Raw genomic sequence first — 142,696 nt, forward strand, 5'->3', positions numbered from 1 at the left:
CACAAAGATTGCTGAACTCTGGGGTCACCATCCTATGGTTGCACCTCTCCAGGCTGCTGCTCCAATTTCTTGAGTCCAACTGCTGCGTTCCACACAGGTTTTGACAGATTCACTAAGCATTTTCCAGAGGTGGGAATTCAGGGTTAGCAGTCACTTTTCTTGCCTGCAGTTTGATTTTAAATTCTGAGCAGAACCCAAATGGCCATGCACAGTCTGTTTAAGGGGTTGGTAGGAGCCTTCCTACCGGGACAGGTGGGATCAGCATCTCTAAGTGTTTTAGATGATCTTCTGGGCAGGACCCTTGGCCTCACCTGTGAAGAAGAAAGGACCCCTAGGGATGCAGCCTGGGTATTTAGTGGATATGGTCTGTGCCAGGTAGGCTCTATCAGAAGAGACAGAAGAAGCCAGTCTCCTCCCCTGGGTTTTCAAAGAAGAGCAACAAGAAGCTGGCCAGCCATCTCTGGCCCTTGCCTCCACTCAGATGTTCCCTGGTTGCTCCTGTTCCTGTGTCCTGAGCCAGGAGGGAAGCTTCTAGGGTTGGGTGCCACCATGGATAGATCTCTGTCGTGGTGCACCCTGCACTTTTAGCTTCAGGCTGACCGAGCTCTAGATTTGTGTAGAGCCTGAAGCATCCCAACTGATAGCTATCCAGATCTGCCTGCAGCCTCTTCTGCCATTTTCCTCCATCCTCCCACTATCCCCAGGTCCCTTCCACCTCTAATTTCCCATTGGGCCTCAGTCCTCTCGAGGGGACAGATGGATGAGTCTTTTAGGCTCCCAGCACAGCAATCTCCTGAGCAGGAAAGCTGACAAGATAAAACTAAATCCTGACACTTTTTTAAAAACAAAAACAAAGTGTGGATGCTCATACATTTTTATTAATGAATGAACAGGGCAACTTAACTTGTTTGGTTACAAAGATTAACTCTAAGCAATATCCACCCACCCCTCTCCTTTTGAGACAGGGTCTCTCTACTTATCTCTGGCAGTTCTGGATCTCACTATATAGACCAGGCTGGCCTCCAACTCATAGGGATCCATCAGTCCCTGTTTCCCAAGCGTTAGGATTAAAGGTATGGGCCACCAAAGCCAGCTGTGACCAGTCTCTTGATTCACACTGAGTCTTAACTTTGGCCTAGGAACACTTAAAATATGGCTTCCAACCTCTGGAAGCCACATTTCTAAGATGACCTAGTTCGTCTTAATGCCTTCCAGAAAACTCTAGCTGTTCCAAGAGTCTGCCGTTGTTGCAGCCAATACCTTTTGCCTCCCAGTCCTGTGAGCACAGAAATACAACTTTGGCTTTTGCCAGCCAGGTAGCCTGATGCCATTTGAAGTAACTCTGTATTTTCACTTCCCTGATTCTAATAGAGGTTCCCCAAGGTCCTTATGTTCAATCTTCATTCTCTCCTTGAAACTTGAAACCCTTCCTTTTACCGTGGCAGAAATCAAAGTTTACTTCAGCACCCCTATTCCTTAAGTGGAACAGGGGCTTTGTTAGGACCACATACCTAGTAAGTGGCAGAATCAGGATTCCAGCTTACATCTGTCTAACCAACTCCATTCATCTTCTTCATCTAACTGGATCCTGTAAACTAAGCCTTTAAGTCCAACCACAGGCAGTGACCATTTGCTTAACGCAATAGTGACAAGCTAGCAAGCAAACAAAACCACATTTACTGTTACTGCTTTTATATATTTTATATATATATTATAATATTATTTTCCTACCCTGCTTTATCTAGACTTTGTTTGCCCACCCTTCATGTTCTCCATTGGGGTACTTTAAAAAGTAATATACTTTGTTATGATATTATTATTTTGTTATTAGAAGTTTAGATAATGGGAAAACTGAGTCCACTAACCCTCCCTCTCTTAAAGTTCTTTCTTCTCCTCCTCCTCCTTCTTTTCCTCCTCCTCCTCTTCTTCCTCTTCCTCCTCCTGGTCCTTCTTTTTATCACCATAATCATCATCACTAGTGGTGCTGAGAATTGAACCCAGGACTTTGCACAAGCTAAGTTTACCTAGTACTTCCCAGTGAGCTATAACCTGCTCAGATCCTATTGTTAATACCTCAAATTTCCCTGGCATGTACTACAAGTAAGGAGTCAGTATTGATTGATGTATGGTTATCAACCAAAGTTGTTCATTTATATATTAGTGTGTATTAGAGAGTTGTATTGTATATGAGAGTTGGACGGCACGTACCTATGGTTTTAGCATGCTTTAGGCTATTTTATCATTTTCAAAATAATAATTGTCCTATGTCTCTTCATTTCTCTCTCCAGCCCCAGACCCCCACTCCATCCTGGAAACCACTGATCTTCTTACTGGCTTCACAGTTCATGCAAAATGAGGTAGAGTTAGACTCACAGAGCACGCAGCCCTTCCTGATTGGCTTCTTTTCTCCTTCTTTAAACATTATTTTCATTTGTCTGTATGAGTATCGTGCCATGTGGGCAAGTACCCACATGGAGGCCAGCAAAGCATTGGATCTCTTGGAGCTGGAGTTACAGAAAGTTGTGAGCCACCCAGCATGGGTGCTGGGAACCAAACTTGGACCCCCTGGAAGAGCCACATACCAAGCCTGTACGCTTCAAGCAAGCCCATTCAGTTTGGCTGTTGCTGGATCTAAAGCATTACTGGGTAAGCTTAATGCCTGTGTTGGAAACACCTAGGAAGTCTAGCGAAAAAGGCCTTTTTCTATTATTTTCATCCACTCTGTCCGCAAACTCCCTCTTTATCTCCTCTCAAAACATGAGTCGCAGTACTGGAAATTCTAGCCAGAGTAATTAAGTAAAAAAAGGAAGTAGCCTCTCAGTATTAAATGAGCTTGTAAAACTATCTCTTGTCACTTGTGGTGTGCTCTCACAGGCAGAAAACCATAAAGACTGTGCGTGCGCGCACACGTGTGCACGTGCACATACACACACACACACACACACACAGACACCATAACTTAACAAAATAAACTCTCTGCTTCATAGATAATTTTAGCAAAGGTCCAGAATATAAAATCAGCACACAAAGCCAAGTAGTTTTGTTATAACACTGAAAAATTCAAAACTAAAAAAACTCCACTTATATTTATAAAAATATTAAAGAGAAAAAATACTTAGGAATAATATCAAGGAGGTGAAAGAGTTTTACACTGAGCGGTTGAAAATATTTCTCTCTGAAGGGAATTAAATAATAAGACAGAAGAGGAGCATACATACAAAAATTAGTTCAGAGAGAGATAAAAAGCCAGAAAATTATATAATAAGTGAAGAGATTGTCCCAGCAATTGAAGAGTCTCCTAATGAACAACTGTGCAGGCACAGATGTCTGTACCAGAGTGTCCAAATAATACCAATTATTTAAAGAAGAAATAAGTGATACTAAGTAATTTGCCTGACACTAAAGGCAATGCATCATGAAAATTATAGACCAATGTCTCTTATGAACATATGTAAGAATCCTCAATATAATAGCAAAATGGATCTGACAGCACATTAAAAGGATTATAAACCACAGTCAAATGTCATCTATTACAGGAATGCATGTGCTATTCAATATATAAAAAATCAAAGCAATGCAGTAGCAGAGTGACAGAAAAGAGGGGGGAAAACCCATGTGGTCATTCCGGTGGATGGAGGAAATATGTTTAAAAGAATTCAATACAATTTCTTGCCAAAACACTTAGAAAGGTAGGAATTGAAGAAAATTTCCCCAACAGGATGATGGACATCTCACAAACCGCAGAAAGAAAGAAAAAGAAAGAAAGGAAGGAAGGAAGGAAGGAAGGAAGGAGGGAGGGAGGGAAGAAAGGAAGAAAGAAAGAAAGAAAGAAAGAAAGAAAGAAAGAAAGAATGAAAAAGATGTCTACAACCAACATCAGACTCTATTGGTAGAGAACAAACATCTCTGTCTTCTCTCAGGACAGAGAATGGTTGCTGTCACCTCTGAATTGCAACCGCACTGAAAGCTCTAGCCAGTAAGAACATCTAAAGATATACAAAATAAAAAAGGAAGAGAAAGAAGACCCCCATTGCCATGTAGCATGATCCCATAGGATTTGAATAATCCTAAATAATCCTCACAACTGGAGCTAACGAACCCAGGAAAGTTTCAAGACACAAGACCAACACATAAGAAGTTGGTTGTGTGCTTATTTAACAGTGGCGAACAACTTATAAAAGATTAAGAAAACGGTTTCATGTGCAAAAACATTCAAAAGAATAAGATGTTTGGAAATAGATTCAACCAAATAGTGCTGGAAAAGTGGAGATCCGGAGACAATGAGAAGGAAGACTTGTGTACTGCAATGAAGTAGCGCTGCTGAGGCAACCGCTTCGTACGCAGACCAGAAGAGAATTTTTGTTCACATGGAAGGCTTTGTGCTGTAAGATGGCCGTACTGTACACACTGACACCAAGCTTCAAGGTGGCTGTACTGTCCACGTTAATACACGGGTTCAATACATTCCCTGCTTGCATCTCTGCTAAAGTTCTGGCCTCTGTATGAAATTCTTTCTATATCATGATTCAATTTAGTATAAACCATATAAATACTAACATTAAAATTTTGTTTTTTAAAAGACATTTTATTGATTTTTTTTTTTTGCATCACTGCACGCACCCTAGTCCTGCTCATCTCCCTATCCCCTCACGTCTGAGATTTGCCCTTGCAACTCTCTTCCCCTCCCAAAACATCTCATTGTGGAAGCTGTAATATGTCACAGTGTGTCCCACAGTATTTCCCTCTGTCCACACATCTTCACTTACAAATGTTCATTGCAATGAGTCATTGGTCTGGTTCGAGACCTTTGGCTTCTCTGACACCATCAATACTGGATGCTCACCCGGACTCCTCCCAGTTATCCTGTTGTTGCTCTGTGTCATGGAGATCCTGCAGCTTTGGAACAGCAGGACTGGCCCTGGCATGATTCCCAATCATTTACAAATGATATAGATGTTGGGGTGGGACAACTCAGAGCCCTGGATCTGGGCTGGGTGGTAGCTGTGCTGGTCATTGTGCCCAGTCTCCCTTATCTGCACCACCAGGGGAAGTTCCCTAGCATTGCTCTGGCTAAGCCACCCACAATGCTGCCATTAGCAAGAGGCAGGGTCAGCTCTCCTGCTCTTATGACCTGGGGTCAGCTCACCTGTGCTCACAACTCCAGAGTCAGCTCTACTGGGCTGTCCAGATGAGGCACAGGGCCTACTCTCCTGTGTTCATGACCTGGTGGTCAGCTTTCCTGACTTCCAGAGGTGGCAAGGGATGGGGCATTACCTCTGTACCAGTCTCACCCCACAGCAGAAGAGCATCAGGGCCAATTCAGCCATATCCCCCTAGCTCCACTGTGCTGTCTGGGCTAGGGCCTGCTATTCTGATTGCTGCAGTCAGTGAGGGGTGGGGCCAGTTCTACACAGCCCCTGGACATCCATGTGGTCCTCAGCAGCTGCCCTGACCAGGGATTTGCTGGGTTCTCTAGCAGTAATATGAGTCACTGACCCCTGCCACTGCATAGTCACCGATCTAGACATGGCCCCCAGTGGCAGCTCTGGCTGGGACCTCACCATGGCCCCAGGTGGCAGGGCTGGCCACTCTTCTCTACACTCGAGTCTCTAGTTCCATTTCTCTTCATAATATTCAAGCTGCTCTGCTTCTCTTTCTCTCCCCTCTGACCACCCTATACTCACACATTATGGTGGCTCCTGCTTCGGGTTGGCAGTGCACCTGGCAGGGCCTAAGGTGACATCCTCCAGTAAGCAAGTATCTATAGGCCCTGCACAAAACACCAGGTCTGTGTGTGGTATAGTTGGCCACAAGTCTCTGGTCTGTCTTCCTCCTTTCATGCTTCACTGTGTAATGGTAGGCAGGGCTCTGTATCTATGGTCTGCCTACACGTGGGGCAGGGGCAGGGGGCAGGTCTTTTGCAGAACACAGTTCTTTGTCAGTCTTTCTCCTCCCAACTATGCTGCCTGGATTTGATTTGGTTTGATTTGATTTGATTTGTGTGTGTCCTATTCATAAAACTGCTTTGGCCACCAAACAAGCAACAAGCTAGGACGAACCAAGGGCTGCCATCTGCTCTGCTTCTGACACTACCACCAACAACCAAAGAACATACACAGACTGGACCTAGGCCTCCCCGATCATATGTAGCAGATGTGCAGCTTGACCTTGATGTGGGTCCTGAACAACTGGAATAGGGGCTATCCCAACAGCTGTTGTGGGATATGTTCTTCTAGCTGGGCTGCCTTGTCTGGCCTCAGTGGGAGAGGAAGTGCCTAGCCTCTCAGAGTCTTGAAGTACCAGGGTGGAAAGGATACCCAGAGGAGCCCACACCCTCTCAGAGGAGAAGGGAGGAGAGGGGGAAATTGTGGGAGGAGGTGACTAGGAGGGACGCAGTGAGTGGGATGTAAACAGAATAAGTAATAAACAAACAAACAAACAAACAAACAACACCACTATCAACAAGGTGCCTCTTTGCCCATTGCTAGTGGGTGCACTAAGATTTTTAATGAAATCTATTAACCCTCTTGGAAACAACATCTGTGTATCCCACAGTGACACCACCAGGCTTCAGTGGATAATTCTATACCTGGTCACACAGAGTCAGTGGGCCACAAAACAAAACAAAAAAGACATGAATGTTGGCTGACTAGTTAGTTCATTTGGGTTAAAGTGTTTGCTGCCAAGCTTGACAACCTGAATTGGATCCCTGGGGGCACATGGTGGAAGAAGAGAACCCACTCTTGTAAGTTACCTTCTGACCCCTGCATATGTGCTATTCCATACATGCATGTCACCCCCCCCATATAACTGTAAATAATAAAAAGTTCAACACCAACAAACGTTGTTATAACAAAAAAAAAAAAAAGACATGAATACAGAAAATAGACTAGTAAGGTGAAGGAGACCACAGGGCTGGAAGAGACTCCACGTGTGTGTATGTGTGTATGTGTGTGTATGTGTGTGTGTGTGTGTGAGTGTGTGTGTGCATGGTGTGTACCTATACACACACATGTTCATACACCACACCCCTCATAGGTCTAACATACTGCACTGTACGACCACAACCTAAGAATATTTAGGCAACACTAATAGGGTTTAATGAATTTAAAAGATTTTGAGGACACAAGATGGGCGTGGCTTTGGGATGAGATTGAGAATCAAAATACAGTGTGCAAAATTTTCAAGGAACTAATAAAGTATTAAGAAATTTGGTTGAAATTGCAAACCTTCAGAAGGATAGCAATTATGGACAGAGTAGTAGCGACATCACAAAGTAGCTTAGAGGGGAAAGCAGTCAAAACAGGGTGCTTTAAGGTTAATTGGACATGGAATATTAGGGGAAAACCATGCAGAGCTATAGCTTTTATTTTAAAAGTAATTCTTATATTAAAACCTTTCGAGGAGTCTAACTGAGATAAAACTGAATTTTAACACAAGGTTCTTCAGTGTTATAGTGTTGCTTACTGGGGAATGGATGGTAGGCAGGCCAAGGACCTACATTGTATATTTCCTAATTATAATGTGTTGATTCAGCCAGGAATCATTACCATATTATTATTATAGATTATATAAACAGCCAAGCCTGCAAACCCCTCTGCCAGCTAGTCTCCCCTGGAAGCCTACTGTCTGTGGTTTTGGATTCTGCCCTTCCTGGGTTCCCAACAGTGTGGAGAGTCGTAGTCTTTCTTCACTTGAATTAGTAAAATGTTAGAGAACAGTCAGACACCAGGAAGGCGTCACCAAAGTTCAGAGGAAGTTCAGCCACTTCAGATTCTCTGGTCCCCATCTCTTCTCCCCAGACACACCTACTTTGCTACACTAATTGGTCACTTTGGGGCATATCTTTCCCAGGGAACTTCAGAGAAACTTGAAGTAACTTGTTATCTCAACTCTAACAAGCAGGGTTGCTGTGAGCTTCCCACAGTTTCCTGGGACCTAGTATAAAAGTTATCTGCAATGGTGAGCGAAATCCCAGGGACAGGCCCCAGGACTGAGTTCCTTCAGAGTATTTAGGGCAAAGGCAGAGCTTCAAGGACCCAGAACTGACTTAGCAAATAGAAATCAAAGCACAGGATCTGCAGAAAAGTACCTTGTGACCAATAGGCTCAAGCAGGACGGAGTCTGCTCATTCTCAGTTCCTTTAGCCACTCTAGGAGTATCCTCAGCTCAGAACGCAATTTAGGCTTTCATGTCGCTAGCAATAACACTCTATTTCTTCTCCCCCAAGGGGGTACTAGTCCCAACAATTATTGCTTTTTGTTTTTTTTAAGTTTAAGAACTTCAAATTATACCCTTTTTCATGGAGTCTTAAAATCTCCAGGTCTGATGATCTGTGAATAAAGTAAAAATTAATTCATAAAACTTTATATGCAAATCATACATATATCAATATATATTTCTTTCTTTCTTTTTTTTTTTTTTTTTTTTTTTTTGAGACAGGGTTTCTCCGTGTAGCCTTGGCTGTCTTGGAACTTACTTTATAGATGAGGCTGGTCTTGAACTCAGAAATCCGCCTGCCTCTGCCTCCCAAGTACTGGGATTAAAGGCGTGCACCACCACGCCCGGCTAATCAATATATATTTCTACAACAGCCATCTTTTCCATTTTGCAATGGGCCGAGAGAATACTGTGGGTACTGACTTAAGTCACATAATTCTTTTTTTTTTTTTTTTACTTTTTATTAGGTATTTTCCTCATTTACATTTCCAATGCTATCCCAAAAGTCCCCCCATACCCTCCCACCCTCTCCCCTACCCACCCACTCCCACTTTTTGGCCCTGGCATTCCCCTGTACTGGGGCATATAAAGTTTGCAAGTCCAATGGGCCTCTCTTTCCAGTGATGGCCGACTAGGCCATCTTTTGATACATATGCAGTTAGAGTCAAGAGCTCCGGGGTACTGGTTAGTTCATAATGTTGTTCTACTTATAGGGTTGCAGATCCCTTTAGCTCCTTGGGTACTTTCTCTAGCTCCTCCATTGGGGGCCCTGTAATCCATCCAATAGCTGACTGTGAGCATCCACTTCTGTGTTTGCTAGGCCCCGGCATAGTCTCACAAGAGACAGCTATATTTGGGTCCTTTCAGCAAAATCTTGCTAGTGTATGCAATGGTGTCAGCGTTTGGAAGCTGATTATGGGATGGAACCCTGGATATGGCAGGCTCTAGATGGTCCATCCTTTTGACACAGCTCCAAACTTGTCTCTGTAACTCCTTCCATGGGTGTTTTGTTCCCAATTCTAAGAAGGGGCAAAGTGTCCACACTTTGGTCTTTGTTCTTCTTGAGTTTCATGCGTTTAGCAAGTTGTATCTTATATCTTGGGTATCCTAAGTTTCTGGGCTAATATCCACTTATCAGTGAGTACATATTGTGTTTGTGATTGTGTTACCTCACTCAGGATGATATCAGAATTTTTTTTTTTAACTCAGACAAACTTTTTTTCTTTACCTTATCTGGTGAGAGGAGTCAAACTTTTGTCTCTTGAAGGTCACAATGATGCTGTTTTTGTTGGATTGTCTTAATCTTCCAGTAGCTTTAATATCAATCATGGAGTACTCATCACTATAATAGGATACTAATGTTAATTTTCCACCAGTAGTATGCAAAGGTTTCTGTTGTAGTTTCATTTCTTGGACATATTAAAACACCCTGAGAAAGTGCATCTTAGGGGAGAAAGGGTTTGGTTTTGCTCACAGTTCCAGGTTACAGTTGATCAGCAGGGGGTGGGGAGGTCACAGTGGCAGGAGCTTGAGGCGGCTGGTCACACACAGCACAGCTGCAGTTAGGAGCGGACAGAACAGAATACAGCGTGCTGGCTGATCAGCTTGCCTTTTCCACTCTTAGACAGCCCAGAACCCAGACCCAGGGAATGGTCCTGGCCACAGTGTCTGTCTTCTCACTTCAATTAATCAAAACAAGGAAAAACTTCCCTTACAGGCATGCTCGCTGAGCTAGACCAGGCCTGACAGAGACTCTCTTCCTACGTGCGTGGGCCCAGGATGTGTCAAACTGACTTAAAACTGCCAGAGGTTTCTTCTCTCATCCTATAATCATGGGTCTTTTATATAACATGCATTCTTACTAGAGTGATATAGGAACTCGTGGTGGATTTGGTGTTTAAGCCCTTGATGGTTAAATGTTGATGTTGATCATATTTCATTTATCTGTAGGTCCTTTGTATTTCTTTTTTCTCCAAAATTTCTAATCAGGTCTATTTTTAAATTTTAATTTGGTTATTTATTTATTTTTTGTTATCAGGTTTTTGGAGCTTATTGATTTCTCTGTGTATTAACTTTTATTTTTTATTTATTTATTTTATTAGATATTTTCTTTATTTACATTTCAAATGCTATCCCAAAAGTTCCCTATACCCTCCCCCCACCCTGCTCACCTACCCACCCACTTCCACTTCTTGGCCCTGGTGTTCCCCTGTACAGAGGCATATAAAGTTTGCAAGACCTAGGGGCCTCTTCCCAGTGATGGCCGACTAGGCCATCTTCTGCTACATATGCAGCTAGAGACACGAATTCTGGGGGTACTGGTTAGTTCATATTGTTGTTTCACCTATCGGGTTGCAGACCCCTTCAGCTCTTTGGGTACTTTCTCTAGCTCCCGCATTGGGAGCCCTGTGTTCCATCCAATAGCTGACTGTGAGCATCCACTTCCGTATTTGCCAGGCACTGGCATAGCCTCACAGGAGTCAGCTATATCAGGGTCCTTTCAGTGAAATCTTGCTGGCATATGCAATAGTGTCTGGGTTTGGTGGCTGATTATGGTATAGATTTCCGGGTGGGGTAGTCTCTGGATGGTCTGTCTATCCTTTCGTCTTAGCTCCAAACTTTGTCTCTGTAACTCCTTCCATAGGTATTTTGTTCCCTATTCTAAGGAGGAATGAAGTATTCACACGTTGGTCTTCCTTCTTCTTGATTTTCTTGTGTTTTGCAAATTGTATCTTGGGTATTCTAAGTTTCTGGGCTAATATCCACTTATCAGTGAGTGCATATCAAGTGACTTCTTTTGTGATTGGGTTATCTCACTCAGGATGATATCCTCCAGATATATCCATTTGCCCAAGAATTTCATAAATTCATTGTTTTTAATAGCTAAGTAGTACTCCATTGTGTAAATGTACCATATTTTCTGTATCCATTCCTCTATTGAGGGACATCTGGGTTCTTTCCAGCTTCTGGCTATTATAAATAAGGCTGCTATGAACATAGTGGAGCATGTGTCCTTATTACCAGTTGGAATATCTTCTGGGTATATGCCCAGGAGAGGTATTGCTGGATCTTCCAGTAGTACTATGTCCAATTTTCTGAGGAACCGCCAGACTGACTTCCAGAGTGGTTGTACAAGACTCATGACCACTGACCCACCTCTCCAGCTGTTTCTCCTGGCCACTGACCCACCTCTCCAGCCCTGTTTCTCCTGACCACTGACCCACCTCTCCAGCTGTTCCTCCTGACCACTGACCCACCTCTCCAGCTGTTTCTCCTGGCCACTGACCCACCTCTTCAGCCCTGTTTCTCCTGACCACTGACCCACCTCTCCAGCTGTTTCTCCTGATCACTGACCCACCTCTCCAGCTGTTTCTCCTGGCCACTGACCCACCTCTTCAGCCCTGTTTCTCCTGACCACTGACCCACCTCTCCAGCTGTTTCTCCTGACCACTGACCCACCTCTCCAGCCCTGTTTCTCCTGACCACTGACCCACCTTGCCAGCTCTGTTTCTGACAGTTTGAGATAGAATCTTACAAAGGCTTTAAACCGGATGTGTATCAGTGTGGGAACTAATAGGGGCAGGGGAAGGAGGGGCGAAGGAGGCTAGCCCATGTCTGGCCAGAGTTCCTCCTATGCTCTGGCCAGGCGGACATGGAAGGGCTGCCAGACACTTTCCACTCGGCCCCAGGTGGGCATCTAAGCCACTGACCCCACTCCACAGGAGGGGTGGGAGTGGACAAGGGGTAGTCCCCGACTAGGGACCTCAGGGCGACACCCTGTAGCCCCGGGGTTATAGGAGAGAGGGCTGCGGGAGAGAGGTTCCCATGTTCCTTCGCAGGCGAGAGTCCTTAGTCTGGGCCTTGACTGGAGCACAGGAAGGCCTTCCATCGGGAGATTAGAAATGGCCTATCCCATCGGCCAAGCGCAGTGGGTCTTGATGAACAGAGACAGTCTATGGTTTTAGAACTTTATTGTAGAAAGGCAGGGAGAAAGGAGAGAAGGTGAAGAGAGAGAGAGAGAGACCGGCCATGGCCAAGAGGAGAAAAGGGGGGAAAGGAGAGAGAGAAGAAAGGCTAGAGTAAGAGGGAGAGAGTAAGAGGTTAGAGAGAAAAAGAGGAGAGAGGAGAGGAGAGGAGAGGAGAGGAGAGGAGAGGAGAGGAGAGGAGAGGAGAGGAGAGGAGAGGAGAGGAGAGGAGAGGAGAAAGTAAGAAGAGTGTAAGGGGAGTAAGAGAGTGAGGTGGGGTCAAGCAGCCCTTATTATGGTGTGCTGTTATCTTTACTGTTGCTAGGTAACTGGGTAGGAGTCTAGCCTGAAGGTCAGAAGCTTGGGACATTGTCTATGTGACTAAAAGCCATGCTTCTCCTGTGGGGGCTGTGGGGGTCAGTAACTTCGACAGGAGCCTTGAGTCCAGGAGATATGAGGGAACTCCTTCCGTCCCATGTAGGTGAATTATCACCACCGGGTCCCGGGGTTCAGACCTCAGCTCTACTGGAAACCAGACTGTGCATAGCCCAATGCCCCACATATCAGAGAATGACCTTGAACTTCTGATCCTCTTGCCTCTGCCTCCCAGCTGCTGAAACTGCATCCCACTCAGCCTTACTGGTTTTGAGGTTCTGGGGGACCAATTCCAGGGCTTCCTGCATGCTAGGCAAACACTCTCTCAATTCAGCTGTGTTCTCAGTCTATCATTCATATTTTAACAGGAATTGAATAGATTCAATATATTGAATCTATATATTGCTTTCAGTAGTATGGACTTTTGAGGGCTTTGATTATTTTCTGCTTTTCCATTTTGTGTATACCTTCTATTTCTTTCCTTAATATTTTATAGAAGCTTTTAACTATTTCGTTAAATCACTTGGAGGAATATTGCTTTTTCTTGCTATCATAACCTGTATTACTTTCCTTAATTTCTGCATTACAGCCCTGGCTGTCTTCGAACTCACCCTGTTGACCAGACTGGCCTCAAACCCACAGAGATCCATTCACCTCTTCTTCCCAAGTGCTGGGATTAAAGACATGCACCACCACCACCACCACCTGGCCTTCTATGAACATCTGAGTAATCAGTAGCCTAAAATTCCCTGGAAAAGTTTGTCTGAGAGGAGACAGGGGGGCCAGGACAGAAAGATAGCCTGAGATGACCACCAGTCCAGCACCAGGGGTCCTGGACTGGGAGCTTGCCTGAGACAACCACCAGTCTGACACCAGGCAGACCCAGATGGGCTCTCAGAATGAGCAGCAAGCCAGAGACTAGAAGAGCCCTGCCTGGGACTGTGGCCCTGGGTAGGAGTGAGGCCAAGACAGATGACCCTTGCAAGGGGTCACTCAAATTTAGGTGTATGAGGAGTGAGCCCCAGATGATCACCAGACTGGGGCCCAGATAAGGGAGCTAGCCTGAGGCTACCACCAGTCCAATGTCTTGCAGACTTGGGGGATGGGCAGACCATGACCAAGATGACCCCTGCCCAATGCTGTAATCTGTGAGAGGAATATCACATTCCTGAGACCCAAGACACTCAGAGACCCCAGGCACTAAGAGCAATAGCCAGAGCCAAAGTGAGAGCAAGAGATTGGTGGAGAAATTGAAGAGAAAGACAAGCAGAAGGATGTGGGCACAATGAAGAGAGGCAGAAATTGAGACTTGAGGGTAGTGAGGAACAGCCTGGTGTGAGTAGCCAGTGATGCCACCTGAGTCTATGGTGGAGTCCTGGCCAGTGCTGCCAGTGGGGGACACATCTGAGTCTGTAGCCCTGCAACAGCAGGGGTCTGCTACCACCTAAGGCCAGACAGACATCCCGGTCTGTATTGCCACCTGGGAACATGTTGATGTCTGAGGGTTTTCACCTGGGAATTCTGGGAGAGAGCTGGACCTGGAGACACGAAAGCAGGAACGCTGATCCCATCCCAACCCAGCTGCAGAACTTGGGAGAGTGAGCCCTGCACCTCACCGAGCAGCACAGTAGAGCTGGCCCTGGTTGCAGGGTTGTGGTGAGCAGGCCAAGGGCATGAGAGTTGTCTCTGTTCCTCACCTGCTGCAGCACTCAGGAGAGCAGGCCCTGAACATCATCCCGGCAGTAGAGCTGGTCCTGATGGCAGGGGTGCAGCTTAGATACCTCTTAGACACAGATCTGGGGCTTTGAATTGGCTCAACTGAACATCTACCCCATTGATGAACTGTTGGAGGACGTGAAGGGGCTAATTCTACAAATCCAAAACTACAGGATTTCCATGGCACAGGGCAACAACAGGATATCTGAGAGGAGTCTCAGTGAGGTTATAGTATTGATAGAGTAGTAGAAGCCAGAGGCCCTGTACCAGACCGAGGAGTCATTGCAATGGACATTTGCAAGCAAAGAAGTGTGGGCAAAAGGGTGTACTGTGGGACACACTGTGACGCACTACACTTTTACAATAATATTTTTTTTCTTTGTTGGGGGGCATTGCACAGGTGGAGAGCAGGTATGAGGTGAGGGGGGGAGATGACTGGGATTGGGGTGCATAATGTGAAATTCCCAAAGAATCAATAAAATGTTAAAAAAGTGATATAATTTTATTTAAAATGTGCTGGAATTTGTTTCATAGCTTATCATATAATCTCCTCTGGAGAATGGCCCAGGTACTACTGATAAATAAATGTTGTCTGCTGTTGTATGAAATATTCTGTAGATAACTATTAGTCCTACTTGTGCCAGGGTAAATTCAACTTCTCTATTTCCTTATTGATTTTATACTAGATGATTTGTCCATTGTTAAAAGTAAGGTATTAAAGTCCTCTGGTACAGTATTGCATAAGAGTCCATCTTCCCATTTAGATATATCGATGCTTGTTTTTGTATATGTTTGCTATGATGTCAATTTCATATAAGCTGGTGCACACCTTTAATTCCAGCACTCAGGAGGCAGAGGCAGGCAGATCACTGAGTTCGAGGCCAGTCTGTTCTTCAGAGTTCCAGAACAGCCAGGGCTACACAGAGAAACCCTATTTTGAGCCCTCCCCTCCAAATAATGATAATAATAATAAATTATATATTAATATATTATACACAAATACACAAATAGATGTATATTTATAATTGTTATTTCTTTTTGCTGAATTGACCCTTTCGTCACTGACTCTTCTCTCTTTTCCATCCTGAGTTTCTTGCTATACACTGCGGACTGGTCTCAAACTGATGCTTCACTTTCCTGAGTGCTGGGACCACAGGCACTAGCTATGGCAGGCTTCTTGTGTCCTTTCATGGTCTGCTTTAAAAAAGTCTATGTTCACTGTAAGAGATGAGCTCATTCTAAGAAACACATAGCAGCAAGCCATTCGCCCTGTATCTTTTTTGGAAAATTTATTATAATGTTAAAATTATAATAAATTAAAATTTTATTTAAAATTATTATAATATTATTTATAATACATTTTTGGAAAATTTAACTCATTTATAGCCAAGGTGTCTGCAGATGATCTTATTACACCCATTAGTAAATTAGCTATTTGTTGTGTTTCTTTCTTCCTCTCTTACGTCTTTTCTGTAGCTAAGTGATTTACTCTATTAGTGTGTTATAATTACCTTTGTATCATTTTTTAGCTTACCTACTATAGATATTTTCTTTGTGGAAACCAGAGTTTGCAAAAATGTTATCATTATGACATTATTTTGAAGCAATAACATCAGAATGTGCACATAAAGATAAAGACAGAAAAAGTAATGTAAATAATAATAAAACTATTAAAATGCTATATAAACACTAATATAAAAACTCTGTGCATCCCATCCCTTCCACATTTTGAATTTTGATATACTGACTTATCTTGCCCATCTCTTCCCATACAGATTTTTAGTTTCCATACAGTGATGTGCTTGACCTCCACAGCATATGATAATATTCATAATATTAGAATATTCTGAATTTGTATAATTACTCTTACTAATGAACTTTAAACCCCCCAGGATTGTTCTCTTGGTTGTTAATTCCTATTTTCTGGAGAGCAGAGAACTTTCAGCATTTATATAGGAAAGTTGTGTGGAGCTATATTTAGTCAACTTCTGAGAGTCTGGAAGTGTCTTTATCCATCCTCATTTCTAGTGTGCTAGGAGGGCGCCTAGACCCATATCTCAGCTGATGTCACTGCAGGTCAAACTATGAATCTGTCCCATATTGGCACAGGTTTCTACGTATCACTGAGATAAGTCTATAGCTCCATCTGATGGAGTCCAAGTTTTTAGCTGGGCTGCAGTATGCTGGCAGGAGGGTGGTGGAAACAGTTCCTGCCAAGGCTGATGCTAACCTAGGCCCGCCCAAGTCTTATAATAACCAAGTCCTGTGTAGTCCAGGGTAGAGGCACACTCAAGGCTATGAATGCAAGCTAGTGCTTGACTTTTTATTACAGTTGTGTACATATCTGCCTGATTTGGGGGCAGGTCAAAAGCTCTCCTGCAGAGCACTGCTTGCTTAAGAGGGACCTTTGATATCTTCTTGGTGTTGATTCACCATGATAGCCCTGCACTGAGCTCCAAAGCCAAATGCAGCTTCTATGCCCAGCAGGCAGGGTCTTGTCATGCCTCTGTTGTTGAAGATTAGGAGGTGTACGGCAACGTCCCCCACTCATTGTGCTAATGTAGCTCTGGGCTTTTTCTGGAGATGCAAGGGTCACAGGGCTCCAAACAGCACCAAGCTTCACCTTGGTGGCTCTGTCCTGGGTTTCTAGGCTAAGGACTGGATTTAATTCTTTCTCTTCCCTCTAGGTGGAAACCATCTTTGCCTGTGCTGCTTGCAGTTAGGAGCAAAGGTCCATGGACAACACTTTCCATCCTGCTTTCTTGATGCATCCCTTTTTAAAAAATAATATTTTTCACAGTATATTTTGGTCATGTTCCCCTCAGTTTGTCCCAGATGCTTCCCATCTCTCTACCCACTGAACTTCATGTGTGCTGTCTGTGTCTGTGACTGTCTGTCTCTGTCTGTCTGTCTGTCTCTTCTTTTCTTTAATCATCCATTATACTAAACCTAGGCACTGTGTACCTTCATCTGGCTTCTGCAGTTGTTACGAAGTATTAACAACCATTTGTTCTATGAATAATTTTCTAACCATGAGACAATGACGATGGAGAGATCCTTCTTACACTCTTGTTCTGTCTCCAGTATCCACACCTGTGTATTATATCTTTAAATCCATGTGTGAGATGATACTTGGAAACATCACCTTCTTTTAAAAAAGTCCTTTAGCTAAAAATTATTTGGACTTTATATAACTGACACTAGAAATGACTGTCACTAGAGTATTCTGTCTCCCCCATGTGTGTGTGTGTGTGTGTATATATACATATATACATAATCTTATATACATATATGTCACATATACATATATATTTATATATGCACATATACATGTATACATATACACATGTATGTACACATGTATATGCACATGTGTGTATGCATGTATGTCTATATGTACACATATATATCCACATATGCATGTATACACATGTGTACATACACACATACACACACACACACACATATATATATATAATTTCCTGCTTTTTCTCTCTTCCTCTTTTTTTCTCTCTTCCCTCCCATGCTACTATTTTGTTATAATTTTTCTTCTTATATCATCTCTTTAGGTGTATTGTTTTTGTTTGACTTTTTTCTATCCTCTTTCTTTTCACATGGTAAGTAATTTTTGTATATATACGTCACTAGTTTTACTTTTATTTGAAATGTATATATGATGATGTACATCCATGCTACATGAAATCATCAAATCAGAGTAATTTGGATTTCTATGGACTTAAATTTTTTGTTATTTCTGTGTTGAGACTCTTCTATTTCATAATTTTGAAATATACAATGGATTTTGAAACGTAGTCTTATTTCTGGGACATAGAAGATGAGAATGTCTTCTCCCATATAAGTGAATTTTGGTACCTATTAGTGAACTAGTTCCTGTCCCATGTCACTCTTATCCCCAGGCCTCCAGTGACCAGTGCCCAATCCACTACTTCTATGACATCAGTGTTGTGTCACTGTATGAATAAGAAGCCCTGTTGTTTGACTTTCTCTGTCTTGCATATTTCACTTACTATAGCATCCAATTCTAACCACATCGCTGACTATAAAAGGACTTCATTCTCTGAAATGTCAGCATTTTATTGCATATAGGAACCACATTTTCTTTGTCTATTCAACCACCAGTGGACATCTGATTGACACTTATCTCTACTGTGAAGAAAAATGATTAAACATGGAGGATTGAGGAGAAAATGCCTTCTGTATCACTATGTAGCCCGACAGCAGTTCATGGTGTAGCTGAAGAGATGCTATTGCCTCTCTCTTTTCATTCTACACCATCCTGATGCTTCTGCCTTTTTTCTAAGTAATTAAAACGATATCCCATCTGAACCTTGACATACTTCATGGAGTACCACTGCTCATGCTTTCCTTAATTGACACATATATTTTAGAGGAATAGCCACCATAAAAGACAGTAGAAACGGGTCATGAGATATGAGTGGATATGGCCAGGGTCATACTTACTTAGAGAGCATATGAGAATACTTATGACAGTCTGGCACATCACCATGTGCATGGCATGACACCCTGAATGACAATTTGTGAAAATGCTGCTATTCTGAATTTGATCTTCTTTCACTATCAGCTGTGCCTAGAATCCATGTGCATTCTCTCTAGAAGGATCACTGTATCTTACTCTCAAACTCCTTCCTTTGCAAAGTTAAGATAGGAATCAACACGCTGCACAATGCCTTTAAACACGATGCTAGGATAATTGTCATGAGTTCATCACTCTCACCTTCCAGTCAAGACAGGAGATGGAACTATAAGGTTTGAGGAAGGGTGATTAAAAAGCCCTTGGTTTTAAAGGACAGTATGTGTTTCAGAATATGAGTGTTATTATGCAACACTTTATTGCTCCCTTTCCCCCTTCTATGCTGAGTCTGTGCTCCTGCCTAGCACCTTCCACAGCGCTCCTTTCACATCCTTGTTCCTCAGCGTATAGATCAGAGGGTTGAGCATGGGGGTGATGATAGTATAAAAAAGGGCAAGAAATTTCCCCTCCTTCTCAGAATACCTGTGGACAGGTTGGAGGTATGTGGAGATACCTGAGCCATAAAACATGGCAACCACAATGAGATGAGATGCACACGTCCCAAAAGCCTTTCTGCGACCAGCCATTGACCTGATGTTCAGCACTGCCCTGGCAATGTGAGCATAGGAGCCTAGAATTAGCAGTAAAGGACACACTAAGATTATGACCCGGGCCACAAACAAATTGACCTCTGTGCCTCCTGTGTCCTCACAGGCCATCTTCAGGAGAACAGGTAGCTCACAGAAGAAGTGATTCAGTTGGTGTCCACACAGAGGCATGGCCATCACAAGGCTTGTCTGGATCAGAGAGTTCACAAGGCCCCCTACCCAGGAGAATACAACCAATGCTCTGCAGAGAACAGGGTGCATAATGGTTGTGTAGTGGAGTGGGCGACACACAGCAGCATAGCGATCTATAGCCATTGCCACCAAAAGCACACACTCAGTTCCTCCCAGTGAGAGCACTATGCAGAGCTGGGCCACACACCTTCCAAAGCTGATGGTCCTGTCAAGTCCAGAGAGGTTGACCAGAAGCTGGGGCACAGTGCTGGCAGTGTAGCAGAGGTCCAGGAAGGAGAGGTGGCAGAGAAAGTAGTACATGGGTGTGTGCAGGCAGAGGTCCAGTTGAGACAGAATGATGATCACGGTGTTGCCAAAGAGAGTCAGAGAGTAGAAAATAGAAATGAAAGCAAAAAGGATGGGTTCTAGGTGAGGCCAGTCTGAGAAGACCACCAAAATGAAGCCCTCTTCTGAACTGGTGTTCAAATTTTCCATAGTCTTCCACCTGTGCAAACAGAAGACAACTCAATGCTATTTATGGAATAAATAGCAGAGGACCCACATAAATAAATTGCAGAGGACCCACATAAAGTTCCCAGCACCCACATGCTGTAATTATTATTCTTAAATGCACCAAAATCTCACATTTTGAGTTGCTACTCTACTCAATCCTGTTGATTCTTCCATTTCCTCTCTGAACCCTCCAGTCCAAAAAAATCTCTTGTTCTCTTTCAAATTAATGACCTTCATTTTTCTTCAGTTGTTTTTATATTTATCTTTCTATCTATCTATCTATCTATCTATCTATCTATCTATCATCTATCTATTTATCTATCATCTATCTATTTATCTATCATCTATCTATCTATCTATCATCTATCTATTTACCTATCATCTATCATCTATCTATCTATCTATCTATCTATCATCTATCTATCTATCTATCTGTCTATCTATCATCCATCTATCTATCATCTATCTATCTCCTATCTACCTATCTACTCTCTATCTACCATCTCTGTCTGTCTATCTATCTATCTATCTATCTATCTATCTATCTATCTACCTATCTAGTCTTCTTTAGCCTGGATGTAACTAAGTTGACAGTGGTGTGACCTCAGATTCAACTAATTCTTGTTGCTTGTTTGTTCTATGACTTTTTCCAGGCTCGGGTCTCTGGTCAGTTCTCTGGATATGATCCTTCATCATCTGAAAGGAGAGGTGATGTACTGTGATCCTTGTGGCATGGACATCAGGATCCAAAAGCAGTAATGTAGAACCTTTATCAATAATCTAGTGTGTGTGTGTGTGTGTGTGTGTGTGTGTGTGTGAGAGAGAGAGAGAGAGAGAGAGGGTTGTAAGTGTTAGAGTTCTGTGTTGTTTTGACTTCCTTTTCTAGTCTCTGAGACAATCTCTTTCAGGACTTTGGATCAAAGAAGTAATCTGTCTGAGTTTGCAGCCTCTGGGTTTTTACTTTCCATCTCTTGATTGATAAATGTGGTAAATAAACCAATTCTTGGAACCTTGACTTGCTTCCATCTGTCCCAAAAAACTAAGTACCATATGAATTTCTTCTGGGAAGAAACATGTATTGTAGTCTCCCCTCCCCCAGCCTGAAACCTGCTTGCTCAGGGGTGGAGCTTCTTGCTCATTCGTTCTGCCACGCCCACTGCTAGAACCTGCGGAGCCACACACGTGCACCTTTCTACTGGACCAGAGATTATTCGGCGGGAGTCGGGTCCCCTCCCCCTTCCTTTATAACTAGTGTCGCAACAATAAAATTTGAGCTTTGATCAGAATGAATTTGTCTTAGCTCCGTTTCTTCTTTCGCCCCGTCTAGATTCCTCTCTTACAGCTCGAGTGGCCTTCTCAGTCGAACCATTCATGTTGCCAGCTGCTGGCGGCCGCAACAATGTATATTCTTTTTGATGAATCTCAATAGTTTGTTGCTCTTGCAGCTAAACATTTTTTCTTTTTATATTTTGTCACAAGAGTGCCTTTGAATTTTTTTTTCCATTTGGGATCCAACCTCCTTGGAAATAGGAAACAGCGTGAGAATGCATACTAATGCCTTCTTTAATGTCACAAGAAGTGATGAACTCATGTCGCTTTTTCATGACACGTGGATCTTAAATGCATTTTCTTGAGTGAGACATTTAATCTTCTATAAACTGTGACAAATACTTTAGCTTTTTTTTAAAAAAAACAATGTATGCATGTGAGTGTTTGCCTATATGTGTGTCCATGGAACATTCCTGGTGCCCACAGAGGCCAGAAGAAGGTGTCAGATCCTCTAGAACTGGAGCTGCTCATGGCTGTGAGCTGCCATGTGGGTGCTGGGACCTTTATGTGGGTCCTTTGCAAGAGCGATGAAAACTGCTGAACCACCTTTCCTACCCAATAATTTATTTTTTAACAAAGAATCCTGAACTACAAGAGCATTTGGATAAGCTAAGGAAATATGGCAAACATTAAAAATTCCTTTTCTTTAGAGATTGTCATGCTAAAAGCTAAACAAATTACAAGATTTTAGGTGTTCAATGTAGGGCTCTTTGATTTCCTTAGTTAAGTTTCTTCTTACGTGTTGTATTTATTTTATTACTATTGTCAGTGGAATCCTTTCCTTTCCTCATGGTTTTCTTTAGGAACATAATTTATTTTTATGTTGTATTTGTACTTAAATTTTAGCTGAATTCCTTTATTTCTGTCAGTTTTAAAATTGCATTGAGCGTCTGGTATGCTCTTTTACCCCGGTGGCTCTCACACTGTGGGTTGTGACCCCTTTGGGGATTACATATCAGAAGCAAAATTGCAGCTATGAAGTAGCAGCAAAATAATTTTATGGTTGGGGGTCACCATAGCACAAGGAACTGTAATAAAGGGTCACAGCACTAGGAAGGTCATGAATTGGGAAGGTTTAGATGGTTGAATTTTCAAACAGTTGATTTTACTCCATCCTGCTTAAATCCGTCACCTTTTATTTACCTGTCTTGGAAAAACTGGATGTACATGTGCAGAAATATCAAAATAGACCATCGCCCACCTCATGTACAAATAGCAACTGAAAGTGGGTTCTATAGTCTTATTTATAACACCCCAAACTGAGTGGCAAAAATGATGGACTTGATTTTTGACAAAGATTTTTTTTTTTTAATACAGGCCATTGTTTTTTTTTCTTTTTTTTTTAGATTTATTTATTTATTATATGTAAGTACACTGTAGCTGTCTTCAGACACTCCAGAAGAGGGCGTCAGATCATGTTACAGATGGTTGTGAGCCACCATGTGGTTGCTGGGATTTGAACTTTGGACCTTTGAAAGAGCAGTTGGGTGCTCTTACCCACTGAGCCATTTCACCAGCCCCCGACAAAGATTTTCTTAAACCTGTGCTTACAAACACATGTGAAACAGACAGTGAAGCCCAGTGTAACCTACAGGCTCTGGGTGGTCTTGTTGTAGAGGCTGTACACACGTTGGTCAGAGACTGTGTAGGAAGCCTCTGTACACTGTTGCTATGAGTTAAACGGCTCCAAATCATTTATTCTATTAAGCTATTCTAAGAACAGTAAGCATTTGGAGAAAAGAAGAAATAAATACTTGCTATTACAGATAAAATTGTAGGTAATTTGTTTCTAGGAAACTTGCCTTGGAAGAAATGGTACAGATGTTCTTTGAAAGGGGTGATGTGATGTGGTGTAAGGGACCACCTTGGAACTAAATAAGGAAGGAAGAGCAGTATAAAAGGAGCAAGCATAGGTAAGTGTGTTCTTTGCTTCAATTGAGCTAACAAAAAAGAGCCATACAAATAATGAATCCTATGCAGCACAACAAGAAAACCTACAGAATCAACTGTCCTGGCCCATAGAGGCCCACAGAGACCAAACGACCAGCCAGGAGCCTGTATGGGACTCCCTATGCCCTCTGCAGACTGTAATGGTTGTGCATCTTGGTCTTGATGTGGGAATCCTAACAGCAGGAGCAGGAGCTGCCTCTGACTCTGTTGCCCTCATCTGGGACCCTTTCTCCCTACTGGGATGCTTCTTCTAGCATCAAGGGAAGTTGCACCTAGTATTACTGCATCTTGATATGCCAAGGACAGTTGGTATCCATGGAGGGGGGCTCTTCTTTTCTGAAGAGAGTGGGAGGAGGAGTGGGTAGGTGGGGTCAGTGAAGTGGAGTAAGGACTGGGAGAGAGAAAAGGGAGGGGAAACTGTGGTTGAGATGTAAAGTAAGTAATTGGCCACAAAACAGGCCTCAACCGATACAAAAATATTGAAATTATCCCATGTATCCTATCAGATCACCACAGACTAAAGCTGATCTTCAATAACACAACATAAATAATAGAAAGCCAACATTCACGTGGAAGCTGAACAACACTCTACTCAATGATAACTTGGTCAAGGAAGAAATAAAAAAAAAAGAGATCTAAGAGTTTTTAGAGTTTAATGCAAATGAAGCCACAACATACCCAGACATATATGGGGCACAATGAAAGCATTCCTAAGAGGAAAACTCATAGCTCTGAATGACGCCATAAAGAAACTAGAGAGGCGTACACTAGCAGCTTGACAGCACACCTAAAAGCTCTAGAACAAAAGGAAGAAAATTCACCCAAGAGAGTAGACAGCAGGAAATAATCAAACTCAGGACTGAAATCAACCAAGTGGAAACAAAAAGAACTATACAAAGAATCAACCAAACCAGGAGCTGGTTCTTTGAGAAAATCAACAAGATAGATAAACTATTAGCCAGACTAACTAGAGGGCACAGGGACAGTACCCTAATTAACAAAATCAGAAATGAAAAAGGAGACATAACAACAGAACCTGAGGAAATCCAAAACATAATCAGATTCTACTACAAAAGCCTATACTCAACATAACTGGAAAACCTGGATGAAATGAAAATGGACAATTTTCTAGACAGATACCAGGTAGCAAAGTTAAATCAGGATCAGATTAATGATCTAAACAGTCCCATTTCCCCTGAAGAAATAGAAGCGGTCATTAATCGTCTCCCAACCAAAAAAAAAAAAAGCTCAGGACCAGATGGATTTAGTGCAGAGTTCTGTCAGACCTTCAAATAAGACCTAATTTCAATTCTCCTCAAACTATTTCACAAAATAGAAACACTAGGTACTCTACCCAGCTCATTCTATGAAGCCACAATTATTCTGATACCTAAACCACACAAAGATCCAACAAAGAAAGAGAATTTCAGACCAATTTCCCTTATGAGATGTAAAGTAAGTAAATAAATAAATAAATACATTAATTAAAATATATTCTATGAGTATTTTGAATGACAATACAAAATGAAAAAGTTGATAGTGCAAGATACTACTAAAATACTTATATTATTTTATTATTTCTTTATGCTTATTTATGTTTGTGTCTGTGTGTCTTTGTGCACATGGATGTCCACAGAGACCAGAAGAGAGTACTGGATCCCACTCTGGAGTTAAAGCTGACTGTGAGCTGAGAACTGAACTCTGGGCCTTTGGAAGAGCAGCAAGCACTCTTTAACCATTGAGCTGTCTCTCTAGTCCCATATTTAAGATACATATATTGTCCTTTTAGAAGAATATAGTAATGTAAAGGTAGAGGACCAATCATAAACACATTTATTTTAAACAGTAAAAAATTTGAAAAACGTATTTACTAAGAAATGAGAGGAAAAACCAAGACCCATAAAGGGATTGTTCATAAAACATGAAAATAGAATAGTGTAAAAAAAAAAATGTTCTCTAAAGGTTGATGTTTTATTTTCCTTTTCCCCTTCCTTTTTTCTTCTTTCTTTCTTTCTTTCTTTCTTTCTTTCTTTCTTTCTTTCTTTCTTTCTTTCTTTCTTTCTTCCTTCCTTCCTTCCTTCCTTCCTTCCTTCCTTTCTTCCTTCCTTCCTTCCTTCCTTCCTTCCTTTCTTCCTTCCTTCCTTCCTTCCTTCCTTCCTTCCTTCCTTCCTTTCTTCCTGCCTGCCTGCCTGCCTGCCTGCCTTCCTTCCTTCCTTCCTTCCTTCCTTCCTTCCTTTCTTCCTTCCTTCCTTCCTTCCTTCCTTCCTTCCTTCCTTCCTTCCTTCCTTTCTTTCTTTCTTTTTTTGACAGAGTTTTCTCTGTGTAGCCCTGGCTGTCGTGGAACTAGCTCTGTAGACCAGGCTGGCCTCCAGCTCACAGAGATCCACCTGCCTCTGCCTCTGGGCTGGGATTAAAAAGTCTGCACCACCATCGCCTGGCTAACAGCCTGTACTCGTAACCTCTGAGCCGGCGTGCTGCTACCACAGACTCTTCTCTGTGAACCTGTGAAGAGATGGCCAGAGAACCCCACCACGTAGCCTCAGACCAACTTCTACTGTGAGCTTCTGAGCTACGTAACCCAACTGCCCACTTGATGTGCCTCCCTTGACCAGCATCTCAAAATGAGTTCCTGGGGCCAATGAGAGGGCTCAGTCGTTAAAGGAGCTTGCTGCCAAGCCAGATGACAATGACGTGAGTTTGGTGCCCTGAATCCATGGCATGGAAAGCAAGAATCGATCCCTACATTTGCCTAACGACTTCTACCACAAGCTGAGCCTCACCCCAGCTCAAAAAGTAAATAATGAATAAAAAGAAAACCAGATCCTTCTCTCATGCTCAAGTTCCTGGGATTGTGTTTGCCTTTCACGCAGCGATGCTTGATGCCCCTCTCTCCGCCTCCACAGAGGTCGGGCAAGGAGACTTCTAAAGCCATCTTCCTCCTTATCACCTAGCTCAAGCCTCCTAAGAAAGCCCTCCAACCCCTGCTGCCCAACCCAATGTGAACTCATTTCACAGAGGAGCACTGGCCCCGTGCTCGCTGGAGGATTGGACCAAGCTGTACTGGTTCGAGGCCTCTGCTGGTCAGACCGGGTCAGAACAGGCTTCTGAACAGGACCCCATTGAATTCTAGATAGGAGAAGCAAAGGAGATGGAAGGTGGGGGTGGGGGAGGAGGGCTTGGTGTGCTCTGTGACAGACAAGTGGCCCTCTGGCACCATCTGCTGGGCAGACTACTGAGTGGTGATGGTTTGGGGGCATTAGCTAGGATAAAGCTGTTCAATTACAATGCCCTGTCTCTGCCTTCTGTGAGCCCTTGGGGGTACCCATCTGTTCCAGTAGGTTCTCCATTCTGGGGTGGAGTAGAGTAAAGTAAAGGGCATTCTCTTCTGATGAGCTTTGGCTTCCTGTGGTGAGATAGCCATAGCCAGGTTCAAAGTCTGTCTCCTCACTTTTCTGATGTGTAATCTGGCACAGTTAATGTGGCCAGCTACAGCTTTGCCATCTTGCCCAGTGTTACAGAATTGAGCTCCTGCCTGGCACACTAGTTTACACAATACCATTTATCAGCTCCTAACTTGTAGGGAGGCCCACAACCTGGGCCTCTGGTGGTATGGCTATAGATGTGTGTCCACCAACTTTCTCCTCTGTCACTTAGATGTGGACACCACTCTTGCCTTGAGCTTCTGATGAAGCATCCTGAGGTGAGGAATGTCACCCATCAGAAGGCTCTACAGAAGATGGCCCAAGTAGAGGCAAGGATGGACCTTTCTGGAGCTTTGTCCAAGGTCAAGGGCCAAGGCTAGACTCTGGGCACTAAGCCCTCCTTCCAGAAACTTCCCTCTCTATGCTCCTCCAGCTTTGGCACAGGGTGACTGGGCAGCCACAGAAGCTCCAAGGTGACAGACACTATTCAGAGCACTTCTGGAGGATCTGGGTTCTGCTTCCAGCACCTATATCAGGAGTTCACAACCATGGCCACAAACACCCATAGCTCTGGTTCCAGGGGACCCAGCACCCCTTCTGGCCTCGGAGAGCATTTGCATGAATATGGTGCACATGCATACATTTAGGTACATACACATAGATATAAAACAAATCATATATTAACATTTTTAACATTTATTTTTTAAAAATTTTCTCTCTCTGCCGGGCAGTGGTGGTACACACCTCTAATCCCAGCACTTTCCAGGCAGAGACAGCTGGATCTTTGTGAGTTGAGGCCAGTCTGGTCTACAGAGTGAGTTCCAGAACAGCTAGAGCTACAGAGAGAAACTTTTTTTTTTAAGATTTATGTATTACATGTAAGTACACGGTAGACACTCCAGAAGACACTCCAGAAGAGGGCATCAGATCTTGTTATGGATGGTTGTAAGCCATTATGTGGTTGCTGAGATTTGAACTTAGGACCTTTGGTGCTCTTAACCACTGAGCCACCATATGGTTGCTGGGATTTGAACTCAGGACCTTTGGTGCTCTTAACCACTGAGTCATCTCTCCAGTCCCAAGAAACTTTGTCTTAAAAAAAAAAATTTCTCCCTCTCCCTCTCCCTCTCCCTTCCCCTCCCCCTTCCCCCTCCCCCCTCCCTGCAGACCTGTTGCCAAGGCAACAACCACCATATTCCTAGAATCCACTTGGCTCATCTCCCACCTTTTTTTTTTCTCCCCAGACAGGGTTTCTCTGTGTAGCCCTGGCTGTCCTGGAACTCACTCTATAGACCAGGCTGGCCTCGAACTCAGAAATTCGCCTGCCTCTGCCTCCCAAATGCTGGGATTAAAAGGCATGCGCCACCACGCCTGGCTCTCACCTCCCATCTTTCCCTGTGATTACATCATCATCCATATATAAAGAAAGGGCCCCCTGCCGGGTGTGTGGAAAATGCCTTTAATTCCAGCACCCGGGAGGCAGAGGCAGGGGGATTTCTGAGTTAGAGACCAGCCTGGTCTACAGAGTGAGTTCCAGGACAGCCAGGGCTATACAGAGAAACCCTGTCTCAAAAAAACAAAACAAAACAACAACAACAACAACAACAAAAAAAAAAAAACAAAAAGAAAAAAAAAGAAAGAAAGGCCCCCCTGATTTCTCTCTCTCCTCTCTCTCTCTCTCCTCTCTCTCTCTCTCTCTCTCTCTCTCTCTCTCTCTCTCTCTCTCTCTCTCCTCTCTCTCTCTCTCTCTCTCTCTCTCTCTCTCTCTCTCCCCCTTCTCTTTCTGCCGCCCCTCTCTCTCCCAATATACCTCCCATGGAACTGTTTGGCCTGCCGTGGTCCTTCTGAAGCAGCACAGCGTTCAAGATCAAACCAGCACCTGGATAGATAGAAAGATTCTGATGCCCCAGAGACCTCCCTCAACACCCATCAGCTGCTCAGCAGCTGATTGGCTTCCTTTGGCTTCCTTTGTGGTGTTTGTTGAAATGGATTCACAGAGTAAGTCATTTTACACCTAGTGGCTTTCATTCAACATTGAGGTTCATCTATGTTCTGTTGGTTTTCTCTTTCAGTTTGAAAGTCTATGGTGTGAATATTCTGCAGGTTATTTGTACAGCAGATGGTGGTGTTATTTCTAAGAGACAGGGTTTCTCTATATAGTTCTGGCTGTCCTGGAACTCACTTCTGTAGACCAGGCTGGTCTTGAACTCAGAAATCTGCCTGCCTCTGCCTCCCAAGTGCTGGGATTAAAGATGTGCGCCACCACCGTCCGGCTCTAACTTTTTAATAATACCTATCTATCTATTTATTTATTATGTATGCGGTGTTCTGCCTGCATATATGCCTGCACTACAGAAGAGGGCGCCAGATCCCATTACAGACTGTTGTGAGCTACCATGTGGTTGCTTGAGAAATTGAACTCAGGACCTCTGGAAGAATAGTCAGTACTCTCAACCTCTGAGTCATCTCTCCCACCCTGCCCTATTTCTAACATTTGATTGGCAAATAAAGCTGCTGTCATGGCTTAGCCGGGGGTCTGAGCATAACCACCAAGGATTCCCATCCTAGAAGTTTGGTCTCAAATGGTGATGAGGAGGCAGAACCGTTAGGTGATTTCTATCTCTTTAAGTACCTACTTGGAGGTTAACACTGTTCTTGTGGAATAAATTAGTTCTTGAGAGAAATTGTTGTCCAAAAGTGTCCTCATCCTATGTACTTGGCCCCTAATACAGCTGTTATGAATATTGAAACATAACCTGTGGAACACATAAGCACTTATTTGGTTTCTTTTCTTTCTTTTTTTTTTTTTTTTTTTTCATTTTGGTTTTTCGAGACAGGGTTTTTCTGTGTACCCCTGGCTGTCCTGGAACTCACTCTGTAGACCAGGATGGCCTCGAACTCAGAAATTCGCCTGCCTCTGCCTCCCAAGTGCTAGGATTAAAGGCATGTGCTACCATTGCCCGTTAAGCACTTATTTCAGTTGGACATAAATTCAGTACTGGAGTTGCTGAGCCACTGGGTTCATGGAGGTTTTTATCTTTTGTAGATATTTCCAATTAGCGGGGTTCACCAACGTGTACTTCCACCAACAGTGTTGTGGAAGAGAGTGTCAGTTGGTCCACGTCCTTGTCAACACTTGATACTGTCACTGTTTTAAGTTTAGCCATTCCAGTGACAGAAATAATTTTGCCAAAAACAGATGACATCTCTCATAACTGTTATCAGGGTCTGCCTTGTAGATGGGGAGAGTGACAGCACCTTTCCCATCTTACATGAGACATTTAAAGCAGGTGAGTGGCGGCAGGTTTGCAAGATTTCTGTGCATCTGTGTAAGGCAAGTGGGCCAGACAGGCATAAAGACTGCTAAGGTTGAGTGAGCTCAGACCCCAGGAATCAGAAATCTGAGAGCTGTCGCTATACTTCCTGCCTGTCTCTGTACCTGCTCTGGAACACGTAACCACAACACCCCGCTGAGAGGATCCTGCGCTATCAGTCACGGGATGTAGCACCTGGAGTTCTTCCCCATGCAAATATAGAGCATCAGCAACATCTCAAACTCAACCAATAGGAAACACCTACCCCCTAAATCCCACCCCACTGCTTAAAGTTCATACAGTCCCTGTCTACATTGGAATAACGCTCACAACTTATCTCCCCAAGGATCGAGGGTCATCTGAGAGTGGCTAGTGTTCTCTCTTCCGAAGCATTTCATTGTTGGACCTTGGACCTGCCTGGCTGGGCAGGCTCTTGCCGCTGCCACGCCTACTGCGGTTGGTGTCGCTGCCGAGGTAGTTAAAGAGAGACCTGGGACCTTGGCTACCTGCCCAAACCTGTTTGCTTCTCTTCTAAGAACTGTAACACTTCCGCATTCTCGACCGTACTGGAATCCCATTGAAAGTCCTGACTCCCCCCTCCCCCTCCGCATAGTCAGCACACCTGTAACTATATGAACTTGAAACTCCTCGGACTTGTATAGATCAAAATGGAAGCGCTGCTCTCTTATTTTACTACTGCTCCGGCAACAGTTGAAACCAGAGTGTGATGGGTAACGTCGACTTGACAAGATCTAGAGTCACCTAGGAGGCAAACCTCTAGACCAGTGAGTGGTTCTTAACCTGTGGGTCTCGACCTCTTGAGGGTCTGGAACGACCCTTTCACAGGGGTCACCTAAGACCATGGGGAAACAGATATGTACATTATGATTCATAACAGTAGCAAAATTACAGTTACGAAGCAGCAACGAAAATAATTTTATGGCTGGGGATCAACCCAATGTGAGGGAACTGTATTAAAGGGTCACAGCTTTAGGAAGGTGGAGAAGTCCTGCTCTAGACACCTGCTAGGGATTATTCAGATTGGGTTAATGGAGATGAGAAGACCACTCTAATGGAAGGCTACACCATTTATTCTGGCCTTAAGACTTAGACTATTAAAGAGAAGAAGGCTGGGGATGGAGAGATGGCTCAGTGGTTAAGGGTGCTTACTGCTCTTGCAGATGACTTGAATTTGGGTCGAAGCACCTACATCTGGTAGCTTACAACTGCCTATAACTCCAGTTTGAAGGAATCTGACACCTCTCTGGCTCTCCTCTCTCTCTCTCTCTCTCTCTCTCTCTCTCTCTCTCTCTCTCTCTCAAATAAATGTTTGTTTTTTTCTAGGTTCTCTGTGTATCACTGGCTAACCTGGACTGTCTTGGAACTCATTCTGTAGACCAGATTGGCCTCAAACTCTTAAAGATCCACCTGTCTCTACTTCCTGAGTGCTGGTATTAAAGGTGTGCACTATCATGGCATGGCTTATAAATTTTTAAAAAAAAGAAAACTGAGCCGGGCGTGGGAGCGCACGCCTTTAATCCCAGCATGCAGGAGGCAGAGGCAGGTGGATTTCTGAGTTCGAGGCCTGGTCTACAAAAAAAAGTGAGTTCCAGGACAGCCAGAGCTACACAGAGAAACCCTGTCTCGAAAAACAAAAAAAAAAAAAAAAAAAAAACCAAAAAAGAAAGAAAACTGTAGAATGCTAACTGAATATAAGTGTGCATTGTTCTTCTTCACCTCATAACTGTGGATGCACTGTGGATTGGACCTACTGTGAGTCAATATGGCCAGCTGCCTCTCTCTTCTATCACTGGACCTACTGTGAGCCAAGATAAATCTTTTCTCCTTTAAGTTGTTTTTTACAGAGTGTTGGGCTCTGAAAGTTGCTCCACACTTATATGAACATCAATCTAGTCAGACAGGGATGGGTTATTGAACACACCCTAATACTGATCAGATCAGGGATGGAGCTCAGAATTATTTGAGCTTATGACAGCAAACATCTCTCAGACAGGCTTATAAATGAAAAAACAAACAAACAAACAAACAAACAAAAAATAACTGGGCTGAAAGAGATGGATCAGAGGTTGAGAACACTGACTGCTCGTCCAGAGGTCCTGAGTTCAATTCTCAGCAGCCACAAGGTGGCTCACAACCATCTGTAATGGGGTCCCATGTCCTCTTCTATAGGGCGGGCATATATGCAGGCTGTGCCTGAATGTTGTATACATAGTAAATAAATACATCTTTTAGAAAAGAAAAGAAGGGGTTGGGGATTTAGCTCAGTGGTAGAGTGCTTGCTTAGCAGGCACAAGGCCCAGGGTTTGGTCCTCAGCTCCGGGGATGGGGGAGGGGGGAGAGAGAGAGAAAAAAAAAAAAACCAATGAGCTCATATAGAGGTTCAGAAGTGTTGCCCCCAGTGGTCAGCTCTGACACAAGATATTTTAGACATTCATATTAGTCCTTTATTTAGAGGTAATAGATATTTAAAAGTTTATATTGACCTTTAACTTGATGGGTCCTATGTATAAACCTTTGTGGAATCTCTTAAAATTAACAAATCTCACACAGAGCATACAAAACATAACAGGGATATGGTCAGCATGGCCCTGCTCTGACTCAAGTGATTTTTCTATGTCAATGACTGGCAGGTGTCTTACAGCAACAAAATGAAATAGCTGGCAGGCATGGAACAAAATGGCTACAGCTGTGTTGGCGGGGTGGGAAGGGGGAGAGCAGGCCTCAACACAGGGTATTTTAGCATAGCAACAGGAGAGGTAACTAATATACTAGGTAACTATTCCACCAGCTAGCTTTTTAATTTGAAATATGGTTTCCCTATATAGTCAGGCTGGCCTCAAGCCTCTTAAATCCTGGGATTGTAGATGTGTTACCATTCTTAGCAAGAAAAAACTCGGTGATGGGACCCAGGGATAGTTTTCCCCACTTTCAGACTCTCCAAACTAATCTGGAGGTTTTGATCTGTCTCTGTTGTTGGGTTGAAGCGTGGGGGGTGGGGGAGGGAGATGGGGAGAGTCTCCTCTCAGATTCACACTGGCAGTAACTGCTCTCTTTTGAGGCTCAATTCCTCCAATCCTAGCCTTTTGGCAAATGAACACTGTCAGGTGTCCTTTTCGTTCTTTCATTCTTCCAACACAGGAGAGCAGGGCTCAGAGAAAAAGTAGTTCACTTGGGATTATATAACAGAGGCCAGTGGTGAACTGTAGAGTGGCCACTGAGAGCCCAGACAGAGAGGCAACACAGTAGCAGTCTGCAGTCAGGAGACCTCAGAACAAACACACTGAATTACTGCTGCTGTGTGACACTGTTCCTGGAGAGATGTGAACCCTGTCTAATCACCCCATAGGGAACAGAAGACAGAGGGAAGCAAGCAACCGCCCGCCAAGCTCAACCTAGCAGGCCAGTGAGTTTTACTAGGGTAGAGTATAGTTGAGGAGTTACTTATAAGAGCAGAAAGATTTCAAAGACAGCTATGTCACCAAAGCTCAACCCAGCATGGGAGACAGCTAATGGAAGCCAGAAACCAAGAGCACACTGAACAGTCTGCAGGCAGCTCAAGAGGTTTAAGAGTCGTCGTTTCCCTGTCTTTGTCTCTTCCATGCAGCTGATACTTCTCAGAGACAGTCTTTTTGTGTTCTCCACTTCCTATATACCCTCAGGGAAGGGCAGAGCCTAGGAGTTGTTTACTTCCTGAGTGCTGAGGTACTTCTCAGGACAGAATTCTTCACTTTCCTTTGTGGGATTAGCAGGAGCGCTCCTTCTAGAAGGAATGCTTTATCTCTGGTACGAAACAGCAACTTAACTTAGATGCTATTATCCTCTGGCCTAGAAGGCACAGCAAGAGTCTTCCCTATCTATCGGCGGGCGCCTAAGAACGAGAACACGAATTGAATTCTGAGCTGCTATGAGCCATTGGGTTGATTTATTAGTTGGCTGAGACAGGGCCACGTGTAATTCAGGGTGGCCTCCAACTTGCTTTGTGGCTGAGGGTGGCCTTGAACTTCTGGTCCGTCTGTCTTGACCTCTCAAGTGCTGAGATCAAAAATGGGCACACCGTGTCCAGTCTGTACAGTCCGGAGGATGGAGCTCAGGGCCTTGTGCTTCTTGGCAAGCACTCTATCAATTGAGCTACATTCCTAACCCCAAAGTTCTGGTGTGTTTGTTGTTCTGTTTTAAATAGTTATTTTTGTGTATGAGTGTGTCTTAGTTAGGGTTACTATTGCTGAAACACCATGACCAAAAGCAACTTGGGGAGGAAAGGGTTTAGTTTGCCCAATGTTCCATGTAACAGGTTATCATCAAAAGCAGCGAGGGCAGGAACCTAGAGGGAGGGGCTGTTGAAGAGGCCATGGAGAGATGCTGCTTACCGGCTTGCTCTCTGACAAACCCAGGACCACTAGTCCCGGAGTGGCATTGGGTTAGGCCCTCCCCCATCGATCACTAATTGAAAGGATGCCTTACAGGCGGATCTTATGGAGGCATTTTCTCACCTGAGATGAGGTTCTCCTCTGATGACTCTAGTTTGTGTCAAGTTGACATAAAACTAGCCAGTACAGAGGGTTTGACTACATATATGTAAGTACACCATGTAATTACAGTACCACCTGTAGAGGCCAAAAGCATTCAGGAGATCCCCGGAAGCTGGAATTACAGGCAGTTGTGATATACCTTACACGGGTGCTGGGAACAGAGCTCTGGTCCACCTGCAAGAGCAGCAAGTGCTCTTAAATGCTGGCATCTCTGCAGCCCCCAAATCCTGTTTTAAAGCCATTGTGAAGGCTGGTCCTCATGGGAATCTTTGTATGGACATTTGCCCGCAGTAGAGACTGACTCACTAAGGCCAATCATCTCCAGAAATAACAATCAAAACAACTGCTTTTTCCCAAGGGCTCTGCCTGCCGCCCAGGCTTTCGCTTTGCCTAGAGGCTGTATGCTGGGAAACAGGTGTACATCAGAACTTGTCTGGAGCACTGGAGGGACTGGGGAGGGGCAAGGCTAAGGTCCCGGTTTTTTATTTCAGCGAGAATGAAGGATGGCACAGCTTTGGGATGATCTCTCTCTCTCTCTCTCTCACTCACACACACACACACACAAGAGGACTCTGTAAAGCCAGTCCTTTCAGATCTAGACTGACAATTATTAATAAACTGCATGGAGATGCACTCCTCCTAGCTTATTCTCTGCAATCCTGCAGCCATCTTGGCTCTTAGACAGAGGTTTCCGGGTAAAGTGGAGTTGATTAAAAAAGTGTGGCACTACTCCAGTCTTTTCTGATAAATACTGCTCCTTCCTGGCAATGCATTAGCACTGAGGCCCTACCCCAGAAGTTTCTCCAATTACTCTAAGCTTAAGAATCACCTTGGATAGTTTAAAAGGCAGAAAAACCTGCTCACGGGTTAGATTCATTACACTGAAAATGGACTCAGCTGCCTTTTCTTTTTCTTTTTGTTTTGTTTTTCGTTTTTGTTTTTTTGTTTGTTTGTTTGTTTTGTTTTTTTTGAGACAGGATTTCTCTGTGTAGCCCTGGCTATCCTGGAACTTACTCTGTAGACCAGGCTGGCCTCGAACTCAGAAATCTGTCTGCCTCTGCCTCCCAAGTGCTGGGAAAGGCTTGTGCCACCACCGCCTGGCTTAGCTGCCTTTTCTTGAGTGGTACCAATTAATTATTGTATTATCCACTAAAAAATTCTTTTTTTGATTTAGGTTCTTGCTTTATAGCCTTAGCTGACCCAAAATTATGTAGACCAGGCTATTCTTGAACTCACTATGTGTAGAGGATGCCCTTGAACTTCGGATTCTCCTGCTTCTGTCTCCTGAGTGCTGGAGTTACAGACCTGTGCCATCATGCAGTTTGTGGGGGTGTTGGAAATCAAACCCATGGCCTCACATATGCTAGGCATACACACTGCCAACTGAACTACATCCCCAGACCCAGAAAATAAATAGACTTGCAAAAGAGTTGTAGTCCTGCATCCAATCCATTACAGGTAGAAAATTGATATATAATACACGCTTATGAACCCATATCCAAATGGTGGGAATATATATATATATATCAATCACCCTACGTTTGCCCCAGCTGCTAGTTCCATTTCTTTAGGCAAAGGATTTCTTGTGCATCTTTTGTGAACTATCGTGCACCTTAAATAGTCTGAGCATGGCAAGGATTGAACTCAGGGGCCTGGGCACGCTAAGCTTTGTTCCAGCACCCAAATCTCCATTTTCTGCTCTAAGCATTTGTTAATTCCGTTACTGGAGGCTCTCAGACCTCTGGGGAAAACCATATACTTTGTGCCATGCAGTGTGCTGGCTTCTTAGGCTCGCTGTATGACCCAGGACTGTTTAAGGAGCCCACCGAGTTTATGGCACGTGGAGGAAAAGGCTCTCTAGTGGGCCTTCCCTAGGAGGCCCGAAGCCGGAGCTGTGAAGGGCAGGCAGCGCTGCAGATAAAAAGCCTGAGAACTGTGGGTCTTTCATCTTCTGTCATCGACTCTGGCACCTGGCAGACATTGGATACCAGCAGACAAAGACCTGGTAATTCAACCCATTGCTTGGTCTCTCTGCCCAGTCTTGTCCTAGAGAAGCTGTAGTCTCTGGTTTCTTTAGGAGGCCCTGTGTGGAAAAGTCTTTTGTCTTCGTGGTGCCAGGAATACCAATCATGTGCTCACTGGTTAGGTGAGCCTGGCGCCTTGGTGGGGCTAGTGATGCTCCCTAGACACAGCAGGGCAGGGCAGGGCAGGGCAGGCAATTGCCCTCTTCCTGGCTGGGCTGAGGCCAGATGGGTGCTTTCAGGCCTCTCCCTTTACTTCAAAGCTGTTTCATTCTAGCGACCTTATCACAGCCTTCTTTGAGCCGCCTGTACAGCATAGCCTGTTCAGGTTGAGCCTGACTGTCCCCGTTCATTGCTGGATGGATCCCCAGCACTGGCCTCACAGATTGGCCTAGAGCATGGTTACCCAAAGAATGTAACCTCCATGCTACATTCACATTGACTCTCTCCAGGCTTGGCGCTTCACTCCAACAATGGCTATTTGGGGGCCTGGAAGCCTCTTCAAAGTTCAAAGGTAGGAAATAAAGGTGAAGATTAGCCAACAGGGTGGTCCTAGCCTCGAATCTCCAAGCTGGCTATTGGGAGGCAGACAGATCTGAGTTTAAATAGCGAGCTCCAAGCCTTATATAGTAAGACCCTGTCTCAAAACAAAACAACAAGAGTTTCAGGCAAGTATATATGTGGTGAAAATGCCTGTGACCCCAGCGCAGGTGGAAGGAGATCATGAATTTTAGACCAACCTGGTCAACATACTGAATTTACAGCTACTCTGTGCCAAACAGGGTCCCGTCTTAAAATGCAAAGAAAATAAAACTTTAAAAATCAAATAAGCAGGTGTACCATGTCAGGAGTATTTAAGAATTCTAAGCCGCCTAGGTTAAAGAAACACCTTTGTCTCAACATGGCATACATGTATATATATATATATATTTAATTCAGTATCAGTAGAGAAGGTTCAACTCCTGAACCCCTGGTCAGCAAACTCAATTCTATTTCCTTAGGTTATTAGGAGAGTAACGGTGGTCAGGCTGAGGCGACTCCTTTAAGGAAAACACACACCCACAACCGGTTTTGCGGTTTGTTGTTTCCAGGCTTTTCCAGGACTGGGGTCTTTCAAGCCGTTTAAGACAGCCCATGCCTGAAAGACCCTTCGGGTCGAGATGGTTTCCCAGCCGGTGCCGGAGTCCGCTTTGAAGGAGAGCATGGCGCTGTTTAGGCCAGCGGAGTAAGGAGGACGTCCCTCTCTTGCCCAGCCACCCCTCCACCCGCCGCCGCTCAGCACCTCTCCAGGAGACCTCTGCGGCGCTCAGGGTCTGCCGCCTGTGTTTCGACTGCCGTCAGGCGATCTCAACGGCCAGCCCGGCCGGCTGTGTGACGTCACGGGCTCGGGGTCCTCGGCGCCTGCGTCCCGCTGCTATAAAAGGCGACGCCGCGCGGCGCCGCTCGAGTGGCCTTGTTCTCGATACTTCGTTGTGGTTGTGAACTCTGTCCGGCAGCCTCGGGCCTGCGGTCTTGAGACGGAGCACCGTGAGTAGCAACCCGCGAGCCGGACACGTTCCTCGAGGGAGGGGCTGGGTGGGAGCCTCGCGTTGGCTGTGGAGTGCACGAGGCGGCGAGGCGACCTGGCCTCGTATCCTGAGGCGCCGTGCGGCCCGTTGCAGACCCCCGGACCGCGGGAGGCACGAGGAGGCCGAGTCAGGCCTTCAAGGGTCTCCCATCCTTTCGGCGCTCGCTCAGGGAAGAGAGTCGAGCCCTGTGGCAGGCCTGCCGCTTTGCAGGCGACGTCAGTCGGCCCCAAACGCGACTGGAAGGCCCAGGCTTCGTACCGGGCCTGCCTTAGCGACAGGCTTGCTGCTCCGCGCTCCAGGCCGGGTGGGCAGCGAGGCTTTGAGTAGGGGTCCTGGGCCGTTCCAGGTGGTGGCTGTCGTTGCCATTTGATTCTTGGCTCCCTCCCTTTTCTCCTGTATCTGGCGTCAATTAGCTCCTTATTGGTCTCACCTTTTTAACCACCGAATATGCAGGTAACAGACTCCCAATGTTTCTTTGCGTTTTGTCACGTTCTGCAGTCTCTGAACTTGTTACTGTAATAGACACTGTCGTCTGAGGTGTGTGGCATTTGACGCTAAAACCTGAGGTGTTTGGGTTTTTTAAGGGATAGTGCTAAAACCTGCCTTCTGGTTCACTTTTTCACGGAGTCCTCAGGTTTGGAGACTCAGTTTTTCAGCAGAATGTTACAGTAGACTGTATTGTGGCATAGAACAATGCAGTCTCTTCCGTCCTGCAGTGTAGTAACAAGTGTCAGAATTTCGAGTCACTTAAAACAGGTTTGTTTTTAAAGTCTGGTATACTAGAATTCTCATGCTAGACTTGGATGATTAATTTCCAAGTCTAGGAGCTTAGAGAACTGAAGAAGGGTTTTTTGAAAGCATATCAAATCGAAACCTCATACATTATTACTTAAAAATTTTGCACTTAATTCCAACACAACAACAAAAGTGAAGTCTAGGATTACAGAGTGCGTTGAATTACAGATTAACCGATTGCCTCCCTGTCATTTAATAAGATCCTGGCTCCCTTGCAAGTAACCTAATACCTAAATTTGACTATGACTAAGCACATCTTTATTTATTGTGAATTATTTCAAGGAAATACGGGGTGGTCTTTTAAAATAATTTTATCAACTACATAGACTTGTTCTGGAATGCTCATTGTAGTACTAGAGATCATAAAAAGAACACAGTGTCTTGCTATTAAAAACTGGCCTATTTTAACTTTTATTGTTGCCTTATCATAGGGAGGGTCTGCTGCTCTGACTTCTCTGTTCTGCAGACATGTTTGTTAGTTGAAAAGTGAACTCTTGAGTCTCTTCAACCATGGATGAGTGGGAGCTGGGTATTTCAATGGATGATTGTAAAACAAGCTTTACCTCTCCCAACCCCCTTTCTTGAAGCTTGTTTACTTGAGGAATTGGGGACAAGTGTCTCAGAAAGCTGAATGAATATTTTAGGAGATGTGCTGAGTCTTAAGTGTTTGACCCTAAAATAGGTGTAGTAGTTATTTTAAATGCTAAACCCTGTACTTTTGTGAAAAATCGCGTTAGTAATACAACTCAGATCCAGAAATGCTTAAGAAGTACCTTTAGAGTAACATTGAAGGCTTGTATCTTCCTTAGAAGCACAGACCTGCCTAGTTGCATGTGAGGTAGGGATTTTGGTGCCCACCTTTAGTCCCAGCACTGGAGGCAGCGGCAGGTTTATGGCTGAGTTCAAGACTAGTCTTAAGTTCCAGGACAGCCAGGGTAATACAGAGGAACCCTATCTCAAAAAACAAAACAAAAACTATCAGAAAAAAAGTTGCTTGTGAATTTTAAAGAGGTCTTGAATTAATCCTCTTTTGAAGGGATGAGGGGGAAATCTGATGATAAGAAATTGCTGGCTTAGAGCTTTTAGTATTAATACTGATTTGTTTTTATTTGGCTTTTTTTTTTTCCCTGATGACTCATTTTATATCTCAGTTGATAAGGTTTTGGATTTTTGTTTTTGGGGGGATTTGTTGAGTTTAGTTTTTGAGACGGGGCCAAGAAAACCAGGCTAACCTTAAATTTATTTTCCTATGTGTCAAGAAGATGGTCATAAACTCCTGATCCTTCTATTTGGCAAACTGTTGGGATTATGGGATGTACTTGCTTGGCTCACCTTTTGGGGAGAGGGGGAGAGGGCGGTGTTGCAGATTGAAATAGAGCTTTATACGTGTTAGGCATTATACTAAGGAGCTATATCTCCAGCCTCTTTTGTATTTCATTTTAAGCAGACTCTTACTGAGTTCCACCAAAGCTGGCTTGACCTCATTATGTTACTTAGTCCTTGAAATTATGATCCTCACTCGGGCATCTAAAAGCTGGGCATTACAGGACTTTTCTCTGTATAGCCCTGGCTGTCCTGGAACTCACTCTGTAGACTGGCCTTGAACTCAAAGAGATGCACCTGTGTCTTGACTCCCAAGTGCTGGAATTAAAGGCATACACTACTACCATGCCATTTTAAATTAATTTATATTTGGTGGGTGTTTTTGTTTTTGGAGACAGATTCTTACATAACCTAGGCTGGATTTGAACTTGGCTGTGTGCCTGATGTCTGAATTCCTGTGTCTCAAGTACTGGCTTTATAGGTGCCTGCCACTATGACTTAAATGCATTTTTGTAGTTTGCTTTTGTGGAGACAAGGTCTGTCTGTGTAGTCCTGGCTATCCTGTATGTAGCTATTTAGACCATGCTGGCCTCTGTCTGCCTCTGCCTTCTAAGAGCTGGGATTAAAGGCCTGTGCCACCACTCCTGGCTCTAAATGCATTTTAGAAGAGTTTTTTGTTTGTTTTGTTAGAGTTTCTCTGTGCAGCCTTGGCTGTCCTGGAACTTTCTCTGTAGACCAGGCTGGCCTCAATTTATAGAAGTCTTCCTGCCTCTGCCTCCCAGTGCTGGGTTAGGGTAAAGGCATGAACCACCACCACCCAGCTCCTTTTAAAATTTTTATTACCTATTGCTCACTCAGGTGTTCAAGTTTGGGATTGTTTGGCTAAGTCTCTACCCAAAAAAAAAAAAAAAAAAAAAAAAAAGGCCTGTTTCAGCCAGACAGTGGTGGAGCAGGCCTTAATTGGAGCAATATTGAGTTCAAGACCAACCTGGTCTACAGAGTGAGTTCTAGGACAGTCACAGCTACACAAGGAAACCTTGCCTCGAAAAAAACAAAACAATAATAGGTCTCTTCTAAATTTAAGTTCTGTGTGGGTTTTAGGGATGGTATTATGAGCTGTCTATACGTCCTTTATTATCTTGTATGTGTTCTTGTTTAGAAGTGAGCATACCCAAGTCTTCTCCTTGAGGTAGTTTACTTGTTTTTTACCAGTAGATTTCATTGTAGGAAATTTACTTTTATTTGATAGCTTTGTTTATTTTGGATTGACTTTGCTCAGGTTTGTTAGTAATTGTGGCAGTTAATTTTTCAGATTGAGTAGTTGTTACTCCATGACAGCATAAAGGAATATAGAAAGCGTGTATTATATGGAGATTTCTTGGTTCTGCCAGCAGATGAACAATGACACAGAGACTTTGTTTTGTTTTTTCGAGACAGGGTTTCTCTGTGTAGCCCTGGCTGTCCTGGAACTCACTCTGTAGACCAGGCTGGCCTCGAACTCAGAAATTCGCCTGCCTCTGCCTCCCAAGTGCTGGGATCAATGGCATGCGCCACCACACCCGCGACTGTCAGCTCTTTATTAAACCAAACATCCAGCAAGGAAGGTGAGGAACCATAAAAATAACAATACCAAAATCGGAGCCATACTCAGCTCTCTGCCAATACAGAATTAACAACTGAATAGCACAAAAGACAACCATCACACATTGTATAAAAGTCACCCCACAGTGTGTCTTAAAATTTTTGAGGAGCTAGCAAATGGTTGGCCCAAGCCTGATGATCTAAGCCTGATCCTTGGAACCCACCCAATGAAAGAGAGATCCATCTTCCTCCAACTTGTTCTCTGACCTCCACATGTGTGCTGAGGTATATGCACACCCACACACATCTAAAAGTAGATGTCAAAAACACTGCTCTTAAAACCAGTTGTATTAATCCCAGCACTCGGGAGGCAGAGGCAGGCGGATTTCTGAGTTCGAGGCCAGCCTGGTCTACAAAGTGAGTTCCAGGACAGCCAGGGCTATACAGAGAGACCCTATCTCGAAGGAAAAAAACAACAACAAACCCAACAACAAAAAGTTGTAAATTCAGTACCGCCTTTAAATGGACCTTAAAGACTGAGAAAATATTCCTCCCTCCCTCCCCTTTCCTTGTTCCTTTCCCATCTCTCCCTTTCCCTCCCCTGTTCTCTCCACCCTTTCTTTCTTTCTTTCTCTCTCTCTCTCTAGATAAATGCAGAGCCAGGTAGTGGTTTCACACCTCTATCACAGCACTTGTGAGGCAGATGTAGACAGATCTCTGAGTTCAAGGTTAGCCTGGTCTATAGAGTTCCAGGACAGCTAAGGTTGTTACACAAAGAAACCCTGTCTTACCCCACACACCCACACCTTCGTGCACACACACACACACACACACACACACATACATAAAACAATTTCAACAATTACAGGCTTGTTTGTGAAGAACTTAGAACAGTACAAACTGCTTTCTGACAGACTAGTTGATGAAATGTCTTGTAGGATGGAATTATTAGCACTTAAATTTCTGTACCCTTTTTAGATGCCTACGATAAAGTTGCAGAGTTCTGATGGAGAGATATTTGAAGTTGATGTAGAAATTGCCAAACAATCTGTGACTATCAAGACCATGCTGGAAGGTAAGTTTATGAGACCTTGTGTGACAAAAGGGGGTATCTATAACATAGGATGGGGCATGTAACTTGCAAGTATTTACTTGAGCTCGTCTGTTAGAAGCTTGAAGATAATTTTCTTTCTGCTTTGTGTGAATAAAACCATAAACTATTAAAGTGTTTTTATTTATTTATTTATTTTTTAAAGATTTACTAGGCAAGGTGGCTCACACATTTAATCCCAGCTTTTATCAGAGCAGAGACTAGGGATCTCTGAGTTCCAGGCCAGCCAAGACTGCATAGTTGACACATTGCCTCAGAAACAACCAAAAAAAGATCATTGTGTGTGCAGGCATGCCATATCACCCCAGATAGAATGTTTCAGGAGTTAGTTTTCTGCTTTCACCTCTTCTATCCTACTTTATTGGTGTTTGTTGTGTTTTAGCTTTTGGTTTTGAGACAAGTCTCTCTTTGTAGCCCATGATGTTCTGGAACTCCATTTAGACCAGGTTGGCCTTGAATTCAAGGAAATTCACCTGTCTGCCTTCTAAGTGGTGGGATTAAAGGTATGCTCACTATACCTGGCTACTTTGTTGTTTTTTAACTTTTTGTTAATTATGTGTGTGTTTAGGTATATGCACATGCTTTCAATTGCCTGTGAAGACCAGAGGAATTGGGTTCAGCTGGTGCTGGAGTTAACAGGTGGTTGTAAATTGCTCAGTATGGATGCCAGAAACTGAACTGGGTCTGCTACAAGAGCAATACACTCTTTTGACCAATATACCATCCAGTCCCTCCCCATTACCCCTTCCACTCCCTTTTGAGGCAGGGTCTCTCTTGTTTCTGCTACTACAATACACATCCTTACCTCTTTGCCACAAAGAGTGCTAAGATTACAAATACAAGCTGCCACATCTAGCTTCTAATGTTGATTCTGAGGATCAAATTCCCCTCTTCTTACATAGCAGACTTCTCCCCAGTGAGTCCTCTTACTGACCCTAATGTGACTTTACATATCAGACAATGGTTCCTTTTTGCTTGTTTTTTTGTTTTTTAGTTTTTTGAGACAGGGTTTCTCTGTGCAGTCCTGGCTATTTGAAACTACCTCTGTAGACCTCTGCTGCCTGGAATGCAGATCACTTGCCTCTGAGTTCTGAGTGTTGGGATTAAAGGCACATAGTACCATGCCTGACTACAACAGTTCTTTTCTGTTTCAAGTAAATTGGATTTAAAAGTGTCGTTTGTATTTGTTTTGTTTTCCTGACTATAAAAATCAAAACATTTGGATAGGGGATTATCTTGATATATGGCAACCAAGTAGAACTGCTTGCTGTTTTGTTGTAGAAAAGAAGCTGTATGGATCAGATGCTCTTGAAGACTTTCAAAAGTCTACACCTGAAGACTATCTGTATTTAATTTTTTTTTAAGATTTATTTTTATGTATGTGAGTACCCTGTCACTGTCTTCAGATACACCAGAAGAGAGGGTATCAGATCTTATTACAGATGGTTGTGAGCCACCATGTGGTTGCTGGGAATTGAACTCAGGACCTCTGAAAGATCAGTCAATGCTCTTAACCTCTGAGCCATCTCTCCAGCTCTGCATTTAATTTTTAAAAAATTATTTTTATTTTCTGTGTACATCTGTTTGGCTTGCCATGTGTATTATGTACCATGTTCATGCAGAGGTAAGAAGAGGGCATGGGATCCCTTGGAACTAGAGCTGCTGGGAACCAAGCCCCAGGTCCTCTATCTACAAGAGTAGCAAGTGCTCATAGCTACTGAACTGTGTGTGCATTTAGTCTTTATTATGTGTCCTCTGTGTGGTGTGAAACGTGCATACCTCAGGACAACTTTGGGAAGTTGGTTCTTTCCTTCTGTTGTGAGTTCTGAAGATCATTGATCAGTTAGTTAGGCTTCCATGGTAAGCACTTTTTACCCAAAATGTTTGGTTTTGTCGGTTTTTTTTGGTTTTTCAAGACAGGGTTTCTCTGTAAGCCCTTGGCTGTCCTGGAACTCACTCTGTAGACCAGGGCTACACAGAGAAACCCTGTCTCAAAAAAAACAAGCAAACAAAAAAATGGGTCCTGAAACTTTGAGAGCTTACTAATATTAATAGTATATACAGGAAATCTACGTACCAGTGTTTAAAGTTGATCAGAGAAATAACTTAGTAAGAATATTTTCTATTAGTTACAGGGTTTTATATAGGAAAGGTCTGCAGCTTATAAGTTCTTGAAGGATGCAAAGAGTAATACAGGTCTAGTGGACAGAATCTATAATTTTAGACTTGGAAGGTTGAGGCAGGACTCTGGAACAGGTTTGGGAGTTATATATAAAACCATTAGCTATTAAGATGGTGAAAGAATATGAGACATAATTTTTTTTGGTTTTTCGAGACAGGGTTTCTCTGTGTAGCCCTGGCTGTCCTGGAACTCACTCTGTAAACCAGGCTGGCCTTGAACTCAGAAATCCGCCTGCCTCTGCCTCCCAAGTGCTGGGATTAAAGATGTGTGCCACCACGCCCGGCATAATGTTTATTCTTAAAGAATTTACAAACTAGGAACGGTACCAGATACTAAACAAAACTTGCAGTAGCATCTTGAACGGTGTCAGTCCGTGTTTTAGAGAGACTCCAGTGTGTGGTAGTAGTGAGACAGGTTTTAAGTTCCATAATTTTGAGAAATCATGCTGGGCTAAAGTAAACAGTATTATTAAGGAAAATTAAGCTAGTTATAGTGGTGCATGCCAGTAATTACAACACACAGGAAGGAAGATCAAAGCTACCTTCTGCTACATAGACAGTTTTAAGGCCATCCTGAACTGTCCTTTGAAAAAAGGAGAATGGAGGTGGCTAGAATGGTGCTTCGGTGGTTAAGCGTACTGGCTGCCCCTCCAGAGGACCCATGTTTCTCAGCAGCCACACCATTCACACACACAGTAGCAGCTCACTACTCTCTGTAACTGTATTCCCAGGCCATCCAGCACCCTCTTCTGGCCTCCACAAGCACCAGGTATGCAGGTGGTACATGGACATATGCAGACAAGTAATCATACACATAAAATAAATACAGTTTTTTTTAAAGGAGAAATTGATATATTTAGTGGCCATTTGTCTAGATGGGATAGAATTGTAATACTGTAATTGGTAAAAATGTAAATGAATTTGAGAGGAATATTGATTTTAAAAAAAGACTGAACTTGAATTGTGTTGAGGGCTGGAGAGATGGCTTCAGTGGTTAAGAGCACCGACTGCTCTTCTGAAGGTCCTGAGTTCAAATCCCAGCAACCACATGGTGGCTCACAACCATTGGTAATGAGATCTGATGTCCTCTTCTGGTGTGTCTGAAGACAGCTACAGTGTACTTAGATTATAATAATAAATAAATCTTTTTAAAAAAAAGAAAAAAGAGTTGTGTCGAAAATGCCTTCGAGGGAACTAGGTGACTGGAGTGCTTGCCAGATTTCATAACTAATATAGGGCCTTTAACCTTCTTGGAGTGCTGGGGACTGAACCCAAGGCTTGTGCATTATTAGACAAGTGCTCTTCACCTTAGGTAGAGGACTTGTAATGCTGATTGCACAGGATATGTCTTCTATGTGACTTTTTAAAATAAAAACTGGACACGTTCTTTTTGGTAATTGGTATATGTCATATGGCACTTGAAGTCCTATATTCTGGTAAGAACATTGTAGATCTATTAAGTCTGTTGTCAAGTACCTGTTGAATGAAGGAGTATGGAATGATCACAATAAAGAGACAGTGGTTCCCCGGGCAGTGGTGGCACGCGCCTTTAATCCCAGCACTCAGGAGGCAGAGGGAGGTGGATTTCTGAGTTTGAGGCCAGCCTGGTCTACAAAGTGAGTTCCAGGACATCTAGGGCTACACAGCGAGCCCTGTCTTGAAAAACCAAAAAAATAAGAAAAAAAAAAGTGGTTCAAGTATCTCTGTAAAGGTAGGTAAGTTACAGCAACTTTGCTCCCTCAGTACTTGTTTTGGCAATGGAAGTATTTGCTTCATCTTAGTGGTTGCTTGATGTGCTGATCTGACCTGTCCTGCTTCAAAGAAGCATTTGCCATTTTAAAGAGCATTAGTTGCCTAAAAACTTGTGCAGACTGGCTTTGATCTCAGAAGTAGATTGGTAGATAGCAGTAGTTAAAGGGTTCTTTGTCTTTGTATCTTTTGTGGGCTCAGAGCAGAGTGGTTTCATCTGAAGTGAAGTACCTTACAGGATCCTAGCCTATTGAGATGTGGCGTTCTTTGAGTTTGGCGTCTTCTTGCATTCTATGTTTTGTATCTGCAGTGTCCCTGGTTAGAATTTCATGTGACTTTAAAGTCAAAATTAAACTTTTTAAACTCAGGATAATCAGAAGTGGAAATCTTGATAAATGTGCAAGTGAATTGGCTTATTCAAGTCAGGAAGTGGTATCAGATATAGGTGTCTGTCAGAACACCCTGAAACTAAATAGCTTAAAGGGATGCGTTCTGCTTTCTGGTCGTAAAGAAAAAGATGCAGCATATCTGCATACTAGAGAAGCAGTTCTTAATAGTTGCAAGGACCTTAATATTACTCAAGCCCTTTTCCAAATAGCTTTATATTTAAACAAATGTAGTATTTTATGTTGTCTTTAAATATCAATATCTCACCCAAAGAGATATTTTACAGTATAGATTATTTTAACAGTATTTGTTGGGGAGTAGGGGTGGTTTTTATATATGAAACTTGAGGCTTTCTTTGCTATTTGTTTTGTCTTTGTTTACTCTAAACTGGGAAGAAGTCTAGGAAAACTATTGGAATTATGAGGAGAGATGATCTCTACTGGAACTTGTAAAGGGCCTCAGTGAATACTTTGTTTTTCAGTGCAGTGGTTTTTTTTTTTTTTTTTTTGGATCTCATCTAGACTTCAGGGTTGACCTTTTACTTTTCATTTGACTTTCAGAATATATTTACTTTTTTATGTATAATGTTTTGCCTGCATGTATTTATGTGCAACCTGTGTTGTTAGAGACTGTTTTGCAAGTTAATGAAGAGGGGAATCACTATAAAATGATTAATCGTAGTTGTGTAGTGCCTAAGGTCTATGGCAAAGAATCTCAGGCCAAGGATATCCCCAAAGAGTACTTCAAATATAAGAAATGAACCAATAAAATTTTTGGCTCATTTGTGGGTTGGGGAGGAGGAGACTAGGATTCAGTTTTTGCAGGTTGTTGCTGTCCATACTTCATTAAATTACCAACAAGAATGTGCCCCCATGCCCATCCATACTAGCTAGTTTTAGGTCAGCTTGACACAAACTAGGGTCATATGTAAAAAAGGAACCTCAGTTGAGAAAATGTCTCCATTAGATTGGTCTATGGGCATTTTCTTGATGAATGATTGTGGGAAGGCCTAACCCATCGTGGGTCCTCTCATCTGTAGGCAGGTAGTCCAGAGTGGTATAAGAAAGCTGGCTGACCAGGCAGAAGAGCAAGGCAGCTAGCAGTGACTTCTGTTTTAGTTCTTGCCTTCAGATTCCTGCCCTGGTTCAGTTCCTGTCTTGGCAGGCTGTTACCTGAAGTATATATAAGGTGAACATGATTATTTTCTCTCCAGTTGCTTTTGGTATTTTATCACAGCAATAGAAGTCGTATGTTGTTATGGAGTTGAGAAACAATGACTTTTCTCTCCTGGTTTTCTTAGATTTGGGAATGGATGATGAAGGAGATGATGATCCTGTTCCTTTACCAAATGTTAATGCAGCAATTCTAAAGAAGGTAAGCGATGATTTTGTTTTTGTTTTTCTTATTTTGGTACTGGGGAATTGAATTTAGGGTCTGAAACATGCTTAACATATGATCTGTTAGTAAACTAAGCTCCAACCTAGGTAAGATCTTTGGGGGGGGGGGTGGAGTTTGTTTTATTTCTTTGGTTTGTTTTTGTTTATTCATTTTTGTTTTCGAGACAAGGTTTCTCTGTATAGCCCTGGCTGTTCTGGAACTCACTCTGAAGACCAGGCTGGCCTTGAGATCAGAGATTGACTTGCCTCTGAGTAGTGATATTAAAGATGTGAGGCACCACCTCCTGGCTTGGTTTGTTTTTTTAAAATAAGGGTCTTGTTTGATAGCTCAGGCTGGCTTTGAACTTGGAAGAAATTCTACTGTTGCCTTGTGGGTGCCTGAATTGGAAGCATGTGTCACCATACCTGTCTAGACTTCTTAATGAACTTAGATTATAGTCATTCTGTTGTTTGTTTGTATAAATGAGTAATTTGGTATGTGTACATGTGTTTTGGTTGTGTACCTGAAGCCTGAGGAAGACATTAGGTGTCCTGATACATTCCTTCTCTATTTCCTGAATCTAGAGCTAGACTGTTAACCAGCAAGCACCCCAATACCACCAACACTAGGAGTTGCAAGTGCATGCTGTCTCAATATTTTTATATAGATACTAAGGATTCAAAATGGGATCCTTATGCTTGTTCAACAAGTGCTCTTACTGACTGAGCTATCTTACCAGCGAGGGGTGGGACGGGATGAGGAGAGAAGGGAGAGAGGGAGGGAGTGGGGGCAGAGAGAGAGAGAGAACACACGATAATTAAAATATTTTTAAAAATTGACTCTTAACTTTTTGTTAGACTTCCTTAGCGAGTTCTCATCACAGTGTAGTGATGCCCCCAGCATTGAACTGAAAGTCTTGTCATAGAATGCCAGAAGTATTTGTTGTTGTAGGTCATTCAGTGGTGCACCCACCACAAAGATGACCCTCCTCCTCCTGAGGATGATGAAAACAAAGAAAAGCGGACAGATGATATTCCTGTTTGGGACCAAGAATTCCTGAAAGTTGACCAAGGAACACTTTTTGAACTTATTCTGGTATGTTAATGTATAAAGTAGTTCTGTTGCAGAGCCTTTACCTATTAAAGGATTGAATTGGCTAGGTGCATTGATCTTCAACTGTGGATATTCTCTGTACTCACGCGATGTAATATATTTTAGTAGTTAAATTAAATGTAATGATCCAAACACCTTTGAGGGGTAGAAATAGCAGGTCAGATAAAGCAAAACTATTTTTTGCTGCCTGTGTGAAAATGGAAAAGAGTATGCTAATGCAAATCAGAAGAAAGCTGGTTGTATTTTGAAGTTAAGAGGGTTATTTTCATAATGATAAAGGGGATTGATTCGTGAAGAACAATTGTCATAGACATCTACCTAGAAGCAGAACTTCAAAAAGAGAAGAGGAATGAAGCACACAGTTGTGCAGGCATAGAAACTCCAGTGTTGCTTCTCAGTAATTATAACAAGTGGACAGAAAACCAGGTCAGCAACACTGCTGAACAGCTTGTCTTAATTTATATGTAGGATGTTATATTTAATTATGGCCATATAAATTCTTGTCAGGATAGACTAAGTTCTGGGCCATACAAGTCCCAGATGTAAAAGTATTCAAGTTATACAAAGTATGTTCTCTGACTTCAGTGGTAGAAGCATGAAAAATGTTTGAAGCTGGGTGCAGTGGTGCATACCTTTAATATAGAATATAGGGGCAGAGCTCTGAGTTTGAGACCAGCCTGATCTACATAGCATGTTTTAAGATACTCAGGGCTACGCGCAGTGAGGCCTTGTCTCAAAATAAAGTAAAACCTGGGGAAAAATTGTGAATATTTGAAAATTCAGTAATTTATTTTTAAGCCAAAGGAAAATTTTACATTAGTATTTCTAATTGAATTTAAATAAAACAACTTAAAATTTAGGATAAAGCTAAAGCAGTGTATAAGAAGAAAGCTAGTGCCGGGCAGTGGTGCCGCACACCTGCCTTTAATCCCAGCACTGGGGAGGCAGACGCAGGTGGATTTCTGAGTTCGAGGACGGCCAGGGCTACACAGAGAAACCCTGTCTTGAAACAACAACAAAAAACCCAAAAACCAAAGAAGAAAGCTAGTGAAAGGTGAAACTACATTGAAAATAATCAGTATTACAGGGCAGAGAATTTCATAAGAGTTCATTAAACGGGGTATCATTTTAAGCTCAATTTGATGTAAATTGTTAACCTTAAATATTCAGTACATATGACTAAAAAACCTGCTATTAATTACAGGCTGCAAACTACTTAGACATCAAAGGTTTGCTTGATGTCACATGCAAGACTGTGGCCAATATGATTAAGGGGAAAACTCCTGAGGAGATTCGTAAAACCTTCAATATCAAAAATGACTTTACTGAAGAGGAAGAGGCCCAGGTAGGTAGCACACAACCCATCTTCAATTGCTTTTTAAAAAGAAACTGGAACCCAATACCAAGACAAGAAAAAAAGCCCATCAGAAAGTCTTGGTCTTGTGCTGCTTACCCGAGAACACCTTTAAAATTTCCTTGATACCAGTGGGGCGTGGTGGCAAATGCCCTTTATCTCCCAGTACTTGGGAAGCTGAGGTAGATTGTGAGTTCCAGGGCTACATAGAGAAACCTGTCTTAGAGAACAAAAGAACTAATAACAACAAAAGTCTTGATACAAAGGCATAATGTGCATCTGTCTCTGGATCTAAGCAGTTAGGTGAGAGAGTTCTTGAAGACTTTAATTTTAATTCATGAGTATGATCATGGTGCCCAGAAGAGAGCATCAGATTTCTTGAAGTTGGAGCTACAGGTGGTTGTGAGCTGTGGGTGGGGGTGGGATAGGAATTATGTCCTCCAGGATAACAGTTTTAACCTGAGTTATGTTCAGCTTGCTACTGTTCTTTTAGAAACATAAGAAAAATGGATTTTGAACTAAAGAGGTTCTTCATTATCAGATTCTTTTTTTTTTTAAACCTGTGATATTTGTATAGGTTGTAAACTGTTGGCTTTAGAAATCAGGGCCTGATAATAGAAGAGTGGATGAGTTGGGTGTGCTTGCCAGCTTAGAAAGTGGGACTAGAGCTTTCAGTTGACATCTGCTGTTCAATGTTAGAAAGTTAGTCATCAGGTCTGCTTTTACTTAGCCTAATATTTTCCCAGCTTTCCATTTTCCTTTCTCATATGACATAGGCTATTGATGATACAGTATAGGTAGTGCTTAGCCATCTCAGGAAAGACAACTCAAGGTATACCTTCTGTCTCTTCTAGGTACGCAAAGAGAACCAATGGTGTGAAGAGAAGTGAACTGCTGTGCCTGTCACTGTAACACTAGAAGGGTTGTTCCAAATGCTAGTTGCACTGCTCTGTTTATAATTGTTAATATTAGAGATCAGTAGACAAACATCGCCTTGTCTTCACTGCATGTGTAGTTCCAGTCCAGATCAGACCTGTGGCTGAGTTTCTTCTGTGAGCAGAAGTTTCCTTTTCCCCCCATTACTCTGAATAAAACCGAACTATGGGTTCTCTGCGGAAAGTGGCATTTTGGGCTTTCCCTTTCTGTAAAGTGATTTCTGCCTCTAGTTCATTGTCCAGTTAACTTCAGTGAGCCTTTCAAAGTTGACATTGTAAATAAAACAACTTAAGAAAAGTATGCTGAAATAGAATTAACAAAACATGATACTTGTTCATGAATCGGAAACTGGAATAGGGCAGCTTGAAGTTAACCATGTGGGTGTCTTCCAACCTCTATGCTGCTGGTAAGCTTGAGTGCAGCTGGGCTCTCTTAATTGGATCTGAGGCCTTGTTTTTTCTTTTTTTTTTTCTTTTTTTTTTTTTTAATCTTCTCAGCTTTGAATATGTTGCCTAGAGATTTAGTTTACTACCCAGTTTGTGGTTTTGGAGTGGGAACTGTAACTCAACAATTTGTTAGCTTTTCAATTAAAAAAGACACTTACTTCATGTGGTATGTCATCTTTTTATCATCATTGTTCCCAGGTGGAGAAACACTACTTGCATGTAAAAATTAATTTAACCTTTTAACATTAAAGTGTATGGTAAAACTCAGAAAACAGCCATCCTAAGTGCAAGATGCTTTTCAATAAAAAGTAGTACAATAGGTAGTAAACAGTTGCTTTTGTGGATGTAAATGTGTTTCTTAATGAATTAAGGTTTTTTTTTTTTAAAGATTTGTTTATTATACATAAGAACACTGTAGCTATCTTCAGACACACCAGAAGAAGGCATCAGGTCTCATTACAGATGGTTGTGAGCAACTATGTGGTTGCTGGGATTTGCACTCATGATCTCTTACCCTCTGAGCCATCTAGCCAGCCCATTTGGTTATTTTTTAATTGTAGAGAATCTTGCTGAATGGTTGTAGATAGTACCCACATCTTTTTTAATCCCAGCACTTGTAAGGTCAGCCTGGTTTACAAAGGAAATTCTAGAAAGCCCAGGCTACAAAGAGAAACCCTGTCTTCAAAAGCAAAAGAAAAAAAAATTCAAGTGGGTTTTTTTTGTTGTTTTTTGTTTTTTTGAGGGGGTGGAGGGTGGGGGTTTGAGACAGGGTTTCTCTGTGTAGCCCTGGCTGTCCTGGAACTCACTCTGGACCAGGCTGGCCTCGAACTCAGAAATCCGCCTGCCTCTGCCTCCCGAGTGCTGGAAGTAAAGGCGTGCGCCACCATACCCGGTGATTTGGTTTTTTGAGGCAGGGTTACTCTGTAGACCAGGCTGGCCTCAAACTGCCTGGCCAGTGATTAGTTCTTAAGACGTAACTGCTCAGCCACTATTTTTAGCTTCCTTTATGGTAGATTTTCCCCTTTATTTTGTAATGCTGGACATTGAACACTAAGAGCTTTGCACACATTAAGTGCTCTCCCTCTGAGCCCCATTGCTAGACACTGCCTTTTCCTACTGAGGCTCCCATTTATTTTGTGTTTTTGCTAGCTAATGATAATCCCGTTACTTTACATTCTCGTTACAGTTGCTGTGAAGCATGCTGGCCTAGATTATCACTTTACACAGCAACTTGGCTCTTCCCTAGCAAAGCCTTAAATGTTGCCTTTTAATCCCCACTTTCTTTATTCTCAGATTAGGTTTAACTATGTATGTCTAGGCTGGCATTGACTCGGGGTAGGGTCCTCTTGCCTCATCTTTGAGAGCATTGGGAATTTGAGATGCACACCACCATTTTTTGTTCCCATTTATTTTCAATACATAGATAAAATAACATACCTGTCATCTTGTTCTAGTCTGGTTCTGCCATCTTTGTAAGATGGTCTTTACATTTGAATTTGAAACCTTTGTTAAAATATTAAAAATGCAGCAAAGTAGTGGTGGCACATGCCTTCCAGAACTCAGAAGTCAGGGGCAGGCATATCTTTCAAGTTTGAGGCCAACCTGGTCTACAAAGGGAGTTCTAGGATAGCCACAGCTACACAGAGAAACCTTGTTGTGAAAAGCAAAAATAAATAGGGCCTATGAGATGGCTGAGTAGATGAAAGCACTTGCCCCCAAGACTGATGAAACTGAGTTTGATCTTGGGAACCTACAGAATGGAAGGAGAAAACTAACTCCTGTGGGTGCTCTGCTACTTGCATGCATGACACAAAAACACACCCCCACCCACTCACACACACACTAATAAAAATTTTAAAATAGCCAGATGGTGGTGACACATGCCTTTAATCAGGAGGCAGAGACAGTGGGGTTCTCTTGAGTTCATGGACAGCCTAGTCTATAGAACTAGTTCCAGGACAGCAAGGTTACACAAAGAGACTAGTCTAGGAAAACAAAACACCCCCCCCCCCCAAATATATATATGAAAATAGATCAAAAAGTATAAAATATCTGGCTTTCTGAAGAAATTTAAGCCTTCCCCCCACCCCATTTTGTTGGTTTAGGAAAGAAGGAAGATGATAGTCCAATGTTAGCTGGAGTATTTCACTTGCCAGTTACTGTTATAACACATTTACCCAGCTTTGTAACCCTGCTTGTGTCAGGACAAACCCAAGTCTTTACTAAAGCTCTAGGATTATTGTTACATATCGTGTTTATAAAGCAAGTGTCAATTTCTAGGAAAAACCTGTGGGTGAGCCTTTTGAGACCAGGAGTGGAAATGCCAGGTCTTGCTATATGGCCCAGGCTGATCTCAATTCATGGACATAGAAGTCTTACCCTAGCATCTCTAAGGGCTGGAATTGGGGTGTGTGTGGGATGGGGGAGTGTTAGCATTGATGTCATGCTGCCTTGAGATTTAGTAAGCCCAGGATTTTGTGAGAATGGCAGTAGGAGTAGGGACATCACTATCTGTATTTAAAAGGTAAAATGAGCGGAGGTATGCTGAGTTTGTGTTCTCTCCTTGACTTTGGAAACTATAGCCTAGTCCTCTTTCCTGATGGCTCTCAGATATCTTTTACTATATAAAATACTATATTGACTCATATCAAACTTGTATTTGCCAAGAAGCTGAATTCTGCTAACATGACTCCTATTCTTTTAGACAAATGGAAAATAATTATAGGATTCAGATGAATAGATCTGATAGCTTATCTGAGGGAAAATTGGCAATTTGTGTCCACTGTTCACCAAACAGGTTCTAGGTCTGGTGTTGAGACCTTTTCCATGCTGGCAGTTTATGCCACTTCCTGTCAGATACTCATTTCTTTCTTTGTGTGTTCATATGTTCATAAGTATGCATATGTTGAAGTCAAAGGACAACTTTCAGGAATTGTGGGACCTGGGGGTTGAACTCAAGTTGGCATACTTGGCAGCACTTTTACCAGCTGAGCCATCTGGCCAGCTCTCCTTTCTTTACTATGTCTACCAAGTGCTTCCCACCCCTCCCCCAGAGCGGCTGGACCTTACTCTTCGGTGTGCATTTACACATTGCTGCTTTCCCTTTTCTTTCTTTCATTAATTTGAAGACAGCCTTGGCAGTCCTGAAACTTGCTATGTAAGCCACCACTGCACTGCTCCCTCCCCCTTTTAGACTTTGACATGAAGGCTGACTTGAAGCTGGACTGAGCCTCCACTGCATGGCCCTGAGCAGGTTGCTGTTGTTTTAGTCTTTCAGTCTGTTTTTATGATAGTTGATCCAGGACTTGACCACTTGATGGCAGGCCTTACTTAGGGCAGTACTTAGCATCACTGGATCAGAAGTGAGAAACCTCAAGAAGTACACAAGTTAGGTGCTGGATGTGAATGAGAGGACGCTCACAGCCTTGGATTTGAACCCAGGGTTTTGTATATACCAGGCAAGTACTCTACAAATGGAGCTATGTCCCCAGACAGGGAACTTGTTCTTGAGCAACCTTTAGGCTTAATTAGGGGAATGCATTTTATTGTGTTAGACTGGTGATTGCCAGCTAGAACTGAGGAGTGTCAAATTTTGTCTGGACCCAAACAAAGTGCCTAGCTGCCACCTACAATGCAGTGCTTCTCAATGCTTCAAACTCCTGTGACTGGTGGTCAGCTTTAATTTTTGCACACAGCCCCTCCAGTGCCCCCCCACACACACACACACTTAGGATTTACCTGTTTAGCTGTAAACAGGTAAAAAATAGGACATTTTTATTAAGGTGTAGGGTCTCACTATGTACTTGAAGGCCTTGAACATTGAATCCTATGGTGTGTTGTTGCTATTCCTGACTTTAAACTCCCAAAGCCTGAAGAGCTTCCCTCCATCCTGTGCTCCTCCCTCATGTAGCCAAGGCTAGCTTCTAGCTCAATGTATATCCCTTGTGTGTTCACCTCTGAAGTTGTGAGATTATAGGACTGGAAGCACCAAGGAACTTTAAGAAATCTCTGAAGAAACCCAAGGAAACTAGCCTAGCCTTCCTAATCACAGAGAAAAGCCACCTCAGCTTTAGTTAATTTGGGGCTCTTAAATTCTTTGATACGAGTCTGGCAAGTCAGATTTGACATGGTCTTGTATTCCTGCCTTCTGTTTGCTGATGATCAGAGGCAGGAAAGAGCAGAATGTAAAGTGCTACGCTGTTCCTCTCTATGAGGCTAGGCGTCCTATCCCTGCCCTTTGTTTCCCCAACAGAGATAGGCACAGATCTGGCTTGGGCTTCCACATGCAAAAGGAACTTGAGATACACGTGTATCTCGGAAGAGTCCAGTCAACTGGTCTTGGAAAAGAGGGAAACTTCTGCCTTCAACTTGGAAAATATGGCTTCAGTTGAAGCTGTTTGACAGCTGGCAGGGTTCAGCTCTGTCCATTCAGCATAGAGTGAGAAGTAATTGTAGCTGAGAAGAGTATTTAAGATAACGTATTCCAGGGAGTCCTAGTTATTGTCTTGGAATGGGTTACAAAGTCTGGGGGAGAGGGGATCTTGTTCTCTAATGTCTTAAGAAATTGGGTTGGTTCTCGGATGGCTGTGTGATGAGATTGGTGTGGTATGTGAAGTGGAATTAGGTTTCCATTGTCAAGTCCCTAAGACCTCCTCAGGTCTCAGGAATGTAGTGCTGTGAATTGGAAGGATTCAAAGTTTGTTTTTTTGGAGTCAGTTTTTCTAAAGGGTTTAATTCTAACAAAGTTGCCAATGTCTTGTCCCCACCACACACACACCAGCTCTGCACTCCACAAGGAGTGGATTGTTCAGTGTACTCTAGAGGATACACCAGATCAGATACAAAACCCCCAACTTGAACCTGGTAAGAATGCAAGGTCTTTTTGTTGTTTTTAAACATCGAGGCTCACAGCCAGAGCAGAATTCTTTAAAATGGGACAAATGCAAATGTCCAAAGATTGCCTGGTCATCTTTAGCATCCTCTCAGAAAAAGGTTAAAGTCCAAGATTTCAATTTCCAGTGTTCTATAAAAGTACTTTGGGAACTAAAAGCTGCAATGCAGAATAATGGTTTGGTGGCTGTCCTTGAACATTAAGTATGTATCTAGGTTGACCTACTGGGGTGGTGTTGATAACATCATGGTAGAGTTCTGCAACTTAGCAGCACAGTGTACTGTAACATGGTGTACCTATGTCTAAAAAAGTAGTCACCATTCCAACTTCACAGGTCTAATACTTAAGTGCTTTAAAAAGACAGTCCTAAGAATCTAGCAATCTTTGTGTAGGGCTTTTATGACAATAAATTTTAAGACTGGACTGCGTATTTTTCTTTAAATAAGTTTGAAGTGCTTTTCTTCTTTCTGTCCTTAGAGGACAGTAGATCCTGAGTACACTTGAGGTTGGACTGTTCAGTATCAGAATGGCAGCTGCTCGCTAGCTCATTGGTGCCCAAGGGTGTTGGGGAGTAGGCTGGCCTGCGTGATTGTACTGTCCGGATTAAAGGCAGAGCTTGGAATGTGAGCTCAGCTGTGGTGTCAGGACCAAGCCCCTGTCTGTCGAGAGACACTGATTGTGATTTTTGGCTTTTGCAGATTGGCAGTCTTGGAATCTTTGTTCATACTAAGGGATACACTTCAGGTTTTGTGAGAGAGAGAAGAGCATTAGTAGGCACTGCTGAGAGCTGCCATGCAGGTGCTGGGAACAAACTCCGGTTCTCTGCAAGAGCAGCAGTGTTAGGCCACCTCACCGTTAACTCAAACAGCTACTCAGTCAGACTTTGAAAAACCAAGTAAAAAGATTCTTTATTCTCATTGTTAAAAAAGCTTTTCTATGGTAATGCATTACAATACAAAAATATTTTGGATACAACAGTTTTTCTTTTTGAGAAAAGGTCTTCTATACAGCCCTGGTTGTCTTGGAATTCACAGAGGTCCCCCTGCCTCTATCTCGCAAGTGCTGGGGTTATAGGTGCACACTACCACACTTGGCCAGACTTTCTCAAGACTTTCAACACTACGTTAGAAACATGATCTTTGGATTGAGAAATGAGTGACTAAAGTAGGAACACTAAAGGGTTTTTTGTTTTGTTTTTGTGTGGAATACTTGGATAACCCCTTTTGGTTTTCTTTGGATTCAGGCTATCTACAGCGAGAATGAAAAAAAAAAAGTTAAAACAAACAAACAAAAAACTTGTTTTTCAAGGCTCAGGGTTAAGTTTGGCTCAAAAAGAGTTTCTAGAATGTGGCAAGGAACCATGTCCACCACAGAGAGGTTTTATGGGTTCCTTGCTTTAGTAGTAACATTTCTTCCTGCAGCCCCACAGAGAAACTGAAGCTGGCCGGTTCTCAATGCTGATAGGCTCTGGCTGTTGGGGGTTTGGGGTTTGCCCTCTCACAGCTGCCCAGGAGCTGACTCAGATGAGCTGGAAATGGAACTGGGAAGAGCCTGATAGGAAGGGTGCACACTGGGTTTAGGCCAACTATATTGACTAGTTGTTAATGCTGGTGAGCTTCTTGGGAAAGATTGAAATGAAAGCTGACTATTGCCCACCAGTAGGTAGTTGGTGCCAAGGTTGAAAGGCCTAAACGTATCCTAGTCCCTCCTCTTGCAAGCGCCTGAGAACACAGGGAGCCGCTTCCTCCGGCCCAGCTTATGAACAGCAGCTGGTTTTTGTAAACAGAACTTCTCGGTTTAAGAGAGAAGCATTATTGTTTAGACTTGTGGCTGGTTGACCACAGAGTTATTTTGTGTGACAAACCAGGTATTCTTGGTCCAAGAAGTATTGGCATGGGGAGGGTGTGGCAGAGGGCAGGAGAAGCATTTGTAGGGTAGGCAGCTGAAGAGATCAGTCCAACCCATCTGACCTACAGCAAACAAAACCTCCTAGGCCAATAGGGAGGTCCAGCCAGCAATAACAAGAGATATGGCTGTCAGAGGCGGCAGGATCCCCTTAAGATGATACATCTACATAGATCTAATCCCCCACCTCTTGAATTGATGGCCCCTGGTTCAGGGAGTTGTGCAGCCTTTGAAATCTTCATCACCTTAAGAGGACCCCTAGCTGGTTCCATGGGAGCTGGTCATGTTGCCTCCTCCTGAGTTAGGGGTGGGCCCCTGGAGCAAGCCAGGTGTTCTGTGCCTAGCAACCAAGGCTGTTAGGCTGCCTGTCTCTGAGATTCTTGTTGCTGTATCTGTGGATTCTGGAGGGTGCTGTGGGGGGTCTTTGGAGACTTAGGGGCTGGAAGAGTGAGAGCTGCAGAGCGACCTGAGAATGTTGGTGCTGGCTCCACTGGGCTAGCAAGCAGTTCTGTGGGGAAGGAGGGCAACAGAAGATACGAGGGTGAGTCCTGGGGAGCTGGGGACCGGGGACAGCCTAGAGCACTGTCATCGGAAGGAACGGGGCTGGGGCAGCGGCCTTCTCCGGGTAAGTACCGAATGCATTTCTTTTTCCTCCTAGGAATAGTGAAGAGAGTTATCTGTAAACAGAGGGTGAATCCACAGTCACACATCACAACCAGAAAATGGCTGACCTTCAACAGGCCCGGCTAACCACTTTTTTTCTCTCTCCATGGCCAAGGAAACTCTGGCCATCTTCCAGCCCTACCTGGCCCAGACCTAGGACAAATGCAATTACACGGGACAGCCACAAGGTGGCAAGAGGAATCTTGTGTGTAGGCCTGTGGGCTGCTGCTTGTTTTCCAGGGGAACCGTCTCTTAGTTTGGGTCTTTAAGCTACTGTTCAGTGTATATTTGTAGGGATTAGATGGGCATTATTAAGGCAAGGTTGACTAATACTTGTGAGCAAACTTGGTTCTCACAACCAGGCTAGTAGAAGAAATGCAAATTAACTGTTGTTTATTAATAGCTAGCTCTAGCACTTCGGGGACGATTTGTCTTTTGCTCTTTGTCTTAGGGCTCTCAATGGTACTGGCTGGCCTACCTCAGCCTCCTGAGTGCTAGGGTTCCGGGTGTACACCTGTCCCCAGCCACAATCTGTCTTAAACTGCACACATGGATGGAATAGGACCTCTCCTAGGAACGGAGTCTCCATTTCCTATTGTGAGCACAACACACACCCACTTCTTTCCTCCTTGCTCTTGGATGCTTCTCCCGTATCCTCTGTCTCCTTTTTTGGTGTTACCAGAGCTAAGGTGACAAGTGATCACACACTGGTGATCAGACTATTTCCAGGAGTCTCTGATACTATCACCTTGTATCTCTCAAGCAGGAATTCTATTTTTAAAAAATGAGGGTTGTGGGACTTAATCACGTTGGAGCTAGGAGTAGGGGCCTCAGCTACCGAAGTGTGACAGATCTGTCTCCTGAGGTAATGGTTTGGTTATCTTGTTACCAGACCCACGTTTGCTTATGTATGTCTCCCCCTGGCTACTTGTCTCACCTTGACCAGTCATCTCCTTCACAAGCTGTGCTCAAAATTCAGTTGTATTCTTAGGAGCCATGGGTTTCCTTCTCTACAGGGCTTGCTTAGGGGACTGAGGGACAAAGGAAGGGCTGCAGACCCAGCAGAACATGTGCAATAAGGGAAGCAGCTTGAAGCAAAGGGAGGATGACGGTGGGGACAAACCCACCTGCACGGACCACACCAATCCGTCTGCTGGTTGAGGCCAAAGCGAGCACGACATTTCTTAGGCGAGCCAGGGTCTGCTCACACCCATGCCAGAGGGGCAGAACAGGGCAGAGGGCGAGCAGGCAGGCAGCAGGGCAGAACAGGGCCCAGAAAGAAGAGGTAACATCAGTGTTAGCCAGTTATAGACACCCCATAGCCCCCACAGGCAGAGTGGACTTCCCATGGCAGAGCCAGACCCAGGGGAAGCCTTAGGACCCAGAGCAAGGGATGAGAAAAGGCAGTCACCCAGTTGGGCAAAAGAGTCAGTGGGAAGAGTGACAGAGTGTGGGGTGCTCTTCACGCTGCCCTCCCTTTCCCTTGCCTGATCATCCTTCTAGCATGGGGGTTCCGGAACTGTACACAGGGCCTTTAGGGCTTCTACATTTTCTATGTTGGGGCTGTCTTCTACCCCCAACTACCATGTTTTATGCAGTTTCCTTGAGAATGTCCCATCTCCCTCTGGCCCACGTTCCTAATAAGGCTAAAGGTATATATGGCCTAGTTTTACCTAATGTTCCACACTTATAGACAGAAATAAAGACCTGCTCTATCCTCAGAGAAAGGCCTAGGAAATTCTTTCCTGTCCTGTCCCAGTCCTAGGCTCCAGCTTTTCTGTATGGGAGCAACGTAGCTGAGAATGTCCATCACAGTCTGTCATCTAAATCATCTGAGCTGGGACAAGATAAGGCCTCTAGCAGGACGGGCTCTCTGGGCTCCCTGCAGCACTGTGCACTGCCATGAGAAATGGGAACTGGTGATGGAGAAATCACTTGGTACCTGTCAGCAGGCTGTGTGATTACTACTGGGTCCTGGCTAACATTTCCAGTTTAGACACAGAACTTTATGATCAGTTCCTCACTAGCTGTTCTCGTGGAACCGAGCTGGGAGCGGGGCTGGCAAAGGTGGCACGGGGTATGTCGTGTGCTCCTGCTGGTCCATTCCTACAGTTAAGCTGTTACTAGCATGGAATTAGATTTAAGAGATGCAGATTTGTTTCCAGAGGGCTCAGGCACTGAAACGTTGTGGCTGAGAGTTCCACCCCACCCTCTGCGCCAGAGCAGGGCTGCTCTTGAAAGAGGAATGTGGAGAGGAACCTCTATATTACTGAAGCAAGCCCTCACCTGTGGTGGATTCTTGATGTTTTTCCCTTGACCGCCTCTTCTTCTTTCCCTGCAGGGACAAAAGAGACGGTTGGTTCTGGGTTATCTGCAGCCTACTGCTTCTAGGATATAGACCTCTCCTACTTTGGGACTCCTCTTTCTTGACTTTAGTTCTTGTTGGGCTACAGTAGACAGGGTATGATTAGGGGTTCCTCCCTCTCTCTCCCATTCAAGGAGGGATTTCCAGGCCCCTTCCTTCCCCTTCTCACATGGCCACACTAAATACTGAGCAACAGTTCTATAACTGAATGCATTCTGGAGGGGAGAACCATCTTTAAGGGAAGTTGCTTAAGCTTTCTTCTGATATAGTCAAGGGGGGTCTTGGGCTTTCTGTGTTACTTTGCCTATATTGTGGAGGTAAATTCCCCTTCCTGTGTTGAGGTGGTTGCCTTGGGTATGATATTTCAGGGTCCCCGCCCCATGGTATATTGCCAGCCACTTACGTAGTTATCCCGCGCGGACCAGCCCGGGTATAGCTGCATGTGCAGCTGCCTTTCCTTGCGGGCCAGTTCATAGTACTTGGCCTGCTCTTCTCGAGATAGTGCATGCCACTGCAACAGGGAAGCGGGCAGATGGGATGCATCAGGAAATGAGAAAGCTGGGGTGAAAAGGTGTGGGGGCAATCCCTCAGCCCAGATGCCAATGGCCTCACCCTGCGACCCAGGATCTGGTTGATGGCAGCGCTCTCCTTGAGTGTGCACTCAGCAATGACCTTGGCTCTCATCTCCTTCATGTAAAGCATGAACGCATTGAGGGGTTTCTTGATGACTGGCTTCTTAGCCTCCTTCTCTGCCTTGGGTTCTGCCTGTGTTTTCCTGAGGTGCACAACCATATTACAGTACTTGGAAAGTAGCCCCCTCCCCCCATCCTCCCCAACCCCGGCCCCCAGCAGTGAATATAACCTAATGCCACCACCACTTTAGTTCTTTGGAGACAGGGCTTCTCTGTGTATCCTTGGCCATCCTGGAACTCACTATGTAAAACAGGCTAGCGCTGAACCCAGAGATCTGCCTGCCTCTGCCTTCCAAGTGCTGGAACTAAAGGCCGGCTTTGCCACTCTTCATGTAGTAGAGTTTTCTAATTGCCTCACATGAGTGAGCAGAGAGCAACTGTTCCTTTCAAGAGTACCACAGCCAAGTGGGAAAAGCACACAGAGACTTCTGGACTCCTGATCCTTCCCCACCCACTCACTCCTGCTTTTGAAGATTACAAAGCCAGAGCCACAGAACAGCTGGCCAGAGCCCTGCAGGCAGTCCTTTGAGGTGCCAGGAAGGGGACCTTGGACCCCGTGGGAGGCATGTATGTCCTGGATGACCAATCCACTCTGTTCACCTGCCCGGCTCACACACCTTCTAGTCCCTTCCCCTCAGCCTCTGTATTAACTCACAGGTTTCTATCATATGGCTGCAGCTCCTGCTTCCCTGAGGAGGGCACAATGGCCGGGTGAGGGATGGCTGCTGGGTGTCCAGGTACACCAGATCCCAGCATCAAGGATGGGTGGGTGAACCTGAAAGCAGGATGAGAGCAACACTAAACCAGAAATTTGGGCTAGACTTTGAACACACATGGAGATCCCTGCACAGAGGACACAGCTGACAGATACTTTATACTCATTGGTCTGGACACAGGTACACACATATGTATGCACGGACACTGCAGAAGACTCGCATGTGTTACTCAGATGGTTATTAATCCTGCCCCTATGAACAAGCTTGGAGCTTCATAAGCTACCCATGGACCTGTTTGCTCTCCACAGCAGTCCTCCATGCTCCCCTCTCACAACAGACTGACTTTTAAAAGACTGCTTCTGGCTCACCCCAGCTCAAGTTCTCCTGCTATACACAATGGAATAAAACTCAGCCTGCTTCCTGCACCCCTACTACATTCCTCCCCAATTTCCTACTTCCCTGTCACAATCATCTCCCCATCCCCCAGCCAGCTCCAGCTTCTCGGTTTACCTTTTTCAGGAGTCGCTACCCACAATCCTCTCTGACCCATCATGCCTATTGGAGTCTCCTTAAGGCTTGTCTTTAGCCCAGCTGACCCATTCTGCTGCTGTTCCTGTATCTCTAACTCCTAATCATGACATGTCTAGTGCTATGTCTGTCACTAATGAGCTAAAGGAAGGGGCACATATATACATCCTCACCCCCAACCCCTCTTCCCTGCGAGTGTGTGGAGACTACTCTGTCCTTTGCTGCTTGCAGAGATCTAAGAATCCTGAGCAGGCATGCCCTAGGAGACAGCACTATCTAAAAGGTACTGCCTTGGCTTGGGCAGAGCTCAAAGGATGCCCTAGCAAGGGTGAGCAGTAGAGCTGAATTAACCACATACACATTGCTGTCTTGGCTGCTCTGGGATGCTCTGCCCAGTGTCTTAGGCTGAGACTTCTAGTTGAATCCTCAGGCACAGAACAGCATGGGACTCCAAAGTTACAGACAGACAGATGGACAGACAACTAACACAGGGTAAGCACTGTCCTGAACACAGCCCTGTGTGGGCATTGAAGCCTGGGCAACAGGAAGCAGGAGCCTGGCTGCAGGGATGGGGACTCACCTGGGATAGGGGGCGCCAGGGGCTGCAGTGGGGGCAGGGAAGTGCTGTCTATATCCGCAGGAAGGGGACAGGGGGTAGAGAGGAGGACTGGGCCTGTGGTTGGGAGAGACAGCTGTTAGCCGTCTGACTGCTAGCCAGACATGAGGAAGGACGTCTGCACCTTGTGTGGTGGGACTCGGACATAGTGCTGCATGCACCTGGCAGCCTTCTCTCAGAAGTGAGATCTGTATGCTTTCTACTGCACTGCCTGGATTGCTCTTCGGTCCCAATTGCTCCAGCTCTTAAGTTTTACCATTTTCTAATGTGCATGAATGTTTGGCCTGCATGTACGTCTGTGCACCACATGCATGTCTGGTATCCAGGAGCTCCGAAGAAGGGACTGACTCCACCACATGGGTGCTAGGAACCAAACCCTAGGTCCTCTAGAAGAACAGCCAGTTCTCTTTAACTGCTGAGCCATCTCTTCACAGCCCCTACTTCAACTCAAAAGCCCAGGGGACCCAAGTAGATGAGGTGTCTCTCTGGGCTCCTACAGTTCCAAACCAAGACAGTGTTAACAGTGCATCCTAACTCCTGGCTTCTTGCCTGTTTGTCCACTGGGTAGACTTTGCTTTGAAAGAGCAGAGATCTAAAGTCACAATCAGCTCCAGCAGAGTTTCTCTGGCACACACATTCCTTGCCAGCACATACAGGGCTCGCTCAGTGCAGAGTGAGAATGCTCCACGTCTCACCTGGCAGCAGCTAAGAGCATAGAGCTACCTTTCTCTGGGGGCTCAGTTGGCTCGGATTTCCTGGTCTTTGGAGCTGCAGGCCTAAGGCCTAATAGGCTGTCCAAACAGTTGCCTGTTCAGAGCACTGGCCTGGCACCATTAGGCTGAACGCTGAGTCCCACCTTGCTACTGGGATAGGCTGACTTGTACTCAGAACAGAACTCTTGTCCCAAACATTCTGGAAGGTGCTTGCTTCGGCAGCACATGTACAATCTGGAAATGGAGGAGTGTGCTGATCATGGATAAGAAGCAGGTAGAACAGGGCAGGTAGGCCCAGGCTGAAGGTCTGCCCTTCACTGCCTTCTTGGGAAGACCGTCTTTCCTGCTGCTGGTTAGAGACCTGCTCAGGACACACTGTGGCCAGTGAGCAAAAGGCAGGCCAGTGGCCTGTTGAGACCCAATTCCAGCTGAGAACAGACTCTGGCCAATAGGCCTGGTCCAGCCTTAGTAGACCCTTCCAGTAGGTTGGTCACAAGTATGGCTCAAGCAAGCACCAGAGACCAGGAAGGACCATTCTTCATAGAGCTCCACCAAGGCTGGGACGGACTGGCAACACACAGGACACCAGGGAGTTACCTGCCTGCCTAGCAGGCAGCTGTGAGCAGCAGGAGCCTCTCCGTTGGTGGTGGTTTACACTCCCACCCTGCACAGGTCCAGCTGAGCCTCCTCACCTGGAGAATTAACTGCATAGGGCTGAGACCAGCAGCCAGCATTCCTACCTCCCTAAAGGAAGTATGTCAAGCTCCCAGGGGAATGCTCACAGTCGCAAGGATCGCTGGCTAGCTCAGAGCTAGGTAAGGCAAAAGCTGCTGGCCACAGAGCTGGCAGCTCGGGTCTCAACGAGCTGGGTAGAGGAGGAGCACGGAAGGGCAGGTACAGTGCCCCTTTTTCTCTGGGCCCACACTTACCAGCTCACAGTATGGGGGAGCTGTCCCATGCTGCCTGAGGTCAGAGAATAAAATCCAGAGAGATCGGGGGTCTGCAGCGGCCTGTGAACTCCTGTAGTGGAAAGGGGCAAAGTAAGCACGTTACCCTGACCTGGGTGGGAGGTTGGAATAGTGACTATCTGCACCTTCTATAGAGGCCTCTAATGTCCCCCGCTTCCTTTTACTAGAGGCCCAGATATCAGCTGGTTTGTTTAGAACCACCCTAGGGTAGAAACAATGCCCTTCTGACAAACAAAGAAAGCAAGGACAGAGGTGCTGAGTGACTTGCCTTAGGACACTGCCTGGACAGAGGCAAAGCTTCGGAAGGAAGGACTGAGCGGTCAAGCCTCACTGGCTCCTGATGCACTGCTGTTCGGCCTCGGGAGCCTCTGCTTAGGACTCTTGCCTGGCTCTTTGGGTAGAAGGCAGCCCCTAGCCTAGAAGAACCTGACCTGAGGAGGCAGGGTTCCACCCAGCCCCAGGGTTGAGTCAGCAGGTTTCCCACAGCTGATAATGGTGGATTTCAGAATGACTTTGGCTGAGGCTGAGGTGAATCAGCCATCACCACCACCACTTTCCATTTTCTCACTAGGGGGAAAGGCCATGAGGTTTACAGCTGCAGCAGTGCAGAGCCAGCAGCCTCACGTTCTGATTGGTTCTTCCTCCTCTGCCCTCAGGCTTGTGCCTTTCTGACTTTTTAAAAAAACCCTCCAGGGCAGGATCTTGTTTTGTAGCCCAGGCTTGTCTGGAACTCTTGTGTAGCCCAGGCTGGCTTCAAACTTCCAATCCTCTTGGCTCTGCCTTCTCCACCTGGTACCTTTCTGACCTTTTCCTTGGGCACTGGGTTTGCAAAGTCCCAGCTTTGTCTGTTATAAAATGCAGGCCAGCCTATGTGGCTTCAGAAGCCAGGAGCTTGGACCCTAAGTTCCCACCTCAATGGCATTCTCCCATCCTTGGCCCATACCTTGCTTCTGGCTGATGTCCGCTGGTGCAGGGGTGGGGTGTGGACTGCTGAAATGTTCGTAGAGTGGAGAAAGCTGGGGGACGCCATGTGGAGGCTGGCCGGGCTTGTTATGCTGGAAAATGACCAGAAGTCTGGTGAACATGGAGTGTTCTGGGGCAGGGGGATGCAAAGGTAGGGGCATGCAGAACTTCAGGAAGCTCTGTGGTCATCCTAGCAGCCAAACATCACAAGCTTATGGGAAGAGGGCACTCTATACTCCTCGTGTCCTGTGGCACTGTTTTCCTGCCTCCCAATCTTGCAGATTGACTATGCAGTCCCACTGGGTGTCTCTCCTGTCTGGAAGCCCTCCCTCACCTCCTTTCTAGGAAGCCCAATGGCTGTCTGCAGCCTTTTCCTTCCACAGCTCCCAGACTGTCCCACCTGAGCTCCCACAGCATGTGTGGCTCGGAGCAGGAACCTTCTTTGACCCCTGACTTGGGTGAGGTCAGGAGGTACCTGGCTCCCTCCAGGGACAGTCTGTCCAGATATCATTCTTCTGGTTTCCTTAGCACTGCAAGACTCTTACTTTTCACAGTCAAATGGTTCTATGTCAAGAGATGACTCAGCAGGCCGAGAGAGCTCCCAGCTCAGCCACAAGGAGTCGCTGCCAGGCCTGGTGTGCATGCCCTTGCAGGCCAGAGGTCTGTGGATATCTACAACAGGGGCTCAGCTTCCACCCAGACAAACTTGTCTGTTGAAACGCTGTTGGCTGAGAGCACACAGGACTGAGTGACTGCTCACCACGGCAAAAAGGGAAGAAATGAGACATCTTGGAACAAGACAGTAAAGAGGACGCCTAGGAGAAATAAAGCAGACGAGTTGGCTGCAGGCATTTCGCGGAACAACCCTCAGATTGCGGGTGTCTTCTGGAAGGCAATGGCCTAGCACAGATCCAGGCTACTGCGGCTCCGGGGTAAAGCCAGAGGGAGAGCTGGGTGGGCATGAGGCCTCTAGCTGGGCACAGCTCTAGTAGACCACAGACATCCCGGCCTACCATCGTTCCCTGCATTCCTACCTCCAGCAGGCAGCTGCACCTTCCCCTCAAGTCTTGGGCTATCTCAGGCCACCACGTCTTAAATAACAAGAGTTGACGTCTGAAGCTGGACATGTTGGTGCTCCCCTTAAATCCCAGGCTCAGGAGGCAGAGGCAAGTGCATCTCTGAATTCAAGGCCAGCTTGGTCTGCATAGTTCCAAGCCAGCAGCATCCAGAGCTACATAGTATGTCTGTCCACTATGGGAGGAGAGACTAACTGTGAGATGCATGGACACATGTCAGGCACATGCCACTAGTGCACAAACAGGCTGTTGTCTCTCTGTCTGTGATCTGTCTCCCACCTACCACCTCATGACTCTTCCCTCCACAGAACCCTTAGTAGGTCCAGCCTCGTTCAGTGACTCCAGATCTCAGCTCTCAGTCTCCCCTCGGCCTAGCCTGTCTCTTGCCCCAAAAAGACCTGTTAGCATCCTCAATGACTTCCAAAATGCCAAGGTCAGTCACCATGTCCCCAACCCTGTGCTCTCGTAAGAAACGGATTCCTCCTCTCTTCCTTGAAACCAGGTTCCGTCACATGACTTTCAGAATACCCAATTGCTTCACTTCCCTCCAGCCTTAGAGGCCACTCTTCCTTTAGTCCTGGAGTCGATTCTCCCATCCACATGGGTACAGCTGTAACATCTTCAGGCTGGAGGCTGGTTATACGCACATGTCAGCCTGTAACTAGAGCTGCAGGAAATGTGACAGCCTCCACAACACACACACACACACACACACACACACACAATTACAAATACAATCTGAACAAGAAAGAGAACAGTATCTATCTCCTGACCCCACACTCTCTTTTCTTTTTTTCTGAGACTGCTGCTTTCTATGTAACCCTGGCTGTCCTGAAAGTCACTCTGTAGATCAAAATCAGGTGAGCCTCCAACAGAGATCTGCCTGTTTCTGCCCCTTGAGTGCCAGAATTAAAGGTGTGTATTACATATTACAATGCTTACCTGACACCACATTTTGCCAGGAACTCTACTCTCCAAATACCTACTCAACTCCAGGCCTAAAATGTCTCCAAGCTGGACACTCACATAAGTGTTCTACTACTGAGCTGTATCCTTCCTCAAATCACAGCCTTCGACTCTGCGGTGTGCTGTGGACTTCCTCAGTTACCGGCAGCTCCATTCTTCCATTAATTGAACGACAGTTCAGAGCAGACAACATTCAAGTGGTTCCTGACATTGACGCCATGTCCAGTTTCTCAGCGGATTCTAATGGTCCGCCTTCAAAGTCTAAACTCTAACCACTTCCTATCTCCTTCTCAACCAGGCTGAGCCACCACTCTCACCTGGAGCACTGAGCCATTTTAGAGCAGAGAGCTGCATTCTAGCCAGGTTCCAGCAGACACAGAGATCACACCACTGCTTAAAGCCACCCTGGCTGTCTCCTTACCTGGTGAGAGCTGTGTGACCACCCCCAGCTCCCTAGCGACAGCATCACCTACAGTGTCCAGGAGTCCCACTGGTTAAGTTTTGAGGTATACGATGGTGTGAAGGGAGCCTGGAAGCTCCAGGCGTGCTGACCATTTCCTGGTCCTGGCACGCCAAGATCCTGGGCAGCCTCTCTCAACTCCTGGGATCGAGTGACAACCTGCCCACCTATCAGTCTTTTGTTTGTTTGTTTTTCAAGACAGGGTCTCTCTGTATAGTCCTGGCTGTCCTGAAACTCACTCTGTAAGACCAGGCTGGCCTTGAACTCAGAAATCCGCCTGCCTCTGCCTAGTGCTGGGACTAAAGGCGTGAACCACCACCGCCTGGCTCCCACCTATCAGTCTTAAACCAAGCTTTGTCCTAATTTTGAGGAGCACCTGCTAAGGCCCTTTATGACAGGAAGCTTCCTGACAATCTTTAAGGTCTTTTTCATCCTCACAGATTCCAAGACAGTGGCAGGTAGCAAGCAGCCTGGTGGCAACTCGGACCTCACCGCACTGCACCCCTCATACTGCCTAAAGCCCCCAAGCCCAGCTTTGCCTCCTGAGCCCCAGGGTACAGTGCAGCTCCGGCTGGCCTGAAGACGCCTCAGAAAACCAGCTCAGCTTACAACTCCTGCCTACAGTGTTTGTTTGTGTGTGACTCCTGCCTTCTTTCTCTCTCTCTCTCTCTCTCTCTCTCTCTCTCTCTCTCTCTCTCTCTGTGTGTGTGTGTGTGTGTGTGTGTGTGTGTAGCAGTTGGGGGTCCTGGGGATGATGGGCCTGTACTGCCTACCTGTGTTTCCTGGTTTTGGGGGGAAAGCCTTATTAATCAGAAGTCTGCAGACAGACCACAGAAGTACTGGGTGGGGCACAGAACCCAGCAGCAGCTAGAGGTCCTGGCTAGTTCTTCCCAAGCTCACATAGTCTGCCTCCTCGCCCTGCTGCTAGCCAGGGGGAACCGTCTGCCACAAGGCTCCTTGCCCCCTTAGGCCAGCAGAACGTCCCGCTCCAGGGCTTCAGTACAAGACTGTCTCAGCGCCAGACTTCCCAGACAACAGGGTGGGGTTGCCTAGGGCTTGGTGCCTGCACCGAAAGTTCAGGGACTTGAGCCCTCCTCCCTCATCTGCCTTCAGGTGACTGTCCCTAGCCTCCAAGGGAAGGAGGCAGGTCTGGGTTAACTGTTCCCACCAGGCACTGAGCACCTCAACAGCAGAATCCCTCATCTCCTTACTAGGGGAAGGACGCAGTGGGACATAAACCTGCATACAGCAGGTAGAGACCCAACTGCACTTAGTGCTTCTGCCGCATCAGCCACTCCACGTCCCCACTCCTCGCCTTGCTGGAGCCCTGGCAGCTGCTCCCACCTGCCTGGGGCACTCCAGGACAGGTCCAGGACTCAGGGATGCCTGCAGCTACCCTGCTATTCCTGCCAGGACCTATCTAGCCTGCTGGCCACCTGGTGACCAGCTCCCCACCCCCCACCCCCCAACAAGGAGGTCCTTCCTGCTGCTGGCATATCCCAGACTCTCCCACACCCACCCGCGGCTACTGTCCCAAAGGGATCTTCTGAAACCTAGCCTGGCTATCATCTCCGGGCAAGGCTGTGCAGAGTAGAAACGGGGAGCCCTGAGCAGGTCTCTGTTTCAGAGCTGAGCTTGGGCCCAGCTAGGCTGTCCCTAGCCTCCCACTTCCTGCAGGTTCAGGTAAAAAATAAACACAGTCGGCATTTTCCCTGCAGACCGCAGCGGTCTGCTCACAGGCTGAGAGCTCTCTGAGAGCCCCTGTCACCACTAGCAGAGAAACTCCCTTGCCTCTGACGGTTGACTCTGAAAACCCCCAAGCTCTTGAGCCCCACAACACTTTCCCAGCGAAGAAAGTTGCTATTTCCTCTGGCCTCAAGCTTGATGGGGGTAGAAGAACAGATCCTCTCAAGAAAGCCCTGTGGCAGAGGCAGAGCCAAAAGAAGCGTCCCCAAACACCTAGGACCCATAAGCAAACAAGTATCAGGATGTGTCCCCGAGTTCCTAGCTTGTGTCAGGCAAAGAATGTCTGAGGCTACAAGCAGCACCTGCTAATAACTGAATGTTGCCCTCCCTCCCGGCAGGCGCAGTTCTGAGCACCAGACACACCGCTTCAAGCAGACGTACCATGCAGGCACAGTGGCTATCACCACTGGCAGGGAAGGAAACTGAAGCATAAGGTCACAGCCAGAGCTCAGCTGCTAATAGCTACAGTGCAAAGACCTGTGATTACCATGGACAGAGTGAGAGGCTGGGGGACAAAGGAGGCTGTACCAATCTCTCCCTTCAACCTGGCTAGCTTACATACACTGTGCTGAGCCCATGTTCCCCTGGCTCTAAAAGGAGTCGCCAGAAACCAACCTGACAGTGAAAGCTGGTATATGCCCCCTGAGGCCCTAGCATATCTCTGTGCCCACCCTGGGCATGCTCCTGTCTGCCTAAACACCCAGATCTCTGTCTCAATGCCTCTTCCCACCCCCGAGAGACTCCACAGCTCCTACTGCTCCTTATCATGCTGGCTCCCACACAGACCTATGACCACCTCTAACCTAAATAAGGGTCAGCCAGCTTGGCACGCAACTGCCTGAGCATCCTAGAGAGCTGGGCATCGCTGCCTCTCCAGGCTTTGCACTCACAAGGTCTGGGAAACCCTTGGTGCCCCAAATTCCTGCACATCCCACTACACTCTCCACTGTCCCTCAGGAGAGGGGGCTGTCTCCAGCTCCTATTACAGAGCTGGGAGTGGCCCCTAGGGACCATCTGAGGCAGGCACTGAAGCGAGGCTCTGTGAGGAGAGAATGACATCTACAGCACAGAGCCTTGGGGACCCTTCAAGGATCCTTGTCATCAAGGATGCTGGCTAGCCACACCCCTCTAAACTTTCCTTTTCTCACTCTTCGTACCAGCCACCAAAAACTGGAGTGCTCTTTCCTGCCTCATATCGAGGAGACTGCTTCTGGGAGACCTTTTCTTTTCTTTTCTTTTCTTTTCTTTTCTTTTCTTTTCTTTCCCTTTCTTTCCTTCTTCCTTCCTTCCTTTTCAAGGCCAGCCTGGTCTACAAAGTGAGTTCCAGGACAGCCAGGGCTACACAGAGAAACCCTGTCTCGAAAAACCAAAAAAAAAAAAAAAAAAAAAAAAGATTTATTTATTGTATGTGAGTACACTGTAGCCATCTTCAGACACACCAGAAGAGCGTCAGATCTCATTACAGTTGGTCTTGAACCACCAAGTGGCTGGTTGGATTTGAACTCAGGACCTTCAAAAGAGCAGCCAGTGCTCTTAACCGCTGAGCCATCTCTCCAGCCCTCAGAGAACTTTTCGACTCTCTACACATGGCTGGTACCTTCTTGTGTCTTCACCCACCTTCTCTCCTCCCTGTGTTCTGGGACTATGCCTTTCATTTTTGTCACTGAACTAAATCTAGGACCCAGGTTGGTTCTCTGAAAGTGGTGCAGATGAAACCAACCTGCACACGTGGTTTGCACACGTTCAAAGAGACTTGCTGCCCTGGGGAAGTCTGGGGCTTCATCTAGTGTTATGGCAGCATACAGAAACTGGGACCACTTTAGGGTCAGGGGTCCATCTGGCATCCGAGCCCCTTCCTTTTCTCCTTTCTACACCCTAACCACCTGAGGCACTCTGAGAATGACAATGACCATAGTCACAATCAGACCTGCCACTAGTTCAGATGGCGTTTTGCTCTAATTAGAAAAGGTACACACAGACAGAAGCCCAAGCCTCATCTGGGGACACTGCAGGCTGACTTCATCCTCAGCTAAGTGCCCCAAAACAGTCCAGTGGTAGCCCCTGCAACAGTTTCCTCAGTGCTCACATCTTATCTCCACACCCAGTCATCGTCAGCAGCAGCAACTTGTGTGTGCTTGGGAGTCTGACTAGCTCCTGAGTGGAATGCTCGCCAGTGCCTGAGCCCATGAGAGTGAGCGTCCCAGTTTGCAGGGGGGTCCTGCAAATGACGTCGACCAGAGCTGGACCTGCACGTTTCCACAGACCCTCTTCTGCAGGCATACTTCAGACTGGCTGAGAGGAGCAGGCTGTGCTCCTTTAGTTCCCAGCTCTGGCCGCAGGTTCTACTGCCCAAGGCATGACAACCTGTAAGTGTCTCACCAACACCCTGTGCCAGATACCTACTACAGAACCAGGGCCATGGCCTTAGAACCAGCAGAGCTGAGAGGGCTGGGGGACAGCTGGGCCACACCCTAGACCAAGAGGAGACTTTAGAGCCACCTGTTGGCAACAAGGTTGCCATGGTTGCAGAACCTGCTGACAGCATGTGGCTAGTCCACTAGCCTCCTGGCCCCAACATCAGATAATGGACCTGCCTCACTGGAGGTGAGGACCAGAGTCCCTGCATGCAGCCTTGGCAAACCTGTGGTTTCTCTGCCCAACAGAGCGGCACCATTAGACTCAGCTGAACCCTCATAAGCTGAGTGGCCTTGCCCATGGCCTCTTGTGGGTTCTATGCATTTGTCTGCTTGTGTTTTCCTTCCTCCTCTTTGAGGTAAACGCCCCTCAGGACAGGATGTTTTTAGAGGAAAATGTAAGCTTCCGGGAGCTGCTGCAGCTGAGCTGCTAGCTAGCACTACAAACACCCTGTCTGGGGAGTCTGCAAGCAGTGCAGGGCTGGGCAAGCCCCAAGCCCAGGCAGTAGCTTTGCTCCTCCCACCATGGATGCCGCCTCGGCCTCGCCTCAATGCTGTCTGGGCCTAGCAATGGGGAGAGGGAGGCATGTCAGCAGGTTTGGGCCCTGGGGGCACAGCTGGAGGCTTTGTAGAGATGCAGGGCCCAGAATAGGAAGGAAGCAAGGTACAGACTTGAAGCTGGTGGTCTCTGCCAGTCCAGCAATGGCTGGCTGTGTGTTCAGCAGTCTACAGAGTTCCACCTTGTGCCAGACTTCTACCGGTCTTCACAAGACACTGTGTTGTGCACAAAGATTCTACAGATGAGGATGGTGAAGCACAGAACATTCTGGTGAGCCACTCAAGTCTTACGGCCAGCAGTGACCGGTCTGGATCTGAGTCCAGCCCTCGCGCTCTTGGCCAGAGCTCACGGGCAGCACTTATGCTGGGAGCCCTCTGCAAATCAATCTCACTGGCTGCTTCTGAGACAGGGTCTTGACTGTGTAGCCTGTGGAGCTCAGAAGAAGACGACGGGAAGATGGTGGGCAGTAGTAAGAATGTGGGGAAGAGAGACCTGAAGACCTCTTGTCCCAGTTTAGTCCATGAAGGACAGCATGGGGCCCCCAAGTCACCTGGGCTGCCTAGCCTGCCTCAAGAAGACAGTTTTGCCTGGAGGCCACACAAGGCTGCTCCTTCTGGTCTGACCCTTGAAGCTCCTTTGGGTTAAGGCCCAGGAGCTCTGTGTAGACTCAATCCAGCCATTTCATCCACAAGGTCACAAGACAAGGAGCAGAAAGAAGTTGCTAGAAGCAGGCTCCCAGCCCTGGAGTGCTGCCATAGCCCCTACGCCCAGTATAATAAGCAGAGGTAGGGCTGTGCCATTCCAACCGCCACAGGGTCTGAGCTGAAGCCCCTCTGGAAGCTGAGCTAGGGGCTCATGTAAAACTGCACTACAGCTCACCTGTAGGAAGCGCCCCTACCCAACAGCATGGAGGCAGAAGCATGGGGGAGCCAAAAGCACCCGGCTGTCTGTCCCAGGAATGCTGCCTACAGAGAGGCAGGGCACTGTGAAGGAGGTGGGTTCAAGTCACCCCTCCAACACTTGCTCAGGGCAAGTCTCTTGGTGTCCACACTTCGTGTCTATAAAATGCCCATGAGCTAGTGGGACATGTCGAGGCCTAGGTGAGTGTTTGCTAATATTCTTTTTGTACTTAAGATCAAAAAGAGAATGAAACGACAAAAGCAAGCCCTGTCCCTAGACAAAGGCTTTTCAGGAAAGCCAACTCCGTGCCAAGTTGGGAATGCCGGTCCTCAAAGTCCTTTGGACCATTGCCTGCTCACAATCAGGCCAGGCTTCTGAACTCCTCTCTGGCCTGCAGTAACCACAAGGGACAGTTAAAAAACATTGTCCTCAAAATGTCCCCATGAGGCTGGCAGGAGGCTCTGGCTCTCAAGAAGTTTGTTCATAGGTGTCACACCCAGGCCTTGGATTGCTCACCATCTCCTTTGCCCAGCTTTTCCTAAGGACTCGGAGCCTCGGAAACTTCAAGCCAGAGAGGCCAGGCAGCAGACTTTGGGCTAAGTGAGGACCAAGCTGGCAAAGAAAACTCCACAGCAGATAATTTCTAACCATCTTCTGCCACACACCAAACCTGGCTCAACCTTAAAGGTCATTTACAAACTGTTTCTTGTTGACATTTTCTTGGGGGGTTGGGGAGGGAGACATGGACTCATGTCTCTCAATCATGAAGTGCAGCCCTCTTCACCCTGGGAGGACAGACCATGCCAGGTGTGCAGGGAGAAAGCCAGCTCAGGCCCAGAGCCTGGAGTGCAGGCTGAGCCCTAGTCTCTTCTTGGGGTCAGAGGAGAGCCACGCAGCTCCACAGCCAGCACTGGCCCTATCCCTCACGTTTTAGAACCAAGGGAGCCATGCAGCAGGGAGCTCGGACAGCAGGGGAAGAGCCACATCCAAATCCTGACCACCAACTACCTCTCTCAGCCTCAGTTTCCCTAGCAATGATAGAACTCGCTGTGTGTGTGTGTGTGTGTGTGTGTGTGCGCGCGCGCGTGCACACGTGCTTATATATATGTGCCTGTGTGCACAAATGTATGCATGTATATGGCAGCCAGAGGTCAAAGATTTCCTTGTTTTCTATTTTCTGAGACAGGGTCTCTCTCAATAAAGCCAGAGCTGCCCAGAGAGTCTGGCTGGCTAGAGCGCTCCAGGGTCAGTCTGTGTCTGCCTCCCTGGCACTGTGGTTGCAAATATACATGACCAACAAAACAACAAAACAAAACAGGGCCTTGTGTAGCCTTGGCCTTGAACTCACTTCATAGTAGAGGATGACCCTGAATGTCTGATCCTCTTGTCTAGGATCAGAGGTATCTTCCACTCTACCCAGGTTATGTGGTGCCAGGAACTGAACCAAACCTAGGGAGGCTTCCAGCAAGCCAGGCAAGGACTTGGAACCTACAGGTTTCTTTTTTTCTTTTCTTTTTTTTTTTTTAAAAAAGATTTGTTTATTTTTATTGTATATAAGTACACTGAGCTGTCTTCAGACCAGAAGAGGGAGTCAGATCTCATTACGGATGGTTGTGAGCCACCATGTGGTTGCTGGGATTTGAACTTCGGACCTTCAGAAGAGCAGTCAGGTGCTCTTGCCTACTGAGCCATCTCACCAGCCCTCTTTTTTTCTTTTCTTTCCTTTTCTCTTCTCTTTTCTTCTCTTTCTCTCTCTCTATCTCTTTCTTTCTTTTTTTAGTTCTGTCATAAAGGAAGCTACAGGGACTGGTGAGATGGCTCAGCGGTTAAGAGCACTGTCTGATCTTCTGGAGGTCCTTAGTTCAAATCCCAGCAACCACATGGTGGCTCACAACCACCCATAATGAGATCTGAAGACAGCTACAGTGTACTTACATATAATAAATAAATAAATAAAATCTTTAAAAAATAAAATAAAGGAAGCTACATCTAGACTCATTAGATGTTTCTGTTTTCTGAGCACCTACTGAGTGTCAGTACCGAAATTCCCATACTAAAAGGAACAGATACAGCCGACTCTCTTCTCCCATCCATTTCTGATCAGAGCTACTACGGTCTCTTCATGCTTCAGCTGATGTAGCCACCAACCTTTTGGTCTTGGATCTCCCTACTTCATCTGTTCCCTACAACCCCACCCACAGGGCTGCCCACCACAGCAGGCAGCTCCCAGGGCCGCACACTGCTTCAAAGCCTCCCATCACGCCCTGGGGTGGCTACCGCAACCAGCACACCCCAAGTGTCCAGCCATGCCTGGCAAAGCCCCCACTGCTTCCCACAGGCTGCCTCGAAGCATCAGAGGCCCACCCACCCTCTGCCTGCCTGGCCACCGGGAGGCCACAGAGCCATCTGATCTGAGTGAAACTTCAAACTTAATGACTTTCATGCTGGTTATTTAAAACGCAATGTAATTTTCTTAAACACCCTATTATTTCCTTTGATAGTTACAAAGCTTCCCCCAATCCCATAAGCATGTTTATTTTTAGAGAAAAGAGTGGCTTGCAGTTGGTCACAGAGACCATAGGGAGAGGGAACCCACAGAGAGCAGGGGAAGGAGTCAGCCTGAGGCCCTTCTGCTAGCTCTCCACCCAGCCCAGCATCACACAGGCCCACCCTTCCCAGCGCCTCAGCCAGTGACTGTCCTGTGCCACACTAGCCAGTGATCAGGTCAGTGTTAGGCTGGGTCTCAGTGCCCTTGATGGTTCCACTTGCTGCTCATGGGGCCTCCCACAGATTCTGGGCCAGGACAAGCCTAGGGAAGGGTCTGCACCATACCCTCCAGCAGTCTTTCTTTCCCCTGTTCCAGACAGTCCGCCTCAGGTAAGGCCTTGGGCCTGAAGCCTTGGCCAGCAGAGGAAGAGCGTGTCTAGATACAGCAGCCTCAGGCAGTGGCTGCCCACGGTGGGTGGGTGGGTGGGTGGGTATGTGCAGCCTGCCATTGGGGACTGCTGGGCAAAGGAGGTGGCATGGAGGAGGGTTTGTGTGCAGAGGTCAGCTGAGCCCCACCAGTGCGGGGCGTCCTCTGGGAGCAGCTATTTTTAGGTCTGAGGCTTTCATGTGGCTGAATGATGGGAGTTTACAAAGCATCAGTAATGCGTTTCAGATGGTGGCCCAGCAGGCCAGGAGGCTGGGCCCCTGACACCAGAGACAAGTCAGAGTTACTCAGCGTCTCCATTTTGGGTTCCCATCACCTGTCCTTCCCTCTCCATGGCCCCTACTACCTAATAGTGAGGCTGGTCCTTGCGATGGCCAGCAAATCCCACGTTATTAACAGACCTTTCCAATGTATCCCTATCTGAACCTCAAGAATCCTGCAGGGGCCAGGATTCCCACCCATTGACGAGAAGATACTGAGACCCAGAGAGGTCGACAGGCCACCACAACCCGCTGCCCTTACAGGAAAGCCTGCTTGAAGGCAGTGATGTACCACCATTGGCCCCCAGGCCTGCTCACACTTAGTGGGGTTTGGGCAACCTCCCCATGAACATCCTGAGCCCACACCCACTGTTCCCTAGGGCCTGGACCTGCCCACCCAGGCCTGGAGTCTCTGCTATACACACGTCATCTGGAAGCAGACAGACAGTGTGGGGCCCAGACAGCTTCCCTGTCCTTGGAGAGGGAGGCGGCTGTTTTAATGGGGGGAGAGGGGTTGAGGAGGAAGCGTATTTATTTGACAGCGTGTCTGCTTCCTCTGATCTCCAGGGAGTTCTGGCTGTAGAGTCAGGGCCTCGAGGGAAGGCTGTGTCACCCGGTTGGCTCTGGCTCTAAGGCAGAATCTGGGTGCAGTCCAGGGAGGCAGTCTCCATGGGTGGGACAGGCCACAAGAGCAGCCTTCTGGCAGGAAGGACCCAAGCTCACACCCTTCCCAGCTCTGCTGAGGCAAAGGCCCCCAACAAGTAACAGACGTCCTCCAGCCTGAGGGCCTGGGTACCAAATGGAGCAGCGGCAGTCGATGGGTACAAACCTCTGACAAGAGCAAACCCTATTAAGCTTTGGTCGCACAAGCCTGTAGTCCCTACTACTTAGGAGGCTGAAACAAGAGGTGCTCAAGAGCTGCAGGTGCCACAGGGTAGGTTCAAGTTGAAAGATGATGCAGCAGTTAAGAGCACTGCCCTTCCACATGACTTCACCAAGTGAGTGTGGAAAGAAAGGAGCGCCTGTGGATATAGCTCAAGCCCCACTACCACCAAAAACAAGCAAAGAGTACACTACACAACAGATGATGGGCCCACCCGGGCTAAAGACAGGTTTTCAGTCTGAGGCCAACTACTCAAACCACGTTTGTAACTGTTTTTGAGACAGGGTCTAATGTAGCCCCAAGCTGGCCTTGAACTCAGGGATTAACCCCAGGCAGGGCTTTGTGCCTGCCGACTAGGTCCTACCAACTGAGCTACACCCCCCAGCCTAACATCATCTCTTTAGAGACTGTTTTTTGTTTGTTTTTAGGTGGTTTGCAGTTGTGGGTTTTTGGTTTCTGTTTTCTGTTTTGTTTTGCTTTGCACTTTTTGAGGTTGGATTATTAAGTCTTGGCTGTCCCAGAACTCTGTAGACCAGGCTGGCCTTCAACTCACATCCATCCTCCTGCCTCTGCCTCCCAATCCCTGGGATTAAAAGCGTGCACCACTAGAGACAGTGTGTGAGGAGAGGCCACAACTGAAGAAAGGCAGCAGAGACCATACCTCCATAACCCTGGGCCCTCTGAGCCTTGCTAGATGGACTCTGACCAGACGTCCTTCTCCACCTTGACTGGCTCACCAATGGTGTGAATGACAGCAGTGCCCACCTTGGAGGTCCTCTGGCCTTACCTTGGCCCCTCATTTCTCTCTGCCCAGAGCTCACCCTTTCCACGGTCTGTTCACATTCCTCCAATCACCATGCCACTCCCAGCGTCCACCCTGCCCCAGCTGCCAGCTCTGTCTGCCACGGTCCTCCGCCTCCATGTCCAACCCAAACCATCTGTGGTGGGCACCGCCCTGCCCTGCCAAGGCTGCCAACCCAACGCATGTGATCACCCACCCCTCCCCGGCTCTGGAATCAGTGAGGCCCTGGCTCTCAAGGTCACATGTCAGACCCTTTCCTGGCAGCACTGCCCCTGCCTCATCTCACCTTCCTCAAGGACCCCAGGGTGCGGTCTGTCCCGGTGATGCGAGAGCCACCTAGGCCTCTCTCCGCTGCTCTGCTGCGCCCCACCCAGGACGTCCTCCCACTCGCCCCTGCGGACGCCTCTTCTTTCAGGAAGCCTCAGCAGCTGCCCCCGCAGCCTTTCACCCGTATGCATTTGATCCAGCTGAGCAGCACGCTGGAGAAGAGCTGGGGCTCTCGGGGAACAGCTCTTTGTCTTTCCAAGGACTGAACTCTGGTGGGCAGTGATAACCTCCCATTCATGTGACTCAAAAATACAGAGTGTGGAGTCAAGGTTCTAGCAGGCACTGTTCCTAGGGGATGGTGGCTGCCTGGGGGACCCCAGCCCAGCCTGAGGTACAAGGGTCCACAGCAGCCTGTCCTAGTCCCAGGCCTCCAGTGTAGTTTCTGCTCAACTTCAGACTTCACATGTCTCATCCCCCAAAGAGCAGAGCCCTCCTATCTTTGCTCTCAGAGGTGGTGGGTGACGTTCCCAGGGCTATCCAGCTGGGAAGCAGCGTATCTACGGCAGAGGATGTACCTTCCAGACTAAATGCTTTTCCTCTTCACGCTAAAGCAGGATCCTCCCCACCTGGCTTCCCCGTCCATCCCCACCTGCAGAGGCAGAAGGGTTTTCCTCAAGAATCTGAGCACTGTACGGTTGGGGGGTGGTGACGCTCCTGTGACCTGATAAGACACCTGTTTCCTCCAACACAGCCTTGTTTGTACACAGTGGCAGGAAACAACAGTCACAAGGTGTGAGGGGGTGTGACTATAGCTCTGGGACCACAGCAGAGCTGCGGAGGTTCGCAGGGACGGCAACTAACCCCTTCACCTAACCCTACCCCTACCACTACCCCTACCCTGCAGGCTCTGGGCCTAATCTAACCTCGGCAGTTATAAATGACTTTGAACTGGCACCCCTAGAATGCTTTATGGTTCAACTCAACCCTGCTGTATTCAGGAGCAGGAGAGGGTTGTGGTCTCTGCAGAGAGCACCCCACCACCACCACCGTACGCCCTCCTGTGACTACCCAAACCCATGGCTCAGAGCAACCGGCTGAGCTGGGACAGAACACTGGGTCCTAGTGGCCCCAGCAACCTTCAGGGCTTTGTGCTGACCTTGGAGCCTGAGAACAGTCTCTGCCCCAGTGAGCTAGCTCATCCTGTCCTTCCAAAGGAGTCAAAGCAGATCTGCAGCTGTAGCTGTCCTCCCTGGCCCTGGGCAGGGTGAAGCTGGAAGGCCCAGCTCTAAGCAGGAGTCTGAAAGGCAGGATTCTGAACCTGCCAACAGCAGCGAAGTGAAAGCCACCCTCAGAGATTCCTAGCTGGGAACAGAGGAGTGGCAGCAGACAGTCCGAATGCTACACCAGCCCCTCACAGCCCTCCCAGGCTTCAGAGAAATGCAGTGCCCAGGAACTTCAAGTCCCCCTGCCCACCCACTGAGTGGAGAGCAACACAGACAAATATCCCACAGGAGTCGGCTCTGAACCAGCTGGGGAACAGTCATAGGCTCAAAACCCAGTGAGTGACCTGAGGCTGCACCAATACCTGGGCTCGGAATTACTCTGGATGCTGTATCCAGGAAAACCACCCAAACAGACGCCAAGGTAAAAAACTGGAAGGAGATCTGTGGGTGCTGCCTGGGCTGCACTTTTTCAAAGCCCTACATACTGGGAGCCTCTGGGGGGTGGGGGGGCAGTGCCAGGAAAAGGTCCGCAGATGGCTCAGTGGCCACAGACACGAGATTTCCGTTATCTTTACAAAACCTGATTTCCTCACATTCACTATAAGGGCTTTGTATAGACTAAACCTTTGTGGTTGTGGGCATGGGGTGGGTGATTTTTAAGAATAACACATCTGACTCAAAGACCCCCCCGGGACAGGGCACAAGCCAGGTAATAGCCTGGTAGCCTGGACCCTATACCTGCAGGATTCAGACGTTCAGACCACTCTGGCCCACAGTAGAAGCACAGCCATCTTTATGGGAAGCCATCTGAAGGCCCATGAGCCAAGACCAGCAATGGCCAATGCACACCCTCACCAACTGCCCGCACCTCTCTGGCAAAGCTGTGAATCCACCTTCTGCTTCTAGAAGGGTGCTTGCTAGTCCATAGTCCAGAAGGGAAAGGAGATGTTAAAAGAAAGGTTCAGTAAGTGCCCGGGGACAGCAGCACCCGCTGCCTTGGTCTGATGAGCTGCTAGGGTTAGCGTGGCAGCCAAGGCCTGAGGAAGACCAGGAGACCCCTAGAGCAGCCGCCTGCAGTAGGCCCTGACTGAGCAATGAGGTGGTATTCACGTGAAGAGCTAAGGACACAGGTGCTGAAGTCTGAAGTAAGAGGGGGATCTTGTAGGGGCAAGACCCAGAAGGACAGGGTTGTAGGGGGAGGTATTGATTCCCTAATTGGTTCTTGATTGTGTCAATAAAGGAGGTGGAAGCCAATCGCTGGGCAAAGGGGAAAAAGTGGGACTTCTGGGTCACAGGAGGAAGGGAAGGGACCAGAGGGAGGAGAGAGGCGGTGGAGTGGAGGAAGCGGCCAACACATAGGTCTGGGGCACCTACAGTTTGTAGCCTCCACCGTGGGTGCAGGTCAAAGAGGATGGGGCAGGATAGTCTTCACCCAGCCATTGAGTTATCTGGCTAGTTTTAAAATATGAAGGCTGTCTGGTGATTTCCATCCATGGTGACTAAGGTGGGCAGGAGAAAAGGCACAGCCGGGGACGGTCACTGGTGGCTTGGTGGAGCTAGCTGGGAGAGGTTGAGGGAGCTCGAGTAGAGCTCTTGAGAAAGAGCTTATGTGTTTTAAAAATTACACACAACACATGATGCTGGCTACTTCGAGGGGGAGAAGATGGGGAGCCTCAGCACTGAAGCTGTGGTAGATGGCATAGACTTTTCTCCAAGAACAGTGGAGACCCTAGTGTTTCCAGGCAAGAGATGCCATCTGACCCTGACTCAAGTTCCTAAGAAGGTCTATCACTACTGTGTGGTTGTCTGGGAGGGAGAGAGAGGCAAGGGACCCTGGAGGAGGCATCCTGCCATCTAGAAGACAACATCTGTGTGGATACTGGGTGGATGGCATGACAAAGTGAAGTACAGAAGATCTGGGATGTATCTGGAGACACAGCTGTCCAGAGGGAGGCCCCGGTGCATGCTGGACCCTTCTTTGTCTTCATCAGTTGAACCAGCAGCTTCCAACACTGCTCACTGGAATCCTTCACGGCCCATGCAGGGGGCCAGCTCTGCCTAGCACACCCATAGATGGGCCTTCTAAAATAAATGGGCATTTCCAGAAATAACCCTGCTTATGGTCACATGGCATCCTGGAGCCAAACTCTAAACTCCTAACCAATTTCATTATGCTCTAGACTGGTGCCCAGCTACCATTAAGACTCATAGCAAATTCCTCTCTGGGAGGAAGGCTGACACTCACCCAGCTCTGACAGACAGCCCCCAAGGCAACAGGAGTCCCCTCCTTGGCTCCCAGGAGTCCTGCTTAACCCCTCTCCCCTGCTCCCTTAAGGGTTCACTGCATGGCTTTCAGCCTAGACCTCAACCCAGGAATACAGACGGGAGCCTAATAGTTCGGGCCCCTGCGTGAGTCCTGTGTCTCCCTTCTGGAACACATAGTCAAGTAGCAGAGAGCTGTGGGGACTAGGGACAGGGAAATGTGGCCCCTGCCATGGCCAAAAGCCTCAGTTTAAAAACAAAAAGTCAGCCAGGCAGTGGTGGTGCACACCTTTAATCCCAGCACTTGGGAGGCAGAGGCAGGCGGATTTCTGAGTTCGAGGTTAGCCTGGTCTACAGAGTGAGTTCCAGGACAGCCAGGGCTACACAGAGAAACACTGTCTCGAAAAACAAAACAAAACAAAACACCAAAAAAAACCCCCAAAAGGTTGAGACATAACTCTCATGCCATAAAATACACCATTTTAAAGTGTCTAAATCCGTGGCTTTTAGTAGCTGTATGTAAGGTAGCGCAATAGTCACCATGATCTCACTTAAAAACATATTCTTCTCCCCAGGAGAAACCCCACAGCCTCTAGCAATCACCCCTCTGCTCCATTCTCAGCTACCTGCAACCCCTAAGCTGCCCTGTCTATCTGGTCTGGATATTACCATTTGAATCACATTCATCTGGAGTTTAAGGGCTCTTAAGCCTTTCAGATCATAGGCTCCAACAAGAGCCCACAGAAGAGGCCAAAGACTCATGTTGTCTCTGTCCTGTTTGGGATCACACTGTCATGCAAAGCCTCTTGCCTGAGTTTCCCTACAGAATACCTCACTCACGCCAGCACCTGCCCCCAGCACCCAGCCTAGCGCATCAGCTAGGCCCCCTCCTTCCGTACCCCAGTTATGTTCTGAGTCTCAAATCAGAGGAAAGAAGATAAAAAGCACACAGGGACCTGATGCTAAGCCTGAGAAGACAACCTGAGTGTGATCCCTGGGACACACACGCTGGAGGGAGGAAAACAACTCTCCTGTTCATGCATGCACACATACATGAATGAACGCAAAACCAAAAAACCTTCACACATCCATGGCGATTGGCCTAGGCCACTAACTGCCTACAAGCCTACAGGAGATACCCCACCTCACCAGTTAAGGGGTCAACTTTGACCAATTTCCCGTTCCCAGAGAAGGTGTAAAGGAAACCAGATACCAAAAAGTCCACTTGGGCAGGGAAGGGTGAGTCCACGTTCTGGGACAGGTGGCTATGGTCGGTCACGTGGCTCACTGCTCTGGGCCAGGCTCAAGCTGACCTGTTTAGATAGATGTCTCTGATGTAACCATGTGGCCATCCCACTGACAGGGCAGAGAGGGTCCCTGGAGCAGACTTTCCCTGGTACATAGGAAGGCCTACCCACTGGCCTTTGGCATCTCAGCATAACTGCTGATCTCCTATATGCCCTTAGGCCAGGCTGAGCAAAGAGCGGAGGCCTAGCTCCAAGGCCAATAGGCAGGGATGACCGGCATATTGCCTGTCTTTCTACAGAGGAAGTGTGGGAGAGGCTCAGCTTGGGCAAGAGATTCCCTGCACCCAAGGTCCTTGCAAGACACTCCTTACCTGTTAAGAGAATGAGGGTGTCGTTCCCAGGACCACGTGTGAGCCTTGAAGTCAGGTGACAATGTGCTCCCCACAAACATGGGATGACCCAACTTTGCTTTGTAAAACCAAACTATCTTCGGAACACCCACAGTCCTTCATGAGTTGCCAGCTACTTTTACTTTTTTGACCTTTATTTGCTGCGCGGTCTCTCAGGTTTGCTAGAGACTCTCTCTTGGGCCAGGAAGACGGCATAGCAGCTAAACCGACTTGTGCAAGCCTGATGGTGAGTTCCAGCCTCAGAACTCATGTCACAGCGGAGAGAGCCAACTTCAGTTATCCTCGGGGTGTGCTTGCCCTCATATACATTACACACATGCACACACTTGTGTATATACACACATACACACACACACACACACATATATAACGAATAGTCTCTCTGCATTCCTACACATCTATGTCCCTAACCCAGCACCCCTCCAGCACAAGCCCCTGCTTCTGTCTTTGTTTCTTATTCTGCTCAGCAGCTGATACCATGGCCAGGAAAGTCAGTACCAGAGCCTACTCTCCCTCTCCCATGTTACCAGAAGGCAGTGATGAGGGCAGTGGCTGAGAAGGAGGGCAGGGGGACAGTGACGTGTAGTTATTCATCTGTTGTAGCTTGAGAAGGACCCCCAAAGCAAAATATGCAGAGCCCTAAACTAGGTGACTATGGTCCTGACTGTGGGAACCCACCATTCTCCTGCTCTTGGACCTCCCTGAGATCCATCACCCTTACCCTCAGGCTGAACAGTCACACCGCTAACTCATGCCCACCTCCGGCAGCTCTGGGCAGCTTATGTCTCTGGCTAAATCTGTGAGTAAACCTCCAAACCACACTGCCCTTTCCCCGTGTGGCTGGACAGTCCTGAACATCCACCTTGCCAGCAAGGTTCTGGGGGCTCTGCCTTTTGTCTCATCATGGCTACCGCAGTGAGCCTAGTCTCAGCCCAGACAATGCTTGCCAGTGACTTCAAAGGGGTAGGTTCTGCCAACTGACCCCCAGATGGCTTTACACCCATTAGGGGATTTTAAAAGGTTATCTTGGTTAAGCACTGTTTGTACAGGGCACAAGTCTCTATCTAGAGCATGTGGCACTGTCAAGTGGCAGTGTCAGGAGCCAGCCACCTCTTTACATACAAGAGAAGCACCTCATCTACCAAGCCATCCCAGAGCCGAAAGGCAGAGACAGACAGACAGAAGCCATCCCAGAGCAGAAAAGCAGACAGACAAACAGACCATTCTGTCAACACACACAGCTTACAGGTAAAGAATGGAGTCCACTTCTAAAGACTACCAGGTCTCCCTCGGCTAAGAGGCCTAGACTCCCTATCCTAGCCCCCTACCGGGGAGCCTTCTGCATGGGTCTGCCACTCGCCATCCAAGGCTCTACCCCGGGGCTCCAACCTGCACTGGGCTCACGGCGACACCCAACAGACCTCCATGCTTCCTGTACACCCTAACTCCTGACTGAGGACACTCTGGAATCCCAGTAGTTTTCAGGAACCCCAGAACTTTTCAAAAGTCATATTTGGCTGCTACCCAGCTCAGAACCAGCCCTTCACACTTTGCTTGCCTTGAAGGGCCAAAGCCATGGCTCATGATGAATACAGCCGTGTCGCCAAGCCTGACACTGATTCACGTTGCTGACCCCTAACCAACACCCTGATCTGTCCTACATTTAGCAAACCTTTCCTTGTGTGTGCGAGAGCAGCCCAGCCCGCTCAAAACCTACACCATGTGGCATGGGTCCTCGGCAAGGACTTATACACGGCAGTCAGGACACAGTGGAACTGGGCAACGGAAAAGATTAGGTCTCTTACCCAGTCTTCTCACACCCGAGTTCCCTCGCTTCTCTGAAGGAAAAAAAAAAAAGCTAACCACAGAGCTCTAGCTCAGAGCATGCACATCACGCTAGGGAATGGCATGGGCTCAGCTCAAAAACGTTTTCAACCCCACCGTGGGCCAACACAGGCACCTGCTTGAGCAAGTTGGGAAGACAAAGGTCAAAAGCAAGTGAGAAAGACTGGAGCCGGGGCGCTCCTTCAGAGATCTCCTTTTGGGTCAGACTCCTCTGGATGTTAACTGGGCAAGAGCATCTAGGAATTGGGCAGAGAAGTCCTTTTTTGTCCAAGCATCACCTGTGTGGTCAAGTAGGTAGCCAGCCCCATTACAGGGCCTGACTGCTTCGGTCACTTACCAGCGGGGGTTGAGGCTGCGGATGCTGCCCTGCTCCGGAGGCCGGTGGGTAGGGCATGAGCAGATTGAAGGCAGAGTAGACAGTCTCTTTGTACATGCCACTGGCACACTCCGGGGCCTTCAGGCCTGGAAAAACCACAGCTGGGTCAGACACCAGCCCAGCCAGCTGCTCCTAAGGACTGAAGGCTGTCTGCTCCGGAGGGGGGTTAAAAAAAAAAAAAAAACCCTGCCAAGGGGTCCCCTTCAAGTTCGTGACTTGACAGGGAACAGCGACCTCCGAACGGGTGGAAATATCCGCAAAGGCAAGTTTTTGAGGAAAGACCCCCGAGTCCAGACCTCCACTTCGCGACCGGGACTTGACTCCCTACCCCACCCTCCTGCTTGGGAACCTTAGCCAAGGCTTGCTCCTCAAGGCAAAGGATTAGTCAGTCACCTGGGCTGGAGGGGAGGCGGAGATGGCGGGGGTCTGTTTACTCCTATAAAGGTCAGGGCACCGGAAGTGACTCCAGCTCAGCGGCGCCCGGGAAACCCGCCCCCCACACCCCCACCCCCGGTTCTAGCGCCTTCTTCCCCAGCCGCGCAAAAACTCACCGTCCTCTAGGGACTCTGGAAGTTTGTCCGGGAAAAGTCTCTGCGAAGTGTGCTCCCGTCCCAGGGCCTGCAGAGCGAAGCAGAGGGGCCATGAGGAGCGGAGGGAACAGGAGGGGCTCCAGAGATGGGACCCACGAGGACCGTGGCGCGGGGGGGCGGGTCCGCACGCTACCAACTCGGGACGAGGTCCTCCGGGGAGGAGCGGGCCGGGCTCACCTCGGGCGCTCCCTCGGCTTCTCCATGTACTCGGACGCCGGGACCCGGGACCCCGGCGCCTGCGGCCGCGCCTTCGGACTCATTCACCAGTGAGGACTTGAGCTCTGCCAGGTCCCGCTCCGGGCCCACAGCGCTGTCGCGATTCTTATCGTCCTGTTCCTCGCCTTCGTCTTGGAAGGCCAGCAGCTCGTCGGGCGCGCCGAGGTCGTCGCCTGCGCCCGCGCCGCCCCCGCCCGAGTCCAGCTGCGGCATGGTGCGCTGCGCCCGCCGGGGCGCCGGGTGCGGGGCGCGGAGCCGGCCGGGAAGGCGGCGAGCCCAGGGTGCGGGGCTCCGAGCCCGGAGCGCGGCGGGCGGAGCGCACGCTGACTCCGCCTGAGCGGCCAGTGGGCGCGGGGCGAGGGCGCGGGGCACAGCAGCTTTGGGAGCCGGCGGGTCGGAACATCAAAGGCACCGCGGGCAGCGAGCCGGGGGCGGGGCGGGCGCCGGGGCGGGGCCGCGGTGGGAGGGGCTAACGTCCCAGGCCCCGCCCTCCCCTCCCTGGAGAGACCGGGACAGGCCCACTGGGAATAATCTTAAAGGGCTCGCTCTCCAGCTATTCTCTAACCTGAAATCCATTACTAAACTCTGGAACTCCATTTCCTTAACTATCATACAGCCACAACTTGCGTCCAAGTTGCGGAGAAGGTGGTTCCTTAGACCGGTGGAACCTGTGGATGACTTGGAACCTTGGTGTGAACAGCGTCCTTTGCTCAATCTGGAGGCTTCTTACGTCCCCGGGATACTAGATGGACCCTGACACACACACACACACACACACACACACACACACACACACAAACACCTGCCCTTTTGATCATCCCTGTGCCGATTAGGGACCTTATTCCAGACAGCCTGCTTACATAGACACAAGCATTAGCGCCTCACACATTTATTGAGCTCCTGCCTGTTGTTGCATGTGCAAATCAAACACTATAAATATATGACATGTGGTGGCTCGAGGCGAGGAAGGATCGTGGCCACTCACGTGGTTTCTCCAGCCCGCTATGACTTTTTCAACTAAGTTCGACGCTTAGAACCTGCTGTCCAGGAACTGAGACTTCCGGCGGCCACATGGGTCACGAAATTCTCTCTTGGGGTCTTTAGGCAGCTGCTCAGTCTGGGAAGTTGCATCCGGAGCCCATTGACTCAGACGCTAGTTAAGGCCGCGTCTTCAGTGGCATCTCCTTGGCACCCAGCATCGAATTCACCACGACCGATCACTGTTTCTGTAAGACACTAGGCCCTTTGGATAGCCATGCAGTAAACTGAAGGTCGCACACCTCCGCCTCAAGAACGTTTCGGTGTTGGAGTCAATGTAGACCTCTTCCACCTCTTGGGAAAGCAGTTGAAACAACAGTGGGTAATTTGTGAAGGAGGACACTGGCCGCCTCTCCGACTCCCGGCCCCACAGGACCCCTGGCAGCGGCGCAAAGCCGGCCGGAAGACAGCCGCACCGCCCCTCCCGGTCCAGGCCCAGCCTGCCTGGCGGAGGATCAAAGAGACCAGGCCTTGCTTCTCAGCGCTCAGATCCTATCAGCGCCCTGCCAGCGGGGCTTCTGAGTCCTCCAGCTCCCAGCCGGGATGCCCGTTTCACCTCCTTCTCAGCGATGGGGGGCTTGGCCATTAATGCTGAGCTTGGCAATAGAGATGCGGTGCAGAACCCGCCCTTGGCACCTCTAAAGTCCTTCTTCCGCAGGTGCCAGTTTGCTACTGATTTTGACCCCATCTTCTCTAGATTCGGGGGCAGGGCAGGGGCTCCAATGGAAAGCCTACAGGAGAAGAAGGGCCCAGGGGCGAGGCCTCCCCCTACGACCTCAGCTCCGAGGTTGTCCCGGCTAACTTTGGGGTGAGCACTTCTCTGAGAAAATTGCACAGAAATTGAGATCATCCTAAGCCAAAGCGCAGCAGATCCTCCTGTGTTTATAAACGACTCCAACTTTGGCAATGTCGCTTCCATGATAGTTGGCAGACCATGAAGTTTCAACTGACACAGGTCATTGGGGGTCGAATTTCTGAAGAAAAGTCAGGGCTGGGGAGGTGTGATTCTGCCCTCCAGGGTAATTTTTTTCCCCAGCTTGGTATTGCCCTTTTATCAAAGAACAAGGCCTTTCGGCTTTATTGGTGCAGAAGTAGCCTATCCTCAAATGTTAGTGAATATATATATATATATATATACCTTTATTTGGCAAGAGAAAATATTTTTTTTTCCTGATTTGTTAGCTTTCCCACCTTTGGATGGTTTCTTTGGATGACTTTATAGAGCTGTGAAAACCCCCCTTCCTGGGATCCACTGCCCTGGGGCATCCTGGCTCCAAGCCTCACCCCCTGAGGATGAGCAGTGAGGGGGAGGCAAGAGGGGAGAAAAGGAGCTTGTGGATAGGGAGGGCGGGGGTGGCATAGATGGAGTCTCTGCCTCCGCTTCCACACTGAGCATAGTGTAAAGGCTCGCTGCGTAGCAGCTGATGTAAACTCCCACAAGATGGTAGAACAGGAAGGAGCGCAGGCACAGGAGGTCGAGAGACCCGGAATGGGCTGAGAGGCCTAGGGGTGGGGAGTGGGAGAGAGGTGGAGGTGAGATTCATCTGGTGTGGAAAACCCCCAGGGTTTGGAGAGCTAACCCAGTCTGGGCTACATAGTGAGATCCTATCTGAAGAAAAATAAAAATAAATAAATAGATAGAAGCAGCAGCAGAAGCCTAGCCAGCACCAGTTCTGTAACCATCACCGGAGAGATGATGACCTCATACACTAGGCGATTACAGCCTGCCAGCATCCATCGGAGCTTCACACACATCACCTAATTTAATCGTTACTAAACTCTGAGATATGGGGACAATTGTCCCCATTTTACTAATGAGGAAACTGAAGCTCAGAGAGGTTGTTTGAGTCACCCAAGGTGTCACAGCTTCAAAATGAGGGTGCTGAGCTGAGCTTCCAGCTCCTGGTGGTCAGTCCCCAGACCCAACACCTAACTGCCATGCTCATATCCCAGTCCGACCCCTGAGACGCTGAGAGGCTTCTCCGACCCATATCAAGGCAGGGTTTCCCTGTGCGGCCCTGACTCTCCTGGAAGTCATTTTTCTCTAGACCATGTTGGCCTCATCCTTAGATCTGCCTACCTCTGCTTCCTGAGTGCTGGAAAGGGACTTATCTGCTGTGTGACACATGCAGACATACTGAGGAACTAGCTATCAGTAATAAAAATTACTAAACCTGGTTTTGAAGGGTGATTATTCTTTCACGGAGGGGCTATGGAGGACTAGAGGGCTGGGGGCGTGGCTCAGTTGACAGAATGCTTACCCAGCGTGTGTGAAGCACTGGGCTTGATCCCACATAAACTGAGAATGGCGGCTCATACACACCACCCTCTCAGTTCTAGTTCTCAGCAGATACAGGCAGGAGGCCCAGACGTTCACGGTCAGCCCTGGGCTCACTACAGAGGATCCGGTCTCAGAGCGGTGACAGATCTTTCAGAATGATGTGTTCCAGTGGCCAAGCCCTTTGGTGGCTACTCCCCTGGAAGTTCCCAGAGAGTTGGAGGACCAGACCAGTTGTTAGGGAGAGCCAAGTCTTCTGTGGCTCGAGACACAGGTGGTAGGCCTATTGTTATGCAAATGAGCCCGGTGAACTTGCCGGTCCTCCCTAGGCTGGCATAAAAGGAACCCTCCAGGCTCTGCAGTTGGAGGAAGGAAGCTCCAGAGGTTTTCCCCCCATGGGACCTAGGGCAGGTCACTGGCCTCAGCTCCAGCATCCATCCTCACGGGTGGAATGGCTGGCCATCTGGGCCTGCATCTCCCTTATACCAGCATACGACGGGGTGAGTCACTGTCTCCCAGGAAAGCGCTCAGCACAAAGCCTGGCACATTCCAACACTAATAAATGGGTGCTCTCCAGCTCGATATTTTTCGGAAGTTGTTAGGCTAATTGGCTCTTCATGTAATGCCATGTAAATCATCCGACCGTTCTCATGGCCTGAGCCCACTTAATCATAGCTAAGGCTGAAAATCCACATTTCCTCTCCTTCCTTTCAAGTCCCTTTAACATGAAAGGCCCCCGTGAACTCCCTGACCTTTCCTAACCGGGAGATCCTTGAAATGTGGCATTTCCAGAAAATGGCTCAAAGGAGCCCCAGATGGATTGAGTAAATTACAGCAGAGAGAGACTCAGGAGCAGGCAGAGAGCAGCCCTCTTCTGGCCTGCCAGCCCACTTGCCATCCTGTCAGGACTTGCCACGACTGCCTGAAGGGTGGCTGCAGGCTCTGGGCAGGTTTCTTCCCTGTGGGTGAACTCTCCGCACACAGAGCTGCTGGACACCACAGTCCCTGAGGCAGATTGAGTTTTATTCCTAGAAACTCTCTGGAAGCCGTGTGCGTTCTCTCTCTCTGTCTCTCTCTGTCTCTCTCTCTCTCTCTCTCTCTCTCTCTCTCTCTCTCTCTCTCGTGTGTGTGTGTGTGTGTGTGTGTGTGTGTGTGGCATGTGCAGCACACATGACAGCAGTGGTACAGAGGCACGATGCAGCTGCCTAGGGATGTAGCAGCAAGTCCCAGAGCCATGTTTCCCTTCCTAGGGAAGGATGAAGAACTGGGGGTGTAGCTCAGTTGGTGCAGTGCTGGCTAAGCATAAGTCAAGTTCCCAGCACCCCAGAAACTAAGGCTTTCTGGTCAGCCACTCTGGTTTACCTGGTGAACTTCCAGACTGAAGAGACAGCTTGTCCCTAAGGAGGCTGATGGTGCCTGAGAATGACCTCTGAGATTGTCCCCTGGCCTATGCACACACACACACACACACACACACACACACACACACACACGCACGCGCGCGTTTTTAAACATGTGAGGACTGGTTAAAAGAACGGGCTATTTGAGAGGACCCCAGTTTGGTTCCCTGCCTGCACTCATATATCTGTGCTTACAACTGTCCAGCTCCAATCTCAAAAGATCTGACATCTTCTCCTGACCTCTGCAGGCATCAAACAGGATCATGGTGCACAGACATACGTGCAGTCAAAAACCTATACACAGATAATAAATACTAAGGTGTGTGTGTGTGTGTGTGTGTGTGTGTGTGTGTGTGTGTGTTTACATTTAGGGTCATCTTTGGCTACATAGCCAGTAGGAGGTCAGCTTAGGATACATGAGATCTTGCCTTAAACAACAACAACAAATGTGTATGTGTGTGAGTGTGCATGTGTGTTTTAAAATAATTATAAGGAAAATGAAGAAAGATGGCTTGAGAAAACATGCTATAGTCCCTGCACTTGGGAGGCTGAGGCAGGAAGACAGTTCAGGACTAGCATGAGGTACGTAGTAAGTTTAAGAATAGGTCAGGAAATGTAAAAAGACCTGTCTTTAAAAAGCAGCCAGGTGGTAGTGGCACACACTTTTAATCCCAGCCACAGGGGACAGAGGCAAGTGGATCTCTGTGAGTTTAAGGCCAATCTGGTCTACAGAGCCAGTTCTAGGAAAGCCAAAGCTGTATGGAGAAACCCTGTCTTGAAAAATAGAACAAGGGTGGGGTAGGGTGGTGGTAAAGAGATGATGGCTTAGCGGTTAAGAGCACTAACTGCTCTTCCAAAGGTCCTGAGTTCAAATCCCAGCAACCACATGGTGGCTCACAACCATCCGTAATGAGATCTGATGCCCTATACATACTGTAGCTGTCTGAAGACAGCTACAGTGTACTTACATATAATAAATAAATAAATAAATAAATCTTAAAAACAAAACAAACAAAAAAAGGGGGGGGGCTGGAGAGATGGCTTGGCGGTTAAGAGCACTGGCTGCTCTTCCAAAGGTCCTGAGTTCAATTCCCAGCAACCACATGGTGGCTCTCGGACATCCATAATGGAATACCCTCTTCTGGTGTGTCTGAAGACAGCTACAGTGTACTCATATAAATAAAATAAATCTTTAAAAAAAAAAAAAAAAACAAGGGCGGACAGTGGTGGCACACACCTTTTATCCCAGCACTTGGGAGGCAGAGGCAGAGGCAGGCAAGTTCCTGAGTTTGAGGCCAGCCTGGTCTACAAAGTGAGTTCCAGGACAGCCAGGGCTATGCAGAGAAACCCTGTCTCGAAAAACACAAAGACAAAACAAACTAAACAATACAGCTATTTTAGCTATGTAGTTTGTACTAATGAAACCCTCCAGAACTAAGGGGGAATTAAGGAATCTGTCCTACAGGTTCCGAGAGCCTCTTACCACTATTTCCCACAGCCAAATCCCATGCTGGATTCCTAATGAGTGGACCTGAAATTCACTCACCAGAAGGAATGACCTGGGTCATCGACAGCACGGGAAGTCTGGTGTGTTTGCCATGCACACTGATCATCCTAGAACTGAATAGGCCCAGGCCTGTGCCTGGGTCCCCAGCCTACCAAGGACTTAACAAGCAAATTCCAGTAATTCCTCTGTGTTCTCTGGGGCCAGAATTATCCAAGCTCCTGCCTGGATGTGGGAGCTGCCATCAAGTTCAAGACTATGCACCCATATCAATACTGGTTTGAGCTGCTCAGGCCCCTGAAGTAGAGAATGCTCACGAGACAAGAGAAATCATTAGATATTTGCCCGTCTGTCTGTCTGTCTGTTTGATGTGGACAGTGCTCTCCTTTTGAACTCACACTGACTTGGAACTTACTATAAAGTCCAGGCTGACCAGAAATCTGCATCCTTCCCACCTTAACCTCCCAAAAGCTGGCTTGTAGGTGTGAACCATCATCCCAGCTTTAGATCTTCCTTTTTTCTTTTTTCCTTTTTTCTTTTTTTTTTTGACTGAGTAGCCAAAGATGACCTTCACCTCCCACTCTTCCTGAATACAGGGTTACAGACCCACCCTACCACAGTTCATTTACGTGGTACTGAGAGTGAGCCCAGGACTTCATGCTTGCTGGGCAAGCACTCTATCAATTGTTCTGGATTCCCACCAGTCCTAGTTAGGGTTTCTATTGCTGCAATGAAATACCATGACCAAAAGCAAGTTGGAGAGGAAAGGGTTTATTTGGCTTACACATTGGACCATATCATAGTCCATCATTAAAGGGAGTCAGGACAGGGACTCAAGCAGGGCTGGAACCTGGAGGCAGGAGCTAACGCAGAGGCCATGGAGGGAGTGCTACTTACTGGCTTGTTTCCCATGACTTGCTCAGCCTGCTTTCTTATTGAACACACAGAAGCACCAGCCTAGGGATGGCACCACCCACAGTGGGCTGCCCCCCCCCCCCCAACCGCCATCAATCACTAATTAACTACAGCCAGACATTACGGAGGCATTTTCTCAATTGAGTCTCTCTCTTTTCAGATAACTCTAGCCTGTGTCAAGCCCGCCCTCCCCCCAGATCATTATTCTTTTATTATTTCTACCAGGGGAGGTACCATGCTGTGCGGTCATAGGACAATTGTTCATGTTTTGGTTTTCTCCTTGCACTCTGTTTTTTTTTTTTTAAGATTTATTTATTTATTATATGTAAATACACTGTAGCTGTCTTCAGACACTCCAGAAGAGGGAGTCAGATCTTGTTACGGATGGTTGTGAGCCACCATGTGGTTGCTGGGATTTGAACTCTGGACCTTCGGAAGAGCAGTCGGATGCTCTTACCCACTGAGCCATCTCACCAGCCCCCACACTCTGTTTTTTGAGGTAGAACCTGTCATTTAAAAAAAATCATTGCACTGCACTGGCTTATTATTATTATTATTATTAGATTTGTTTACTTATTTATTTTTTGTGTGTGAGCCAGTGCTACTGTTCAAATGTGGAGACCTGTGCAGAAATCGGTTCTCTCCTTCCACAGTGTGGGTTCTTGGAATTGAACTCATCATCATCATCATCACCACCACCATCATCATCACCATCCTCATCATTATCGTTTGTGTGTGTGTGTGTGTGTGTGTGTGTGTGTGTGTGTACTATGACGCACACTCAGAGGTCAGAGAACAACTCTATGGAGTTGATTCTTTCACATTCTCTGGGTCTCCAGGATTGAATTCCAGTCACCATGTATAGAGAGTAAGGGTCATTGCTGGCTGGGCTATCTCACTGACTTTAGTGGAACGTTCATCTCTGCCTTTTCTGATTGTCAATGGGATCCATGCATAGTTTGGTGGTTAATACATGTTTGCCACCAGAGGATGTAGCCACTGCACAGAGGTACTAGTGTACTGTGATATCATCCCAGTTTGCTAGTTGGTATCTCTATGGTGTTTGAGAGGCCTTTGTATTTTTTAAGGCCCTAATCCAAAAGCACCCTCACCGTTGCAGGTCTACAGAGCTCCCACGGCCCTGAGCACTGAAGCCAGGCAGGTCATCCCAGGCTCTTGGTTGGGTTCCTGTGAGTCCCCTTATCTGCTGGTCACTATCTTTGCCTCTTGATCAAGAGCTGGACACTGGCCTGTCACCGTGGAGACACAGGTCCATGACTCCAGCTACAGAAGAGGTTGATGTGGGAAAGTGTTGAGCTCAAAGCCAGTGTGGTGTGTATAGCAAGTCCAAGGACAGTTTTAGGTATAGAGCAAGCCGCTGTCTCAAGAGAGAAAGGGAGGAAAAGGGAAGGAAGGGTCGGAGATGTCGCTCAGTCGGTAGAGAGGATGCTTACCTGGCGTGTACAAAGCTCAGATTTGATCCCCATGTGGTGCATGTCTGTAATCTTATTACTTGAGAGGTGGAGACAGGAGGATCAGGAATTTAAGGTCTCCTCTACTATATATTTTCAGTCCAGCCTGGAAGCACGTGAGATCCTGTCTAAAAAAAAAGCCGGACTGTGGTGGCGCACGCCTTTTATCCCAGCACTTGGGAGGCAAAGGCTGGCAGATCTCTGAGTTCAAGGCCAGCCTGGTCTACAGAGTGAGTTCCAGGACAGCCAGGGCTACACAAAGAAACCCAGTCTCAAAAAAAAAAAAAGCACTTACTGCTCTTGCAGAGTATCTGAATTTGTTTCCCAGCATTCACAGGGGTTCAACATCCTCTTGCCTTTCCAGCCACACTCTCATGGATGCACACACACACTATACTACACTGCACTACACTACACTACACTACACTATGTGCGCACACGTGTATACACACACACACACTGTGGGCAAGACCTTCTGGAACCTTCTTAAGTGGGGATGAGGAATGATACTTGTCCATCAGAGCTGAGGAGATAGGGTGAGCTCTTGCTGGAGGCATTGCTCCGGTGCCTGGTTCAGGGCAGGTGCATGCACAAGTAGTGGCCATTGGCAATCACTATCAGTGCTCCAAGCCATCAGGAACTGGGGCGGGGGTGAGCCCCTAGAGGTGGTGGCACCAACTGGGCAAGTAGCCGCAGTGCCATGATCGTGGGCAGAGACAAGGTTAGAGGGCTAGGAAACCTGTTTCTGCTGCCAGGAGAAGCATCCAGAACATTATGAGTGCCTGGAGCTTCCTCTAGCCAAAAGTCCGGTCTCCAGATGTCTGCAGGCTGGAGGAGCGCTGGCCCCAAGGGTACAGACAGGACTAATGGGAGGAAATTACTCAAGAGATTTCATCTGGACCCAAGGAAGCATACCAACCAGTCAGAGCTGATGGACCATAGCAGCCCAGCTCAGCTGAGTTCGTTCTCTGTCCTCAGAGGCGTGGGAGCAGAAGCAGGGCTCTGCAGGCCCGGAACCTCTGCAGGTGCTGGTGTCTTTACCCTCCCCCATTCCCTACCCCCACTCCCACCCCTCGCAAGGGCAGTTCCCTCTATTTTCCAGGTAGCTCTGCTCTGCCTTGGTCCCAGGAGCCTGGGCAGACATCTGGCCATATGTACGGGTGTTTGGGGTTGCTTTCAGGGTGGGTCCTACATTAGATCCATCTCAAGGGGACTTAGCCAACGATGGCATCTTCTGAGGAGAGACATTTTGGTACGGTGTAAAGTTGGAGCCTGGCAGCTTTGTACCCCAGTATTCTCACTACCCCACCAGGGTGAAAGAGAGCAAAGATTTCGAGGTAAAATCCCTCTCTTCTACTTCAGCTTGTTCTGAGACTGGAGATGGGAAGAAGAAAGCAGAGAAGCGGAAGAGGAGAGCCAATGTCTTAGCTCTGACTTCGCCACTGGCTTCGGGAGAGAAGAGGAGAGTCACACTGTCTTTCTTCACTGTTTGTCTTTGGGAGAGGCACTTAACCACTCTGGGCTTGTGGATGGTGTGATCACACTTCCTGCTCTCACAGGTGTTCTCTTGAGGATTAAAGGAGTTAGCACAGCTGGGGAGATAGCCTGGTGAGTGAAGGGCTTGTCCTGCAAGCCTGAGGACCTGAGTTCAATCCCCGGAACCCACATGAAGGAAGAATGCCACAAAACTGTCCTGTGCCACGAGTACCACCCCCATATCACACACACACACCCCCAGCAGCAGCAGCAGCAGCAGCAGCAGCACCACTACTACTACTACTACTACTAAAGGTCTGATGGATTGGTTTAGCAGGTAAAGGTGCTTGCCACTAACCCTAACCCTAATTTAATCCCTAGGACCCACACAGTGGAAGGAGAGAAGTGACCCCTTCCGTGTAGTCTGATCATCAACATGCACTCCAAAAAAAGTAATAAAGAAATGAATAAGCAAATAAGTTTGTTATAGTTATTTTTTTTAACATAGTGCCACATTAAATAAATAGATTAAAAATTAACCAGACAGCTCACCTCTACCCAGGACTGTAGGAGGGGGTCTTATACCAATTATCTTGTTTAGTCTTCACACCAACCTTACGGTGGAAGGACCATTCCTAGAAGAACTGAATCTAGGAAGATCAGCATCACGGGCCTTGTCCAAGGTCAAACAGTGAAAAGAAAGCATTCAGTTCTAAAACTGTTGGCTCTGCTGTCTTTCAAAGGAGTGGAGCTGTCCCCAATATGCCAGCCAGCCCCTTGGGTTGGAGAACTTGCTGGCTGGAGACTGGATTACAAATTTCACTCCTGCTGAGCAATCTCCCCCTAGAGACCAGAAAGCAGGGGGTTTCTGGGCTGGACAGTCCCAAGGTCAGAGGAGAAGCTGACTGTGCGTCCCTTAGAGGTGATATTACCTAGGGAGCTGGGCCACCATAAACAGTCTGGAGCTAGAAACCCTGGTCCTCCCCTCCTTAGTATCTTTAGACTCTGGACTGGGACTGCTCATTTCATTTTAAATTCCTTCACTGGCAAAGAATGGCTGCATCGTGTGTACTAGCTGGCCCGAGGATGACTCCAGACACATACCCACCACTTCACTATTTACCAGGGCCCAAGGATGACTCCAGACACATGCCCACCACTTCACTGTTTACCAGTGTCTTCCTGTCTATTATCTCCTGGGTACTGCAACGCTCAGAGGTCTCAGCCCATTTTACAGACTGAGGAAATTGGTTGCTCAGAAAACGGAAGTGAGTCACCCAAGGTCACACAGCTCCGAGTTGATTCTAACTCTGCAGCCCGAAGACATCTTCCATTCCTAGCGTAAGAATGCTAGAGGGTGAGAAGCCTCCAGGTAAAGGCTCCTCGGTCTCCTTCAACACACAGGTGCTCCCAGAGGCTTCTCCCGGATGCTCTGGAGAGTGTGATGGCTGCCAGAGTCACACCCCCTAGGTTTTCTGATGGGACAGGATGCCTCAGGGGTCCTGTGGCCACTTGTTAACCAGACCAGCTCTCCAAAGCCGTCTTCCAGATACTAGGACTAGACCAGTCTAGTTCCTTCCTAGTTCTCACAGGGATGTGGGTTTGATAGATCCAAACTTTTTCCCCCAAAGTCATCCCATCTCTTCCTCACATAGTTGGGGGGGGTCCCCTGCCCGTGTCTCCAGTCTCTGGGTGGATCTGTCTGGGAGCAGGGTGGGGGCTGGATGCTCAGAGTGCCAGCTGCTCTCCTCTCACGGTGAAAGTAGCTCCTTCACCTGGGGTCACCAGTGGCCTCTGCTGACACTGCGGTTTTCCTCAGCGTCATTGAAGCTTTTGTTCCCTGCTCTGTTATTAGTGACAAAGGGATTCCCCTCAGGGTCAAGCTTGCCTTTTTTTTTTTTTTTTTTTAATGACGTTGGAGTCATTGTCCTCTCCCTTATGGCTTTTCCTATCTGCTCTTGTGAAGCAAAAGTTGGTAGGGGTTGGTTTAAAAGTAGCCCCATTTGTACCCCTGTCTTCCTGTCCTTGATTCCAGCTGGGCCTGAGGGGTCCCCACAATATCCCCAACTCTGAGAGCCTCTGGAGAAGATGGTGCCTTTCTGAGCTGGGGGGTGGAAGGTTTGTTTGGTTTTGTTTGGTTTTTGGAGATAGGGTCTCTTGTAGCCCAGGCTAGCTTGAGACTCACTGTTTACCTGAGGATGGCCTTGAACTTCAGATCCTCCTGCCTCTATCCCCCAAGCACTGGGGTAACGTTCTGTTTATGTGGTATGCATGCCAGGCAGCTGTACAACCAACTGAGCCACATCCCCAGTCCCCGGGGATTCTTTTTTCCTGCTGTAAGTTCCTTGTAGAGCGACCCACTCGTTCCCACTTTCTCCTTGCCTCCAACTTTCTGCCCACCTAAGGCTGCTCCCATGATTGGGGGGAAGCATCTGGCTCAGAAGCCTGTTGACTAAAAGGCATGGTGGCACACGCCTTCAATCCCAGCACTCTGGACGCAGAGGCAGGTGGATTTCTGAGTTCAAGGCCAGCCTGGTCTACAAAGTGAGTTCCAGGACAGCCAGGACTACACAGAGAAACCCTGTCTCGAAGAAAAAACAAAAAACAAAAAAAAAACAAAAAAAAAACAAAAACAAAAGAAGAAGAAGAAGAAGAAGAAAGAAGAAGAAGAAGAAGAAGAAGAAGAAGAAGAAGAAGAAGAAGAAGAAGAAGAAGAAGCCTGTTGACTTCAGACAAGTCTCTTTCCTTCCTGGGTGGAGAGCAGAGAAGAAATAGGAGATGGTCCCCTCTATAACTCCTGATTCATTGTGGTACTGGCTCTGTGGCTGAAACCCCAATTTCTGAGGTCCACAGCCCGTGGGGCTCCAGTGGGGTCTTGATTGTTCATTTGAATTTGGAAGGGCCCTCAGGCCTGACTACTTGGCAGTTGGATTTTGGGAAGGCAAGAATCAGGATTGAGGAACATCAAGAGATTCACCCCAACTCCTTCATCTGCCTTGTAGTCAGAGAAATACTACCAGCTCTTTGTGGGCCTGTTCTGAGGACCCCAAAGTGGGATGTCTATGTGACAGTTTCAAGGAATCTATTCCAGCCTCAACTTTGTAAAGCAGTGTGTGTGTGTGTGTGTGTGTGTGTGTTTGCCAAACTACTCCTGCCTGGGTGAGTGGCTGCTCCCCTGTTAGCTTTCAGGAAGAGATACAGACCTGCAGGGGAAAGCCCTCAACCCCCTTGGCTGCTGAGAATCTTGCGTGAGGCTGACCCACAGAGCCTCTGTGTTCCCCACAAGACCTTTCCTTTACACCCACAGAAAGTCCCAAAGTTGCCCCAGACATAAGCTTTCAGGCTAGGTGGGAGCTCAGTGGAAGGGTTAACAGGGTGTCTTTGTCACCCAGGCAGCCCAGACACATAGAACAGGGAGCTAGGAGGCAGCACTCTATGGATGGGTGTGAGAGATGCCAGGCAGATCTCAGAGGTGTTGGAGAACAGCCAGGACCGGTGTGACCAGGGAAAGTGTGGGGACAGGGAGGAAGGGGTTCTGTGGAGTACATGCTGAAGGTACTCCCTAAACACCGAGGAGAAAGACTGCTAAACCTCAGAGAAGCTAGGACAGAAGAGCAGACGTGGTAGACATGCCTGTGCCCAGGAGAAACTGAGGCCCACAGTCATTGAGAGTTCCTCTACCTTGTTACCCAGGAATATAGATACCATGTGAAAACAGGATCTCACTCTTTAGCCCAAACTGACCTGGAACTTGATATGTCACCCAGGCTGGTCTCAAACTTCTGACAAGCCTTCTCCCTCAGCCTCCCCCAAAACACTGGGATTGTAGATGTGAGCTACTGTGCCTAGCTCTAAAGAAGTCTTATATAAATCTAGATATAAGACAGGCAAACCAAAAACACCATTTCATGTACAAAGCATTATTGCTCTTGGAACAGAACCTGAAACTATTTAATGTTATCATTTTAAAAAAATGCATGAGTCTGGCAGTGGTGGCGCATGCCTTTAATCCTAGCACTCAGGAGGCAGAGGCAGGTGGATCTCTGTGAGTAAGGGTAGCCTGGTCTACAAAGTGAGTTCTAGGATTGTCAGGGCTACGCAGAGAAACCCTGTCTTGAAGAACAGAATAATAATCATAATGATAATAATAATATAACAAAGAATGAAATAAAAAATTCATGAACTGGGGTGTTGATTCGGTGTGTAAAGGTATTTGCCTATAACTCCTGCTTCAAACCTGAGATTCCCCTCTGTCCTCTACAGGCACAGGCACATTTAACATACACACATCGGACTTTAAAAAAAAAAAATTCGAATGCAGGTGGAAATCAGACCTTCAGCTGTGGGTACTGGGACTGAGCCCCTTGCATTGCCAAGCAATCCATTTATTATTCGTTGCCCCGGGGCCAGCCTTACCCAGGGCCCCATTCAACAGCCCCCTGCTCTCTCTGTATGGGGAGGCTGTGATTCAGTGCGGGCAGCAGGGGCTGTGCATAGGCGCCCCCTGGTGGTTGGCTCCGGAAGAAGCCGATCTCTGCCCTGTAGTAGTGTGAAATAAATTCTGCTGTTCAGAATGCTGGGTCCCTCAAGGGAGAATCCATTCCGCCTTTCCTTTCCCATAGTGCCTACCTCTGCATTCTGAGGAACTCTATCTCATACAGGCCATCAGGGGCTGTGGCAAATGTGTTCATCGGGGCTCTGAAGCAGGCCAAGTGGTCAGACATATTGGATTCCACAAGAATCTTTTGTAATGGAATTGTCATCACAGGGCCCAACAGAAATGACAGGCTGTGTCAGAGCGCTGGTAGCTTCTCAAATGTCCCCAGCTCTCCTACAGTAACCTCATCCTCAGTATTGATGACTGATCGGTGACAGAGCTGACAAAGACTCCTGCAAGTGTTAGTGCAAGGTATCTCTGACAGTAGTCCTGGCTGTACTTCTTGGGTTGGTGGGCTAACGCCAGGCTCGACTGTGACAGAATTCACTCCAATTGACTGAACACCAGTCCTTTGACACCCAGTGCAGTCCCTCCCTCAGGAAGGGACTCTGAGTTTGGTGTTTTGAGACAAGCTCTCATGTAGCTCAGGCTAGCCTCAAATTCACAGTGTAATTAAGGATAATTCTGAGCTTCTGGTCTTCCGACAGGTGCTAGGATTGCAGGTGTGGGCCAGGCTGGCTGAGAATGACCTTGAACTTCTGATCTCCCAACCTCTACATAGTTCCAGAGTGCTGAGATCACAGATAGTTGCCTGATTTAAGAATATAGCTATTTTCAGCTGGCAGCGGTGCCTCATGTCTTTTATCGCAGCACTCGGGAGGCAGAGAAAGGTGAATCTCTGTGAGTTCAAGGTCAGCCTGATCTACAGAGCAAGTTCTAGGACAGCTAACGCTGTTACACAGAAAAACCCTGTCTTGAAAAAAAGAAAGAAAGAAGAAGAAAGAGAGAGAGAGAGAGAAAGAAAAGAATATAGATAATTTCTTTGCCCATCAAGAGGTCTCTGATGATAAAGGCTCTTAGTACCAAAACTGAAGACCTGGATTTGATCCCTGGGAGAAGAAGAGAACCAACTCCAACAAGTTGGCACACACATAAACACACACATACTAAATTATTTTAATTAAAATTTTTTTTCTTGTATGGCCACAACGCCATGATCACATTCTTCGAAGTCAAAATCCCCCATGCGTAAGGCAGGAGGAACTAGTCACTTTCAGATCAACAGACTTGAAGGACACAGATAATTATGACCAAGGTCACACAGCTTCTAAATTCTGGCTGTGGGATTTGAACCTAGGGAGTTGGTTTGGAAGCCCATGTCTGGGCCTCAGCTTCTCAGTCTGAAGTGGGTGTGATAGTGATTGTCTGCCTCTCGGGGCAACGGATGCAATGCTGTTCCACGCTTCCAGTAGCCAGGAAAGAACAACGCAGGGCAGGATTCACAGAAATGAGTATAATTGAGAAAAAATACGACAGCTAAGAGAACCCAGGTGTGCTGGGCCCGCCCCCATTCAGTAGATCTCTCCTTATCTCATTTATGCTTTACCTCGACAGGCTGAGCATAATTAACAGCTTCATTTTACAGGTGAGGGGACTAAGAGGCTCAGAGGGAGGAAGTGTGCGGGGTCGTGGTGGGGGCTGGCAAGAGTAGCTTTTGAAGCCAGGCTGGTCTGTTGGAGGGGTAGAGCAAGAAGATGGCAGAAAACCCAAGGGTGTGTCAGGAGCCGAACACAGCCTTTGTCAAGGGCTTCGGGGCAGCCTGCCACCCTGGGGTGCGTGTTTCTGGAATTATTCCTTGAAGGCTGGAGGAAGTCAGCCCTGGTGGTCCTGGGCAAAATAGGACTTCACTGGAAGCATGTGGGATTGCTCACGAGATGGATTAGGAGGAGGAAGCCATGCTGAGAAAAACAGGAGTGTGGCCCAGCCCCCGGTGCCTCAAGTCAGCAGCTTGTCCATCTGGGCCCAACCTTTGGCATGAATCTCCAGCTGCCTGGTTCTCCGTTTGGCTTTCTGAGACTTAGCTTCAGAGACTCAAAGGGCCAGGCCAGGGAGTAGCAGTGAAACCTAGTGCTTGCCCATCACAGAAGACCGGAGGCCGGCACTTTCTTGGAAGGTTCTAGAGCACTCGGGGCATGGCCAGGGTGTTTTAGCGGAGAGTGAAGTAGCTTGAGTTGGAGGGGGTTCCCCACCACTCTCCTCCCACCCCAGACTCAGCGAGCTCTGGTTTTCACACTATAGTTTTGCTTCTGGTCCTCCGGCGTGAGTCACACATGAGCAAAACAAGATACTGATACTGGCTGTGTCTGTTGCTGCTGCCACCTTCACCGCAGCTGCCACCTCGAGGTAGGAGGCTGGGTCCCAGGCTGCACAGGGCCTGCTTCTAGATAAAGGGCAGGATACCCTGTCTGCTACTGGGTGCTGTAGTTTAGAGAGCAAAGCCAGTGTCAGGGGGAATTTTCCAGCCTTTGTGGCACATGCAAATTGGATGCAAATGACCGGGGAAGCAAAGGTGCCTGCCCTAGAGGACTTGGAGAAGAAGGTGCTGCTCCGGCTTGAGGGGCACCTGTTCCCTGTGATTCTCAACATAGCTCACTCCCTGTAAGAGAGGGCCCTGGCCACTTCTTCCTTCTCCTGGAGCTTGGCCCTTAGTATATCCTGAGGGCCTCCGTGTAAAGGCTGGGGAACCATAAACAGAGTGGCGAGAGTTCATTATATACATCTATGGAATTGTGAAATAATAATTAATAATTTAAAAATTGTCCCAGCTTTGGTGGCGGTAAGCGAGCTTGAAAGACAAGGAAGATATGGCGACACAGGGAAGAAAGGGTCTCTGCCTCTCAGTGTCCTATTGAAGCCTCTTGTCAGCTAAGGATCCCTGGGTCTTTAATTAATTAGTTTATTCGTTTATTTATTTTTGTCTTAACACAGCAGCCTCGGTTTAAGGCCTCTCTCCCTTCGCAGTTGTGATCTGTAGTCCGTCCGCCCCCCCCCCCCCCCCGGACTCTCACCAGGAACACCCTTTACAATAGAAAGACATGATCTAACCCCCTCGTGTAACCCCAGTGGAGCCTGGTCTTATTTTATCAGATTGTCATCCCATCTCCAGAGCTGCCCTGCAATCTCACTTATCAAAAAGAAAGAAATGAGAAGAAAAAAATTTTTAACACTCCTTTGAGATGTAACACAGAAACTCACCTCAATGGCAAGTGGGATTAATGCCAAGATGCCTTGTGACTCCCAGGAGAAGCCTACACCCATACTTGGGGGTGGGTTTTGTTTTGTTTTGTTTTCTTTTGTTTTGTTTTGTTTTGTTGGATGCCTTTCTCTATTCTTAATCAACTCCTGCTTTCATACTGGTCATCCTGAGATTCCTTTCTGTGTTGAAGTCAGCCATCCAGCTATACCCGAGTCAGGTCCTCAGATGATTAAGAACAGTCCTCTTGCTGCTGTGGATGATGGCATCAAGCTGTGTCTCCTGCCCTGCAGCCCTGCAGCCCTGCAGCCCTGCAGCCCTGCAGCCCTGCAGCCCTGCAGCCCGCCAAGGATAATGCATACCTACACTTGTGGTCTTAACTGCAGAGACCCATTCTAAAGCCCTGGTTATTTTAATATATATTTGTGTGTGTACATGTGCATGTGCACATGTGTGTGTGCCTGTGTGTGTGTTTTGCCTATATGTATGTCTCCATACCACTTGCATGCAGTGCCCTTAGAGGCCAGAAGAGAGTGTCATAGTCCCTGGAGCTGGATTCATATGTGGTTGTGAGCTGCCTGATGTTGTTGGGGTACTGGGAATTGAACCCAGGTCCTTTACAAGGGCAGCCAGTGCTCTTAACTCCTGAGCCACCTCTCCAGTTCCCAGAAAATATTCTTTTTTTTTTCTTTTTCTGTTTTTGTTTGTTCGTTTTTTTCATGGGGTGTGTGTGTGTGTGTGTGTGTGTGTGTGTGTGTGTGTGTGTATATGTGTGTATGTGTGTGTGTGTGTGTGTATGTGTGTGTATGTGTGTGTGTGTATGTGTGTGTGTGTGTGTGTGTGTGTGTGTGTATGTGTGTGTGTGTGTGTGTGTGTGTGTGTGTGTGTGTATGTGTGTGTGTGTGTGTGTGTGTGTGTGTGTGTGTGTGTAGGTCAGAGGACAACCTTTGAGAGCTGATTCTCTCCTTCCACAGAATCTGAGAATTCACCTCAAGTCCTCAGGCTCCATGGCAGGTGTTTTTACCCCTGAGCCATCTCATTGGCTTGAAGAGAGGAGATATTCTATGGAAATCTCATGGCAATCCTCCCACCTTAGCTTCCTCGAGTTCTGGGATTACAGACATGAGCCAGCAAGCTATGTTTGCTTTTGATATGGGGTGAGAATGAGGATAGCTTTTTTTTTTTGGTTGGTTGGTTGGTTTTTCGAGACAGGGTTTCTCTGTATAGCCCTGGCTGTCCTGGAACTCACTTTGTAGACCAGGCTGTCCTCAAACTCAGAAATCTGCCTGTCTCTGCCTCCCGAGTACTGGGATTAAAGGCATGCACCACCAAGCCCATCGAGGATATCTTATTGACTCATGTAGACTGATCCCCATGTCTGGGCCCAATTTTCTGAAGGCTGAGACTGTTACCAGGCATTTGGGTCCAGACTCTGTGTCACACAGTGAAGGCAGGAGGGCTAGAAGTTCAAAGTTATTTTTGGTCATATAGTGAGTTCAAGGCCAGCCTGGGCTACATGGAACCCTGGTGATAGAGGAACACAGAGGAAACAGGAGGGACAGTGAGAGAGGGGGAGGGAAGGAAGAAGAGAGAGATTTGTGTCCTTCCCTCCTCTTGGTTGTGAGACTGTCGAGGCAATGGGCTTCAAAGAATTAACATTTCTCTAGGATTTCCAATCTGGTGAAGACCAAGGCCAACTAGAGAAGGAGCTCCTGGGCAGGGAGAAATTCCACAGTTCTGACTCTCACAACTCACGTAGTGTCTGCCTAGTTCCTGGATTTAAAAAAATCTTATCTATAAAACTGTAACAGTTTTATATAAAACTGCTCTAGGGAAGATGTAGAAAACTGGAGTCTTTCTCATCCCACCTTAGTCCAACTGTGTCTTAACAATTTTCAGACTCAGATTCTATTCACCCATATTCCACTTATACCTAGGTAGGAGGATAGGGGGCCCATCCAGCCTAGGGTGGTTTTGAGTGTGTACACATTAAGGCAAATTCTCCTCAAAGCAGACATTGAGGGGAGAACCCCCTATTTACCCTCTTAAGCATATGCATAACTGAGTGTGCATGCGATTAAAATAGATGCAATAGCTGTGTGGTGGTGGCGCCCATCTTTCGTTCCAGCACTTGGCAGGCAATTCAAGGCCAGCTTGTTCTACATAGTGAGTTCCAGGACAGCCAGTCCTACATAGTGATAAGGTCAGGGCTACATAGTAAGACCCCTGTCTCAAAAAATACTTTTTTACTGGGTAAAAAAGAAGGAAGGAAGGAAGGAAGGAAGGAAGGAAGGAAAGAAAGAAAGAAAGAAAGAAAGAAAGAAAGAAGGAAAAGAAAGAAAGAAAAGAAAGGAAGGAAGAAAAGAAGGAAGGAAGGAAGAAATCAGATGCATTATGGGAAGGATAATGTACAGTAGAGAAATGGTTACTTAATCTGTTAATCAAAACAAAGCCCCACCCAAACTATGAGCATCAAAAGTCTTCTTTAGAACCCTATAAAAGGAAGCTCGCCCCATACAATAATCAGAACCTGAGTATCTTCACTCCTGTGGTCTGGTGTCAATCTTTTAAAAACTATTTTGGGGCATTGGATAGATGACTTAGCAGTTAAGAGCACTGGCTACTCTTGCAGAGGACCCAGGTTCTGTTCCTAGCCTCCATACAGCAGCTTACAACCATCTGTAACTCCATTTCCAGGGGATCTGATGTCCTTTTCTGGCCTCCATTGGTACCAGGTACTCATGTGACATACACACATGCACACAAAACACTCATAATACAAAAGAAAAAAATTAATCTTATAAACATTTGCTTTGGGCTGGAGAGATAGCTCAGCGAGTAAGAGCACTGACTGCTCTTCCGAAGGTCCTGAGCTCAAATCCCAGCAACCACATGGTGGCTCACAACCATCTGTAATGAAATCTGATGCCATCTTCTGGTGTGCCTGAAGACAGCTACAGTGTACTTACATATAGTAAATAAATAAAATCCTTTAAAAACAAAAACATTTGTTTTGTTTTGTTTGTTTGTTTGTTTTTCGAGACAGGGTGTATCTGTGTAGCCCTGGCTGTCCTGGAACTCACTCAGTAGACCAGACTGGCCTCGAACTAGAAATCCGCCTGCCTCTGCCTCCCAAGTGCTGGGATTAAAGGCGTGCGCTACCACTGCCCTTGTTTTTATTTTTAAGTGTGTGTGTGTGTGTGTGTGTGTGTGTGTGTGTGTGCGCGCGCGCGCGCGCGTGCTCGTTTCTACACATGAATACAGGTGCCTGAGAAGCCAGAAGGAGGCATTGGATTCCTTGGGACTGGAGCTACAAGTTGTTGTGAGCTGTGATGTGGGTGCTGGGAACTGAACTTGGGTCCTCTACAAGAGCTGTATGTAGTCTTAACCACTGATCCATTCTTCCGGCTCTTGCTGTCATTCCACACAGTGTGCCTCTGATCTCCACCAGCAATTTGCTTTGAATAAAGCTACTTTTATAAACTATGTGAGCCTTTACTTTAGTTCCCTGAATAAGAGGCCAAGAATCTGAGGGTTCATTAGAGAGCTTCTGAGGATGGTGCTGCCCTGGGTGAAGTTGTGGATGGTCTGATCTGAAAAGACTCCCCAGGACCCTCGGTGAGCTGCCACAGGGCTGAGTCTCGGGCTAATGAACTCTGTCGGGACTTTTTGTTCATGAGTGTTTTCTAGCCTTACTTTTTAATTAGAGACGTTGTTTAGTGTCGGCCTTTTCTTTCAGTGTGTGTTTCTTTCCAAACCAAATTCTGAGGTTAACTAATAGATGCATTTGTTAATCAATCCAGCCTGGGTTTCCAAGAGAAAACAAGATGCCATGATCAGAATGTGGGGCTGGGGGTAGGGATGTTTGAGACCTTGGGGTGGGGGGGCTTCTGTGATCTGATCTTGGCTATGTGAAGGGTCCTGAGGGTCTCTGGTCAGGACTCGCAGGTATTGAATGGTGTCTGGTTGCACAGTGATGGGCTTTGCAGAAGCAGAGAAACTGAAGCTGCTGTTGGAAAATGCAAGTTCTATCCAGGTGAGGAGTTGCTATCGAGGGCAGAAAGCCTGGAAGCTTAAAGCTCTCTGAGAAGAGGCTGCTAGCCTTGTGAAGGCTTTGCTGTGCCTACAGGGAGCCCCACAGTCTACCTGAAGCTGTGGAATGGAGAAACGATAGCCATCAGGCCATACACCAGGTCAAACCAGCTCTTGGAACCCCTGTGTGTTGTTTTTAACATAATATCCAACATTCAGTTTTGGCAGTAAAGACTCAGGAGCCAGATGCTGGGGTGAAAGCTCCGCTAGCTCAGAGAGGCAAAGAAAGCATCCAGTTGGCGTTCCTCCACAGCCGATGTCCCCAAAAGAGGTTTTCCTTCTCCAAACCAACTCAAAAACCCTTCAAGCTGAATGTCTTCATTCTGTGCATCTCTCTATCTGTCCTCCTGACTCCTCTCACTCCTTATGTTTTCCCCATGTTCATTCCCTGTCAACTGATTGCTTGTTCTGCCTCTTGGTCTAGGGTTGACTTTATTTAAATCCTGTTTACAATAAACAGAAAGCTGTCCCTCTTTTGAACATCATCCCAGGTATTTCTGACACTTGTAGGAGTAATCCATGCTGGGGGTAGTTCACACGTAGGCAAGTCTGTCTGTGGCTAATCCCTAGCTGTAGAAATCTTGCCCAAACAGGAAGAGCGTTTGACCTGCCATTGTGATAAGAATGTTGCCTCCATAGGGGAGCTCCCGGCTCAGAGCTGTGTGGTTCACCACAGCCCCACTAGTTACCAAATGGGATGATGGCCTTCTGATAGGAGAGGCACATCCACTGTATCTGCGTTCTGTTCTACCAGAGGATTGAGAGCCCATTTTTAAAAAAAGAATTATTTATTTTATGTATATGAGTACACTGTAGCTGTCTTCAGACACACCAGAAGAGGGCATCAGACCCAATTACAGATGGTTGTGAGCCACCATGTGCTTGCTGGGGTTTGAACTTAGGACCTCTGGAAGAGCAGTCAGTGCTCCTAACTGCTGAGCCACCTCTCCAACCCTGAGAGCCCATTTTTAATTCTTCATCTCTTAGCTTTCTATGACTTTCATCTATTTTCCTTTGGGTTGTTAGACTTCTGAGTTTTTAGGGGTGACATGCCTGAGCTAAGCATGAGCGTATATGTGTCTGTAATCCCAGAACTTGGTGGGGCTGGAGCAGGAGGGACAGGGGTTCAAGGTCAGCCTGGGTTACATGAGACCTTGTCTCAAAAACACTACCCCACCCCCACCCCGGCAACATGAAAACGAGAGACTGGGAGATAGCTCAGTGGGTGAACCTGCTGCTGTGCCAGCATGGGGACATGAATCCAGGTTTCTATCACTCATGGAGAAAAGCCATGCACAGTGTGTATGTGTGTGTGTGTGTGTGTGTGTGTGTGTGTGTGTGTTGTGCCAGTGCTTGTGTGTACAGACAGGAGGACTCAGGGCACCATTGACCAGCCAACTGGTTAACTCCAGTTTCAGTAAGATAAGACAGTCTCAAAACTAAAGTGGAAGCAAATGTCCCTCCTAGCTCTAGAGAGGCAGATGGATCCCTGTGAGTTCTAGGCTAGCAAGGGCTAAGTAGTAAGACCCTCTATCAAAACAAAACACTGTAAGAGTGATTGAGAAAAATAGCCCACATTGACTTCTGGCCTAAATAGATTCATGCGTGGGAAAAGAAATCTCTGTGTAAATGAGCGTGCATAGGCACACTCAGGCACGCATGCATGCAGTATGAATGACCCCAGTCCTGGCCTCTTGCCTTGGCTGGAGCTCTATGTTCGGCTCTGTGGAACTTGCAAGGCACTGAGGAGGACTTGTCCGGTCATTGAGTCTCCATGGTGAGTGGTGGGGAGAAAGGTGAGCTCCAAGGTCCTGTAGTCTCGGCCTTCTCCACAGGAAATGTCAACGGTCTGTCTGGCTTCAGTTGCTACCAAGGCTGACACTGCACACAGCTAGGAGGGAGGTACCATTATATAGAGACTGTGATATAAACAGTACTCCTGACCATAGGACTATGTGACTTGGCAGTTCTGTGACCTCCTCCTCTTCCTCTTCCTCCTCCTCCTCTCCCTCTTCCTCCTCCTCCTCCTCTTCCTCCTCTATTTCCTCTTTCTCCTTCTCCTTCCTCCTCTTCTTTATCTTTCTTTGCCCCCCCCCCCCCCGAGTACTGGGAATAAAGGTAGGTAGGTGCCACCCCTGCCGGCAATAGGTCTTCTATTCTAAGGCGCCCATGGCCAAGCTCTCAAGTGTGCCTTGGTCCTTCCCTGGAGGTCTCTCTTTCTTACTTTTTTCTTATTTATTTGTTTATTGAGAAAAGGTCTCATTTTGTAGCCCTGGCTGGCCAGAAACTTACTATGCAGATTAGGTTAGCCTCAGACTCTGTGATTTTTCTGTCTTTGCTTTTCCAGTGCTGGAATTAAGGACTTGTACCACTACAAGTGGCCTTAAAGTTTATTTTTATGTGAGTGCACACACCTCCCTGGAGCTGGAACTATCTGGGTCCTCTGTAAGAGCAGTGTGTGCTCCTTAGCCACTGCCCTGCCTTTAACCTGTCCCCCCTGTCCTTTTTGTGTAGAGCTAGGCATCAAATATGTGTCCTCAGACATGCTAAGCTCTGTCACTGATGTATCCCCAGCCACATTTTGTCCCTAATGTTCGGTTGCACCAGCATTTTGCATGTAAAGGGCCAGGGTTGTCTGGAGGTCAGTGGCCCGCATCCTGCAGGAAGGATCCCAGAGGATCCAAATGGAACAGATGGTGCCTGCTGGGATGAGCAAGTTCTCTGTCTGCTGACCCTACATTAAGCCATGTAGCAGGGCAGCAGGGGCCAACCACCCCATTGGGCCCTCTGAGCTGACAGTCAGACAGCTCTGAGCACCTCAGTGGCATTGGAGTTGCCAAAGGTAGGTGACTAGCAGTTACTCCTTGTGAGGCCAGAGTGGACTCACGGGGGGTGGGGGGTGGGGGTGGGGGGACGGATGGCCTAGAGGGGCATGGATGTTTAGGCTGCACTTTGGGCTGTTGCCCTCTGAGGAACTTCAGCTCAGTTCTCTCAGGGCAGCAGGGAGGGGTGGCTCCCTAGCCACCCCTAATTGATCTCTAACTACCCCAGAGCTTGGCTGATGTGGAACTTATCCTGCCTTCCTGGTACTGACCTTTCAAACCAGCGCACTGTTTAGAGACCAACGTGCAGTTTCTCCAAGGACTCCACTCTGACAATGGGGCACATCTGGAGTTACATCTGGAGTTAGGTAAAAGACATCACCAGCCAGCGAGCATTCACAGACTTGCAAGGGTTGGGCCAGGTGGGATTTCAGCTTTGAATATTTTTCTTTCTCTCTCTTTTTAAATCATGTGTGCATCAGCCTTGCATCTTGTAGGGACAGGCTACCTCAGGCTGCAGACTTTCTGGGTTTTCTTTTTATTCTGTCTCTGTCTGTCTGTCTATCTGACTCTAGGCTAGCAAGGGCTAAGTAGTAAGACCCTCTATCAAAACAAAACACCGTAAGAGTGATTGAGAAAAATAGCCTCTCTCTCTCTCTCTCTCTCTCTCTGGTGTCTCTTAGATCAGGCTGGGCCCTGATGTCCTTGAATTTCTGATCCTCCTGCCTCTGCCTTCCAAGTGCCAGGATCACAGAGCAAGTTTGGTGTGTGAGATGTTAGAGATCAAACCCCAGGCTCTGTGCATACTAGGCAAGCACTCTACCCACTGAGCCACATTCTGCCTATCTGTCCTGGAACTTGCTCTGTAGACCAGACTGACCTCCAGTTTAGAGATCTGCCTGACTCTGCCTCCAACATAGTTTTGACTCACACCCCAGAAGGCTGGGGACTACCTGCAGGACATCTACAGTGGGGTACCTTTTGTATCTAGTCCTAGAGGATCACAAGGTGTACCCCAGTGCCTATAGCTCACTGCAAGCCAGAGAGCCATATTCTCACCTGGAGCAGATGGCTAGTAAATTCCTGACTTGGGGTCATGAACCTATAATCACCTCTAAGTCCCTGCAAAGATGGTGACACACAAGCTTGAAGGGGACTTTGTTGCAGATGTTTGCAGGACTTTTGGCAAATCCTAGTAAAGCTGTGAACCATCAGATTGGCTAGTCAGTCAGTGCCATCAGACTGGCTAGTCAGTCAGTGCCAAGGGTTCTCTTGTTTCTGCACTTGGGAGGTAGAAGCAGAAGGATCAGGAGTTCAAGGCTAACGACCAGAACTGAAGCCACCTGGCTACATGAGACAGGACTCATGGCAATTAATCCTCCATTTTTAAATTATTTATTTATTTATTTATTTATTTATTTATTTAATGTATATAAGTGCTCTATCTGCATGTACACCTGCATGCCAGAAGAGAGCATCAGATCCCAGTACAGATGGTTGTAAGCCACCAAGCAGTTGCTGGGAATTGAACTCAAGGCCTCTACAAAAGCAGACAGTGCTCTTAACCAATTAGTTAAGTAATTAATTAATTGGGGGGAGCTTAATCTCTCTAGCCCCCTCCAATTCTCCATTCCTGACTTCCTTATTTGAGTGCTGATATTTCTATCACTAATTATCCTAGTTTTTAGATGATAGGATCTTGTAAACTTGCATAAAGTTCTGCAGCTGATAGGTGCTCTGGCTGCCTCTGTCTCTGACCCCAGACCTCCTCACCCAGGGCAGGACCAGCTGTGAAAGCTGTCACCAACTGAGCATGTGCAAAAGGTCCAGGGACTACCATGCCCAGCTAGGGATTCAGTGTCTTGGACATGTAACCCTCAAAGGAAGATGGTAGCTTCAGGCTGTTATTGACAGTAAGTAAAAGGGCCTGTGTGAAGATCAAAGCCTGAAGGAAGTAGGTGGTTCTCTGACAAAAACATAATATTTTTAGAAGTTCTCTGTGGGGTAGGATGTTTTGCCTCAGGCTGCTTGGTGGTGAAGGGATGCAGCTGGAGGTGCTCCCCACCCCGGAGGCTGTCATCTTGAGCTGAGGGGTCCTTGGGAAAGGGTTGACTGACAAGGGCTGGCTGGAGCTGGGAGGCTGAGGGTGGGAGGGGCATCCGCTTTTCCTAAAGGTCAGAGTACCCGCTTAGGCCAGTGTTGTTTTGGGTTGGGGGGGGGCCTTCAAGCCCCCACCCATCATGTAGCCCAGGCTGTTTTTTTTTGTTTGTTTGTTTTTTGTTTTTTTGTTTTTCGAGACAGGGTTTCTCTGTGTAGTCCTGGCTGTCCTGGAACTCATTCTGTAGACCAGGCTGGCCTCGAAATCTGCCTACCTCTGCCTCCCAAGTGCTAGGATTAAAGGCGTGCGCCACCACGCCCGGCTGCCCAGGCTGTTCTTGAGCTTGTTTTTATGGCTCTAACTCTGCAGGGCTGGGGTCTCCCCAGTGCTCCACCACATCCTACTGAGAAGATCGGAAGCTTGACCCACCTTCACCTCCTGCTGCACCTTCAACATACGCATCCCCCCTCCATCTTCTGAAGACCAGGGTCTGCAAACAGCAGCCAAGGAGAGCTATACATTCATTCTGTAATCAGGGATAATTGGTATGGTCTATAAGAAGGGAGAAGCCAAGATCCAGGGGGTAGAACATCAGTGGGTTGCTAAACCAAATGCCCAGAATATTCCATGAAGGATCGGAATAGCTCTTGGGAGCTGGGGAACCTCAGATAGTGGGACCCACCTTGGCCGGAGAACAAGAACGGAGGAAGGCAATGTTCATGCTCATAGAATGGGCGAGGTTTGAGGATGAAGCTTCAGGTCCTCCTTGCTGGTTTTTAGGATGCCTTGTCCTTAAAGATGCCTGGGAGAATTGAGTTGGGCCCTTCCTTTCATGCAAAAAGGAGCAGAGAGAGGACAGGTTGGGTCCCCTACCCTCCCTAGCTCTCTGCAGTATCTCTCCCTTATAATCAGTAAGCCTTTGCCTTAATGTTTATGCCACAATCCCAAGCAGGCAGGCTGGAGTGGCCAACTGTAATTTATATCATTTTGCATCTGGGCTACAGGCTCTAAAGACTCAGCCTCATGCAAATGGGAACCACATTGGAGAGCGGGGAGACCGAGCCGAGGCCGCATTAGGATATACTCGCAGGAAGCCACCTGTTTCTCGTTTGGGACGTGCCTTGGTTTGTTGTCCTCCCGTCCCAGTGCCCAGTGGTTTTTGGAGACGGCGGAGCAGCCATGTACATTTTCCTTGACTGGCATCCGGCACTGAGTCTGGGCGGAGCCACTTGCAAACCTCAGAATGCCCCATGCAGAACTCTGCAGAGGTCGTTGGGCACACTCTGCTCTGTGTTCTCATCGGTCTCCACAGAGAAAGCAGCCTCCTAGAGAAAGTAGAATGTGGTCAAACCTTAAAGTCTGTAGGAGGCCCCTGGCCCCTGGCTGGGGGCAGGGCCTTGAGGATCCTATATTCCCCAGTTCTCTTGAAACCCAAGAATAGATACACTGAGGTAGGCCAGGGAGCCAGCAATGCTGAAAATGAAGGGACTTAAGATCAGTTAGGTCTGCTGGCTCAGATTTGTAATCCTAGCAGTAAGGAGGCTGAGGCAGAAGGATTGCAGTGAGTTGAGGCCAGTCTGGGCTACATATAGTGAATTCAAAGTCAGCATAATATACTAAATGAGACTTAATCTCACAAAAGCAAAAGAAGGTATGGAGATACTGCCTATAATTCCAGAACCTGAGATAGGTAAGAGGGTCAGAAGTTTAATAGCAGGGCAAGGGACTGTTGGTAGCGTGCTTGCCTGGCATGCAGGAATCCCTGGGTTTGACTTCCCAGTACTGGGAGAGGTGGTATATACTGTAATCTGAGGTCTCAGGAAGGAGAGGCAGGGCAATCTTCAGACATATGTGGGGCCAGCCTGAGCTACATGACACTGTCTTCAAACAAACAAAAATGCTAAATAAGCAAATGTACAATGGCTGGGACAGCACACACAAGCACACACATGAGAGTGAGTGAGCACGCGCTCGTGCGCGCGCGCGCGCACACACACACACAGACACACATACACACACACACACACACACACACACACACATTCACCTTTTAGTATAAGTAAAATAACTTTTAAGGACACCGTCACAGGGGCTGGAGAGATGCCTCAGCCATTAAGAGCCCCGGCTGCTCTTCCAGAGGACCCCAGTTCTGTTCCCAGCAACCACATGCAGCTCACTATCTGATGCCTTCACAGAGTTATGCAGGCAGGCGAAACACCAGTGTACATAAAATAAAAATAAATAATTAAAATGAAAGAATGTGGTCATAATGGCGATCTTGAATGCGGGCCATGTGTGGGTCTGGGGCATTTCCAGGAGTAATCATGCTTGCTTTCTGTTAGTTCATTAGTTTGTTTGCTAGGGTTTTGTTTTTTAAATAATATAATGTTTTTATTCATTCTTCAGACATGTCATGTAAGGTATCTTGATTATATTTACCTCCTTCTTCCTCCCAGCTCTTCTCAGACGCCCCTCCTCCATACCCACTCTGCTCTGTCTCCCTCCCCCCTATCCCACCCAGAACAGACTATCTCACAACAACATTCCTGGGCTTCTGGCTTTTAAAATCTTTCCTCCCCCTCTTCCTCCATGCCTCTTGAGCCTCAAGTGAAGGGGTTGTATTGTAAATGTCATGGGGTCAGGCACCTCATGGCCAATTGATCTCTGCAGTTTAGCCAGTGATGGCATTCTGAAACCATCTCTGGTTCTTTGATGAGGAGTAAGAGCTACACATGCCTGTGGGTGTGGGGATAAGTATTTAAAATGCAGCTAGAGGTTATATGAATATATTTATATACATTCTATATAAGTATATAGGATGGAGTTAGAGATTATATGAGTATATATAGATATAGATTCTATGTAAGTGTATATCTTCCCTATAAATATTTAGAATGCAGTTAGAGATTTTATAAGTATACATAGAGATTCAATATAAATATATATATATTCTCTACAAACATACAGAATACAGTTCGATGGAGCTTAGTGGTAGAGCTTGTATTTGGAATCTGGAAGATACAAGGCCCTGGCTTCAACCTCTAACACTGCAAAAAAGAAAAATCCAACTTAAAAAATATTTGGGAACCTACAACATGGGCATGAATAACAACCTGGCCTCATTACACTCTCTAGTTGGCCTTCTTCTGGTCTCATGTTTGTCCCCTTAGTCCTTCTATAAGGTTTTCTTTGTCCCTTCTTCCATACCTGTGGTCAGCTCTCCGCCCACCTGGCTCAGGTCTAGGGCTGTGCTGTGATTTGAATGTGTGCCCCATAAAGGCTTGCCAGGTTGGTCTTCCCAGCCACGTGTGGATGGCATTTAGCTATGGAGACCTGGGGAACTGGTCAGGAGTGTGAGAGAGGTTCAAGTGTCACTCTAATGGCCTTATATGCAGCCAGAAGACACTCACCAGATGCTGCTGTTGTGCCTCTGAGCCTCGAGCCAAATAAACCTTTATTCTTTATCAATTATCCCAGGTTGGGTATTTTGTTCGAGCAACAGAAGATGGACCAAGGCCATGTGGCTTCAGGCTGATCAGATCACAGGCTGATGAGACTCCAGAGGGCCTGAAATTTAGGGATCATAGAGTAACCTTTTCAGTAGCCCCTGACACTCTGGCCTTAGTCTGGCACTAGGACCTGGAGAGGGCCTCCTCCTGGACTTGGGGACCGAGTCTCTTGCTCAGAAAGATTCCATGACTTTCCTCTGGAGTAAGGAATTGTCAGAATTCTTTGGCCATTTTGATAGGACCCTCCCACCTGCCACTGTCCCTAGCAAAAGCAAATGAACCTTGTGTGTCACCACATGGTGTTCTCTGGTAGTAGGCTTGCCTGGGCAATGTCAGCTGACTCTTAGAAACACCCAGTAGGCCTTTTGCTGTGATATAGAGCATATCTCTAGACATAAACATGTTCTTTGAGATGAGGTCTCACATAGCCCAGGCTGGCCTTGAAATCCCTAAAAGGATACTTTGAGGTTCTGATCTTCCTGCCTCTATCTCCCCACTGCTGGGATTAAAGGAATGAACCCCCACGCCGTTTATATGGTGCTGGGAATTGAACCCAGGGCTTCTGTGCGTGCGAGGCAAGCACTTTATAACTGAGGTAGGTCCCTAACCCCATGTACCTTTTTTTTTGGGGGGGGGGGATCTCTGATCTTCAAAGTTCTGTTTGCTCACTTTATTTTCTTCAAAAACCAGGGCATCTCCTTCAGTAGAAGAAACCTATGACAACGAAAATAAACACTGTGGGCCAAGGGGGCTCCTGGGTGGGAGGGGGCTGGCTTTCTCAGGCTTCTTATTTTTCTGAGTCTCCCCGGGGCACACAGCACTCCCCTTCCCCTCCCCCAGACCTTTCAGGTGAGAAAACTTTCCATTGTTGCCCTATCTCGTGGTAATCCACTTGCCTCCTTGCGGGAACCACAGGTGCACAGATCTGAGACCTGATCTGTTCCACTGGGTGCCAGGCAGGGCCGAGGACGCGAACCCCAGCAAGAAATAGCGCCCGCAACCGCAAGGCCCGGTGTGTGCGCCCTCTGAAACCATAGGTAAAGACAATTACCGGCAGTTTCCATCCACCGTTTTGTTTTTTGTTCAAAGGCCACCGAGCATTCTCAGCAGCAGACCCGAGACGTAGTATTCCCACCACACGCCACCTTCATAAACGTGCGATAAAAGCTGTGGTCGCTTTGTCCCGGCTCTTCCTTTTAACAGTCAAACTTTCAAGTTTGATGTTGAAACTGCTTTTTTTCTTCAAGTGGGCTTTGATGCTTAGATAACGCTTAGAGATAAGGAACCTGCCTTCAAAACCGCTCACTGTACCTCCAGCTCACCACTAGGAGCGTCGCAAGGGAAAAATCAGACACCTGAGCTCATGAGAGGGAAGAATGTGCTGAGTCTGTGAAATGCTCCTTCTGCCTGCCTGCCTGCCTGCCTGCCTGCATGGGAGATTTGCAGGGGGAGAGAAAGGGAGGGAGGGAGGGAAGAAGGAAGGGAGAGGAGAGAGAGACAGAGAGAGACCCAAGAGACCCGACCCGAGAGACAGAGGGATTGCCTCCTGGGGGTGCAGCTTAGTTGATAGAGGGCTTGTATAACCTCAGTGAAGCCTAGGTTCAGTCCCCAGCATGATGCAAATGAGGAATGGTGGCTCATGACTGTAATTTTGGCACTTGGAAAGGGGAGGCAGAAGGATCGAAAGTTCATCATCCTTGGTTATCAAGTTTTGGGCTAGCTCTGTTTAAATAAACAAACAAACAGGAAGGAGGGAAAGAGAAAGGAAGGAGTAGAGAGAGAGAACTGAGGAACGTACCTTAGTTGGCAGAAAGTTTGCCCTTCATGTACAAAGCCCAGGGCACTGCATAGATTAATGGCGGTGACATTTGCCTGTGATCCCAGCACTGGGCATGGAGGCAGGAGGATCAGTCGTTCAAGGTAGCCTTGGCTACATGGGGAGTTAGAGGCTTGTCTGGTCTGTATGAGATCTCTCAGTTGTATTGTAAGGGTTCATGTCTGCTTTTCTTTAATTTTTTAAAATTTTATTATTTTATGTTGTGGCTGTTTTGCCTACATATATCTCTATGTACCATGTGTGTTCAGTGCCCACAGAGGCCAGAGGAGGGCTTTGGATCACGGGGAACTGGAGTTAGAGACTATCATGAGCCACCATCTAGCTGCTGGAAACTGAACCCCCATCCTCTGGAAGAGCAGCAAATGCTCTTAACCACGGAGCCATCTTTCTCCAGCCCCACTTCTCCCCACCCCATTCCTTTTTTAGAGTCTCATGTAACCCAGGCTAGCCTAGAACTTCCTGTATAGCTAGGGTGATCTTGTACTCCTAATCTTCCTGAGTCTACTTCCCAAGTGCTAGGATTACAGGAGTGAGCCACCAGGCCAGGTTTATGATGTTCTGGGGGTGGAATCCAGCCAGAGCTTTGTTCATGTGCACTACAGGTAGATCTCTGAGTCCAAGGCCAACCTGATCTATGATCTTCAGAGTGAATTCCAGGGTAGCCAGGAATACACAGAGAAACCCTGTCTTGTCTAATAATAATAATGATGATGATGATGAGTTGAGAAAGAAGCACTGTCTAGTAATAATAATAATAAATAATAATATAAATGGGATAAAGACATTAGCTCACTCCTAAGCAGCCTTCTATTTAGCTATGTCTTGTGTCCATGAACCCCAAGGATATGAGTCTATGAGGTTGAGGGGTGAGAGCCAGTTTAGATCTGAGAAATTAAGTCTTAAACTGTCTCTTACTAACTGTGTGACTTTAGGTGAGTTACTTCACTTCTCTGGGCGTCAAGTTCTTCATCAGGAAGATGCAAGTTTCATAGTAAAAGCCCTTTAGACGCGAGTGCCACTGCCAAGCAATCCAGTCTGTGATTCTATGAATTGCCAGGATTTGCATAAATATAACATTTAGGTTTCTAAATGTCTTACATCTTTCAGCAGCTGGTTTGATCTCTGCTACGAGAGCTGTGAGTAAGCAGGCAGATGTGCCACACTTTCATACTCCCATTTCAGAGATGGAAAAATGGAGGCACAGAGAAATCAAGTGGCTAACAGGAGAACAAACAGTGACAAGTTGGTCACTGTCCAGGCCTGGACAGACATATAGAGAGCCATGGACCCCTGTCTTATGGGGCAGCCTCACAGGTGGAAAAGACCAGTACCACAAAAGAAAAAAAAGACAAAATCTTGCTTTGGTCTTTGGCAGCTTCATGACCCCAGGGATTGGACTTAACTTCTGAGCTGGGATTAGAGTTTCGAGCTTTGAGCTGCAGAGAATGAGAATTCTGCCTCACCCCAGCCCTGGAACCCAGAATCTGAATCTTAGGAACTTCATGATTTGACACCCCTCCCCCAAACACACACTCCCGTCCTGCCCTACAGAACCTGGCTATATGATCTTGAACTTTTAGCATCCTCCTGCCTCTGTCTCCGGAGTGTTGAGTCTACCAATGAGTGCCAGCATATCTGGCTATGATCTCACTTTCAGAGCCCAAGGCTTTATGTGGAGACAGCAAGGTCAGAGGTTCAAGAGAGACCTTGACATGTCAAATTCGAGAGCATCCTGGGATACAAGAGGCCCTTTCTTATGAGGCATGTAAAATGGCTTCTTGAGTCAAAACCTTTGTCACCATGCCTGATGACCTGGGTTAGTGTCCTGGAACCACAGGGTAGAACAAGAGAACTGAGTCCTGAAAGTTGTCCTCTGATGTCTACTCATTCACTGTGGCATGAGCATGCCTTTGACCCCCAACATACACACGTTATATATACACACACAACATACACACGTCATATACATACACACACAACACACACATATACACACAATGGTGATAGAAATGAAATTTGAACAAAGGAACTCACACAATATGTACTCACTGATAAGTGGATATTAGCCCAAAACCTAGGATACCCAAGATATAAGATACAATTTGCTAAACACATGAAACTCAAGAAAAATGAAGACTGAAGTGTGGACACTATGCCCCTCCTTAGAAGTGGGAACAAAACACCCATGGAAGGAGTTACAGAGACAAAGTTTGGAGCTGAGACTAAAGGATGGACCATGTAGAGACTGCCATATCCAGGGATCCACCCCATAATCAGCTTCCAAACGCTGACACCATTGCATACACTAGCAAGATTTTATCGAAAGGACCCAGATATAGCTGTCTCTTGTGAGACTATGCCGGGGCCTAGCAAACACAGAAGTGGATGCTCACAGTCAGCTATTGGATGGATCACAGGGCTCCCAATGGAGGAGCTAGAGAAAGTACCCAAGGAGCTAAAGGGATCTGCAACCCTATAGGTGGAACAACATTATGAACTAACCAGTACCCCGGAGCTCTTGACTCTAGCTGCATATGTATCAAAAGATGGCCTAGTCGGCCATCACTGCAAAGAGAGGCCCATTGGACACGCAAACTTTATATGCCCCAGTACAGGGGAACGCCAGGGCCAAAAAGGGTGAGTGGGTGGGTAGGGGAGTGGGGGTGGGTGGGTATGGGGGATTTTTGGTATAGCATTGGAAATGTAAATGAGCTAAATACCTAATAAAAAATGGAAAAAAAAAAGAAATGAAATTTGAAAGTTTTTCTCTTTAAGGAAACTGTCTTTGTTGGGCTGTGGTAGCACTCGCCTTCAATCCCAGCACTCAGGAGGCAAAGGCAGATGGATCTCTGAGTCTAAGGCCAATCTGGTCTACAGAGTAAATTCCAGGATAGCCAGGAGTACACGGAGAAACCCTGTCTTGAAAACCCAAAACCAAAACAAATGAAAAAAGAAAAAGAGAACGACAAGAAAAGAAACACTGTCTATAAATAAATAAATAAATAAATAAATAAATAAATGGGGTAAAGCTATTAGCTCACTCTGTGTATACAGGATAGGGCCACAGTTAAGTCAGCTGCTGGTGCCCAACACTTGCCCTATTGGGGAGCCTAACCTGGAAGTTTCTATAGGACTCTTTTTCTTTCATGGGTTTGAAACTGGGAGAGGAGAGGAGAGGAGCCCCTATCCATGGTCCCTCAGGAAGCTTATGCCAACAGCAACGTTCTTGTACAGAGCGGACCCCTTGACCTCAAGTAGGGCAAAAGAGGACACCACCAGTTTCCAAGGACCTAGCAATGGCTTACTTTTTTTTTTCTTCTTTTAAATGAGGGCCAGTGGGGACTGTGACTACAGATGCCCTCCATCTCTGATGGCGCATTCTTATCGAGGGCGACCGACCACAATGAGCAGCCTTTGAGAGACCGCAGCTCAGCTGGCTTTGATGTCACCTGGCCTGTGGCCTGCCTGTGTGGATGCAGCGATCCTTCTACCCGGCCACACGCCCACTGGGCCCCGCACACCCTGCAAGCAGCTGGAAGTCAGGCTTCACAGCCACTGTGAGAAGCCCCCACCGCAGGCCACTCTAACATCACTCACAGCTTCCAGTGCCTGCCCAAGTTCAAACAGGAAGCCTGGGTTTTTCCTGTGTTGACGACAGCTTGTGTTCTCTTTCTGTTCAGCTCTGGGGCGCCCTGATGGCTTGGGCTCCTGGGGATGAATGTTTGAGGGTATCAGTGTGCTTCGGGGTCTTTCTGGCAAAAGTCTCAGCAGAACCACTTCTTCCGGGAAGGCTGGGCAAAGGCCTGGAGGGTGGTCTAGATCATCAATTGCTTTGCCGGTGAAAGCGGACTCTGGCCAAGCACTTAGTGAGCCTGCAGTACACACATGTTCTATCAATCCTCACTGAAGTCGCATGTCTGCAGACAAGCCAGGCTCTTTGCATGTTCCTGGGATACCACCTGCTCTGTGCCCGTGGCCTAGACAGTCACCCAGGAGGTATCTCCTGGCTTTCCTCTTCCTCATTCCCTTCCCCAGCGGAGACAAAGACTGCCTGTCTCTTTTCCTCGGTGTCCCCGCGTGCAGCCCCTCCCCCTGGCACCTATGAGGGTCTTCCTCCACTATGTCTTCACAGTTCTGCCTCATCTCTTTCCACCCACAGACCACTTGATGGTGGTCAAAGCATCTTCCTCAGATGCCCGAGGGACCGTGTCAAAACCAGACATCTTTGCTTCTCATCCTTGCCCACCTCCTGTGTGCTGAGTCTGAACGCCCTACTATGGAGTCCTTCATCCATAGGAGCCTTCGACCTCCTTGAACGCACCCTTGCCTCTGTTTGTGCTGATGGCACCCAGGCCTTTGTGGGTCCCTAAAGAGGCCACAGTCTTATTAGTTTCCTGGGCTGACTGCATGGTTCTGACTGAGCCTGCTTGTCCCTGTCCTCTGTAGTATGCCAGTTCTTACCCTCTGTTGACCCCTGTCACTCTCCTCTGATATTAGCTTGCTGGATGGCTGACTGGTTTTAATATAGGGTCTCTTGTAGTCCAGCTTGACCCCTAATTTACTATATAGCAGACGATGACCTTGAACTCTCTGATCCATTGGTGCTTCCTCCCAAGTGCTGGGACAACAATATTTGCCCCCACACCAGATTTGATCTCTTTTCTCTGCATGTGTATGATAATCCATTCTGCAAGCATCCTCTTCAGGGGTCTCTAACCCCAGAAGGCAGGGATTGGATGTGGCTTCCTGTCTGAAGATCAGCCCCACCCTGCTTGGTTAAGAGGAGCCCTTCACGGTTGGGAGTGGAGAGGGGCCCAGGCACTGAGACCCCCCCTGCCTAACTCCCCGTTGGAGCATGTGAGTATGTTTTCCTGAAATGAGGCCTTTCCGTAGCTCAGCCTGCCTGCTCTCACCACATTTGGGCCTCTGTGGAAACATAACATAGGTTCCCAAGGGAGGGCTGAAGAGATAACCTGGTAACATTTAATGTGCATTAGGGTGCCTTGTAAATAACTCCAAGCATTTCTTCTCTTAAGAGACTAAACCTTCCCCTTAAACCTTTATTTTTCTCAATCAAAAACTCTTCCATCCTGGGCAAAGGGGGAAATTAGTGAAGAGCAAACCTCACCCCGACCTGAGCTTGAAAACCAGAGACTTCAAACGCACCCACCAAACTTCTCCTCTCTCCCTAGACAGGGTCTTGGGTAACCTGAACTGGCCTCAAACTCATTACCTTGAGTGACCTCCAGTTTCTGATCCTCCTGCCACCCACATCCCCAGTTCTGGGTTTGCAGGCATGCTCCACCCCGCCCAGTTTTATGCAGGTTTGGGATCTAACCCATTGCTTTGTGCTTAGCGGACAAACTCGATACCGACTGAGAGGCATCTCCATTTCCAACCAATTGACTGAGGGCTTACCATGCACAGCCTCTGCCTTCACGATCACCCAGGTGGTCACTGGGCCTGTCTTCTCTACACTGGGACTTGTAGGCTCTCTGCTTTGTGGGTATGCCCCAGAGTCATGTCTGCCGTCATTATTATGACATCAGAACTGACAGTCAGCCTGGCCACACTGTTGTCAACACAACTCCCAAGAGGCGAACTGAGGCAAGAGCATTGGATGTTTAAGACTAGGCTAAGCAACATAGCAAGACCCTGTACCAAAATAAAAGAACAGCTGTGAGTCACTGTGGTTAGAGTTTTGCATGTATTCTCCCAGTTAATCAATATTACAACCCTACATGCTAGTCATTCGTTGTATGAGGGGACTGAGGCACAGAGAAAAGCCAGGCCTCCCTTTGGCCTTCCCAGTACTTACTCATGCTGGCATAATGACTGTGGGGTATGTGTATGGAGTATGGGGTATGGGATATGGGATATGGGATATGGGATATGGGATATGGGATATGGGATATGGGGTATGGGTATGGGGTATGGGGTATAGGGTATGTGGTATGGGGTAGTTTCTTCAGAGCCAAGGGAAAAATGGAAGGTGGGTGGCCTGGGGAGGAGGGCTGTCCCAAGACTTGGCTGAGGTCAGATCTCCAGTTAATACCTCGAAAGGACATTAAAGGTACTCAATGAATGTCCAGAGGAATTCCCCCACAAGGTCAGAAGGGACTTTGGCCTTGCTCCCTAAATTTAATGTCACAGAATTTTCCTAAAGCAAGCTGCCCAATAGGGCACGATAGCATACTTCAGTAATCTCAGGAAACTAAGGCAGGAGGATCACAAGTTTAAGGTCAGACTAGGCTACAGAGTAGAATCTAAGCATTCGTTCAAAACAGCCTGATCCTCTAGATGTGGCAGTGCAGGTCTTTAAGCCCACCTCTCAGGAGGCAGAAGCCAGTGGATCTCTGTACTGCATAATGAGTCCCAGGCTTGTCAGGGCTACATAGTGAGACCCTGTCTCAAACAGAAGGCAGACAGACTGATGGACTGACTGACAGACAGACAGACAGACAATAAACAAATGAATAAAACTGAATTAGAATTGGACTTGGTGTCACGGGCTTGTGATCCTAGCCCTTGGGAGGCAGGAGCAGGATGAGGAAGGAGTTCAGAGCCTTTCTGGCTACACAGGGAGTTTGAGGCCAGCATCACTACCTGGCATCAAGCCTCGGTACAAACCCTAAGCCACACCTTCATCTTCTGAACCAGAAACGCCCTGTTTGGCTCAACATCTGCAGCTTTAGAAGCTCTTCAGGGAATCCTCATGCACTACAAAGTTTGAGCATCACCAAGCTCCAGAGACATTCTTTTCTCTCTGACTTGAATGCCTTCTCTGATAGAGAGCTCATTGCTCAACAAAGCAGCCAGCCATTAGCTGAAGTAGGCTGAGGTAAGCACAAGGACATTGGGTAGTTGTGGTAATCCAAACACGATGTACATTTTCAGCAGTGGGGGAGTGGGTACACACTTGGAATTCTGCATAGTCATCTCAGCCAAGCAGGAGGACACCCAGATCAAGTTCTGTCTGGCTACAGCATGAGATCAAGGCTAACTTGGGCAACTTACTGAGAACTTGTCTCAAAATAGAACATAAAAAGAAGGTGGTGTGGCTCAGTGGTGCTTACCCAACACGTGTGATGCCCTGAGTTTAATCCCCATACAAGAAAGAAAGGTGGATGATAGCCGGGCGGTGGTGGCGCACGCCTTTAATCCCAGTACTTGGGAGGCAGAGGCAGGTGGATTTCTGAGTTTGAAGCCAGACTGGTCTACAGAGTGAGTTCGAGGCCAGTCTGGGCTATACAGAGAAACCCTGTCTCAAAAAACCAAAGGGGGGGGGGGGCAGAGGCACACAGAGAAAGACAAAGAGAGACACACAAAGACAGAGATATATAGAGACAAAGAGACAGAGAGACAGAGAGAGAAAGAGAGAGGGGGGTAGATAATCTCCAAGATGTGCCATTAATAAAAAAGGTACTAGGAAGGAGCTGGAGAGACTGCTCAGTGGTTAGAGCACTGGCTGTTCTTCCTGAGGACTTGGGTTCAATTCCCAGCTGCCCCCCACCTCCATGGTAACTCACAATTATCTGTAACTCCAGTTCCAGGGGGTACAACACCCTTTTTTGGCTTCCATGGAAACCAAGTATGATGCAGGGAAAACACACACACAAAGCAAAATAAAATATAAAAAAGGAGTTGCTAAAGAAATATATATGTGTATTTATCTCAAATGTAGCTCAGCTGTAGAGTGCTTGCCTAACATGCACAAGACCTTGGTTCCATCCCAAGCCCTGCAAAAAAACCCAACCCTCTCAGGCTTATCTAATATTCTGATATATTCAGGTACAGTATACTGCAAGCAAATCCATCTACCACTGTGTGTGTGTGTATATATATATATATAATACACATGTAAATGAGTATATATGTATATATGAGAAAGTATATTGAAAACTGACCAAGAAGACCAATCCATCTGCTGCCTCTGGCTTTTTTTTTTTTAAGATTTATTTATTTATTATATGTAAGTACACTGTAGCTGTCTTCAGACATCCCAGAAAAGGGCATCAGATCTCATTACGGATGGTTGTGAGCCACTGTGTTGTTGCTGGGATTTGAACTCAGGACCTCTGGAAAAGCAGTCAGTGCTCTTAACCACTGAACCATCTCTCCATCCCCTGAGAGCTCCTAGCTTTAGCTATACTATTTTTCTTGGGAATTGGTATTATTGATGTTGATAATAGAAGTTTATTTCATTTAAAAGCCCATTTTAGTGCAGGTGAGATGGCTCAGCATGGAAACCACCTTGCCTCCAGCCTGAATTTGATCCCTAGGACCCACATAAAGGTGGAAGAAGAGAATTTACTCTACAAAGTTGCCCTCTGACCTCCCTGTGTGCACTGTGGCAATTGCCTGTGTACACACACACACACACACACACACACACACACACACACACACTCAGAGGGACAGAGAGATCGAGACAAAGTTGATTTTAAAGGATGTTGTCTCAGAGAAACAGGAGAGGGAGGGAAGGGGAAGGAGGAGGAAACAGTAGCAACCCCCTCCTCAGGGGGGGGTCTTCTTTAGGTTTGGGGGCTTCAGGGCTAGGAAGCCATCTATGTTCTTCATATAGGTGCAAGTGGTCACACAGGATGAGGAGAAGTGGGATTCTGGACGCTTGCCTCCCATCCAAAAGGAACCTTTGCCTTCCCAGGTCTTCTTGGACTTTAGAAGTTTCTTCTGCAACCCGTGCAAGCAGCTCATCACTGGCCTGAGGGTGGTCTGGTAGTAGGCTGAAAGTCAGATCTAGGGTGCATTCATCTTACACCTCTGCCAAAGAGCCATGAAGGCCTTCTGCTCACCTGAGCCCTTACCCATTCCTCCCATGAACAACCTGATCTTCAGTGGGAGGCTCCCTCTGGACTGTTGGTTCCTCTCTGTATTGCAGGTATCCCATGGGAGGCTGCCACAAACAAGATGAGAAGAGAGCTGCTCAGGACCCCAGCATCTGTGGGGGGACACAGCTCTGATCCAGTTGTGATGCTAAGATGCCATGCAGCTGCTGCCGGGGCAGAGGTGTGCCGGCATTGGGTGCCGGCATTGGGTGCCCTGGCTGACATGTGGGTGTGTGACCCCAGCACATGTCACGTTCGGTTAGCAGATTGCTGGGTGAGTGAAGAGAGGTTTTGGAAGGCGTCTGCAAGGTGGGCTCAGCAGCTGATCCCCTGAGAGTGGGGGCTACAAGGGCTAGCCGTTTAGGTATCTGAGGCCCCCCCTGTACCCTACAGTGAAGAGGGCTGCGTTCCACCCCTAGAAACTTCTGTATCCAGTTAACTTGATACTCTTAGCCTCAAGGGAGAACCAGGGCTTCCCCTTCCAGAGAGGGTAGGATGTGATGGATCCATGAGCACTGTCTGAGGCTGCTGGAGCCCAAGCTCTTAGTGCGCGAGGCAGTGGGCTGTGTCCAGGATCCCATCAGACACCACTCGCCCAGCTTCCCCGCCAACTCTGCAGTAATATTGGAACTAGGGTGGGGGTGGGAATGGCAGAAGTTTTTAATCCTTTGTGACTCAAAACCTGACTTCTCATTTCTTTCAAGCCTCTCCTCTAACCCAATAGGGGACAACGGAGCTCAGGGGAATTCTGCTCGGTGGAAAAGCTTCAGGTGTTACTTTTGGTCTGGGTGGAACAGGCCTCCTCAGCCTTCCTTACTAGAAGCTCAGACGGAAAAGTGCCCGCGGGCTTCGCTGGAGGGTCTGCGGATCTGACCCCTAAGGGACTGAGCCTGAGTAGGTAGGCATAAAACAGGGTCACCCCTCCGTCGAGTCCTAACTGGTCCTCTTCATTTACAGTTCCCAAGCAGAGAGCTTTGAAGTGGTAGTTGTCCCAGGTATATCAGCTTCTGCTCTGGCTTCGTCCATCTGTCCGTCTGTCTTCCAGTCTGCAATCACCCCACCACCTCCCGCCCCAGCGCCAGCACCTTGGGAGTGGTAGCCGGTGCTTTGCATAGCAATGGGTTGGTGACACCCACTGGGTGCTTTTTGTTCTTTGTGAACCCAAGTCCAGGGAGGAGAGCTAGGGACTTCCCTGCAGATTCCTGTTTTGAGTGTCATGGTGTAGGCATGTTCAGCTGGGGGGGGGGGGGCGGCAGACGGACCATACCAACATACAAGGATTTCCTCTCAAGGAGTAGGGAGGTCTGCGCAGGGCCAAAGCCCAAACGGACCTGCACCTGGCAAGTCAAGGTGCAAGGACCAGTTTCCAGTGGAATCCCTGCTTCAGACTTCTGACGTATGAATAGCATTGCTAACAAATAGCATAGAGGATCTGGAGAGATGCCTCTGTGATTAAGAGCACTGACTGCTCTTCCAGAGGTCCTGAGTTCGATTCCCAGCAACCACATGGTGGCTCAAAACCATCGGTAGAGCCGGGCAGTGGTGGTGCATGCCTTTACTCCCAGCACTTGAGAGGCAGAGGCAGGGGGATTTCTAAGTTTGAGACCAGCCTGGTCTACAAAGTGAGTTCCAGGACAGAACTCACAGAACTATGGCTCCTGGCAATCTGTCATGGCTGAGTTCTTCCAGTTTGAGGGATATGGATGGAGCCATAGAGTGGAAAGCAGGAAGCACGCAGAGTAGAGCCTCCTGACCAGATACCTGTAGGCTGTGCCCAGTGGTCTGTGCCAGTCTTCAGGGCATGGCCAGCATTCAGGCATTCTTAGCCTCTCTGGTACTGACCACACTAGGATGTCTCTGTCAGTGTGAGAGGGAGTGAGACAGCTCCATACTGCTGCCCCAGTAGCCTGAGAAGTTCCCCCTGGACTTTTAGGGACTTTGAGTCAAGCCAAACCTGGGTTTGTGGCTTTGAAGCTGAAAAAATTTACAGGACTGGATAGTTTACTGGGGCTGACAACTTTCTTAAATACATTTTTAATGACTTTTAAAAAACATTTATATGTCTGGCAGTGGTGATGGCTTTAATTCCAGCACACAGGAGGCAGAGGCAGGGGGATCTTTATGAATTCTAACTCTAGGCCAGCCTGGTCTACAGAACAAGTTCCAGGACAGCCTGGTCTACAGAGTGAGTTCCAGGACAGCCAAGGCTAGACAAAGAAACCCTGTTTCAATAAAAAAACAAAACAAAAACAAAAAACAAAGCAAAACAAAAATTTTATTTTATTTGTGCACACATGTGGGTTCTTGTGCCACAGTGTTTGTACAGAGGACAGACGACAGCCTACTGGGGTTGGTCCTCCCTTTCCACACTCTAGGTAGGTAGTGGGGATTGAACTCAGGTTAACAGGCTTGGTGGCAAGCGCCTTTGCCCCTGAGCCATCTCACTGGCCTAGAGGTATTTTAGTATAGGCTTATGCCTGAAGAGGAGGGGCAGTCAGAAGAAAGTTTAAGACATACCAAGTGGGGTGGGGTGGGGCAGGGTGTGTGTGTCTTAGGAAGAGTAAGGAGTAAATCAGAGGCCAGGCATGGTGGCACACACCTTTAAGCCCAGCACTTGGGAGGCAGAGGCAGGAGGATTTCTGAGATCAAAGCCAGCCTGGTCTACAGAATGAGTTCCAGGACAGCCAGGGCTACACAGAGAAACCCTGTCTCGTAAAACCAGAAAACAAAACAAACAAACAAACAAAAAACCCAACAACAACAGCAACAACAACAAAAAAAAAACCGCTTCATTTTAGGCAAAGGTTTCCAGGCAACAATCTTTCCACTCCAGGCACACAATTAAGCTTAAAGTGTGACATCTTAGGAACCCCTTTATTAAGTACATGCAGCCATAAGGGTGGGTTCTATAGCCAAACCGCTAGAGTCTGGGGGGGGGGGCATCTGACCAAGATAACATAGAGGTCAATAGGCCATAAAGTACACATGCCATCTCCCCTAAGCATAGGTAATGGTCCAGGGAGGGAAGAGTCTGGGATAACCAGTCTGGGAGATTTGGATTCTGTCTGCCTCTATAGCAAAAGGTGGGTGAGGTCTGCCTCTACATAGCAAAAAATGTCACCAGGTCATGAACAAAATCTACTCTCAAATCTCTGGATGGGAAAATATACATTTTATCTCCTCCAGTGAGAAAAGGTCCCTGTGTGTTTAACATGCCTGGTTTCCTATTGATCTGTGGGCATAAGGACCTTTGTGCCCCCAACACTTAGGGGGTTCCTTCTTCTTTCCCACGTCTCCTGTCCTGAGATTTCCCTCCTTTGGGTCCTGCCTCAGCCCAGCCTGTATCTTCAGAGCTCGCACTTTGACAGAAGTGTTAGACCACAAGAGTGAGTACTCCAACCCCAGCAAAGCCCCATGAGTCTCAGGGGCTGTGAGTCCGTCACCTTTGCTCTGTCTGCTCAGGACACTTGAGGTGTTTGAACATGGTCTTTCTGCAGCTTCTCTCTGAAAAGGTGGTGGCTAGTGAGGGGGTGGGCTGTGGCAGAGACCCTACACCCTGTGCAGTCGCTCCCATGATTACCAACCCTGGTTTTTAGGGGATGGCCAGTGGGAGACAAACAATGAGGCATGGGTCATGTCCTCTACATTCAAACACTCACTACACACACACACACACACACACACACACACACACACACACACACACACAAAATCCCCTTCATTCCGAAGCCCTGGTTATCCTTTGAAGTTTGAACTTGGCAGTTCATTACAGTAAGTCATTCTAAACTTCGATTTTTTTTTTTACCATTCATATTTTACTTTCATCTGAAAGCAAATGAAACCTGGGGGGGGAGTGCAGTATGTGGGGAGACTTGTTGGGGCTCCCAGGGGCACAGGAACTAACTAAAATTTGCTCTAAATCAATCTCTCTCCCTCTCCCTCCTCTCTGTCTCTCTGTCTCTCTCTGTCTCTCTGTCTCTGTCTGTCTGTCTGTCTGTCTGTCTGTCTCCCTCTCACACACACACACAAACACATATACACATCCCATGGAAGTCTGTCTTCTAAATATGCTTTAAAATTTGGGAGGAATGTAACAATTAAGCCTAGAGGTTTAAGGTTTAGTATGTGTGACTGTTTGTATGTATATATGTGTGTGTGTGAGTGTGTTTGTGTATGCATATGTGTGAATGTGTGTATGCGTGTGAATGAGTGTGTGTGTATACATGCATGTGTGTGAATGAGTGTGAGAGTGTGTGTATGAATGTATGTATGTGAGTGTGTGTATGTGTGTGTGAATGAGTGTGTGTGTGTGTATGCATTTTTTTGTGTGTGATAGGGTTTTATATTTTCTGGATTAACCTCAAAGTAGCAGTCTTGCCTCAGTCTCCTGAGAGTAAGGATTAAAAGTCTGTGTCATCATGCCCAGAGAACACAGCGTTTAAAAGACTGAGAAAAAATGGTGCTGGTCATGTAGCCAGGTGGGCAGAGTGCTGCTGGCTAGTGTGCACGAAGTCCCAGGCTGGGTCCTCAGCACAGACTGCATTCGGTGCTGCGTGAGGTGCTGCATGCCTGAGCCCTGGTACTGGAGAGGTGGAGGCAGGGAGACCAGACGTTCAAGATAATCCTCAGCAACGTAGAGTTTGGGGACAGCCTGTGTTACATGACAATTTATCTAAAAACTTACTTTTTATATTTTTATTTTAGTATCGGTGGGGTGAGAGGGTGTGTAAGTCTCAGTTGGTGTGCAGGAAAGAAAACAATTCACTAGAGTTGGTTCTCTCCTTCCGCAAGGTAGATTCTCGGGATTGAACTCGTCCCTGGGCGCTTTTACCCACTGAGTCATCTTGCCGACCCAAATAGGTTTTTGTTTTTAAGGAAAATACTGGGGAGTCAACGCATCCCATAAAGTGCTTGCAAACACCAGGACTTGAAGCAGGCCTGGAGAACTCACATACAAGAGCCTTGCAGCCTTAGAGCAGAGGAGGCTAAGACCGGGGTGGGGGGTGGGGGGGGTGGGGGAGTGTTCCTGGGGCTCACTGGGCTAGCCTAGCCTAATCAGCAAGCTACCTCCTTTTTTTGAAAGCGTAAACAAAAGGAAGTACTCCACAAAGAAAGCATAGGGAAACATCCCTCTTGTCAGCTACAAAAAGAGGTCAGAGAAGTGTCAAGGGAATCCTAAAATACCACAGAAAGGATGCGCTGGTCCCGAAAGAGCAACAGACATTTCTTCTGGCCTCTGCAGACACCTGCTGACATACACATGAAAATAAAAATGGGAATACATCGTTTTTTTAAAAAAAAATACTTTCTTTCCTTTTCTTTTTTTTCTTTTCTTTTCTTTCTTTCTTTCTTTCTTCCTTTCTTTCTTTCTCTCTTTTTCTTTTCTTTCTTTCTTTCTTTTTTTTTTTTTCAAGACAGGGTTTCTCTGTGTAGCCCTGGCTGTGCTGGAACTCACTCTGTAGACCAGGCTGGCATTGAACTCAGAAATCCTCCTGCCTCTGCCTCCCAAGTGCTGGGATGAAAAGCATGCACCAACACTGCCCAGCAGAAATACATCTTTTTAAAAGAGTAAATGCAATGAGAGATGCCGAGGTGAGGACAGTGGCCAGCATCTTCTTTTTCCCAACTAAATGTCAAAAGATGTCGTATTTGTATCACCAGTAAAAAGAATTTTTTAGGATGTTGCATTTTTTTGTTTTGTTTTTTTTAAATTTGTAATAAAATAGTGTATATTTAAAAAAAAAGAAAGAAAGAAAAGAAACCCAAAAAGCCCCAATCCTACTCACGGTCTCAGAGGAGGCAGCTGAGAGGCGGCTGGAGAGGTTAAAGCTACCCAAACTTGAGGACCAGAGTTAGGACAGAAACGCCATAAAAAGCTGGGTTGGTAGCTCACAGCCTCCTGTATGTAAATCCAGTATGGAGGATCTGAGCCTCTTCTCCCTCCTCAGGCCTCTATGAGGACACACACACAAACACACAGACAAACATACAGATACACAGACACACAGACACATACACACATATACACACATAGACACAGAGACACACACACATATACACAGAGACACACACAGAGACATATACACACACACATACAAACAGAGAGAGACACATAAATAAAAATAAAATTTAAAAAGAATATACAAGAAAACAGAATAGTTCTAACCATTTGTATCAGTTATCTATTGATGGTTAACAAACCACGCCCAACACCATTCCTCATGCTTTGGACTCTGGCTGGCAGCTCAGAAGGGCACTTTTGAATAGCTTGGCTGCTGGTCTCTGCTGGGGTCCCTGCAAGGGCAGCCGTCCTGTAGGGTGGTCTTCCCTCATGCACCTGGCAATTGCATTGAGTCACAGTTCCATTAGGTCATTGCAGACCCTTATGTTTGTAGGATTCCCCACAGGTCACTGAGCAGGGCAAATGCCATAAATGGCTGCTTTTGCAAGTCTTTGTTGGCATCATGGTTGTTAATGTCTGATTGGCAAATTATAACAGTTCTGGGCCAAAGCAAGTCACCGAATCAGTGTAGAAAAAATTGTGCATAGGATTAGATAATGGGGTAACATTCTAGCCAGCCCTGGTAGTACAAGACTTTAATCCCAACACTTAGGAGGCAGAGGCAGGCAGGTCTCTGAGTTCAAGGGCTGCCTGGTCTACAGACTGAATTCCAGCCAGGGTTGTGCAAAGTGACCATGTCTCAATCCCAAACACAGAGGAGTAGGTGGGAGGGCTTATTAGACTATTAACCAAATTACCAAATGTGGTAGTTTGAATAGGTATGGCCCCTATAGACTCATGTGTTTGAATGCTTGGCCTATAGGGAGCAGCACTATTAGGAGGTGTGGCCTTGCTGGAGTGGGTGTGGCCTTGTTGGAGGAAGTGTGTCACTGCGGAGGTGGGCGTTGAAGTCTCATATAAGCTCAAACTATGCCTGGTCACACAGTCCCCTTCTTCCTGCGGATAAAGATGTAGATTTCTCGGCTCCTCCAGCACTGTGTCTGCCTTCGCACTGCCATGCTTTCAGCTGAGAGACCAGACCAACTCCATCTTGGGTTCAGGCTCCATCTTAGAGAACCTGACCTAAGACTGAACTCAAGTTAACCACCAGGCCTGCACCTAGCACTGGTCTCCAGGTCACTCCCTAACAAGCACCAATCAGGAGCAATGCAGAAGTTGTACCTAAAGATCTTTACCTATGAAAGTTTATGGTTTGGCTCCTAACACCAGCCAATCATTTCAAAGGGCAACAAATTCCATAGTACCCCGCCACACATAACCAGATGTGTGTCATGCTGGATACCTCCTTGCCTGCTTGCTTGCCTCTATAAATGCTTGCTTGAAACTGGACTCGAGGGTTTACTCCCCCCCACCCCCCGTCCTGCCGTATCAGTGACAATGGTGTGGCCCAAGCTTGAGCTTGAATAAAGACCCCTGTGTATATTGCATCAGAGTCGGCTCCTTGGTGGTCTTTTGGGGCTCACAAAATGGGCCATGAATTATGGACTGAACCTCTGAAACTGTAAGCCAGCCCCCAAAGAAATGCTTTCCTTTATAAGAGTAGCCTTGGCCATGGTGTCTCTTCACAGCAACGGAAACCCTAACTAAGACAACCAAATTAGCAAGAAAATCCATATTGCTTTGGATGATACCAAGAGAGAAAACTGTTAAAATGCAAGCAGAGAGTCCAGAGCTGGCAAGATGGCTTCAAGATGGTGGTTGTCACAGGCTGGAGAGACAGCTCAGAGGTTAAGGGTACTTGTTGTTCTTGCAAAGGACCAGATTCAATTCTCAGCACCTATAGAGAGGCTCACAACCATCTGTAACTCCAGTTCCAGTGAGCCTAATGCCCTCTTCTGTCCCGGTCCATAGCCACTGGGCATGTGCACAGTGTACACACATACACATGCATACATGCATGCATACATACATACATACAGGTAAACACTTATACACATAAAATATGTAAAAAAAATTCTAGCTGGTTCTGGTGGAACATTCCTTTAATTTAGAACTTGGAGGCAGAGGAATTCACAGATGAATTTCTGTGAGTTCAAGGCCAGCCTGGTCTACATAGTGAGACCCCATCTTAAAAACAACCAAACACACAGACACACACACACACACACACACACACACACAACCAGAGTGGGGGGAATGGCTAGAGAATTGGCTCAGTAGTCAACAGCACTTGTTTTTGTTGTTATTGTTGCTGAGAGAGAGAGAGTGAGAACAATTAACAAAAAGTGAACAAATGAACTAAATAATATAAGAGAAAGATGCACGGTCCCAGTGAGAGGCTCAGCAGGTAAAGGTGCTTGTTATTCAAGCCTGGAGACTGGAGTTCAAGCCCCGGAACCGATTTTTTAAAAAGGATGGAGGGAAGGGACATCACAAACTCATCCTTTGTCTTCCAAGTTGCATGGTGTCGCATGCCTTCCCGCACTGAGAGGAAACATCCGGGTGTGGTGGCTTGTGCCTATAATCCCAGCACTTGGGAGGCTAAGGCAGGAGGATTACTGCGGGTTCCTGGCTCACACATCTGTAATCCCAGCACGGGGATCACCCTGAGTTGGAGGTGAGCCTGAGCTACATAAGGAGTTCCTGGGCTGCAAAGTGAGAGCTTGTCTCAAGAAACAAATCAAAAAGGGGAAGGGAAGTGGAGGGGAGGGGAGGGGGAGGGAGAAGGTGTCAGATACTTTGACTGGGAGAGTGGCTTTCTGGTTTCCTGGGTGCACCGACCTCAGTGCATTTAGTCCTGTGTTTCCCGAGGATCTTCCCGATGCCAGGCACTGTGCCAACCGGGAGAGCGGTTGGGTTGCTCTGGGATAATGTGAACTGAGCATCCTGGCACGGAAGCCCCGGGTCAGCTGCGGCTCAGTGGTGACCCTGTGATCATTATGTTCATATCTCTCTATTGGTTTCTAAGACATGGCATTGAGCGTTCCGCTGCGGAGGTACAGGGCCGGGCTCTCATTAGTCCTGCTTGGTTGTACCTGAGGCATGCTCATTAGTCTGTGTTTGGCTGTTCCCTGCGGTTGCTAAGGCTCCCAGCCCAGAGTGTAAACAAATCATCACTAGCAGAACCCTGGGTGAGAGGCCCTCTGTGCAGCAGTGCAGGCCTTGCCGGGGTCAGGAGGAGGCATCCCAAGGAGACACACAGTCTCCCTGGTCCTCTGCCCAAGCTGAGCTCTGGCCCTCATTCCTTCCTGAGTGTGCCTCTCCGCATCCACTTCAGCCACACAATCAAACATTTCTAACAAAAAGAAGAACCTGATGTGACATCACATTTAGGGAGTGTGTAAATTTGCTGTTATGAAGCTGTGGTCCTGAGCTTAAAGGAACTTTGTTGGGGGTAGAATGCAGTTGGCTTCGTTTTATCAGTGTGAGAGTTCTCTGAACATTCTAGAAGCCCTTGATGCCTTGGCTAAGCATATGCGAGAGCTCAGAAGGCCTGTGGTACCATGTCTGTTTGGCCTCAGAGGTGGTACATTGGCCTCTGACCTCGTGCTCTTAAACAAGGCAGTTCCACGTCCTGGAATATCTTGGGGGGCAAAGAAGCAGCACCCCAAGAGGCCACCCACTGCAGCACAAAGCATTCTGTCACTGCAATCTCCTTAGCTGAAGTGGGAAGACTCTGGCTTTGAAATTTCACTAGGCTCCCAGTAAAGCCAGTTTCCTTCTGGTCTGAGGCCGAGGAAGTCCTGTGTCAGAGCATGTCCAAGCCTAGGCGTTGGCACTACAGCCTGGCGGCTGGTGGGAGAGAAGCCATAAGAGGGCCCTACAGTGTGCAGGCCTGTCTGGACCATTCTTTTCCCATGGCCCCAAGCCTAAAGCTCCGGAGTTCCCTGCCAGCGTTGCCGCCTCACAGGCTGGCACCGCCTGCTCATGTGGAAGGCCTATAATTTGTGACTCATGGCCTGTCGCCGACTAGGTGTTGGCAAGCTCAGTGCCCGGAAGCACTGACTCACCAGGCTGGTCTGTGCCCGCAGCCTCCTCATGGGCATCGGGAGTAGTAAGGTCCACCAGGAGTTGCTAAGGACAGCTAGTTTAGCCCTTGAGAAGGGCGAAGGTGAGAGGCAGGACTGTCTCTGGGGCTTGGATACCAGTCAGAGGTTATTGAAACCCAAAACATTGGTGCTGTGTCAGGTATGAAAGCTTTCATCTCAGGAAGGCTCACGAAGGCCTTGACACCCATCGGCTTGTATTATAATCATAAAAAAGTGTCACGGGGGGAGGGGGCTGGTGAGATGGCTCAGCGTGATCTTCTGAAAGTCCTTAGTTCAAATCCCAGCAACCACATGGTGGCTCACAACCATCCGTAAGGAGATCTGACTCCCTCTTCTGGAGTGTCTGAAGACAGCTACAGTATACTAACATATAATAAATAAGTAAATAAATCTTTAAAAAAGAAGTGTCATGGGTTGGTCTCATGCTGCCTTCATTCAAATGCTAAATTCTGTACCCCAAGATCAGGTTGCTCCAAGACAAGCAGATCTTCATGTATACCAGCTTTTGTTGTGTAAACCTTGCCCCCCCCCAAGTTATCCATGATTGGTTAATAAAGATGCCTACAGCTTATAGCTGGGCGGAAAAGAGGTAGGCAGGGCTGAAGGGTCCCAGGCTTAGAGTCTCAGGGAGAGACCATGAGGAGAGAGAGAAAAGGACACTGGAGAAGAAGGAAGTCATCGTGGGATAGGTAGGCGGGTCATGAGCACGTGGACATGAGGGCCGGGACAGTTGGAGTAGGAGCGGCCCAGGAGGAACATGACGAGCGATATCTCAGGGTTATTGACAGAAAAGCAGCCAAAATAATAGCACAGAGAGCTGACGTCTGCCCAGCTCTGGTGCTTTAAGGCTTATTATAAATATAAAGGTTTGTGTCTTTTATTTGGGAACTAAATGATCTAAGACGGGGTAGGAGCCCCCAAATAATATTTACCACAACACTGAAGACACATTAAAGCAGTGTTTTTCAGCCGGTGGGTCATGACCCCTTTGAGAGAGGTCACCTAAGACCATTGGGAAGCACAGATATTCACATTACGATTCATAATAGTAACAAAATGACAGTTATGAAGTAGCAATGAAATAATTTTACTGTTGGAGGTCACCACAACATGAGGAACTGCATTAAAGGGTCGCAGCATGGGAGGTTTGAGAACCTCTGCATTAAAGGAATTCTTTTCCCTTATGGTCAAGACAATGAAAGCTCTGGCCTGGGTTTTTTACTTTTTTTTTTTTTTTACTGGGTTTTTTACTCGTTTTTTTTTACATTTACTTCAACAGATTAGTCATTGGCTAAAGGGCCACCCCTCTGGAAGATGGGGCTACCCTTTAGGAGTGTGGATTTACCCTGGCCACACTAAAGAGATAGGAAGAACAATTAATTATCCTTCAATGAGATAATGTACTGTTTACAGTTTTCACTCCTATTATTTGTGTGTGTGTGTGTGTGTGTGTGTGTGTGTGTGTGCATGCTGTACCTGAAGAGGCCAGGAGAGGGCGCCAGATGCCCTGGAGCTGTTGTTTATAGCTCTTATGAGCTACCCGACCTGGGTGACGGGAGCCAAACTCTAGTCCTATAGAAGAACAGCCAGGGCTTTTAACTACTGACCCATCTCTCTGGCCCCGAGATAACACACTTCTGTTTCCCACAATTCCTGCCTCTGTGTGCATTTGCTGAGCTGCAGCCACACAGCTGACTTGGTAAGTTGGCTGGATTTCCTGAAGCTCGGGAAAGTGAACTTTCTCTCTTTCCTAAGTTTGCTGTCCATAAGCATTTAACTTCACTCTTTCTCTAAGTCCCCTTCCCTACCCTTGGCTCTTTCTCTGCAGTGTGGCTGACTCCATGCTAGCCAAACTCAAAGCAATGGCAGACTCTCTTTCTTCGCCACCTCCTTCCCCTATGCAGCCCACGAGGTTCATCGCTTACCTGCTTTGGAACTTTTCTTCTAAACTGAAATGAGATGGGATTCCCTTAGAGTTGGTTCTTAAGTTCTTTTATGGCTGAGTCTGACCCAAGAGCGAACCCTGATTTCCTGCTAACCCCTGGGAATGGAAGTTCCTTCCCTCTTCCACCCCACTGTGTCTGGAACATACTGTATACAATCTGCTGCTATACTAGGCTGCCCAAGACTGCTTATGACTCACCAGCCGGGGATTCGCAGTAAACCTGGGCCCTCCTGCATTCAGCCTGGCAGAGCACGAGCCCAGACATCAGACCGAGAAGAACACCTGCTTCTTTTCCTTCCTCCCACTTGTTTTTCTGCCTCTCAGACTGGCAGCAGAATGTAAATAAAGAGCAAATGCTATTCAGTGTTGAAAAGGGTGTAGGGAGCTTCGTACTGTGCGGTGCAGCCTGTTTCCTAATTTAATTGTATTTATGTGTATATGTATGTATTTAGTGTGTGTACATGCGCGAGAGTGCAAGTTTGCGTATGCAGTCATGCCGTAGAATGTGTCAAGGAGCAATGTCGTGGAGTTAATAATTCTCTGCCTTCACATAGGTTTGGGGGATTGGACTCAGGTTGTCTGGCCTGGACAGGAAGTGCTTTTTTACTGGATTCATCTTGCCAGCCCTAATTTTTATTTATTTAGGTTTGAGCCAGGGTTTTACTGTGTCTCCTGTGTTCA

General features: G+C 47.2%; 3 protein-coding genes and 1 long non-coding RNA gene across 15 annotated transcripts; 2 read left to right on the plus strand and 2 right to left on the minus strand.

Annotated features, from left to right (window-relative positions):
- Nucleotides 1-19,166: 19,166 nt before the first annotated feature.
- On the minus strand, nucleotides 19,167-20,102 carry Olfr1371 (olfactory receptor 1371). Its single transcript, NM_207253.1, has one exon. It carries the CDS (start codon nucleotides 20,100-20,102, stop codon nucleotides 19,167-19,169), a length of 936 nt encoding a protein of 311 aa, NP_997136.1.
- A 16,534-nt stretch (nucleotides 20,103-36,636) lies between these two features.
- Nucleotides 36,637-52,973, plus strand: Skp1 (S-phase kinase-associated protein 1). Of its 2 annotated transcripts, XM_006532786.2 has the most exons (7): nucleotides 36,637-36,690; nucleotides 37,798-38,233; nucleotides 42,952-43,048; nucleotides 48,702-48,775; nucleotides 49,730-49,873; nucleotides 51,096-51,236; nucleotides 52,100-52,955. In XM_006532786.2, exons 3-7 carry the CDS (start codon nucleotides 42,952-42,954, stop codon nucleotides 52,133-52,135), a joined length of 492 nt encoding a protein of 163 aa, XP_006532849.1. In that variant the 5' UTR covers nucleotides 36,637-36,690; nucleotides 37,798-38,233; the 3' UTR covers nucleotides 52,136-52,955. The 2 variants fall into 2 exon arrangements, with proteins under 2 accessions (XP_006532849.1, NP_035673.3); NM_011543.4 differs by lacking the exon at nucleotides 36,637-36,690 and having other exon boundaries at nucleotides 38,110-38,233; nucleotides 52,100-52,973.
- Tcf7 (transcription factor 7, T cell specific) lies at nucleotides 52,642-89,498 on the minus strand. Of its 11 annotated transcripts, none has more exons than XM_030245766.1 (12): nucleotides 89,043-89,498; nucleotides 88,827-88,893; nucleotides 88,237-88,361; nucleotides 67,628-67,739; nucleotides 66,646-66,736; nucleotides 64,968-65,060; nucleotides 63,799-63,918; nucleotides 63,064-63,226; nucleotides 62,855-62,962; nucleotides 62,373-62,421; nucleotides 61,214-61,286; nucleotides 52,642-60,077 (listed from the first exon to the last, which is right to left on the minus strand). In XM_030245766.1, the coding sequence occupies exons 1-12, from the start codon at nucleotides 89,292-89,294 to the stop codon at nucleotides 59,780-59,782; spliced, it is 1,551 nt and encodes a 516-aa protein (XP_030101626.1). In that variant the 5' UTR covers nucleotides 89,295-89,498; the 3' UTR covers nucleotides 52,642-59,779. The 11 variants fall into 11 exon arrangements, with proteins under 11 accessions (XP_030101626.1, XP_030101629.1, XP_030101627.1 ...); XM_030245769.1 differs by having other exon boundaries at nucleotides 52,642-60,100; XM_030245767.1 differs by lacking the exon at nucleotides 64,968-65,060.
- A 24,100-nt stretch (nucleotides 89,499-113,598) lies between these two features.
- Gm30217 lies at nucleotides 113,599-124,835 on the plus strand. The gene is made up of 3 exons (XR_388631.3): nucleotides 113,599-113,789; nucleotides 113,999-114,191; nucleotides 124,544-124,835. It is a non-coding gene; the product is annotated as a predicted gene, 30217 (long non-coding RNA).
- Nucleotides 124,836-142,696: the final 17,861 nt, after the last annotated feature.

Source organism: Mus musculus, chromosome 11 (assembly GCF_000001635.26).
Source record: "Mus musculus strain C57BL/6J chromosome 11, GRCm38.p6 C57BL/6J".
In the NCBI taxonomy this organism is placed as follows: domain Eukaryota; kingdom Metazoa; phylum Chordata; class Mammalia; order Rodentia; family Muridae; genus Mus; species Mus musculus.

Excerpts from the sequence above, each read along its gene's own strand:
- Olfr1371 (NM_207253.1), bottom strand. The coding sequence starts at position 20,102 with ATGGAAAATTTGAACACCAGTTCAGAAGAGGGCTTCATTTTGGTGGTC.
- Skp1 (XM_006532786.2), top strand. The coding sequence starts at position 42,952 with ATGCCTACGATAAAGTTGCAGAGTTCTGATGGAGAGATATTTGAAGTT. Across the intron at positions 48,776-49,729 it reads ATGCAGCAATTCTAAAGAAG|GTCATTCAGTGGTGCACCCA; the intron begins GTAAGCGATGAT and ends TTGTTGTTGTAG. Across the intron at positions 51,237-52,099 it reads CTGAAGAGGAAGAGGCCCAG|GTACGCAAAGAGAACCAATG; the intron begins GTAGGTAGCACA and ends TGTCTCTTCTAG.
- Tcf7 (XM_030245766.1), bottom strand. The coding sequence starts at position 89,294 with ATGCCGCAGCTGGACTCGGGCGGGGGCGGCGCGGGCGCAGGCGACGAC. Across the intron at positions 88,894-89,042 it reads AAGCCGAGGGAGCGCCCGAG|GCCCTGGGACGGGAGCACAC; the intron begins GTGAGCCCGGCC and ends TTCGCTCTGCAG. Across the intron at positions 61,287-62,372 it reads ACATCAAGAATCCACCACAG|ACCCTGGCTCGCCTAAGAAA; the intron begins GTGAGGGCTTGC and ends GGGTGTGAGCAG.